At 42.7% G+C, this 144,179-nt stretch overlaps 1 protein-coding gene across 2 annotated transcripts; it reads right to left on the bottom strand.

The window, feature by feature from the left end:
- Positions 1 to 32,802: 32,802 nt before the first annotated feature.
- On the bottom strand, positions 32,803 to 101,288 carry LOC124620204 (zinc finger protein ZPR1-like). 2 transcript variants are annotated; one of them, XM_047146882.1, is made up of 8 exons: positions 101,107 to 101,235; positions 76,632 to 76,775; positions 62,829 to 63,081; positions 57,579 to 57,736; positions 54,851 to 55,136; positions 38,966 to 39,126; positions 34,771 to 35,034; positions 32,803 to 33,001 (listed from the first exon to the last, which is right to left on the bottom strand). In XM_047146882.1, the coding sequence occupies exons 2-8, from the start codon at positions 76,662 to 76,664 to the stop codon at positions 32,879 to 32,881; spliced, it is 1,278 nt and encodes a 425-aa protein (XP_047002838.1). In that variant the 5' UTR covers positions 76,665 to 76,775; positions 101,107 to 101,235; the 3' UTR covers positions 32,803 to 32,878. The 2 variants fall into 2 exon arrangements, with proteins under 2 accessions (XP_047002838.1, XP_047002830.1); XM_047146874.1 differs by lacking the exon at positions 76,632 to 76,775 and having other exon boundaries at positions 101,107 to 101,288.
- Between the last annotated feature and the right edge of the window lie 42,891 nt (positions 101,289 to 144,179).

The raw sequence follows: 144,179 nt of genomic DNA, 5'->3' as shown, positions 1-144,179 counted from the left end.
AGCGAACAATATAGCCATCAATCAGTGTCAAATCATGAAATGGTTTAAAACCATTAGGCGAGAAAGTAACATTCAAACTGGGAAAAAACTCAAATTACGAAATGGTTCAAGCCAAAAAGAATGAAGCACAAATTTTGCAAGCTCCAAAAATACTGGAAGACAAACAACCTGCTGTACGTGTGTCTTCCAGAACAAGGAAAGCTCCAGAGAGGAACAGTGATTTTTTATGGCTGGCACCAGGGAAATCACTTCAGCACTGTCCAGATCCAGTGCCATCAAGAATGTAACTACGGATGTAAGTACACAATATCAAAGTGACAAAGAAATGTACAAGCCATGTAAGCAAGCTGATGGGCTGCTACAGAAGAATCCAGACCTACCTTTTGTGAGGATGGCTCATTATTAAATATTAGGTGTTTAAAAAATAAAATTGATGATCTTAGTAGTAACTATATAATGCACTGTAATATAAATGGTTTAAGTGCTGAATACTCATGTGACAGAAGCTCTAAGTTAGATGAGCTACAAGTTTTTTATCTGAATTCCTAAATATTAAAGTAATTTGTTTAAATGTACACCGCCTTAGTAGTGATTCCATAAAAATCTTGAATAAAATTGAAAACTACAAGGTAGCTACCAGCTCTTGTAGGATAAACAAGTCACAAGGAGGTTCATGCATACTCATTCATTCTGATTTAGATTACCATGTAAGTTGTGACTTCAACTGTTTAAATTAAGAGTGTATTTTTGAGGGTTGCTGTGTTGAGTTAAAGGACTTAAATGTTGTTATAATATCACAATTTATAGAATCCCAGGGAAGGTGACAACTGAGCATTTCCTACGTAAATTTCAGAGTTTGTTAGAATACCTCAGTAAAGAAAAGAGGAAAAAAAATTGTAGTTGCTGCTGATTTCAACATCAATGTGTTGAATGAAACATGTGAGGTATCAAAATTTACAGACTTAATAAAAAATGTGGCTTCAAATTAAAACTTTCTGAATCTACAAGAAAAAATGCTCAGTTAGCTACATGCATTGACAACATTTTAACGAATTTCGTATTTGAAGATGGATATAAATTTTGTCTAGATCTAGGAATTTCTGATCATTCAGCATTATTCATTGAGCAACCCAGAGCAGGTAGAGAAGTCCCATGTGAAAAAGCTTATGTAAAAAGGATCTTCAACCAAGAAACTTTGACTCTATTCCATGATAAGCTGAAGGAGACAGAATGGCACTTTGATAAAAATATTTCATGGACAGCAAATTTTGAAGCATTTCTAAGGAATTTTCTAAGTGTTTTCAATGAAATGTTTCAACAAAAAACTTATTTTAATAAAATGACAAAATTAAAATGGATCACTAAATATATAAAAATCTCCAATGCTAAGAAAAGGCAGCTACATACGGAACTAAGACATATTAAAAAAATTGAATTTATTGCGTACGTTAAACGATACAAAAGCACATGTAAGAAAGTTGTCAAAGCAGCAAAGCAAATGACAAATAATAAATTAATCTTAAAACATGAGAATAAATCAAAGGTAGTGTGGCCAGTTGTAAAATACGAATTAAGTATCAAAGCCTCTAGACATGGAATTAGTACAATTAAGCTTGAAGATGAGATCATTGTAAATCCAGCTCAAATTACAGAACGCTTCAATGAGTTCTTCATTAATGTAGTGAAACCAGAGGTTAATGTTGCAGATTATGAGAACAATGTATGTCCCTTTGGACTAAATCAGGATTATGAATGCCTCACAAAATTCAAAACAATTTCAACAATAGATGTAGAAAAAATTAAATTTAAAACTAAAAAACAAAAATTCTGCAGGTTGGGATGGAATACCAGCAAAAGTCCTTAAATTTGTGTGTAAAATAATAGGATACACGCTATCTAAAATAATAAATCAATCCTTTGAACAAGGAACCTTCCCAGAGGCGCTGAAGTATGCAGAAGTAAAACAGTTTCTCAAAAAGGGGTCAAGAGAGGATATGGGGAATTATCGTCCCATCTCCCTCCTTCCAGTCCTATCAAAAATCTTTGAAAATGCTGCTGCTATGCAGATTCGAAATTTTATGGAGAAAGATGATATTATTACGGAAAACCAATTTGGTTTCCAGCGTGGCAAAAGTACTATTGATGCAATTGACAAGTTTATCGACAAGATCAGCACATCATTAGACAACCATCATAAAGTTGCAGGAACCTTTTGTGATCTCACAAAAGCCTTTGACTCTGTAAATCATGCACTGCTCATCTATAAGCTTGACAAGTATGGGATCAAGGGTAATGTTCTAAATTGGCTTACTTCATACTTATCAAATAGGAAACAAAGAGTGATTATCTCATCAAACGCAGCAAATTACTATTCAAAATGGAAAACAGTAGCCCAAGGTGTCCCTCAAGGGTCGATTCTGGGACCTACTTTGTTTTTTTCCTGTTAATGATTTATCGAACAATATAAATGCTCCATTGATTTTATTTCCAGATGACACATCTGTATTAATTGAAAACCAGGAGTCAGAAAACATCCCTCTCTACATAACAAACACAATGAACAAACTAGAAACGTGGTTCCAACTGAATGGGTTAAGATTGAACGTCTCCAAAGCCCACATGGTCCAATTCAGAACAAAACAGTCAAAGCCCCAAGAAATTAAAATAACTCATAAAAATCAGGGTACAGAAGAAGTGGATTCTGTGAAGTTTTTAGGGTTAAACCTAGAAAAAAATTTAAATTAGAATAAACATGTTGACTACCTGTTAAACAAATTATGTAGCTTTGCATTTGCTATGCAAATATTAGCTGGTGCAACAGACATGAATACCAGGAAAATTGCATACCACAGCTACTTTCAATCAGTTGTAAGGTATGGTATTATTTTTTGGGGAAATTCAAGCAATATGTTGCGCATACTAAAGTTACAGAAAAGAATAATAAGGAACATGTGTACTGCCCATCCAAGGACATCATGTCGCCCACTATTTGAAAAACAACAGTTATTAACAGTTCCCTCCTTATACATCTATGATATTATCATCTTTCTACACAGCAATTTAGAGTTATTCAAGAAAAACTGTTTCAATCATACGTATAGCACAAGAAACAAAGACAATTTTATGCTACCCACTCATCGCTTAAACCTATATACGCAGTCTCCTCAGTATATGGCAACGAAAATACATAACAAGCTAAAAGGAAAGAATGTTCAGAGTATGAGCCTAGAGACACTGAAAACACAGTTATATGATATACTTGTCAAACGCTGCTGCTACACTGTTGAAGAGTTCATGAAGGATGAACTGAACATTTGAGCAGAATAAATTTACATATAGTCTTGTGTGTAAATGCAGCTGTCCTTCACAAAAGGGAGGAAAGAAAAATAAAAGTTTATATTAATGTTAAAATTCTTTGTACCAATTAGGTATCCCTTTTCTTGATGTGTCTTCTGTACACTAATCATATGATGAGAAATTGTATGTTATGAGAAGAGTAAAACACTATTCACTACATACCAACTTTGCTGAATGGCAGACTCGGTAAGTAAATTTACCACTATTTCCTGTAAATTGTATTTTGCAGCACTTTTTTTAATTAAATGCCCTTTTATATAAATGAATTTTAACAACTAGGGCCAACATAATACAGCCACCTTGATAAAAAAAAATAAGCCAAAGGTTTGACGTGTGAGAAAACTGAGAGAGAGTGTGTGTGTGTGTGTGTGTGTGTGTGTGTGTGTGTGTGTGTGTGTGTGTGGTGTGCACGCGCGCACGTGTGCGCGCGGTTGTAAATAGAATATAAATAAGCGTTACATAGAGCTTGTATACTAGTTAAATCTTTTCCCAGAGCCAAAGTTAGAAAATTGAATGCTCATTTCGAACATTTACTTTGTAGAAAACTGCAAAACAGACTGTACTTTGGACTTATTTTTTTATATTTTGATTTTATTTAAGTCAGCACTCAGCAGTGTCTGTTTAAAAGCTGGACAATATACAGAATATAGCAGTAACTTTCTAGAAATAGCAGAATAACAATTTACATTTTACTATTTCTGTAGAAACTGAAACATTCCAGAAATACATCACTTAAATGCGTGGGCTGCGTCTTGTAGCGCTGTTCTCGAGGCAGCGGCGGTTCCTTTGTGATGTCACAGCCTTAGCCAATGGCAGGATAGAACGCTTACTGCTCAACCTTATTTTTTTTTACAGACCTTGGCTTTAAAGACATTCCACATACATCGAAATACCTGTACCCAGCCACTGACCTTCTCGTGCGATCGCACACGCTATGTCCCAACTCGTAAGGGACTGGGTAGATTAATCTGCCATGAGTAATAAGTGTGGTGGGCGAACATCTATTAGGCGCACTACGAATGTAATGGTGTCGACGTGTTGGGAATGTGGGTCTCACGGGGTGCGTGCAAGGGATAAGTCCCTGCAGTCGCGCTATTCATCTGTGACCTCGGTGGCTCAGATGGATAGGGCGTCTGCCATGTACGCAGGAGATCCCGGGTTCGAGTTCCGGTCGGGGCACACATTTTCAACTGTCCACATCGAGGTATATCAACAACACCTGTCGGCAGCTTAGGGTTTAAGTTAGTCATCATTTTAATTATCATTTCACTTTTTTCTTGCTCTTGTAACAGTCCAGATCAGACACATATCTCCCATCACTGCAGATAATTATTTATTACCTCACCATTATTCTACATACATAAAAAAAGTTTTGCATCACCTCAGTTCTGGAACCTGAACTGAAAAATCGAATAGAGATCAACATAAACCCCATTTCCGCCCTTTTTATTGCTCATGAAAACCACACATTGCATGTTCAGCCACCATTCAGCAAGACCTTCAGAGGTGGCGGTCCAGATTGCTGTACACATTGGTACCTCTAATACCCAGTAGCATGTCCTCTTGCATTGATGCATGCCTGCACTCGTCATGGCATACTATCCACAAGTTCATCAAGGCACTGTTGGTCCAGATTATCCCACTCTGCAATGGCGATTCGGCGTAGATCCCTCAGAATGGTCGGTGGGTCACGTCGTCCATAAACAACCCTTCTCAATCTATCCCAGGCAACTTCGATAGGATTCATGTCTGGAGAACATGCTGGCCACTCTAGTCGAGTGATCAGAATGAGATTTTCACTCTGCAGCGGAGTGTGCGCTTTGCCTTTCGCGGGAAAGTGCTCTACCATCTGAGCTACCGAAGCACGACTCACGCCCGGTACTCACAGCTTTACTTCTGCCAGTATCTCGTCTCCTACCTTCCAAACTTTACAGAAGCTCTCCTGCGAAGGGGAAGTGTCATTTTGTGGTGAACGACCAACAATATTCAGTAGACCTAGTCAATTCAAATGCCAGAAAAAGCAAACCTAAACACATTTCTGACACTTGAATTCAATTCTTCTGTCCTACTGTCATATTTGTAAACACACAGGGAACTGAGCAATCACAGGAAGAGGAAATAGGCCCTGAAATCATGCACGCCATGCTGAGTGAATCAGCATGTCTTACAGCAGAACAAAAGGAAGAACTGTAGGAGCTTTTAATACATTATGTTCATGTTTCTGAATAATGCCCTTACATAATCAAACAATAGAAATACAAAATGAAGGTGTACCCGCCTGAAACCTTCTGCTTTTCACCTTACCCCATTCCATGGGCCAAGAAGGAGAGAGATCAATGGAATGCTAAAATGGGAAATAAAACAGCCATCCGTACCTCCATACTTTAGCCCAGTTTGATGGTTAGCAAATCGAATGGTAGTGCACACCTCATGCTCGACACATGAGGAATGAATAAAATTATTGTGCCTGTCAGCCTGGAAATCCAGAAGAACAACTTCTAAAATTCCATAACATTAAGTACCTCACCATAATAGATCTCCGAGCCATGTACTGGCAAATCGTACTACATGAAGATAGCATTAAGTACACTGCTTTTATATGCGGGGGCAGAAACTGTGAGTTATGTGTTCTCCCTCTTGTTTTAAATATCAGTGCAGGTGTATTTATTTCTGCTTTAGATTGAGTCTTACAACCTGAATTCTGAAGTAGAGTCACTGTGTATGTTGTTGATTTACTGGATTGCTACACCCGCATTGTCAGAACACTTCAGCTCTTGGCTAAAGCCTTCTATATCTTTTTCAAATATGGATTCACAGCCAACCTAAAGAAGTCGCATTTTGGTAAGGAAAGATTTAAATTCCTCAGACACAGAATATCATCTCAAGGCATACTTCCAGAACAGAAGAAGCTCGATGCTATCAGACACTGCCCTGTACCTCAAAATAAGAAACAGTTGAAGGTTTATCTTGGTTTAGTATCTTCCTTCAGAAAATTTACACCACAGCAGCTTTTAAATAGTGATGCTCTACTGAATCTTCTATGGAAGAACCACCATTGGTTATGGACCAAGCAATGCCAAACTGATTTTAACAACATTAAAGAAGCTCTTTTGAATGCTGATATCTCACATCATTCTGACATGACCCAGGATTTTTGTCTGTGTACAGATGTGTCCCCTCAAGGACTGAGCACTTGATTATTCCAAATCATTGATACAAATGGGACATTACCTCCTAAATAATTAGTGTTGCTAGTAGAACTCTATCTGAAGCTGAACCATCATATTCCGTGAGCAAATTGGAAGCTTTTGCGGTAATATGGACTTTCAAAAAGTTCAAATATTACCTGTGGGGAAAACATACCAAGATGTATTGTGACCATCAGTCTTTGTCCTTCCTTCTCACATGTAAAATCTTAAACAGGAGTGCTTGGTCCTGTTTGTATTTAAGGTCATTTGATTTTGAAATTGTGTACATCAGAGGTAATCAAAATGTAATTAGTGATTCCGTATCACGGCTACAGGGTCTAGATGAATTCTTGAAATTTGTGGAGAACAATTCAGAAAGATAAAACACAACAAACATACTATGTTAGGATGTGTAAAAACATGGAGCAACTACAACAGAAGGGCCCCAGACATCAAAAGGAGAGGCTAAAATTGCTGCAGAACAATGACGACAGGTTGGAAATTTTTTTTTTATGATTTACCATGGTGTATTGTTTCACCGACACCACCCAGAGCTGATCCAGTGGAGTGTTTGTTTACCAAAGGATCATATTAACGGCTTTACATTACACACTCACAATGTTTGGGGACACTATGGCATCTCCATATGCCTTTGTAAGATAAGCACTTGTGTTACTATCCAAATTTAAGACAAAAAGTTCTGCAGATAACACAGAAATGTGTTGTGTGCCAGAAGGCTAAGCTTACAAATAAGTCAAAATGAATGCAACTACACCCAATATTGCCTAAAAGACCCTTTCAAGTAGCTTCCTTGGATAAGGCTGGACCGTATCCTCAAGGGAAAAGAGGTGTAAGATATGTTGTTGCTCTATATGACATTTTCTTCAAATTGTACACCATGCAGTCAGTGACTGCACACTCCATCACCAGAAAAATTACAACGGATTATGTACCCAGTAGGCAAGCCGTAGCAAATACTGTTGATGGACAACGCGTCGTACTTTACAGGCAACTGCTGGATATAGTTCATGAATACTCACAACATTAAACATACACTTGTATCCCGGTTTCACCCTGAACCAAGTCCCGTAGTGAAGATATTTAAGGAATTTAACAGATTTATCCGGATATACACCCCTCACAAACACACAAGGTGAATCAAATATGTTACTCCCATCCAGCAAGTTGTTAACAATGTCCCACATAACTCATCCCGCTTTACACCTACAGATTTGCTGTTTGGCATAAGAAAAGTATAGATGTATTGGTAAAAACCACTACCCAAGGTTCCTGGGAAGAGTACACTGCGTGAGGAGAAAAATATGTCAGGCACCGGTTAGCATTAAAGAAAAGGCAGAATGCAGAAAACAACTGTGTGATAACAAATTAGGATGCACTGTAGAGTACCATGAAGGACAGCAAGTACTCCTCAGGATCCATCAAAAATAGACAAAGTACTGTTAAGTTGAATCACAAGAGCCAACTTTTGTACACAGGGCCATTTGTTATATCAAAACTCCCTCACCCAAGAGCCTATAAGTTATTATACTTAAACAGTGGTAAGGAAAAAGAGCTCTACCCACACAAATATTTATGTGAATTTGTACAATGAACACAATTTGACACTGATAAATCACAGTTTGCAGGAATGTATATAAGTGTATATGAGAGATGACCTACTATCCACTTCAGTATACTTATTATGATTGAGGTTTAGTAGTAAGGAAACATTTCATTTCTGCCTGTTTCATGTGTGTTGCCTTATTAGGATGCAAGTTTTAGTTATGCAAGATTTTTAGTGTATGTTTATGGGCCAGAGAAGCTCAGAAAACATTATCTTGGCCCAGTGCAAGAAATTCTTTAATTTGACACTGTGCTGTTTTAACATGCAGTACATGCGCAATCGATACCTACACTTATCGACAAAAGTACAATCACATGGCCTGTCAAGTGAAATTTGTGACTGGGTTGAGGACTTTTTGGCAGGGTGGACACAGCATGTTATATTGATGAAGAGTCATTATCAGATGTAGAAATAACTCCGTGTGAGCCCCCGGAAAATGTGTTGGGATCCTTGCTGTTCATGTTCTATATTAATGACCTTGCAAACAATATTAATAGAAAAATCAGGCTTTTTTTGCAGATGATGCAGTTATCTATAATGAAGCACTACCTGAGAGAGTCTGCATAAATGTTCAGTCAGACCTTGATCAGATTTCAACATGGTGCAGAGATTGGCAACTTGCTCTAAATGTTCAGAAATGCACAATTGTGCTCTTCACAAAATGTAAAAAAGTAGTATCTCATGACTATAATATCAATGAGTCACTGTCGGAATCAGTCAACTCGTGGTGTAACACTTCGTAGGGACATGAAATGGAAAGATCACATAGGTTCAGTTGTGGGTAAATCAGGTGGTAAATTTTGGTTTATCGGTAGAATACTAGGGAAGTGCAATCAGCCTAGTAAAGACATTGCTTACAAATCACTCGTGTGACCCATCCTAGAATATTGGTCAAGTGTTTGGGACTAACAGGGGGTATTGAACGTATACAGAGAAGGGCAGCATGAATGGTCACAGGTTTGTTTAATCCATGGGAGGGTCTCAGAGATACTTAAGGAACTGAAATGGCAGACTCTTGAGGACAGACATAAAGTATACCGAGAAAGTCTATTAACACAGTTTCACGAACCAGCTTTAAATGATCAGTCTATACTACAGTCCCCTATGTATCGCTTACACAAGGGTCGTCAGGATAAGACTAGAATCATTACTGCACACACACAGGCTTTCAGTCAGTCATTCTTCCTATGCGCCATATACAAATGGAACAGGAAGAAACCCTAATAACTGGTAAAATGGGACGTACTCCCTGCCATGCACCACATGCCGGTTTGCAGAATACAGATGTACACTGAAGTGCCAAAGATACTGGTACACCTGCATAATATTGGTGTAGAGCCCCCATGAGCACGCAGAAGTCCCGCAGCACGATGTGGCATGGACTCGACTAATGTCTGGAGTAGTTAAAAAATGGTTCAAATGGCTCTGAGCACTATGTGACTTAACTTCTTAGGTCATCAGTCCCCTAGAACTTAGAACTAATTAAACCTAACTAACCTAAGGACATCACACACATCCATGCCCGAGGCAGGATTCGAACCTGCGACCGTAGCGGTCGCACGGTCCCACACTGTAGCGCCTAGTACCGCTACGCCACCCCGGCCGGCTCTGAAGTAGTGCTCAACAGAACTGATACCATGAATCCTGTAGGGCTGTCCATAAATCAGTAAGGGAATGAGGGGCGGGGGATATCTCTTCTGAACAGCACATTGCAAGGCATCCCAGATATGCTTGGCAGTGATCATGTCTGGAGGGTTTGGTGGACATGTGGGGCATCACATTCTCCTGCTGGAATTCCTCAAGTCTGTCAGAATGTACATGGACATGAATAGATGCAGGTGATCCGACAGGATGCTTATGTACATGTCACAGCCACATATACATGTATCAGGGGTCCCATATCACTCCAACAGCACATGCCCCACACCATTACAGAGCCTCCACCAGATTGAATAGTCCCCTGCTGACATGCAGGGTCCATGGATTCATGAGGGTTGTCTCCAAACCCATACACGTCCATCCGCTTGATACAATTTGAAACGAGACTTGTCCAACCAGGCAACATATTTCCAGACATGAACAGTCCAATATGTCAGTGTTGACAGGCCCAGGTGAGGGTAAAGCTTTGAGTCATGCAGTCATCAAGTGTACACAAGTGAGTCTTCAGTTCCGAAAGCCCATATCAATGATGTTTCAGTGAACGGTTTGCACACTGACAGTTGTTGATGGCCCAGCATTGAAATCTGCAACAATTTGCAGAAGTGTACACGGTACACTCGTGAAATGCTTGTACAGGAAAATCCCCTCTTCATCGCTACCTCAGAGATGCTGTGTCCCATCACTCTAACACCACATTCAAACTCACTCACATCTTGATAACCTGCCGTTGTAGCAGCAGAAACTGATCTAACAACTACGGCAGACACTTGCTGTTGCCGACCACAGCACCGTACTCTGTCTGTTTAAATATATCTGTATTTAAATACGTATGCCTATACGAGTTTCTTTGGAGCTTCAGTGTAGATATGCAGTGCATATAAGCAGCAAAGCGGAGTGAGGACAGAACTGCACACACACAGTAGCTAGCTTTAAGGCTGACAACCACCACACATGCGCACAGCAAAGTGTAAGCCAACGGATCGCTGCGAGACAGTGATCACGGCTTGGCAAACAAGCGCCAAGCAATCTACATTTAGAGAAAACTTTATAATAGGAGTAAGGAAATAAAACCGCTACACTACAGAACTAAAGTAAGATTAAGGAAGAACTAAGCTAAGGAATACACATTTACAGAAAATTAGCTGCAGTCTATGACAATTACTACTTTTATACAAGTGACTATTTACACACTACATGAAAGGGGATATCTACATGATTAATTAAGCAATATAAACTAACTATTGAGTGTACTATGGAAGATAGGATTGTGCCTCACTTACGACAACACTTTTCTTTCCAGGTGCAAAAAGGTAAGTCAAAACGACAACTGCAGTATGAGCATGTGCACTCCTACAATTCATAAAAAAAAGAAAACCTGATAAGAATAAACTGCATACTGATAGAAATTTAAAATATGAATATTGGAAGCGAGATGCATTAGCAGCCAGTTAGCAACTATACATTTAGTTTCAAGTTAATGTTTAAGTGTCCTTCCAGTGAATGATGCAGTTACGTCCTGGATACAATAGGTAACACAATAGTTTACTGTTTGGTACCAAAGTATAAAGCCCACACCGAAAATAAGTACGTATAAAAAATGTGTGAGTATGGTGGTGTGAATGCATGTATGAAAAAGCTACAGTATGCCAGAGGTATAAAAGGGTTGAACTTAGATCCTGTGCTACCAAACAAAAAGGGGTCAGACCACACATTACAAGTCCACGTGACAGAGAAGAAAGCAAGCAAAAAGTATTACAGTATATCTGCACGTGAACACAACTTGTCTCAACATTGTTTTACACTTGTTCATTCACACAATTCTCGTAAAGACATATTCATGCGCAAATGAATACAGAATAGTGATATCATATAGCAGAGGGAAGTATAAGTCACTGACACTGAGTGCACTGTTTACTGTTGATGATGACACTTGTATAACACAATATTCTGCTGTCAAAATGAATCAGTAAATAGTAAACACAACCTAAGTGGATTAACACAAGTGACGAAATGATGCTGTCAATAGTTCTCTTGTGACGCAGTAGTAGAATAAAAACTGAATGCTTTCTCCTGTCCATAGTTCATTTCCTGTAGACCAGAGGTCACATCTTAATAAACTTGTTAGAGGAGTAATTAAGTGTAGTTATGTAGGCTTTTCATGATTTCATGTTATAAAGCTTTCCTTCCTCTGCATCTGTAATGATGGATACTCACATCAAGTGCAGTGTATCAAAAAAAACTTACATACATTGTGATAATGCTGTATTCAAATATTTTGTCAAAACTGGAAAATGAGATTGAAAAATGTGTAATGTCAAAGTAAGAAGAGAATATGAATACAGATTGCTCACAAATGAATATTCCATAGGGTAATACCCAACAGCAAAATGTGATAAAGATAATGTAAAAACAAAATATGTTGTTGTTGTGGTCTTCAGTCCTGAGACTGGTCTGATGCGGCTCTCCATGCTACTCTATCCTGTGCAAGCTTCTTCATCTCCCAGTACCTACTGCAGCTTACATCCTTCTGAATCTGCTTAGTGTATTCATCTCTTGGTCTCCCTATACGATTTTTACCCTCCACTCTGCCCTCCAATACTAAATTCGTGATCCCTTGATGCCTCAGAACATGTCCTACCAACTAATCCCTTCTTCTAGTCAAGTTTGCCACAAACTCCTCTTCTCCCCAATTCTATTCAGTACCTCCTCATTAGTTATGTGATCTACCCATCTAATATTCAGCATTCTTCTGTAGCACCACATTTTTAAAACTTCTATTCTCTTCTTGTCCAAACAATTTATCGTCCATGTTTCACTTCCATACATGGCCACACTCCATACAAACACTTTCAGAAACGACTTCCTGACACTTAAATCTATACTCGATGTTAACAAATTTCTCTTCTTCAGAAACGCTTTCCTTGCCATTGCCAGTCTACATTTTATATCCTCTCTACTTCGACCATCATCAGTTATTTTGCTCCCCAAATAGCATTTCCCAATCTAATTCCCTCAGCATCACACGACTTAATTCGACTACATTCCATTATCCTTGTTTTGCTTTTGCTGATGTTCATCTTATATTCTACTTTCAAGACACTGTCCATTCCGTTCAACTGCTCTTCCAAGTCCTTTCCTGTCTCTGACAGAATTACAATGTCATCGGCGAACCTCAAAGTTTTTAATTCTTCTCTATGGATTTTAATACCTAGTCCGAATTTTTCTTGTTTTCTTTACTGCTTGCTCAATATACGGATTGAATAACATCGGGGATAGGCTACAACCCTGTCTCACTCCCTTCCCAACTACTGCTTCCCTTTCATACCCCTCGACTCTTATAACTGCCATCTGGTTTCTGTACAAATTGTAAATAGCCTTTCGCTCCCTGTATTTTACATCTGCCACCTGCAGAATTTGAAAGAGAGTATTCCAGCCAACATTGTCAAAAGCTTTCTCTAAGTCTACAAATGCTAGAAACATAGGTTTGCCATTTCTTAATCTAGCTTCTAAAATAAGTCGTAGAGTCAGTATTGCCTCACGTGTTCCCATATTTCTACGGAATCCAAACTGATCTTTCCCGAGGTCAGCTTCTACCAGTTTTTCCATTCGTCTGTAAAGAATTTGCATTAGTATTTTGCAGCTGTGACTTATTAAACTGATAGTTCGGTAATTTTCACATCTGTCAACACCTGCTTTCTTTGGGACTGGAATTATTATATTCTTCTCGAAGTCTGAGGGTATTTCGCCTGTCTCATACATTTTGCTCACCAGATGGTAGAGTTTTGTCAGGACTGATTCTCCTAAGGCTGTCAGTAGTTCTAATGGAATGTTGTCTACTCCCGGGGCCTTGTTTCGACTTAGGTCTTTCAGTGCTCTATCAAACTCTTCACGCAGTATCATATCTCCCATTTCATCTTCACCTACATCCTCTTCCACTTCTATAACATTGCCCTCAAGAACATCGCCCTTGTTTAGGCCCTCTATACACTCCTTCCACCTTTCTGCTTTCCCTTCTTTGCTTAGAACTGGGTTTCCATCTGAGCTCTTGATATTCATGCAAGTGGTTCTCTTTTCTCCAAAGGTCTCTTTAATTTTTCTGTAGGCAATATCTATCTTACCCCTAGTGACATGCACCTCTACATACTTACATTTGTCTTCTAGACATCCCTGCATAGCCATTTTGCACTTCCTGTCGATCTCACTTTTGAGACGTTTGTATTCCTTTTTGCCTGCTTCATTTACTGCATTTTTATATTTTCTCCTTTCATCAATTAAATTCAATATTTCTTCTGTTGCCCAAGGATTTCTACTAGCCTTCATCTTTATACCTACTTGATCCTCTGTTGCCTTCACTACTTCATCCCTCAGAGCTACCCATTCTTCTTCTACTGTATTTCTTTCCCCCATTCCTGTCAATTGTTCCCTTATGCTCTCACTGAAACTCTGTACAACCTCTGGTTCTTTCAGTTTATCCAGGTCCCATCTCCTTAAATTCCCACCTTTTTGCAGTTTCTTCAGTTTTAATCTGCAGTTCATAACCAATAGCATCTCCAGGCTTCTTCGAGGTATACAGCCTTCTTTTATGATTCTTGAACCACGTGTTAGCTATGATTAAGTTGTGCTCTGTGCAAAATTCCACCAGGCGGCTTCCTCTTTCATTTCTGAACCCCAATCCATATTCACCTACTATGTTTCCTTCTCTTCCTTTTCCTACTATCGAATTCCAGTCACCCAAGACTATTAAATTTTCATCTCCCTTCACTATCTGAATAATTTCTTTTATCTCATCATACATTTCTTCAATTTCTTCGTCATCTGCAGAGCTAGTAGGCATATAGACTTTTACAACTGTCGTAGGCATGGGCTTCGTGTCTATCTTGGCCACAATAATGCGTTCACTATGCTGTTTGTAGTAGCTTACCCGCATTCCTATTGCTTTATTCATTATTAAACCTACTCCTGCATTACCCCCATTTGATTTTGTATTTATAACCCTGTATTCATCTGACCAGAAGTCTTGTTCCTCCTGCCACTGAACTTCACTAATTCCCACTATATCTAACTTTAACCTATCCATTTCCCTTTTTAAATTTTCTAACCTACCTGCCCGATTAAGGGATCTGACATTCCACGCCAGTTTTCTTTCTCCTGATAACGATGTCCTCCTGAGTAGTCCCCGCCCGGAGATCCAAATGGGGGACTATTTTACCTCCGGAATATTTTACCCAAGAGGACGCCATCATCATTTATCCATACAGTAAAGCTGCATGCCTTCGGGAAAAAATTACGGCCGTAGTTTCCCCTTGCTTTCAGCCATTCACAGTACCAGCACAGCAAGGCCGCTTTGGTTAGTGTTACAAGGCCAGATCAGGCAATCATCCAGACTGTTGCCCCTGCAACTACTGAAAAGGCTGCTCACACCTCTTCAGCAACCATACGTTTGTCTGGCCTCTCAACAGATACCCCTCCGTTGTGGTTGCACCTACGGTACAGCTATCTGTATCGCTGAGGCACGCAAGCCTCCCCACCAACGGCAAGGTCTATGGTTCATGGGGGGAGGGGGGGGACGAAAACGCGAAAATGAAAGATGTTATGCGACATAAAATCACAACAGAGGTTCATAATATTAACTGTCTTGTATGCATGACTTCTGTGCAGTGTTTATGTGAATTTGTGTACAGCATTCATGTAAAGAAATGTAAATGACATGTAAAAATGTAATGCCATGTAAAAATGTATCTGTATGGAGTAAGAAATATTCAAGCCAGGTTTGTCAATATATTTTACCATGTAAATACTTAGGTTATCATAACAATGATGAAATGTAAAAATTGTGTATGTTATCCAGTACTCCGTATGAGAACTAAAACTGTAAATTTGCTATGAACATCTTGGGGAGGTTTGAAATCCATAATTCTGTATGTTTCTGTAAAAAACATGTACCAGTGCTGGGTAGGAACAAATATTTATATCCTTACTGGATTTGGCTTCCGACAAGACATTCTACCACAGAGAGGGTGTATGTTAATGAATAAAGGCACTGGAGATTTACCTTGAACCCACTCAAGTGTCTTCAGGTTGCTGATAGTGTAAGCCTGGTTCAACCACTGAGACGTGTGGGTTCTTACTGGACCAAATACCCGGGTCGCAAATGATTAACCTCCTCACCTTCCACTATGCACAAGCCTCAGCACACAACGTTGCAGCAATGGGATGAATACTTTTATTGACTATGGGTAAACAAGCAAAACTGCAGCGCACTCATGGACACCTTAGCTTAACTGTAGCAATAACAAACAAACACTAGTCCGTGCACAGCATGTGTCACGTGAGTTGCATGCACTGGACAATGCCGTAATAGCGGCGGTTGGATCCCAACCATCAAATTAAAGACTATGAATTTGAATGTGCCTGTTGACACAACCTTTAAGAAAAAAAAAATGTAAATAGTAGTAGAAATAGTCTGTAAAGTGTACAGGAAATAAAATTACATACATATATTATGTAATGACATGTTCAGGGAGTAAATGACAAACTTGGTCCTGAATAAAGGCCTCAGTAGCATGACTGGCCAAAAATGTAAAGTACAAAAAAGGAGCAAATAGCATATACTGACGTCCAGTGACCTGGATCCCGCGAGTATACGGCGACTGAGGGGTACAACTGTATAAGCTCTTTAAATGACCTACACATATAAATAAACATTCGTGCCAGCCCCATTCAGCAAAGATGTGTACGGAGGTACAATTATCTGAGTAAGATAGTTGAAGGGAAAACCATAATTTTTCTTATGTACCTTATTTGTCTTTTTTCACCATTCTCAGTGTCTGTTGGTCTTCTGAGCTGGTGCGAGAAAGGTGTTCGCGACTTCTTGTCTCAGTATTGGGTTAAGTAAAAGTCTCAAGTTTTCATTCTACTACTGAGTTATGTCCTAATTTCCTTCTCCCAAAGCAACTAGGACTTGCGTTTTAAAATTCAGTTCTTCGAAGAGGAAGTCAACATGAAAAGAGAGGTAAATACCAAGCCGCACACTAAAAATTAAGTAATGTTTCAGAATTTCCACAACATTCTTAACATGCACGCATGTATACCCGTGTGCGTTTCTGTATATACAATTCCTGGTGTGACTATATGTGCATTAGCTTAATTATTGCATATCTGGACATTCCAAATTACATGTCTCCCCAAACAATATACAGTAAAGTTAAGGTCTTAGCAGATTAAACTTATTAGATGGTATGAAGACTAGTAACTCACTAAGAGCATTGAAGCCCACCCGGTTGGCCGTGGGGTCTAACACATGGCTTTCCGGGCGGGAAGGAGTGCCGGTCCCCCGCACAAATCCGCCGAGTAGATTTGTGTCCAGGTCTGGTGAACCGGCCAGTCTGTCGATGGTTTTTAGGTGGTTTTCCATCTGCCTCAGCGAATGGAGGCTGGTTCCTCTTATTCCGCCTCAGCTACACTATGTTGGTGTTTGCTGCACGAACAAGTTCTCCACGTACGCGTACCCCACCATTATTCTACCACACAAACATAGGGGCTACACTCGTCTGGTGTGAGACGTTCCCTGGGAGGGGGGGGGGGGGGGGGAGGGGGGGGGGTGTCCACTGCGGGCCGAACCACACAATAACCCTGGGTTCGGTGTGGGGCGGCAGAGGGGTGAAGTGGACTGTGATAGTCATCATGGGGTTGCGGACCACTGCGGCTGCGGCCGGGATGGAGCCTCTGCACTCTGCATCGTTTCTAGATCGCTGGTTAACATAACGTAACATGAGCATTGAAAGACTGAACCGCCTTATCATCCCCATTTCATTTCCATACAAGGTTACACTCCAAACAATTATCTTCAGAAAGACTTTATAACACTTAAATCTGTATTCTGTCTTAACAAATTCTCTTCCACAGAAAAATGTTTCTTGCCATTGCCAGTCTACAGTTTATATCCTCTCTACTTCAGCCATCATCAGCTATGCTGTGGCCCAAATAGCAAAACTCATCTACTATTTTAAGTGCCTTGTTTCTTAATCTAATTCCCTCAGAATCACCAGATTTAAACTGTAGATGTTCGTCCTAAATTATTCTATCTCGACACTGTCTATTCCACTGAATTGCTCTTCTAAGTCCTTTGCTGTATGTGACAGAATTACAATGTCAATGGCATACCACAAAGTTTTTATTTCTTTCCCTGAACTTTAATTCCTATTCCAAATTTTTCTATGGTTTCATAGTCTGTGCACAGACTGAATAATATCAGGGATAGGTTACAAACCTGTCTCACTCATTTCTCAACTACTGCTTCCTCTTCATGCCACTCGACACTAATAACTGCTGTGTGATCTTTGGAGAATGGTAAATAGTCTTCCACTCCCTGTATGTCACCCCTACCACCTTCAGAATTTTGAAAGAGAATATTCCACTTAAAATAGTCAAAAGCTTTCTCCAAGCTATAAACATAAGATTGCCTTTCCTTAGCTATCTTCTATAATAAATCATTATTGCCTCATGAGTTCCAATCTGATATTCCCTGAGGTCAGCTTCTAGTAGTTTTTCCACTGAGGTCGGTTACACCAAACAACACTCCCATTTTGCAGTAGTTCATTTATTCACCTAAACACATCAAAGGCTCACAAAGAACTGACATGGTGGAACTGCTCAAAGATAATCTTAGGCTAATTCAAAGACGATACTCAGATCGATGCTGGTGTTGACCTCATCGGCACCACATAGCTACCCCCCGCAGTATGGAGTACTCTTGAGAAGCCAGGGGAATGGGGGGGGGGTGGAGGGGGCGGGTTGTGGGGGGGGGGGGGGGTGACTATGGCGTCGGCAGGGGTGGTCTGCGGGAGCCAGACCACGGTCAGCTCGACAGCATCGCCGGGGAACTGTGTATGTAGATGTCGTGAAGGAAGGGTCGGCTACCGAACCTGGAAGTCGTTGAAGTGAGCCGGGCGTCATATTGGGCATGCTGGTCGTGCGGCAACAGGTAGGCCGGCGGTTTGCAGGTGGAACGGAGCAACGACAACGATGTCTCCAGCGGGCGTGGCGAACACACAAAGCATGTCCAGGTTGACGTCAGGCAAGAGGGGAACACATTTCACCAGGTGGCAGGGAATGGTGGAGGTTGTGTCATGAGCACTGGATGAAGGGAAACACACGACAAACAGTGTATAATCGCATAGTATTATTTAGATGTCGTGGATTATGTCCGGGGGGACAGGCACGAACACCTCGAGCGAGGGCACGTGCAAGATTGGGGGGGGGGGGGGGGGGTGAGAAACCTCGACAGGGCGAGGCAGGGGACGAGTGAGAGGTCGAAGGGACCGGCGGCGAGGGCTTGATCATAGGTAAGCTCGACATGGGGAGCAAGTGGTCACTCAATGGAGTGCGTGAGACCGGGGTAGGGGCGAGGTCGGAGGAGAGCTCGACGATTGGAGCTGAGCTGGAAGTGAGTGGCATGGTCGTGGCCTGAAGGGCGGTAGAAGAAGGCTCGACATGAGCAGGCTTAAGTCTGTTGAGAAAGACTGTAACAGCTGAATCTTTCATCTGGATGTCATAGGTGTTGGCTGAGCGCCAGAGAACTCGGTATGGCCCGGTATATGAAGGTTGGAGGGGAGCATGGACAGTGTCATCTCGGAGCATGATGTACTCGCAATTGTCCTGAAATTTCATGACGTGAACCATAGGGCGGGAATGGCTCACAGGCGGAGGGATGTGGAGGTTGATGAAGTGGCGTCCGACGCAGTCCACGAAGGAAGGTAAGTCAGACTGAGGGAGAGAAGCTGAAGGGCTCATGAGTTTGCCAGGGAGAACAATGTTCTGGCCGTATACGAACTCAGCTATTGTGTCTTTGAGTTCTTCCTTATAGATCGCACAAATGCCGAGTAGCACAATGGGAAGGGCCTCCGTCCATAGAGAGTCGTGGCATCAGAGAGCTGCCTTAAAAGTGCGGTGCCAGCGTTTGACTAGCCCGTTACTTTGCGGGTGATATACTGTGGTAAAGATGCGCCGGATGCCACAAATGTGGCAATGTTGAACAGGGCTGACTCAAATTGTCTGCCCTGCTCAGTTGTGATGGTAGCTGGACATCCGAAATGCGATAACCATGACTCGACGAAAGCTCGAGCAACAGTTTCTGCCGTAATAATGGGGAGGGGGGACAGCCTCGACCCAGCGAGTTGTTTGGTCGATACACGAGAGAACATAACGAAAGCTGTTACGGGAGGGGGGGCTGCCAATGTCAATATGAATATGCTGGAAATGCCCAGGAGGAATCAAAAAGGCGCCAAAGGGGGGTGAAGTGTGATGTGTACTTTGCAGCTTTGGCATGCAACGCAGGAGTGTGCCCATTGCTGGCAGTCCTTGTTGACATTTCTCCACACAAAGCTCTCTGCTACGAGGCGGGTGGACGCACGAACACCGAGGTGGGCTAAATTAAGCAATGCGTTGAAGACAGCTCGACGGAGCGTGGTTGGGGTGAGGGGGCGTAAGGTGCCCGTACTGTCGTCGCACCAGATCTCATAAGAAATGCCAGGGAAGGTGGTGCGGACGAAGTGTAGTGAAGAGGTAGAGTCTGAAATTAGGTTTAGTGTCTCCTCATCGGTGGGTTGGAGGTTAGGCAGTTCAGATAGGTCTAATAGTGAATGGTTGGCGTCGACTCGTGAAAGGAATCAGCAACTATATTGTCAGCACCCTTTATGTGTCTGACATCGGTGGTGAACTGAATGATATATGAAGTCCATGTATCTGAAGCGGCGAGGAGGCGTGTCGGCTGGCGGGTTTGTAATGGCCGCAGCCAGGGGTTTGTGGTCCGTTAAAACATAGAAAGGGTGTCCCTCAATGTCAGTCTTAAAATGCTTGATTGCTTCGTAGACTGTGAGCAACTCCCTGTCAAACGCGGAATATTTCTGTTGTGCATTGGTGAGCTTGTGCAAGAAGAACTGCAGAAGCGAAGTGCGGGCGTCGATTGTCTGGCTAAGGACAGTGGTGATGGCAGTATCGCTCGTGTCTGTGGTGATGAAAAGCTGTGAATTGGGATGAGGATGCACGACGGTGCAGGCCTTGGCAAGAAGATTTTTGAGGGCAGTGAAAGAGTCAGTCATAGCAGGGGTCCATGGAACGGGCCGAGATCCAGAAGTTTTGGTGCCTGCCAAGGCGTCCGTCAGTAGGGCCCGAATCACCGCAGCCCGAGGTAGATGTCGGCAATAATAATTAACCGTGCCCAGAAAGCGCCGGAGCTCTTTGAATGACAAAGGTCTGGGTAGGTTTAGTATTGTTTGTACTTTCTCAGGGGGCAGTGAAATGCCGTCGGCAGAGACCCGAAAACCAAGGAAAGTGACAGCAGGTTGATGTAGCTGCAATTTGTCTCGGTTGGTCTCGATGCCTGCTGCCTCGAAAGTGTTCATAACAGTTTCCACATGACGAATGTTGTCCTCGACGGAGGAGCTGAACACAAGGATGTCATCAAGATATGCCATGCAGAATTTTAGTTCGAATAGCACTTCGCTGATGAAGCGTTGCCAGGTCCGGGTTGCGTTTTTCAGACTGTAGGGCATGAATCAAAACTGAAATAACCCAACTGGGGTGGTGATTGCCGTCTTCTCGATGTCTTCAGATGCCATGGGGATCTGGTGGTAGGCCCGTTTGCAATCAATGACAGAGAACGTGGTCGCACCTGCAAGGGAACTCATAAAGTCGGCAGTTTTGGGAATGAGGTATGTGTCCATAATTGTTCATGCGTTTAGACGATGGTAGTCTCCGCATATGCACAGGGAGCCATCTTTCTTGGGTGTCATATGTATGGGCATGGATCATCTACTGGCAGAGGGTTCAATGACTCCGGAGCTTAGTAGTTCAGAAATCTGAAATTTAAGGTCGGAGAGGCGCTCAGGACATAATCGACGTGGTTTACTGGAGATCGAAGGACCTGGCGTGAAGCGAAGCTTGTGAACCGTGCCGTTAGTGACAATGGAAATGTTGGCGACGGTGTGGGAGGCGGTTTGTTTACAATGTGTGGCAAGTGTGGCAGTCGAGGCACGGTCGTGGTGTTCAGAGCCACTCGGCGGATCCGACAGGAGCCGAGGCGGCAAAGTGTCTCAGTAGTCAACGCGACAAGATGCCTGCTGACCCGAAGCAGTGGCACCGTGGCCGGGTGACCTCAGTAGAGCTTGGGAGCCGTTAGTGAGTCCACTATCCGAGGGCGCGGCCTGTGGCAGCACGGTCGCGGGTGAAACACTTGGCGCGAGTGCACTGTTTGTGTTGTCAGTGGCGGTGCGCAGGAGCCGAAGTTGCATAGTTTGTGGTGCTGTCCGCGAGGGGTGGGATAGGAGCCGTCAGTTCGGGAACACGTGACGCTCGTCGCGCATGTGCACTTATGTCTGGCCAAGTGTCAAACGCTGCCATGTTAGGAGGCTGTGGCCCTGCGGAGCTGTCAAGTACATGTTACAGCAGTGTTGATAGCACAGTTGCAAGGGGTAGCGGGAGGTAAACACACAGAGGCTCGATTGCTGGGACTGCAAGCAGATTTGGCGCACTTACTGTCCTTGCTGTAGTGTCTGCAATTCCTTTGCTGCATTGGAGAGTTGGAGCTGAGTTTTGTGGAGCCGGAGGGAGAGCTCGAAGTTTTCCTTGCATAGGTGAGCAATGTTTTCAAGCTCGACAAGCCACTTGTGCGTTGTTTCTTGTAACGTTGTCGACAGAGACGAGCATGTACGGATGAGATGAGCCCGGACCGATGCGTCGCAGGGAGGTTTGCTCGACAGAGCACAGGGGTAGTGAGTCTTGGACAGGTGATGAAACACGGTGTTTCGCACTAGGTCCAGTGGAAGTTTGTGGTGTCGCAAGAAGTCAATGCCTAGTATAGGTTCGTCAACTTCGCACACTAAAAGAGTCCACTCGAGTTTGCAGTTTGCGGAGAGTGAGACAACGTGGGAAGTTGAACCCAAGCATTGTAGTTTAGTTGAATTCACGGCCTGCAGTGAAGTATGATGAAGGCAGATGTTCGACAACGCTAAGGATGTAGGCAGCAGCGATACATCGGCACCTGTGTCCACTAGGAAAAGGCATCCCGACAAAATGTCTTTAATGTAAAGTTGTCTGCAATTATCCAGTTGTTCCCGGACAGAATGGAAAACTGGGGGGTGCCTGTCATGTTGTGCGCAGGAGGTGTTTGGGAAGTAGCAGTGTGGTCTGCAATTCTGTACTGCCTCGCCAAACCATGTGTGAAAGTAACAGTACGGGTAGTGCGGTTGCATTACCTGCGGAAAGTTCGTTGCCAGTGGCGGTGGCCGAGTTTCGGTGGCTGCAGCAGGTTCTGTTGCAGGAGGGGGCGTGACTGTGGGCGGAGCCAGTGACGTCCAAGTTGCTTGTTTACTGCTTCCCGAAGAGAGCGGAACGGTCAGCACAGCACGGCCCCGGCCGCGTCCGGCTGCAGTGTGATGAGCCTGAACCCTGAGACTTGTCAGGTAGGCAGTGGCTGGCGACATAGAGCAGTAATGCATCGTGTAGCTTGTCAGCAATTGTCATTCTTTGCTCGACAGGTTCAGGAGACCTTTGAGCTAGAGCAAAGCAGATGTGAGGGGAGAGTTTAGCTGGGCACGTAGCTGTCTCCAAAGCTGGGAAGGTTTGTTGTTGCCTAGTTGCTCAACATGGAGCACTTGCCATATTGCTGCCTCAGTTGAGCCTGCAAGCTGACATAGAACTGTCTTTTTTGCTAGAGTGTACCAATAGCTGAGTCAGGGCGTCGACCAGGTCAGCAATCAAGTCCTCCTGGTCATGCAGGTGGGTGATGAGGTACAGAAACCTGGTTGACTCGTCGAGTTTGTAATGGTCGAACACTTCGTCCACAATTTTGAACCAGGTTGTTGCTCTCTAGGGATTAAACGGCGGCAGTGTCGGTAAGTGTTGTAGAATGTTCGGAAGAACAGGTTATTTGAATTCGTCGGGGCACTGCCTGAAACGAGCTGTTGTTGCTGTAGTATTCCAGGAGAGTGTGCCTCCGGGGGATGTGGCGACGATGGCTGGTCGCGTGGCAGCGTGAAGGTGGCGAGTTGTGGTTGAGTGCGATCCGTCGCACGCGGAAGGCCGACGCAGGTGAGACACCGTAATGTGTCGATTGCGGTTGCGGAAGCTCAACACGTTGCGGGTGTGTTCAGATTGACCCGTCGCAGAAGACCAACCCAGATGAGGCACTGAGATGTGCCGAGAACGGTAGCGGAAGCTTGACTGGAGCCGACGTGGGGGAGACAGGTGAGAAAAAGTTCAAAGTTTGAGAATGCTTGTTAGTCCGCGGGAAGCTCGACATATGATCAGAGCTGGGGCCACCTGTGTTGCAGGGAGGCTGCGGAGGTGCGGGCTGTCCAGAACCACAGCGTGGGAAATGGTGTCGAACGTGGGACGGAATGTGTGAATGTTCAGTGGCACAAAACGCTGAGGCGTAGCAGTGGGACGGAGATGGAGGTCAGGCACAGATAACAAGTAATTGTTCCTGTTGCAGGCCGAGGTATCGAAATAGGAAGGCATGTGATGATGCTGAACCGAGGCAGGCACGGGCGTGGTCGGATGATGAGAACGAAGAAGTTCCGGCCACGTGGCAGGAATCCGCGTGGTACTGTATGGATTGCAGCATGGCAAATCATTATCCTGGCAGTAGAAGGTTGTCCAGCGAAGCATTTGCAGAAATTGGGATTGGTCCCGCACTGCACGGAGATGCGTAAGAGGTAACTGCACCGTCGATGAGAGAGGGCACATGTGGTGGGAACAAAGACGTCATGCACACTCCTAAACCTCACTAATTGTAGCAGGCTCGAAAACGTCCAGCAAAACCTGTGTAATCGTCTAGGGAGAGGCATCGTGTTGCAGTCCTGGCGGGTGTACATCGCCCGCAACACGATGCATGTTGAACACAAAATCCGGCGTTAGGCGCTGGGCCGAAGTCATTTTTCGAATTCTGTGTTGATGTAGTACACGCGAAAATAAACGACGTGGAGGTGGCGGACACAGTAAAACGGCGAAAACGGAAGACTTTACAACTCGGGGTCACCAGTGAGGCAGACGTTCGGGTCGGGTACACCAAACAACACTCCCATTTTGCAGTAGTTCATTTATTCATCTAAACACATCAAAGGCTCACAAAGAACTGACATGGTGGAACTGCTCAAAGATAATCTTAGCTTAGTTCAAAGACGATACTCAGATCGATGCTGGTGTCGACCTCATCGGCGCTACACCACTATTCTATAAAGAATTTGTGTTAGTATTTTGTAACCATGTATTATTAAACTGATAGTATGGTAATACACCTGTCAGCACCTGCTTTCTTTGGATAATTGGAATTATCATATTCTTCTTAAAGTCTGAGGCCCATATATCTTACACGTGAGATGCACGCATTTTGTCATAGCTTGCAAATCAAAATACAAGACACATGCCACACAGTACATTATCAGGTCTAAAACAAGAACAAAACATGTGGCCCAAAACTGGAAAATGGAAAAGTATCAGATACAACCTCAGTAGCTGATATTTTTAATGAGTACTTTAGAAAAATAGGAAACAGTCTTGCCCAAAACAACTTTCGAACTCCCAATATTCACCACACTGAAAACTACAAATCCGCAGAGGTTCTGTGTGTGGTTTTGATGATAGTCCAAGCTGTATTATAAACCAAACAAACAGGACACTATATTGTAGAATCTATGGAGTTTATTATTAATCATTTCTTTTCCACACATACATTTCCAAGCTTCTAAAGCTTGTGAAGGTCACCAAAAGGGAATCACAGACAGTGTTTACAATTGCAAGCCTGTAGCACAGCTTAACGGGCTCTCAAAAATCTTTGAAAAGTCCTTTTATAATAGGCTGCTAGAATTTATGAACAAAAATTCATTGCTGTCAAATCACCAGCATAGCTTCAGGCAATCTAAATTCATAGCTATCTTAAAAGCTATAGATGAAATGGGAGAATGTGCTGAAGTATTTCTGGTCCTGTCCAAAGAGGTTGATGTTATAAATTGTGCTACTCTACTACAAGTTGGAAAGAAAGGAAATTAGAGGTATACCAAATGAATGTCTTAAGCAAAGCATAAACACTGGAAATATTAAAGAAAAAAAAGAAAAACAGCAACATACTCATCAGAAGAAACTGTAATCAAATATGGTGTGCCACAAGGATAAACATTAGATCAAAAATCCCGTTTTTCTTGTATAAAGGGTGTTTTACAATTTCCATCACAGGTTTCTAGGGGTTGCAGAGGAGACTTCGTACCTACAGTTTTTATTGATGAATCATCTGAATGTAAAATAAGTTCGAAGACTGGACCACTTTTGAATCTCTCGCTTCACAGCACACACACACAGCAGAGACAATGAGCTCTGAACTGTGTGGGCTACAGGAGCCCATGGCACAGGCAGTGTCTGGAGTACTCATCACTGAAATCTCTTCTGCATGCCAATGGACATCCTCTTGAAAGTTGAGAGTGTGGCTTGCTCATGGAACACCACAGCCAATCTTCCTAGTTGTGAACATGTAAGTTTTTTGCAGTTGTTGTTGTAGTTTGACAAAATGGTAGGTGATGTCATAATTACTACAGGGACTGATGGTGGAACCCTCTTCTCAGTTTGTGTGCATATAATAAAGTGGAGTATTTGAAAGCGATCCGATCTTCAAACTTATTTTATATCTAAATGGCACATTTCCAGGCAAGAGTCTATTATCTGTTCAGGCCAAACAGAAAATTTGAGAGCTTCAAATATCAGCAGACACACCATCGATGGGACTAACACACTGGTATGGAGAACATAAAAAAAAAAAAATAAAAAAAAAATAAAAAAAATAAAAAAAATAAAAAAAAATAAAAAAATAAAAAACTTTCGTATATCCTACCGGAAGAAACAAAATGACCACACATTGAACATAAATAACAAAAGTTGAATCTGGGTTTGATGTAAAATTCCTAGGATTACTAGGAATATATCTGCAGAGCAATCAAGATCTAAGATGGAACACACATATTCAAGTTCTTACGGCTAAACTATCATCAATCTTTCATATGCTACAGATTCTGGACACAAGCTGTAACAGAGCGACAGTAGTACAGGCACATGTTTCCAGTCCACAATCAGATACGGGATAATATTCAGAGGGAATTCATCCCATAGCTGAACTGTATTCAAAGCTCAAAAAAAGTAAACAGACCCATATGCATCGCGGTGTAGCTTGCTCGCCAGGTTTCGAGAGGGTGCGTTTCTGGATGAGGTATCGAATATATTGCTTCCCCCTACTTATACTTCCCGAGGAGATCACGAATGTAAAATTAGAGAGATTAGAGCGCGCACGGAGGCTTTCAGACAATCGTTCTTCCCGCGAACCATACGCGACTGGAACAGGAAAGGGAGGTAATGACAGTGGCACGTAAAGTGCCCTCCGCCACACACCGTTGGGTGGCTTGCGGAGTATCAATGTAGATGTAGATGTAGATGTAAAGAGTCAAGATTCACATCATTCTCTCTGCCCTACACCAAACATACTGAATGCTGCACACCCGTATATACACAAAAAAAGAATATTCTTTCTCTAAGAATACTTAGGAATCTCCAAAACATATCAGCAAAACAGCTTTGTGCTGAATAACAGAACAGGAAGCTGTATTAACATTCATTTCTCCTAGGCCAGAACATCTGCCTATCCGAAAAGTAACTCTCACAGTGGAAAACAACTACACATCACCTTGTGAACAACATCAAGTTGGTAAAGAAAGCGAGGCTGTTTAAAAAAAAGCTGAAGTTATTTCCGAATGACTGAATGAAGGGGCGTTTTATAATATAAATTTACCAGTCATGTTATAGCAATTACGTGTGTGATAAATCGCAAAACAATAATTTGTATTTAAGATTAAATTCGTCGATAGCTTGTAGTAAATTTTATAAAATAAAAACCAAGCTAAAACAACAAATAAACTAGTATTGGTGCGTCCTATCATGAAATCTTGAAGTCTGCTGATTACTCTTCTCATGGTACTGCCTACAAGGAGACACATCCCCTTTCCTTCCCCCCCCCCCCCCCACCCACCTCCTCCTCTTCTTCTTCTTCTTCTTCTTCACACACACACACACACACACACACACACACACACACACACACACAAACGCGTGCGCGCTGAAAGATAGGGGGCTGGGAGGGAAAGGCAAACAGAGGGACGGGGGGAGAGAGAGAAAACTACTGCAGTTTTCATATTAAACATTTTAGCTGATTGCTGGATCATCACTAAAGTGTTCACATCACTTGTAATGCACAAAAAAACATCTTGAAAAGGAAGAAAATATAAAATTTTGATGCAAAGTTCTCAAATGTTCATAAATGAACTGGAAGGGCGGGTTTCAACATGCGACCATGTGAGAGGAAAAAACAGAAATGGTCTGAACGGGGGCGGGGAATAATTTTTCATTAAAAAGCAACAAACTTTTAAAAATTAGCAGTGCTAAGTGCTTGCTATCTCCTGCTCGAATTTTCAGGTTTTCCTCCATGAATTCTTCTACTGAACAGTAACATTTCTGTTCTAGTTTCTCATACAAAACTTTTTCAGTGTTTCTAAATGTATACTGAGTAGCTCTCTTCCTTTCACTTTCTTATAAACTTTCATACCCATATACTGTGGAGTCTGAGCATAAAATTTTAAATGGTGGGTGTGCAGCATAAAATTATTTTGATTCCTGCTTGAAAATGATTTTCTACAAATAAATTAAGGTTACTGTGTATAAAGATAATCAGCTCACAGATGTACAGTGAGGAAACACTTAATATACTTAGATTTTTTAGAAGGGGATGCCATGATTTTCTTTGTTCTGCATTGTGCGTAATTCTAATGATGGTTTTCTGAAGTTTTAATATTCAGCACATTTCGTTGGAGCTGCTCCAAAATACAATTCTGTACCTTATTACTGATTCAAAGTAATTTTTCTTATGCCCATGCTGATAACATTGTACAATATCCTCATTGCAAATGCTAGGCTATTTAATTTGTTTGTGAGGTACTATAAGTGAGAGGCCCATGACAGATTTTTATTTAGTTGCATTCCCAGGAATTTCACACAGCAAATCCCAGTTTTTGTGATCGATCTGAATATCATGTAGTTTTGCTTATTTTGTTTTAAACTACATTAACTGAGTCTTTCCCAAGTTTAATTTTCAGCCATTTAAATCAAACAAGCTACCTAATTTTTCTAAAGTATTTAACACAGTAGGAATTTGGTCAATACTATTACTTTCAATGATTACATATATGTCATCTGCAAATGAAACTGAGTGACACTCAGTATTAAGTGGTACATCATTTATGTAAAACAGAAACAAACTGGGACCTAAGACAGAACCTTGGTGTACTCCTTGTTAAATGGTTTTCCATTTTGAAGTACAAGTTCCTCTTTCTGATAATATTATCACTGTCTTTGATTGGTTAGGTAGGACTTAAACCATTCTAATACAGTGCCCCTAATTCCATGCTTTTCCAGCAGTTTACAGAGTAGCAAGGAGTGGTTCACACAATCAAAGGCCTTTGATAAGTCACAAAAAATTCCTGTGGTATGCACTGAGTTGTCTAGAGAGGAGCTAATTTTATCTACAAAATGGTTTATAGTAGATCTGTGGTTTTGCCTGTTTGAAATTCATACTGATTTTTGGAGATCAATTTAAATTTTTCTATGAAATTTGGAACTTGTATTGTGACTACCTTTTCAAATATGTTTGTTGGTGCCTTTTTTAAATAGAGGCTTAAGTACTCTGTGCATAAGTCTACATCTATATCTACGCTCTGCAAACCACTGTGAGGTGCATGGCAGAGGATACAACCCACTGTACCAGTTATTGGGGTTCCTTCCTGTTCCATTCACATATGGAGCGCAGGAAGAATGATTATTTGAATGCCTCTGTGTGCAATAATTATTCTACTCTTATTCTCATGGTCCCTGTGTGAGCGATCCATAGGGAGTTGTTGTATATCCCTAGAGAAGTCATTTAAAGCTAGTTCTTGAAATTTTGTTAATAGACTTTCTCAGGACAGTTCACGTCTGTCTTCAAGAGTCTGCCATTTCAGTTTCTTCAGTATTTCTGAGACAAACCCACAGATTAACCAAACCTGTGACAAATTGTGCTGTCCTTCTCTGTATATATTCAATATCCCCCATTAATCCTATCTGGTATGGGTCCCACACACTTGACCAATATTCTAGGATGGGTCACGAGTGATTCGTAAGCAACTGCTTTAGTAGACTGATTGTACTTCCCCACTATTCTACCAATAAACTGAAGTCTACCACCTGTTTTACCCACCGCTGAACTTATGTGATCATTTCATATCCTTACGAAGTGTTACATCCAGGTACTTGTATGAGTTGGCCAATTCCAGCACTGACTCATTCATATTATAGTCATAGGATACATTTTTTTTTTTTTAAATTTATTTTGTGAAGTGCAAAATTTTACATTTCTGAATATTTAGAGCAAGTGGTTGATTTTTGCACCACTTTGAAATCTTATCAAGATATGACTGAATATTTTTTTATCTAGTTTACTGAACATATATATCTTTCTGCTTGCTATAGTTTTCCTTTGAACTTTGGTAATCATCATTGCCACGTGGTCACAGATACCAGTTTTGATGTTGATGTCCTCAAAGGATCAGGTCATTTGTTGCCATTAGATCCACTATATTTCCATCATGAGTTTTGTTCCTAACTATCTGTTCTAAGTAGTTTTCAGAGAAAGCATTTAGTAAGGTTTCATAGGATGTCTTACCACACCCACCACTAAAAAATTGTAATTTTCCCAATTAATTGTTGGATGATTAAAGTCTCCACTGATGGTTACAGCATGCTTGGAGAACTTACATACAAGTGCACTGAGATTTTCCGTGAAGTTTTCTTTTACAGGAGGTGAAGAGTCTGGTGGGTGATAGAAGGATCAAGTTATCATTTTCTGCCCCCCTCGATACTGAGTCTTGAACAAAAAATCACATATGCAGCTTCAATTTCTATCTACGTGAATATGAGTTTTTTGTCCACTGCAACAAATACACCACTTCCATTTCCCATTTGCCTATCCTTTCAATATACACTTAAATTTTCACAGGAATCTCACTGCTATCAATTTCAAGTTTCAACCTGCTTTATGTGCCTAGTATTACTTGAGATTCACTGCTTTTCAGGAGTACTTCAAACTCTTGCACATTTGTTTCAAATGCTTCGGCAGTTTATCTCCTGTGGGAGGCATGTCTTCTGATCTTGCACTGTTATTTCTGGGTTTCCTGCAGCCATTGTTATCTAGATTGGATGTAGAGTTGCCTAACCTAAGAAACCTTTAGTGGATCACACACACAGTCAACTACCTGAGTAGCTGCCTCTGAAGTGTAGTGCACACCTCACCTATTTAGGGGGACCCTACAGTTCTCAACCCTATAGTGGACATCCAGGAAGTCACAGCCTAGATTGTGAAGTCGCAGCCTAGATTGTCACAGAACTTTCGAAGTCTCTGGTTCAATCCTTTCACTCAACTCAGAATGAAAGGGCCACAAACAGTTCTGGAGACTATGCTGAAAATTCTGAGCTTTGTTGAAACTCCACATGCACGCATAGTCTTCTCAGCCTTCTCTGCCAGTCTCTGAAATGACCCAAGAATGACTTTGAAGCCCAGACAACAGGTATCATTTGTTCCAACATGCGCCACAATCTGCAGTTGGTTGTAACCTGTTCCATCAATGCCCACTGAAATAGCCTCTTCAATACGTTGATTGAGATCCCTACACATACACACTGAGTACACTTTGTGTTCTTTCCTGTCCCTTGTTGCCATTTCTCTCAGAGGTACCATCATTTGCAGAACATACGGATTGCCGACGATTAAGATTAATACACCACCACCCTTTTGCACTTGCCTCATCTTGACACACACACACACACACACACACACACACACACACACACACACACACACACACAAAAAAAAAGTTTCCCCAAAACAGGTGAAGTGAGTCCCACTGGCTCAGTTTCAGTGAAAGACAGCATCTCAAACTTGTTGGTTAAAGGGATCGGTACAACACCCTGAGTCCTGCCTGGCACCGTCCACTCTCTACATGATGCCTGGATCTACCATTGACATGCCTTGTGGATGGCTCCCTGTAGGCGAAGCTCATCATCACCAGTACTGGAGCAGCAGTACAAAATGCGGAAGTCGTCTGCATACAGAGGAGGTGAGACGGAAGGCCCGACAGCTGCTGCTAGACTGTTAATGGCCACAAAAAATAGAGAGACACTCAATACAGAGCCCTGCGGGACTCCATTTTCCTGGATATGGATGGAACTATGGGAGGCACCAACTTGGACCTGGAAAGTACAGAGCAACAGGAAGTTTTAGATAAAAATTTGGAGTGGGGCCTGGAGACCTCACTCATAAAATGTGGCAAGGATATGATGTCACCAGGTTGCGTTGTATGCTTTACGTAAGTCAAAAAAGACGGCAGCCAGGTGTTGGTGTCTGGAAAATGCTGTTTGGATGGCAGACTCGAGGGACACAAGATTATCAGTTGTAGAGCGACCCTGGCGGAAGCTGCACTGACATGGAGCCAGTAGGCCACGTGACTCGAGGACCCAACCCAACCACCGACACACCATGTGTTCCAGCAGCTTACAAAGAAAGTTGGTGAGGCTGATGGGCCGATAGGTATCCACATGAAGTGGGTTTTTACCGGGTTTGAGCACCGGAATGATGGCGCTCTCCCGCACCAGATCCGGTTGAAGATGACAAGGATACGTCGCTTGTAGTCAGATGAGAGATGTTTGATCATCTGGCTGTGGATCCGATCAGGCCCAGAGTTAGTTTTTTCTTCTAACTCGCTGCGAAAGAGACAACTACTGCTGTCCCTTGTTTGTGTACCTAACGCTCGTTACAGTCACAGCCATGTTAATTGCAGTGTGTTACAAGAGGAAAAAAAAATTTATGAACAAATTTATTCAGTAACTAATACATAAAAAACAATTATTACATAAAATGTAAAGTTTTGACTCTTCAATCTTGTTCATAGTTCTCTGTTTTCATATCATTCAGTCCCAGTTCTTCATTCTGCTCAAATGATCTTTCGTAGTAAGTTATTTTAAGCCCGTGGTCTTCGCCACAATCATCTGTTAGGTTCTGAAACATCAGTGATTGTCAAATTAGTTTTCATTTTTCTGCCACATATCAGTAAGCACTAAGACAAAATAATGTTATGTATGGTATATTTTACTTGTTTAATAACATTTCTTATGGAAATGTGATTGAAGCAGAACCGGCACATACAAAAATTTAGAAATAGCCAAATCTTGAACTTTGAGACCTTTCAAAAATTCATCATTAGAGTAAAGGACGAAGAAAACTCACTCCAAGCATTGAATAAGGAGAAAAAAGGGATGCAGAGAATCTAAAGAAAGGAAAAGTAAACTAATCTGTTCAAATTCGCTCACAATGTCTATGACTGATATGATTATTCCTATTATCTGGTTAGTTTTACTTTTTTATGTTTATCTATTTATAATTTAGTGTTACTTTTATCATAGTTACTTCTTTGTCAGCGTTCTGACATGATCTCCATTTCATAATTGTACTGGTAATTTTTTCCATGACTTCATTCTCTTTTTTATCTGAATCTTTGCTAATATCTCACATTTCTACCTTTTTGTCTGCCATGTCCCTAACTATTGGCCACTTCCAGCACTTATCAAACATTACATTCTCATTCTGAACCGCATTCCACAGTACATTTGTTCCAGTCTTAAGCATTTGAACACCACTGCTAATTTGCATTTTTATATTGTATTTCTCCAGTCACTCCTTTTCTTTGGCATTATCTCCTGAATGTGCAAACTTTCAAAACACAATTCTTCAAAAAAATGGTTCAAACGGTTCTGAGCACTATGGGACTTAACATCTGAGGTCATCAGTTCCCCAGAACGTAGAACTACTTAAACCTAACTAACCTAAGAAAATCACACACATCCATGCCTGAGGCAGGATTTAAACTTGCGACCGGAGTGGTCGCTCGGTTCCAGACTGAAGCGCCTAGAACTGCTCGGCCACACCAGCCGGCAAAGTACCATTCTTCACCCTCCGCAAAACTCATTTCCAATTCCAAATCACAGTAACAAATTCTCACCCTGTACTGTGGGTTCTTTATCAGCACTTATCATCCAGTTTCCATACCAATCACATTTCGCCCCTCAAACATCTCCCACTTTCCCCACTGCCTGTAACTACCAAACTAAACTACATTAAACTGAAATTCAATAGCAGACAGGCAAAAAAATAGCAACAAGAAAATTCAATTTCTCACACTAGTGTCCTAATAGTAAAGGTTTCTACACTTTTGAAGGAAGTTCCTCTCCAGGTTTACAATGTTCTAAAGTAAAAGTGCTTTAATATTTTAAATCAACTGTAATAAACCTTTTTATGTGATCCACTAATAACTGAAAGGTTCTGATTCAATACAGCACTGAAATCTTCTTAAGAGACATTCTAACTACAAGTTAAATATATAAGCTAACTGGGTGCAAAAGCAAATTTAATGTAAAGCTTCTCTTGGGTTTTGGAGCTTTTAGATACTGAAATTTCAAGTACGCTAAAATAGTTTAATATTTCAATTTTTGCTCCACAAATATGCAGAAATGGTAGCTCACTCTATGTAACTAGTAATGAAATGACCATGGTAAACCATGCCCATTTGGTAATATTCCAAGACTTTAGTATACATAACCTCCATCCTCCACAAAGTATTGCCAACTCCCAGAATACCTGTCAGTCAAGATACTGCACCACATCTGTCCACATCTTCACAGTCTCCTATCATGAATCTCTTTTCTATTATAACATGGGAACAACAGAACTTTGGAAACTGACATTGTTATCGTAGTGCATGAGCTTCATACCTGAATATAACTGTTTCCAGCAGGATCGTCTAGAACCAAAGTAGCAGATTCTTTGCAGTTTAGCACACAGTCGAGTCGGGCAAGAAAAGCAGAGAGCTTCTCTGAGGTTTCAGGAGTCACACTGTCGCCGAACATTGCTCCGCGTTCAGCCAGCTGCTCCTTCATTGCGACAAGTATCCCTTCCACAGTCGTGAAGCGACCTCCCAATGCCGCCGGGCCCACATCAACGTCAAGCTCTGGCAAGATTAAAGAACACGTTTCTGACTGTGGAACAAAAAAAGAAATTATCGGATAAATACAAAAACGCCATTATGACATTTTGTATGCTAGGGTGGTAGGATGCTGCTAAACTATTTCATTTCTTACAGTCAGTGCACATAACGTCTAATAATTGGGAGCTCCACAGTTCCATAGTACTGTACCAATAAAAACAGAAGAGCTGCCCTTGCTGTGATCATTTTCATGACATGCCCGTGATGTTATCTATATAGCCAAAGTAAATCGGGGAAGATCAGTTTGGATTCCGCAGAAATGTTGGAACATGTGAGGCAATACTGAACCTACGACTTATCTTATAAAATAGATTAAGGAAAGGCAAACCTAGAGCGAAAGGCTATTTACAATTTGTACAGAAACCAGATGGCAGTTATAAGTGTCGAGGGACATGAAAGGGAAGCAGTGGTTGGGAAGGGAGTGAGACAGGGTTGTAGCCTCTCCCCGAACGTTATTCGATCTGTATATTGAGCAAGCAGTAAAGAAAACAAAAGAAAAGTTCGGAGTACGTATCGAAATCCATGGAGAAGAAATAAAAACGTTGAGGTTCGCCGATGACATTGTAATTCTGTCAGAGACAGCAAAGGACTTGGAAGAGCAGTTGAACGGAATGGACAGTGTCTTGAAAGGAGGGTGTAAGATGAACATTAACAAAAGCAAAACAAGGATAATGGAATGTAGTTGAATTAAGTCGGGTGATGCTGAGGGAATTAGATTAGGAAATGAGACGCTTAAAGTAGTAAATGAGTATTGCTATTTGGGGAGCAAAATAACTGATGATGGTCGAAATAGAGAGGATATAAAATGTGGACTGGCAATGGCAAGGAAAGCGTTTCTGAAGAAGAGAAATTTGTTAACATCGAGTATAGATTTAAGTGTCAGGAAGTCGTTTCTGAAAGTATTTGTATGGAGTGTAGCCATGTATGGAAGTGGAAAATGGACGATAAATAGTTTGGACAAGAGGAGAATAGAAGCTTTTGAAATGTGGTGCTACAGAAGAATGCTGAAGATTAGATGGGTAGATCACATAACTAATGAGGAGGTTTTGTATAGAATTGGGGAGAAGAGGAGTTTGTGGCAGAACTTGACAAGAAGAAGGGACCGGTTGGTAGGACATGTTCTGAGGCATCAAGGGATCACAAATTTAGCATTGGAGGGCAGCGTGGAGGGTAAAAATTGTAGAGGGAGACCAAGAGATGAATACACTAAGCAGATTCAGAAGGATGTAGGTTGCAGTAAGTACTGGGAGATGAAGAAGCTTGCACAGGATAGAGTAGCATGAGAAGCTGCATCAAACCAGTCTAAGGACTGAAGACGACGACAACAAATAAAATAAATCATTTTATTAAGACAGAATTACTGACGGCACACATTAGAGACTGTGCAAGGCACAGAACAACCACAGAATGGCAGCAACTGGATAGAGATTGTAGAAGGGTGATGGACCACGGATGATCAGTATTTGTTTTCAGTTTCAAAATGGAAACTGGTACGGCATCACGAGGTCTGGCTCTTCGGTGAGGAAAATAAGGTGCAGCTGAAGTGTGGCAATTCACAGAAGGTTATCGAGTCTGTTCAGGTAGGAGTTAGTGGATTATCACAACTCAAAAGTGATACAATAAGTGAGATATCAGTTTAGACTTATGGTATTCAGCAACAAGTTGTCATATAAACTTGAGGCACACCATCATGACAGACTGTCAAGCACATTATGCGTAACTTTGTGGGTGACTTATGATCATTGCAGCATATGACAGATAAAGATGTCAATGCTGGGAATGACGACAAAATTTGGCACAGAAACAGCTAAGTAAAAAAGCTGTGCTATTTATGCATTTATTTATATACAAACGAAAACTTCGGAATTTCCTTTAAGAGAAACAATGTTTGAACAATTTGTGCGACAATTTGGTTTTCTACATACACATACTTCACTTATTTGTGTGCCAATTTGGTATTCTGCAGTCACATTCTGTTTGCAGTGTTCATGCAAAATCTTTTCGACTGTTATTAAATGTTTGTACAGTGATATATTGCGAAATTTCGAACATTAGTGAGTGCCACAATAAACACCACCTGTTATCGACAATTGTAGACCTAAATTTATTTGTGATCTTTCTTTCAGAAGAGAAGGCCTATACTTGTTCAGACAGTAGTTCTCTAATTTAATTGTATAAGTACATGAGAAATAAGTCATTTTTGAGACTTTTCGGACACTTACGAAAACATATTTTTGTTTAAAAAACTAAATTTTTGAAAGTTACCAGTACAAGAGTTTTTGAATAACTATTTCACAGCAAATCAACATTTGTGACTCACAGTTGCTTCCAAAGAATGGATCACACTCAAATTCATTACATATCAACTCAAACAAACATGCATTTTTGAGAATTTTTGGACATCATCATTGTCCTGTGCATAATCTAATTTCTAGTAAATCAGCATTTGTGATTTACTTACTGTAGCAGACATTCTAATTAAAATATGGTGTTACATATAGTTTTCCCTTAAAAAAGGAGTACATATTTTCTACATTTAACTGTAAATTAACTGCATTTTCTTGTTAGCTAATAACTATAACCAACCTCAAAAAGTTTTAGGAACTTAGTAATTTTTAGCACAGGTTTTTCTGTTGCCTTATCAGAAATCTTGTTTTGTGTATTTGTTACAATTCTGATAGGGAATTAGTAATTTTTTCGGCTTGACAAATGTAAAAAATAATCAGCAGGTTTAAAGTTACGTGTTCACTGTCCTGCACCAGCCAAAATGCAGCCCCACTGTGAATGCTGTTCTCTAACACGGGATGAGTTGACTGAAGTTTGAAAGCAGTTGGAAATTGCCTCGGCTACTGTCAAATGATTGGCACCTGCTGGCAAATCAGTGTGTCGGAAGAGCTCCCAAGAGTCGTGTACCAGTGGTACCAGTACCGAAGGTATCTAAAGTAATATCCTCTCCTGTGGAACCCATCTCCTCCGCAGGAAGTACAGGACCTGTCTTTACTCATCGACTTGACTGTGAGTGGCGTGTCAATGGTAGATCTAGGAGTACTGTACAGGGTGGGTGGGGATCAGGGATGATGCAGGGTGTTGTACTGATCCCCCAAACCGACAAGGTCTGTCACTGAAACTGAAACTGAGCCAGTGGGACTCACTTCACTTGTTTTGGGAAACATGTTTTCTCTGGTGTCAGGAGGCCAACGCAAAAGGATATAGGTCTATTAATTCTCAGCAGTTCAAATGCACAGTGAATGATGGTACCCATTAGGGAACCGAAGACGACTATCCGCCTTCCCCACAACTGCCATTACATGCTTGTCCCACTTCATATCGCTCTGCAGTGTTACGCCCAAATATTTAATCGACGTGACTGTGTCAAGCGCTACACTACTAATGGAGTATTCAAACATTACACAATTCTTTTTCCTATTCATCTGCATTAATTTACATTTATCTAAATTTAGAGCTAGCTGCCATTCTTTACTAAAGTACAAATTTTGAAAAAAGAATAAATAAGTTAACCAAACCCAAAAGTGGGGACTTCACTTTAATTTGCCAAAAGTGTGTGAGAAGAAAGGAAAGTAAGAAATCTGATTCAGAAGCTAAGAAATAGTCATGTCAACATAAAGCCTTCACATTGGGATCAATGGAGTCTCGAGATGAGATAGTCAGAGGAGTAGGAGTAGGAGTAGTAGTAGTAGTAGTAGTAGTAGTAGTCTGGGAGGAAAAAAGAGAAAAATTCTACAACAACTCAGAGCACACAAATCCGCAAAATAGTCATGGCTCCTCTGGCAGTTCAGTGTATGCTGTAACCTTCACTACAAAGACATTTCATTGATTGTAACTACAAAGAATAATGTGCAGTATGTCAAGCCAAAATGAACATTATCTTAATATAATGAATAAACATTATGCAAGACAATTACCTTTAGCAAATCTCTAGTGAGGTCTTTGGGTGAAGAAATAGTTACTTCTATACGAACACCTTTTGGTTCAATAGCACTTCCTGATTTCACTTCGTTGGTGCGATGCCCACAGCTTTCACAATTTGTGGCCATTATGATGACCTCCTTAAAATGAGGAATTTATGATTTTTGTTAAGGAGATATCAAAGCCTTTTAGCCAAAAGTATACCTGTGAAATTCAAAACTCTCTTCAAATTTCTCACCTATTGAAACCATGGTTCCACAATATAAGATAGAGCACATTCTGTGGCACCTTGAGCACTTAATATATGTTTACCAAAGGCAATTAACATACTGATGTTTCAGGACAATGTTAATAATGAGCTTACGTGAGTCCCACCAGCAAAATAAATTATTGTTGTTGTTGATGTTGTTGTTGTCTTCACTCCAGAGACTGGTTTGATGCAGCTCTCCATGCTACTCTATCCTGTGCAAGCCTCTTCATCTCCCAGTACCTACTGCAACCTACATCCTTCTGAATCTGTATAGTGTATTCATCTCTTGGTCTCCCTCTACGATTTTTACCCTCCACACTGCCCTCCAATGCTAAATTTGTGATCCCTTGATGCCTCAGAACATGTCCTACCAACCGGTCCCTTCTTCTTGTCAAGTATCTGAAGATCTGATTGACTGAATATCTGAAGTCATGTTAGCAAGTGATTTGATTGGTGATACCAATGAACAACATGGTACAGTAATGGACTACTTCTACTGCTGTGACACACTGCTGCAATGATTCTTGTTCTTAGCCTAAATCTTGGTAGAGGCTATACATTTAACTTTTAAAGATCCTGCACAGAATACCAGAAGGTTTTTGAATGAACATTCTTGAAGAATTAGAAACTATATGTATACGAGAAAATATCCACAATAAATATTAAACAAACACACAAAATGCAAACACAAGTACTATCTCAAAAATTTCATTGAACTTTTAGAAAATGAAAATGGATAAATTGGAAGTAACATAAGCAACAAATAAAGACAATCATAAAAAATTCCAGTTAATAAAATAATATCGCTGTTCATTTGCACAATCTTTGTAAATATATAGCGTTGTAAGAGTGGAACTATCAAACTGCTGTCATGTGGTAATTAACATTTTATTTTCAACATTGTTACATCATTTACCATCTTATTAAAGCAGTAACAAAGCAGTAACAATTATAAAAGAGTCCACATAATGTGGACATCACATCAATCTAGATCTGAGTATAATACAGGTGTTTTAATATAAATGACATTGGTATGCAGACCTGTTCTCACCAAAATTGTAATTGCAGGTACTTGAAAACAGCGATAAAGCCGAAACAGTCTGTCATAAATAAAGATTACTTATTATAAGCAGCTATTTGGTGAATCTACTCTAATAATCGTGTCATTAACAGAAATATATTATGCTGCTGGCCCTAAAGACGAAAAATTGTTGACAATATCAACTAGAAAGAGAGAGATAATTACTGAAGAAAATGGCAGGCCCTAAAAGAGATGGTCAGAGATGGCTATGAAGACCTAGGGTTGGTTCAAACGGCTCTGAGCACTATGGGACTCAACATCTGAGGTCATCAGTCCCCTAGAACTTAGAACTACTTAAACCTAACTAACATAAGGACATCACACACATCCATGCCCGAGGCAGGATTCGAACGCGCGACCGCTACGGTAGCGCCTAGAACCGCTCGGCCACACCGGCCGGCGAAGATCTAGGGAATAACTGTACTGGAACATGACATCAGGAGCAATCGGACTGGAAAGGACAAGGTTTGCATGACATGTAATACAGACAGAATGGTGAAAAGAGTATGGGAAGCAACAGCAAGCACAGGAAACAATTTGGTTGCTTTGGTAAGTACTGGAGATCAAGGTGATAGAAAAGTACACACCAACCAATAAGCTGGTGACTGACAACAGGGAAGGATACAGGAAAGGTATAGTGTGTCGCCAGTGGAACAGACACAATAAGCGGAAACTAAAGATGTCAGAATACTGGTGAAAGAGCAGTAGAGAAAAGATGAACATGCTCTGAGAAAATGTAATCTGTGGTGTCACCGCCAGACACCACACTTGCTAGGTGGTAGCATTTAAATCGGCGGCGGCCCGTTAGTATATGTCGGGCCCGCGTGTCGCCACTATCAGTGATTGAGACCGAGCGCCACCACACGGCAGGTCTAGAGACACTTCCTAGCACTCGCCCCAGTTGTACAGCCGACTTTGCTAGCGATGGTTCACTGTCTACATACGCTCTCATTTGCCGAGACGACAGTTTAGCATAGCCTTCAACTACGTCATTTGCTACGACCTAGCAAGGCGCCATATTCAGTTACTATGAATGTATTCTGAACAGATAATATTGTGAATCATGTACCATCAAGAGCGACGTTCATCATTAATGGATTAAAGTTAAGTATCAAACTAAGCACGCCCACCTTCTGAATGCTAATTCCTTGTCATGTTCCAGACCTCACGTCAGTATAGTCCCTCCCTCCTCACACCAGCCTGCGTGAGCTAAAACACGTGCATTTCGGCCTCCTCTAGTAACACTGTGTTGACTCTTCAGCCAACACAACATAATCCATGAGAGCTGACCTGTAGTTCCACAGAGGGCGTAATGCAAGAGGCAGAAGAAGAAGAAGAAGAAGAAGAAGTGTTTTCCCAGCAATGTTTGGTTTTTCTGTTCGATTAATTAACTAATCTGACTGTAAATGGTTACATATTCTCTCTAACAGTGCAACATAACAGAAGTTGGATGAAATTTTGTGTATATATTTGGTTTCGCAGCTCTATGTAAAGGTTTTTAACTACCGCTACCAGTCACAAACTTTGTTAACTAATGTATTATTTATTTATTGTGCGGCATGTTTCGAGGGTATAGCTCATCATCAGGCTATATGGCAATACAAAAACAATTTCACAATAGGATCATGCAGATGTTAAACAGTCTTTTCATAAATGCTGTGGCTATCCTGTGGCAGAAGAATAAACCTAGTAAGAGGTGAGGTGATGTCACTTTGTAGGCTGGACTGATGTTCGCATGGAAATCTTTTGTAACAGTCGCTCACTTTGTTCTAATGGCGTGGCAGTCTCGTTGTGACGAGATGGAGTGTTTCCACTTCTGTGGTTCTCTTGGCTTTCTTAATCACTGTTCACAAATTTTCAAAAATGTACCAGTAACTTGGAAATACAATCACAAAAACAAATCTGTAGTGCACTGGGCAAGATAGCTGGTTTCGATTTGACGATCGATCTGTCAATCTATGTCATGTCGGATGTTTACAATGTCTTCTGCACGTCTCGTTATCATACCACAGATGTAGGTTGGCAAAATACATTACAAATTGAGCACGTGTTACAATATTATTGTACAAATGATCATATAAGAACAATTTATTTTAAACATTTCTAAGCTATTGCTAAGCTAAGCTATTGTCAAATGAATGTGATGTTATGTATCTTTTATTCTAAGAGTACTTTAGTTACATTGGAAAAGAAATGTGGATTTTTGAAGTCTGTCATTTCATTCAGCATCTCGTTATTCCCCATGTAGCCATGGATTAATATTTCCATTTCTTCCAATATGCCTATTTTCCAGCTCTTTTCTAAATTATTATGTTGTTGTTGTTGTTGTGGTCTTCAGTCCTGAGACTGGTTTGATGCAGCTCTCCATGCTACTCTATCCAGTGCAAGCTGCTTCTGATCCCTTGATGCCTCAGAACTTGTCCTACCAATCGATCCCTTCTTCTAGTCAAGTTGTATCACAAACTCCTCCCCAATTCTATTCAATACCTCCTCATTGGTTATGTGATCTACCCGCCTAATCTTCAGCATTCTTCTGTAGCACCACATTTCAAAAGCTTCTATTCTCTTCTTGTCCCGACTATTTATCGTCCATGTTTCACTTCCATACATTGCTACACTCCATACAAATACTTTCAGAAAAGACTTCCTGACACTTAAATCTATACTCGATGTTAACAAATTTTTCTTCTTCAGAAACGCTTTCCTTGCCATTGCCAGTCTACATTTTATATCCTCTCTACTTCGACCATCATCAGTTATTTAGCTCCCCGAATAGCAATACTCATTTACTACTTTAAGCGTCTCATTTCCTAATCTAATTCCCTCAGCATCACCCGACTTAATTCAACTACATTCCATTATCCTTGTTTTGCTTTTGTTGATGTTCATCTTACACCCTCCTTTCAAGACACTGTCCATTCCGTTCAACTGCTCTTCCAAGTCCTTTGCTGTTTCTGACAGAATTACAATGTCATCGGCGAACCTCAACGTTTTTATTTCTTCTCCATGGATTTTAATACCTACTCCGAACTTTTCTTTTGTTTCCTTTACTGCTTGCTCAATATACAGACTGAATAGCATCGGGGAGAGGCTACAACCCAGTCTCACTCCCTTCCCAACCACTGCTTCCCTTTCATGTCCCTCGATTCTTATAACTGCCATCTGGTTTCTGTACAAATTGTAAACAGCCTTTCGCTCCCTGTATTTTACCCCTGCCACCTTCAGAATTTGAAAGAGAGTATTCCAGTCAACATTGTCAAAAGCTTTCTCTAAGTCTACAAATGCTAGAAATGTACGTTTGCCTTTCCTTAATCTTTCTTCTAAGATAAGTCGTAGGGTCAGTATTGCCTCACGTGTTCCAACATTTCTACGGAATCCAAACTGATCGTCCCCGAGGTCGGCTTCTACCAGTTTTTCCATTCCTCTGTAAAGAATTCACTTTAGTATTTTGCAGCTGTGACTTATTGAACTGATAGTTCAGTAATTTTCACGTCTGTCAACACCTGCTTTCTCTGGGATTGGAATTATTATATTCTTCTGAAGTCTGAGGGAATTTTGCCTGTCTCATACATCTTGCTCACCAGATGGTAGAGTTTTGTCAGGACTGGAGCTCCGAAGGCTGTCAGTAGTTCTAATGGAATGTTGTCTACTCCTGGGGCCTTGTTCCGACTTAGGTCTTTCAGTGCTTTGTCAAACTCTTCACGCAGTATCATATCTCCCATTACATCTACATCCTCTTCCATTTCCATAATATTGTCCTCAAGAACATCGCCCCTGTATAGACCCTCTATATACTCCTTCCACCTTTATGCTTTCCCTTCTTTGCTTAGAACTGGGTTTCCATCTGAGCTCTTGATATTCATACAAGTGGTTCTCTTTTCTCCAAAGGTCTCTCTAATTTTCCTGTAGGCAGTATCTATCTTACCCCTCGTGAAATAAACCTTTCCCCCATTCCTGTCAATTGTTCCCTTATGCTCTCCCTGAAACCTTGTACAACCTCTGGTTCTTTCAGTTTATCCAGGTCCTATCTCCTTAAATTCCCACCTTTTTGCAGTTTCTTCAGTTTTAATCTACAGTTCATAACTAATAGATTGTGGTCAGAGTCCATATCTGCCCCTGGAAATGTCTTACAATTTAGAACCTGGTTCCTAAATCTCTGTCTTACCATTATATAATCTATCTGAAACCTTTTAGTATCTACAGGGTTCTTCCATGTATACAACCTTATTTAATGATTCTTGAATCAAGTGATAGCTATGACTAAGTTATGCTCTGTGCAAAATTCTACCAGGTGGCATCCTCTTTCATTTCTTAGCCCCAATCCATATTCACCTACTATGTTTCCTTCTCTTCCTTTTCCTACTCTCGAATTCCAGTCACCCGTGACTATTAAATTTTCCTCTCTCTTCACTACCTGAATACTTTCTTTTCTCTCATCATACATTTCATCAATTTCTTCATCACCTGCAGAGCTAGTTGGCATATAGTCTTGTACTACTGTAGTAGGCGTTGGCTTCGTGTCTATCTTGGCCACAATAATGCGTTCACTATGCTGTTTGTAGTAGCTTACCCGCACTCCTATTTTTTATTCATTATTAGACCTACTCCTGCATTACCCCTATTTGATTTTGTATTTATAACCCTGTATTCACCTGACCAAAAGTCTTGTTCCTCCTCCATCGAACTTCACTAATTCCCAATGTATCTAACTTTAACCTATCCATTTCCCTTTTTAAATTTTCTAACCTACCTGCTCGATTAAGGGATATGACATTTCACGCTGCGATGTAGTATGTTGAGATCGTGGTCTATTGCAACAATGTGTACTGTTTCATTTATATGTTTTGCCCTAGCTGATTTATTTAGTTAGCCAAGTCTGAAACACTCGATGTGTTCTTTAAAGCGGGTTTTAAAATTTCTTCCTGTTTGGCAAATATAATATTTGTTGCAATGACTGCATGTAATTTTATAAATTCCTGCTCTGTTAAGTTTCTCTGTAGGATGTGAGATGTCATGTATCAGTTTCTTTTTTAAGTAATTGTTGGTAGCAAAGGTGATTCAGATGTCTGGTTTTTTTAAACAGTTTGGATATTTTGCCTGATACGACACCTAAATATGGTAACATTATATACTTGTTTTTTTGGATGTTGTGTAAGGAAGCTGTGACACATTATTTGTTGTCATTTTTGGTTGTTCGTTGTGAAAGTGTGTCTTTTTCATGTCTGTGATAGCCGTTATTATGTGCAATGTATTTGATAGTGTCTTGTAGTCGGCAGCTGTGTTTAAAAAGGATCTGAATGCAGCTTGTTTATGTGAGTTGGGATGTGTGGAAGATTTATTAATAACTCTGTCTTTGTATGTTGTTTTTTTTTCTGTACACATTGATATTTAGGGTTTGGTCTGTGTTAGTTATTGTCATGTCTAGAAAACTAATTTTGTTATCTTTCTCACGCTGTTTGGAGAACTGGATGTTATTGTGTAAATTATTAAACTTGTTTAATAGAGTTTCTATTTCATCAGTTCCACTGTATACAATGAATGTGTCTTCAACATATCTGCAGAGTGTACAATTTTCTGGGTTATTATGTCTTTGTTACTGAGAAGTTTATTTTCAAGGTGGTAAATGAAAATTTCTGCAATGATTCCACTTGGAACACTTCCCATTGCTAGGCCTATACCTCGTTTGTACAATAATATTGTAACTGGTGCTCAAATTTTAATGTATTTTGCCAACCTACATCTGTAATATTGTAACAAGACGTACAGAAGACATTGTAAACATCTGACACCACAAAGATCGACAGATCGATCGTCAAATCGAAACCACCTGTATTTTGACTGCCATCTTGCCCAGTGAACTTCATATTTGTTTTTGTGATTGTATTTCCAAGTTACTGGTACGTTTTTGAAAATTTGTGAACAGTGATCAAAAAAGCCAAGAGAGCCACAGAAATGGAAATACCCCAGCTTATCACAACGAGACTGCCACACCATAAGAACAAAGTGAGTAACTGTTACAAAGCATTTTCACGCAAACATCAGCCGCAAACATCAGCCGCAAACATCAGCCGCAAACATCAGCCGCAAACATCAGCCGCAAACATCAGCCGCAAACATCAGCCGCAAACATCAGCCGCAAACATCAGCCGCAAACATCAGCCGCAAACATCAGCCGCAAACATCAGCCGCAAACATCAGCCGCAAACATCAGCCGCAAACATCAGCCGCAAACATCAGCCGCAAACATCAGCCGCAAACATCAGCCGCAAACATCAGCCGCAAACATCAGCCGCAAACATCAGCCGCAAACATCAGCCGCAAACATCAGTCCAGCTTACGAAGTAACATTGTCTCTTACTAGGTTTCATCTTCTTCCACTGGATAACCTCAGCATTTATGAAAAGTCTGTTTAACATCTGCATGATCCTATTCTGAAATTGTTTTTGTAATGCCATATAGCCTGATGATGAGGTATACCCTCAAAACATATTGCACAATAATTAAATAATACATTAGTTAACAAAGTTTGTGACTGGTAGTGGTATTTAAAAACCTTTACATGTATTTTGAGACAGTCACAGTAGAAAAATAGTCAAAATGGCTTCAAATTCTCAGCTCTAGCTGGTCATCAAGATGTAGTCAGGTTCCAACACAATCAATAGCCCTTCATGTTATCCCAAGCAACACACAATAGAACATTATATGACAATTTTCAATAGATTGGAAATAATTCCCCTGCATGCTGAATAAGAAACTACAAGAACCAAACACAATTAAACTAATAACTCATAACAATGAGTATAGATTTGCCATCATCAATAAGCTTCACAGCAACAATAAAAACAAATACAGTAACCAAAATAGCTCTACATTTACAACAAACACCACTTTAGATCAGTTACATCACCCACCCCTTTCTGTGAAATATGTTTGCGTGTCATTCAATGGTAAGATGTCATACAAAACTGAAACTTGGCTACACTAAAATATGCAGATTAGTTTCTCCACAAATAACACAATGAAAGATAAACCAACTTGTAGCTTAAGTTAAAAAAATAAGTACACAACAAATCTGGTATTTATTAACTGAACTGTTCTGTGTGCACTAATTTTTATATTGACTAAACTGGTAAGAGTATCAATGTAATGTCAAGAGGATACATGCATGTACTCAGGATAAGCAACTTAAACTAATCAACTTTTCCTGATCACACAGTCCAACACACAGAATAGCATTAAAGGAAAACTTAGAAATACTACATTTTGCTTAGAAATCGGTATAGAGGAATTTGTTGGAAGAAATAGAAATTAAAAGCCACATTCAAAATAGAAAAAACTATGCAAACACTGCTGCTCTCAGTCGTTAAGGTGGAGACTGTCGGCCACTACTTTGTCAGTCGTAAGAAGTAATGCCTGAAATTTAGTACTCTCGGCACTGTGGATCGAGCAATATTGAATTCCCTAAGGGTTTCTGAAATGGAATGCTCCGTGCACTTAGCTCGAACTACCATTCCACATTCAAAGTCTGTTAATTCTCATCATTGGAAGCCTTTTCACACGAATCAACTGAATGCAAACGACAGCTCTTCCAATGCACTCCCCTTTTGTACCTCGTGTGTGTGATACTACCACCGTCTATATACAGGGTGATACACGAAGGCGTGCAAATATTTGAATGTGTTATTCTACAATGGAAAAAAAAGAAAGAAAGAAAGGGTCATATAATCTTAGGTCTGCAAATGTTTAGTTACAGAGTTGGCACTAATAAAAGATTCTGCCTGAAATTTAGCGACTTCGTTGATATGAAGCCCTCGTAAAACTGTATGACGTTAAAGTAAAGCACAATTTCCATTTATTTTGTTGTTATTGATCTGATGAATGTAATATAACATGTCCCAGGCATGTATCTGCAGTAGTTTTCCAGAACATCCAGCAAAATTTTTAATTTATTAACTACTTTGCCCAATTTTTTTTTTTTTTTAATTCCAGACAATTGCACAAAGTTTTCAACAGAAGTTGTAGAGAATTTAATTTTGGAAAAATGATGGTAATAACGAATACCATAGTACACGTGAATTCATGTTAAACTGGAGAAAACAAAGTTCAGTGTTAAGGAAGATGTACAGTGTACATACAATTTCACAATACATTCACAATAAATGTTCATATTAGCAAAGTTACTTAATTTTAGACAAAATCTTTTATTAGCTGTAACTCCGTAACTAAGCATTAGGGGACCTATATTTATGTGAAACTTTTTCTTTAGATTTACTTGTAGAATAACGTATTAAAATATTTGTATATCGTCGGGAATCACAATGCGTGTGCATATCGCTATCCCACAACTTTTGTCACATCAGTGAATATCAGTATCATTAATTCCCCCTCGCCCAAGTTTAAACTGTTCAACTATTCTTGGTTTCATAACTATGGATAGTGAAAATCTTACAACTGATATTTTCCTCTTCTAGCATATACAGTAGAAACTACCAGTCATGATCATTGTGTGATGAATACCTGAAAAAAAAACCTCATTTTCAAAGCAGCGGCATTAGCTTCAGCCACTATAGAATGCAAAGAAATAACTAAAACATCCGTTCCTGTGGTCAGTGTGAGGATGACCATACTTTCCTTACAAACTCACAGATTTCTGTGACAGTTTGGTATCCTACATACACATACTTTACTGTTTCTTGTGTTTCTGCAAAATCTTTTCGGTTGTTTAATAAATGTTTGTACAGTGATATAATGAGAAATTTGAACATTAGTGAGTGCCACAATAAATTACACCTGTTATCAACAATTGTAGAAGGAAATTTATTTGTTCTCTTTTTTTAAAAAGAGAGAGAGAGAGAGAGAGAGAGAGAGAGAGAGAGAGAGAGAGAGAGAGAGAGAGAGAGAAGTCCTATCGTTGTTCAAACATTAGTTCTCTAGAATGAGATTTTTCACTCTGCAGCGGAGTGTGCGCTGATATGAAACTTCTTGGCAGATTAAAACTGTGTGCCCGACCGAGACTCGAACTCGGGACCTTTGCCTTTCGCGGGCAAGTGCTCTATCAACAGAAAGCCAAAGGTCCCGAGTTCGAGTCTCGGTCTGGCACACAGTTTTAATCTGCCAGGAAGTTTCATATCAGCGCACACTCCACTGCAGAGTGAAAATCTCATTCTGGAAACATCCTCCAGGCTGTGGCTAAGCCATGTCTCCGCTATATCCTTTCTTTCAAGAGTGCTAGTTCTGCAAGGTTCGCAGGAGAGCTTCTGTAAAGTTTGGAAGGTAGGAGATGAGATACTGGCAGAAGTAAAGCTGTGAGTACCGGGCGTGAGTCGTGCTTCGGTAGCTCAGATGGTAGAGCACTTGCCCGCGAAAGGCAAAGGTCCCGAGTTCGAGTCTCGGTCGGACACACAGTTTTAATCTGACAGGAAGTTTCATTAGTTCTCTAATTTAATTGTATAAGTAAATGATAAATAAGTCATTTTTTAGACTTTTCGGGCACTTATGAAACCATATTTTTGTTTACAAAACAATATTTTTGTAAGTTACCAGTACAAGAGTTTTTGGATGACTTTATGTCTCAGCAAAACAACAGTTGTGACTGACAGTTGCTTCCAAAGAATAGATCACAATTTCATTACATATCAACACTAACAAACATGCATTTTTGAGAATTTTTGGACATTATCATTGTCCAGTGCATAATCTAATTTCTAGTAAATCAGAGTTTGTGATTTAGTTACTGTAGCAGACATTCTAATTAAAATATTGTATTACATAGTTTTCCTTTAAAAAAGGAGTACATATTATCTACATTTAATTGTAAATAAACTGCATTTTCTGGTTTCGTAATAACTATAACCAACCTCAAAAAGTTTTAGGAACTAAGTAATTTATACCACAGGTTTTTCTGTTGCATTATCAGAATTCTTATTTTGTGTATTTGTTACAATTCTTATAGTAAATTAGTAATTTTTTCAGCTTGACAAATGCAAAAAAAATAAAAAAATCAGCAGTAGTCCAATGCAAAAGGAAACGGGTCTATTAATTGTCAGCAGTTCAAATGTACACTGAATGATGGTACCCATTAGGGAAACGGTAGCAAGGGACAAGAAAGGACACTAGGTGCACTCAGGTGTATGCCTGGAGGCCTCACTCAACATCTTAAAGCGGCTATTCCGGCAGCCACTGATGGATCTGGGTGCAACCAACTGCAGATTGTGGCACATGCTGGAACAAATGATGCCCGCCATCTGGGCTCTGAGATCATTACTGGGTCATTCTTGTGAAGTTAAGAAGCTCACAATTTGCAGCATTGCCCCACAGCTGATTGTGGCCCTTTGGTTCAGAGTCAAATGGATAGATGGCACCACAGACTTTGAAAGTTCTATGACAAGCTAGGCTGTGACTTTCTGGACGTGCACCATAGGGTTGAGAACTATCAGGTGTGCGCTACGTATCAAAGCCTCTGCTCCCCACATAGCTGATTGTGTGTCGGGTGCACACAAGTGGTTTTTAGATAAGCAAACTCTCCGTACAATCCAGATAATGACAGCTGTAGGAAATCCACAAGTACAAGTGTAAGATCGAAAGACGTACCTCCCAAAGGTAAGAGTATTAAAATCCTAGTGGCGAACTGTTGAAGCGTTCACAACGAAGTGCCAGAGCTAAGTGTGCTCCTTAAAAGCAGTGAAGTTCGCGTAATACTAGGCACAAAAAGTGGGCTAAAACCTGAAATTGATAGCAGTGAGATTTTTGGGGAAAATGTAAGTGTATATCAAAAGAATAGGCTTATGTGAAATGGTCGTGGTAGGTTTGTCGCAGTAGACAAGAAACTCAAATAAACCGAGATACAAAATTGTTTACCCATTATCTACCAAACTGTGGTTGGTTTCACAACCATGGATAGTGAAAATCTTACAACTGATATTTTTCTCTTCTAGCATACACAGTAGAAACTGTCAGTCATGATCATTGTGTGATAAATACCTGAAAAAACTCATTTTCAAATCAGTGGCATTAGCTTCAGTCACTATAGAATGCAAAGAAATAACTAAAAAATTCATTCCTGTGGTCAATGTGAGGATGACAGTACTTTCCTTACAAAGACACAGTTTTCTTGAAGGAAGTAAGCCCCTGCATTCCAAACACTTGTAAAGCAGCTCATTCACATATTTGTAGTGAACTGTGGTTATGCATCAAACCTGCAAGTTTTCACATAAAACACTCACTTTTGTGGAACACTCCAGACAGCGGATTCATAATTCGAGGCCGTAAGGCTGGAAATGATGCTCCAGTTATGCAAACAAGCCCCCAGCTTTCAAGCCCTTTGACTACTCTGCTCGTTACCTTTTTCTTGAGAAGGGTTCTCTGTTATTTCTCTTGCATATATTTAGGTGAAGACTCAATATTCAAAATATTTTAAGTTTATATTTCAGTTTTAGCACTTGGTGGCTGGGCTTTGTCCTTCTGTAAAATATGCACTGAGTTGTTAGTCACCAGTACAAAAGAAAGTGCACAAATAATGGATGTTGAAACAAGTTTGTTTGTTGGCCATCATCAACAGCAAGCACAGATATGTTATTTTGTTTTGAAAATAAAACTGTCTTTTCTTGCAGCACTATAATTTATTTCTCCCCGACAGGTTTCACTTTTTTTCACTCTAAGGCATCTTCAGTGGGGTCTAGACCAATACAGTTTCATTTTGATATGGGTTATTTTTAGATTAACTAACAGTTCACATCATTTTTTTATATGCAAATAAGTAATTACTTATATCTAAAAACAAAGATGATGTGACTTACCAAACGAAAGCGCTGGCACGTCGATAGACACACAAACAAACACAAATATACACACAAAATTCTAGCTTTCGCAACCAACGGTTGCTTCGTCAGGAAAGAGGGAATGAGAGGGAAAGACGAAAGGATGTGGGTTTTAAAGGAGAGGGTAAGGAGTCATTCCAATCCTGGGAGCGGAAAGCCTTACCTTAGGGGGAAAAAAGGACGGGTATACACTCGCGCGCGCACACACACACACACACACACACACACACACACACACACACACACACACACACACACACATATCCATCCACACATCTACAGACACAAGCAGACATATTAAAAGGCAAAGAGTTTGGGCAGAGATGTCAGTCGAGGCGGAAGTGCAGAGGCAAAGATGTTGTTGCATGACAGGTGAGGTATGAGTGGCGGCAACTTGAAATTAGCGGAGATTGAGGCCTGGTGAAAAACGGGAAGAGAGGATATATTGAAGAGCAAGTTCCCATCTCCGGAGTTCAGAAGGGTTGGTGTTAGTGGGAAGTATCCAGATAATCCGGACGGTGTAACACTGTGCCAAGATGTGCTGGCCGTGCACCAAGGCATGTTTAGCCACAGGGTGATCCTCATTACCAACAAACACTGTCTGCCTGTGTCCATTCATGCGAATGGACAGTTTGTTGCTGGTCATTCCCACATAGAATGCGTCACAGTGTAGGCAGGTCAGTTGGTAAATCACGTGGGTGCTTTCACACGTGGCTCTGCCTTTGATCGTGTACACCTTCTGGGTTACAGGACTGGAGTAGGTGGTGGTGGGAGGGTGCATGGGACAGGTTTTACACTGGGGGTGGTTACTAGGGTAGGAGCCAGAGGGTAGGGAAGAAGGTTTGGGGATTTCATAGGGATGAACTAAGAGGTTACGAAGGTTAGGTGGACGGCGGAAAGACACTCTTGGTGGAGTGGGGAGGATTTCATGAAGGATGGATCTCATTTCAGGGCAGGATTTGAGGAAATCGTATCCCTGCTGGAGAGCCACATTCAGAGTCTGATCCAGTCCCGGAAAGTATCCTGTCACAAGTGGGGCACTTTTGTGGTTGTTCTGTGGGAGTTTCTGGGTTTGAGAGGATGAGGAAGTGGCTCTGGTTATTTGCTTCTGTACCAGGTCAGGAGGATAGTTGCAGGATGCAAAAGCTGTTGTCAGGTTGTTGGTGTAATGGTTCAGGGATTCCGGACTGGAGCAGATTCGTTTGCCACGAAGACCTAGGCTGTACGGAAGGGACCGTTTGATGTGGAATGGGTGGCAGCTGTCATAATGGAGGTACTGTTGCTTGTTGGTGGGTTTGATGTGGACGGACGTGTGAAGCTGGCCATCGGACAGGTGGAGGTCAACGTCAAGGAAACTGGCATGGGATTTGGAGTAGGACCAGGTGAATCTGATGGAACCAAAGGAGCTGAGGTTGGAGAGGAAATTCTGGAGTTCTTCTTCACTGTGAGTCCAGATCATGAAGATGTCATCAATAAATCTATACCAAACTTTGGGTTGGCAGGCAAACTTACAGTTTGTTGGCACCTGAATTTCCTCTCACCTGGTCTGGAGGTCGCACTACTACTTTATCTACAAAACATAAGAACATTTTTATATTCTGAACTTTTCTTCACACTGTTCATCACGTTTACTTTTATTTTCATAGTGCACAATCACTATTTTGGACTTAATAATATTGTGAGTTCATTATGTGTTTCTACTGTGTTGTTTATTTACTCACAAGTTGCTAACCTAACAAAGTATATGTTGAAAACTAATGTCTATTCATGATGTGTGTGTGTGTGTGTGTGTGTGTGTGTGTGTGTGTGTGTGCAACGTGGCATGGGGAGTGTTGAGAGGGGGGAGGTGTGTTTGTGATTTGAGCTGTAGAGTTAATAATATCACCCAACACCTTTTCACTCACTTGACCGTGGACCCCTCCACATAACATTTAAATCAAAACTCAAACCAGATGATCACCAAAGCTTTCAATCACTCTCTAACAGCTATTACATTCATATTCAACACTCGACAACTCAAACCACCAACAACACTCCCCCCTCCCTCCCCCCCCCCTCCCCCCACCCCCGCCCTGCACCCATACAACCAAGCGCGTGCACGCTCACTCTCACACACACACACACACACACACACACACACACACACACACACACACACACACACACACACACACACAGATATAAACCTCATGAATAGACGTAAGTTTTCAACATGTACTTTGTTAGCTTGGCAATTTGTGGGTAAACAAACCACACAGGAGGAAGCACATAATGAACTCACAATATTTACATCTTTAAATACATAGTTTTGGAACAAATATTTACAACTAGTGGCAAAAGACTAATAGTGCACCACAAAAATTAAGGTAAACATACTGAAAAGTGTGAAGACAAAGTTTGGAATATATAAATGAGCTTATGTTTCAGAAATGTTACCTCCAGACCAGATGAGAGGTAACGCAGATGCCAACAAACTGTAAGTAATTACTTATTTACATAAAAATGCAATGTGAATTGTTTGATAATCTAAAAATAACACATATAAAAAACTACACTGTTCTAGACCTCACTGAAGATGCCTTACAGTGAAAAAAGACGAAATGCATCTGGGAGAAATAAATTACAGTGCAGACAGCGGTTTTACTTAAAATACATATAAAGATATCGCATTAATCACATCTCGATTTCTATGTAATGTCACAATTCCGTATCAAGCAGATTCTATAAAGGATACTAGTCAACTTCATATTTGTCTGGCAAGGACAGTTACAATCGGGACAGTTTGTTGGAAACTGTAGAACTTCTCCTTGCAGATCCTCCAAAGTGTGTTCTCCTTCTCTTAGAGGTTTCAAAATTCCTGGTTCATCACCACCACTCTCTTCGATCTCAGTATGCTCATAGATGCCCAAGGAATGGTCTTGTTCTTTTGTTCGATTGAAATATGTAACGGTAACACCAGTATCCCTGTGTGGTGCATTAGGATTTTCTATGAACATATTCCCACTTACGTCAACAAAAATCTGAAATGCAAGAATTCAAATCTTGACTATCAAAGGGTTTTATTTATTTATTTTAAGTGACATCAAATTAAGCCTTGTCAAACATTTCACTTTTATTGGTTAAATATAGTAGTAAAGTTCTGGTAGAATTTAAATACTTTAGAAGTAAAGGTGACTGCTCATCGAATAACAAAAGCATTGAGTCTTCAAGAAACACATGTAAAAGAGAAAGAAAACTTGCTAGCTTTCAGAATAAATAAAATAAAGCATTTAGTTTTCAAGAGAGCAATGTGTGATGACTATAATGACTACCACAGCAGAATACAGTCGAGCGATCTTTCACAGAACCCAAAGAAATTCTGGTCATATGTAAAAGCTGTTAGTGGCACCAAAGTTGGTATCCAGTCCCTAGCAAATGAGACAGGAACTGAAATTGAGCGTAGCAAAGCAAAAGCTTAAATGCATAACTCCATTTTCAAATGTTCCTTTACAAAAGGAAACTCAGAAGAATTGGCCCAGTTCAATCCTTGTACCACTGAAAAGATGAATGACATAAGCATTAGTGTCAGTGGTGTTGACAAACAGCAGAAATCATTAAAACTGAACAAAGCTCCATGCCCCAAAGGGATTCCTGTCATATTCTGTACTGAATTTGCAGCTGAGAGGCCCCTCCCCTCTTCTAACTATAATCTATTGTAAATCCCTCAAAGAAAAAATGGTGCCCTGTTCTCTAATACCATTGACATCAATGTGTTGTACAATCTTAGAACATATTCTGAGCTCAACCATAATGAGGTATCTTGAACAGAATGACCTCCTAAATGCCAACCAGAACGGATTTCGAAAACATCGATCATGTGAAACAACCTAATTCATTTTTCTCACACAACATACTGAAAGCTTTGGATCAAGGCAATCAGGTAGATGCAGTATTTCTTGATTTCCAAAAAGCATTTGACTCAGTACCACACCTATGCTTTTGTCAAAAATACAATCATGTGGGGGTATCACATGAAATTTGTTACTGGACTGAGGACTTTTGGTAGGGAGGACAAAGCATGTTATCTTGGTCAGACGTAGAAGTGACTTCAGGTGAACACCAGGGAAGTACGTTGGGACCCTTGCTGTTCATGTTGTATGTTAATGACCTTGCAGGCAATATTAATAGTAACCTCAGACTTTTTCAGATGATGCAGTTATCTATAATGAAGTACTATCTGAAAGGAGAACCATAAATATTCAGTCAGATCTTGATAAGATTTCAAAATGGTGCAAAAATTTGCAACTTGCTCTAAATGTTCAGAAATGTAAAATTATGCACTTCACAAAACAAAAAAGATTGTAACCTACATCTATAATATCGATGAGCCAGTGTTGGAATTGGCCTACTCATACAAGAACCTGCGTGTAACACTTTGCAGGGATATGAAATAATCAGGTTCAGTCGCGGGTAAAGCAGGTGGTAGAATTCAGTTTATTGGTAGAATACTGGGGAAGTACAGACAGTCTACTAAAGAGATTGCTTACAAATCACTCTTGAGACCCATCCTAGAATATTGTTCAAGTGTGTGGGACCTATACCAGATACGCCTAATGGGGGAATACTGAACATACACAGAGAATTGCAGCATGAATGGTCACAGGTTTGTTTAATCCATGGCAGAGTGCCACAGAGATATTTAAGGAACTGAAACGGCAGACTCCTGAAGATGGACGTAAACTATCCCGAGAAAATATTAACAAAGTTTCAAGAACTGGCTTCAAATGATTGCTCTAGGTATGTACTACAACTGTCTATGTATCACACACACAGGGATCGTGAAGATAAGATTAGAATAACTACTACTACTACTACACACACACACACACACACACACACACACACACACACACACACACACACACACACACAGAGGCATTCAAACAATCATTCTTCCCGCAGTCCATATGTGAATGGAACAGGAAAAAATCCTAATAACTGGTACAATGGGACGTACTCTCTGCCGTGCACCTCACAGTGGTTTACAGAGTACAGATGTACATTCAGATGTAGAAATAAATCCTACCCCTAACCCCCCCCCCCCCCCCCCCCATCCCCCCACCACCACCACCACCACCACCACCACCACCACCACAGGCACACGCGCCACGCTCTCACACACACACACACACACACACACACACACACACACACATTGTGTGTGTCTGTCGACGACTTGACACTTCTGTTATTCGGTGAGTGGTCTCCTTTACTCTTAAATAATATACATTTTTATTGGTGATTAGCTTTTCTAAATTTTTCTTCATCTTTAGAAAAGCATGTCACATTACACATCAAAACAACTAATTTATAGTGACATGGCTAAAGTTTTGAATTCTGTTCAAATAATGACAAGTCACTAAAGCATAAAAATTTTATAGTAATCAATAACGATTATGTGAGAACTACAAAAACATACCAACCATAGAAAAAGGCATTTTCATCTCCTTTAAATCTTTCAACTTTGATATGAACTGCTCTATTTTTTCTGCAGCTTCTGGATTTTCTTCACGCCTCTGTGGTTGATCTTGTTTTAACCCATTTATACTTCTGTCAATTATACCTTCGACAGTTGTTATTTCTGAAATTTGTACATATCAATATTAGTCAGAGCCATTTAAAGACTTTAACAATAATAAAGTGTGTCCCAAATGCAAGGATTCATTTTCATGAAGTTATTTGTATAATCGATTCTTCTTTCACAGGTCTTTAACAGTCTCTCCATAGAAGAAAGGATAGCCATTGTTTCCTGGAAACTTGGTGGCAAAACATTTGATGTCAGCTTTCTTGTCAATGAATTCTGATAAAAAGGAGGTGTGCTTCATGAGGAATGTCCTGGACAACCATCAACACATAAAAATGTAGTCTGGAGCACTGACAAGGCCACTGAGAAGAGCCCACACACTTCCGTTCATTGGCTGGGGAGCGAGCTGGTCATTCTACAAGCCACTGTCTGGTGTACTCTTTCTTTTTTTGCTACAGGAGACAGCGTGTCACATCTAGCTAATGTGTCACCCAGAGGAGGAGATTATTCCACTCGTATGGAAATGTATGCTGACCTTTTGGAGGATGTGGAAAATGAAAACCTGTTAAATAAGCTCCTCTGCTCAGACGAGCCATATTCACATACATGGTTTTGTCAACCAACACAACTGCCAGATGTAGGCTGACAACAATCTTCATGAGGTGCAAGAAAGAGAGGGAAACACCTCAAAACTGAAAGTATGGCTAGGGATGAGTAAGGCTAAGATTTATGGTCTATTCTATCTATGCTGAGCAAATGATAAGAGGAACCAGGTAGCTCGACATGCTTGAACTTTTCCTGGAACCACAATTTAAGACTGATGGAATTCTAAATTTTGTTGTGTACCTGCAAGCCAAGTCTCCTCCCATTTTTTCTCATTGTTTGATGTTACCTTGCCCATATGATCGTTGGATGCTGGATCACTAGAGTTTCACTGTAAAAGTGGGCTCCAAAGTCACCTTACCTTACCCACTTATAAGACTTCTTCATCTGGGTTACACAGAGTTCAACATGTGCACAGTTAGAATCAGTATCCTCCATCAGTCGTGTGACTGGATTGTGGAAGCAGTTAACAGCATCACACGTGATCAATTACAGAATGTGTTTGGGCTGCGACAGAAAGACAGTCACTCTGTATTGACATGTCGGCTGGCCACATTGAACTTAAATTATTTCTTATACCTCATAAGTGTCCTTGCTGTATAGATCTATGTTTTTATATTAATCACGTTTCATGAAAATTAATCGTTACTTCAGTTACCCTGTATATGCGCCATGTTTAGATATGGCTAGAATCTAGGGAAATGAAGCACAGAGGCCACCACACACCTCAAGATCATGGCATGACAAGTGAGAATGAATTGTAAAACTATCACATACTGATATTTGTTGCTGAAGTATACATTTCTTTATTCATTGTTTAGTCTGGCAAATGTTTATACAAAGCTAAGGCAAGTACATATGATATAAAATTAGATATTAGTGGGAAAGAGAAGTTCACCAGCATTTATATGGTGTTTGCAGAGATAGTTAACAAGTAAATCTCTCTCTCTCTCTCTCTCTCTCTCTCTCTCTCTCTCTCTCTCTCTCTCTCAAATGTCAAAAAATCCAAATTATTGAAAATTAGTAACTTAAATAAATAAAATTAGTTTGTCTACACATGGAGACTTCACTTGCTTATTACATACTGTTGTCAGTTTTACCTGTATCTAAAAACAAAGATGATGTAACTTACCAAACAAAAGCACTGGCATGTTGATAGACGCACAAACACAAACATACACACAAAATTCAAGCTTTCGCAACCAACGGTTGCTTCATCAGGAAAGAGGGAAGGAGAGGGAAAGACGAAAGGATGTGGGTTTTAAGGAAGAGGATAAGGAGTCATTCCAATCCCGGGAGCCGAAAGACTTACCTTAGGGGGAAAAAAGGATAGGTATACACTCGCGCACACACACAGAATTATCCATCTGCACATACACAAACATAGACACAAGCAGACATTTGTAAAGGCAGACATTTGTAAAAGCTTGAATTTTGTGTGCGTGTTTGTGTTTGTTTGTGTGTCTATCAACATGCCAGCACTTTCGTTTGGTAAGTTACATCATCTATATATTATAAAACATTATAAAACATACTTGTGTCCATTACTCAGTATTAAGATATATCATTCAGTTAACACCTGAAAGAATCATCATGTAGTACTACTTTGTCACATTCTGTTCACATCTCATTTGTTATCATAGTTTAAGACTTTATGGGTTTATTAATTTTTTTTCAAACATGTTTGTAATTACCCATCTCTGTTCATCTCTAATTTTCACAGTAATTAGCCAACAGAGTGGGTACTTCTTTTCATCACGTTGTTTCTCTCTTTGTTTTGGAGTTCCTGATGTCTTCTTAACTTTATCCATCCAGATATTATCTGCACGACAGCTGTAAAGTACTTTAAGACTCAGCCAGTTCCGCAACATTTTTGAGCACGCTAAGTGTTGCCATCGAAATTTTAACCCTCCTATAAAAATCCCTTTGACAACCTTCTGTCCTACCAGCTACCTCGTCGGGTCACCCCTTCTCCCACCAATTCACCTCACATGTCGCCTGCTGTGATCGACAAACACAACTGGTGATCTCCTCGGACACTAAGCTCGCCCATTTGGAGACGTCACACAGTCTGCCAGAACTGCACCAATATTTGTGCTCGCAATGTCACAGTGCATATAGCTGAAGATGATAATGCTTAGAAAAGTCTAGAGCAGGGCTGATGATGCTTTCTGAGTCTAAGCATCAATACATTATAATTTGCATGTATAAATTAAAGTTCACTATATAAATTGCAAGTATTTTACATCATGAATTTTCACTTCATTTTAAAATGACCTTTTTAAAGGAAAATTTAGATGAGGAAACTGACAAACTAAGAGACAGGATACCTGCCCAATTAATGAAACGTGTAGTAATGGTGACACGCTACCCAGCCTTCGAAGGGGAGGAGAGACGAATAGGTTGGAAAAGGTTAAAAAGTAGAACAGACCATTTAGACAGCAAGGTGAGAGGGACCCAGCTGTCGGGAGATGAGGGCAATCAATGGTGAGAGGGGAGGTGTCGAAGAAAGCACGCCAGAGCTTCAGTCCAGTGATAGTAAGGACAGAGTGACAAGTAAAGAAAGGTTTGGGGCAACGGAGACAAAGAGCGCAATTACGAATTAGCATAGAAAGAAGAGTCACAATCAATGAAATAGTGGCCACCCACGGTTGCCACAGTGACAAATACTGTCTAAAAGGTATGTCTGTTAAGTATCCCACAGAGATCACTACAAAACCGTGCACTGCAAATGGGGAAGGTAGCATTGACCCACACAGTATGAAACTGTCTCCACACAGTGAATTTGGCCTCAGAGCACCTGTTACGAATGATGGCACAAAAGCTCCCTTCCTCCCCGCTGGCACTGCAGTGTGCCGCTTGGGTCATCGGCAAATAAAATTTTATGTTTCGCACAGCCATTGTCACAAATACTATCTATAGATCAAAGGCACTGTATAGACCAAACTTTCGTCTAGTTTAGAGTGCCAACTTCATTTGAAAAGTATTGCATATACCCGTTACGTTCAATTATTTGCTCTATATATTCTCATCCCCCATGCCCACAAGCAAAGGCAAAGAAACTTAACACAATGCGTGCCTGAACAATACAGATAGCTGCTTTGTAGGTACAGCTACAACAGAGGGGTTGTAGCAACCTTTTCAGCAGTTGCAGGCATAACAGTCTAGACGATGGACCAAATCTGGCTTCATAACTTTATCCACATTACTTTTCCCATGGACAAACAGCTCAACTGTACAGCTCAATGAGCAAGGCATGCTCTAGGGTAAAAAAATTCCAGGGTAAAACAGTTCACTATTCAAATCTCTGGCGAGGAACTACACAGAAGGATGTATTCATCATAAAAAAAAGTTAGAGTGTGGAATATTAGGTCCCTTAATCAAGTAGGCAGGGTGGAGAAATTTAAAAAGTGAAATAGATAGAGGATTAGCGAATTGAAGAGGCAGGAAGAAAAGGGCTTCCCCTCTCAAACTCTCTTGGAAAAGCTTTCTCTGTCCCCCTGTCCCCATACTCCTATTCTGAGGTGAGGAGGGAGAACATATGGGAGAGGGTGAGGAATGGAGAGGGGGGGAGGGGGGGTACATGTTCAACTTCCTTTTTGTAACCTATCCACTGCAAAACACTTCCATAACAGGTTGAAATTTTAATCCGAGAGCTATATGTCAATAGCTAGCAATAAACCACTGCATTGTCAACACACAGTGGAAAAAAAGGAATGCTCGACAAGTAACATGGCTAGGTACAAGTAAAAACCAAGCTAAAATCAAGGTAGAAAAATGCAGCAATAATAGTGCCACTAGGAGACAATGAAATATAATTATGAAAAAAAACCATATTTTCTATTTTACAAGTAACTGGATAGATAAAAAAAATCTACTCACCAAGTGGTGGCAGGAGAACACACAAATAAAAGGTATTACAGGTTGCTAGCTCTTGGAGCCAGTGGCTCCTTCTTCTGGCACAAGGGGTGAATGGAAAGCAAGACGGTTGAAAGAAAAGGACCAGTGAGGTTTAGGAAAAGGTGTGGAGGTCAGACAGTAAGTCTCCTCGGACTTGGGGTTCTGGGCGACTTTTCCAATCTCTACCCCTTTTTCTAAACCTCACCAGCCCTTTTCCTTCAATGCTCTTCCTTCTCCTAAAACCATTCTGCCAGAGGAAGGAGCCACTGGCTCCAGAAGCTAGCAAACTGTTATACATTTTATTGGTATGTTCTCTTGCCACTGCTCGGTGAGCAGATTTTTTATCTATCCAATTACTAATATCTTCAAAAATTGATTATTTTTATTGTTATTTTATATTTTATGTATGAAAAGGGAACAATACACGTAAAACAGAAAAAAGTCAAGAGAAATCTACAGGTTATCAAGTGGTAGTCAAAACTGGGTGAAACATTTATTTATTTAAACTCCTATGCATATTTTTATGAGTATTGAGATATGTAAACAAATTTATTAGCAGTAATGAAAACAATGACTTCAAATAGAGCTTAATACACAATAGCCAACAACTTTAGATGTAGACAAATGAGAAAAAAATAATACTAACCTCCTTTCTGTGACTGAGCTGGAATTTCAAATTCGACTTCCGGAATTTCTACCGAAGTATAATCCGACTTCACAACTTGCCGATTTAAATCTCTCTGAGTACTGATTTTCAACACAATTTTTACACCAGTTTCTGCAACTTTACCACCCGACTGAATTTCATTGTTCTGGAATCCACACTTTTCACAATCAAAGGACATTAACACGACATCCTTATAAAATGGAATTTTTGTAAGCAATAACCTTGTAATGCCCTGAAAAATTAAAAGAAAAATGTTTCAAATATTAATGGGAAAGATGCTTCTGCGGCAATGCTCAAACAAAAACCTCCAACTCTTAGCAATACGTCACACACGGAATCCATGTGATCTCATATTGCCTCAGCTTTAACTTCTTCTGGACCCACAAAAATCTCACACGCTGTTATACACAATCCAGATCACTCTGGCACATTGCTATCATTAACACGTACATCCGACACCTACAGTAAACAATATATGGTCGACGAATCTATGTGCCGTGTTACCCTGTTTCTCACTTTATTTTTGTCCTTTGATAAATGCTGTGCAATGAATAGGATTATAGATTATGTTCAGTAGGTAACGTCATGTAGAGCACTGTAATATTTTGTGTCTGCTACTTTTTTAGACTTGGTGGAACAAGCTCAATTTCTTCCAACAAAGTGTGTAGCCTTAGTGTGATCTGTTTATATCCCCTTCAATTGCCCACGTAGCTAGTAGCACACCCAGCATTTAGTTGTTTTTATTTGGGAGTATATGATTCAATGGAAAATACAGTTAGCATCATTTACAGTCTCAGCAAAGCTGTCAAGTTGTTGGCACGAGGAACTGTGGCCCAGTGATTGAAATCCAGAAACGAATGGAATGTCCCACAATGTAGGGGGGGGCGGGGGCGGGGGGGGGCAAACAGTCTCCACAGATGTATCAAGTGTATTCTGCAAACTTGTTTGGTAGAATAAACAGAGATTTTTAGATCAAACAAAAACATATGATTACAGGTAGTCGATCAGAACAAAACTGGAACCTACAAGTAAGACATGCTCAAATGTCAACATTGGCAGCAGAGTGCCTGTGTAAGGCAGTCACCCATCTGCATGTATCATATAAAAGAGTGAAGTACTACCGCAAAACACTTTATTAACCATCTGTCGGGCGCAGTGTTTTTCACAACGAGATGGGGCACGGTGTATCAAATTGATCGTATTGCTTATTCATGTAAGTATTTATTAAATTTCATTAACAAAACACACAGTAAATTAAAAATATCTTTAAAGAAAGACAAAGAAAACATAAGAGCACAACAGGAATAGAAATGTTATTCATTCAGATTTCTTTTCGTCAGTGTTGGATTGTGGTATAACAAATGATAACATTGCCTTTTTTTCACTTACTTCTTTATTACATTTCACTAATTAAACTTAGTATAAATATCAAATATCTTTACAGAACGGCAAAGATGGCATTATAGCACAACAACAATGGTAACATTACTTATTCAGTTGTATCATCATCACTTTTCGACTGTGGACTATGAAGAATTTTACCAGTCAAACAAAAAGGTTCAATGTCCATCAAGCAGATTGGCTTTTGGCACGTTTTGCAACAAATTTTCTCAATCTTTTCTTTACTGTTCAGGAATTACACCTTTTCCTCTTGCTTGCACTTGTTTTTTCTTGTTTTTCTACTTTCGTCTTCTGGTTCATCTTCACACGTTGGCCTAAAATGTTATAGCCTCAGTTAAAGATCCCTGTGAACTCCTGTGTCATCCAAACTTCTTCTAAGTGAGGTAGAACTAATGGACGAGTTGTTTCAGGAATCGTTTTCTTCTGACAATTCTCATTGATACCACAATAGATTACTTGTGATTGATTCCACTCATATTGATCACTGAAAAAAATATAACCACGGGCCAACGGCACACGTTTCTTGCAACACTGTACAAAGAGGTCAACTTATCCGTAGTGTGAACTCCACCTTTGGTGCTATTATAAGATGCTACAATTGACGGCTTTAGTTGATCTCCAGTGTCAGCATCTACTGAATTATCGTCACACGAACTTGATGCTAGGATCACACACTTCCCCTTTCTAGGAACATAGGAAATGAGCCAAAGTGAACTGTTGCACCCCTTCCTTTACTGGTAGCAAACTCCGGAGGATTCTCGCACTGCTTTTTCTTCATAGTTACAACAAAAGAAAGATTTTTCCTTCGTGACTCTTCTACCAAGCCAATACTAGTACACCAGTTGTCTGCAGTCACATTTCGACCTGACTGATAAATAGGTTCACACAGTCACAGAACAACATCGGAAGATTTACTGCTTAAGTGATATAATCCTTCTGGTTGCAACCCAGCATATATTTCCAAATTATACAGGTAAAATACTTGGGAATCCACAAGAGCATATATCTTAATCCCATATTTGTTTGGTTTGCTAGGTATATGTGGGTGAAAACTGCACCTTCCACAGAATCCTTCCAGTTTCTCATTTACTGTAACATTTTCTCTGAGGGTATAGGATTTTTGGCAGTTCTGCACAAATATAGAAAATGTTTCCCGAATCGCTGTTATCTTGTCTAATCGTCTCCTTTCATCGCGAGTTGCACAATTGTCAAATGTAAGACACCGCATAGTGAATTTGAAACGTTTTATGTTCATTACGAAGCAAAATTTCTCATTGCCACCGCCATCGGTTCCCCACAGCTCCTCTAAGCTTTGTCTCTCACTTTTGTTTACTCCAGCTGAAAATAAGAGACGGATGAAGGCTTTCAATTCAATAATGTCTATTTGTTTTACGTCTCTCTCATGCTGCAATGAAGCTTTGACACTCTCAGTATACTGATTTGTACACAAAACTATGTGCCGCACCTATAGGTCCAGGTAACTTCCGAATAATATTGAGAGCCCTGAATCGTACTCTCTGTGATGGTGGAACTTTAATCCATTTTTTCTCTTTGTGCCTTCGAAAATACTAATGGCCGTTTTCCTCAAGTACTTCCTCATCATCTTCACTGTCGTCTTCCTCTGTTTCTGTTTCTTCAGGTCGGACTTCAACTGTCTTCAACATCTGTGTCCACTTCGTCTTCAAAATTCTCTCGAAATTCATTATTATACTCTTCGAATAGCATCTTTTGGATTTCTGCAACATGATTTGGGTCAAGAAGGTTATATGTCTTGCTGTAGCCTGCCATCATGAAGTATATCCCACCTAAAGTCATAAAATTCCTATAAAAAACGCAATCAGGCGCAGTGTATCTATTTGATACTTGACATTCAGACGACTGTAAAAGACAACTAAATGCTCCAAAAAGAATTTAAGTGCATTTTACATTCTAAATTAGCTTTCCACTACTTACTAAGTTATGTCGATAATCAAAGAAATTACCTGTTGAAATGTAACGGGAAAGGGTGCGGTGCATCAAACTGAGCAATCGGCAAATACCTCGACAACACAGCAGTTGCTTTGATACTGAAGCATACGACAATGGAAAGTGTTCAGAGAAGGGAAGCTAGTAGTGAAAAGGCACCAGTGCTGCCAATTGCCGACAAATAATTTACAGCAAATATCGATATGTATCAATTTGAACAGCTGCGCCTGACAGAAGGTTAAAATAACTTTATAAATCTCGTGAAATTTTTGAGAACCTCACAACATAATCATCATAGTGTCTAAGACAGTAAGAAAGTAAAGAGGTCATAAACCCAAAGAACAGTTTGAAAATCACATTTCTTTGCTAGGCACTGTCCAACTGGATGTGGTCCACCGTGGCCTTACTCTGATGTTAAACACGACTTACCCAGCCAGGTACAGGGAGACCTACAACTTAATGTGGTATCTGAAGTACGACACAGCTCAGCTCTTTTCGCATTAACATTGCCACAGGTGAAAAAATTACAAAGTGATGAATAAAAATCCTAGAAAGAAAGAGATGGAGCTTGAGGCCTCTCAATCTGTAACCTGGCACTCTACCACTGAACCACAACATACAGTTATTTACGAACAGTACTTTCAAAATAGATAATAATATTTTAGTTAAAACAGAGCTAATCAATTTTTCTTACATTAAATACATTGTTTATTAAATGATTTTCATTCCATCTTGCATAATCCGTGTTCATCACCACGTTAGCTTCACCGTCTCCTCCTCATAGGGAGAGGTGTGCCATATATTGGGCCAAGGCCGACAACACGTGCTGCCAGCATGTCATCTTAATACTGCAGGTTTGCCTACCCTCAGCACACAGGCATCTCACAATCCTGTGTATAAACACTCTGTTAATACTCCACTTGTAACACGCACCACCAGGGGACATCAGCCACACTTCTGAGCAGCACGTGCATCATCAGAAAACTGGCAGTGTTGCTACTGAAGGCACAAGTGCTATCCACATGACATGAGGTCGTGTACGTAATTCTGCCTGCTGGATACTTAAGGCAAAGTGCGTTCACCAGCAGGAGGGTGAGGGTGGAGCATTTAACTACTGATGCAGTTCCAGGCCAGGTGACAGCTACACCTCATAGCCCATCAATCAGAACCCACCCACACCAACCATGATGTCCTGCCCTACACTGCAGCATCTCCACACTCCTTCAAGTTATTCCACACACGGATGGTGCTCTACAAGGCACTCTGCTTCCCTCAAAATTGGTACCAGGTTAGTCAACTTTGTTTCTATTATTCTCACGAGATCACAAATGATCTTTCACGTGTTATTAGAACCAACTTATTTGTAAACTTGTGCCGTGAATAAAGTGCTCTTTACTTCAACCTAGGAATCATCATTTACTACCGCATGTATTACCAAGAAAAGAACATAACACATCAAGGAACATGTCACTACACAACCAGAACTGTTTTAAATAAATTAAATCTGTATCTATGAAAAGAGATTACCAATTGCACAAAAGGATGAACGACATTTTACTACAAGGACATGCTGAAAAGTAATGCCCCCAAATTTTTTATTCTGTTTCCAATACTGATTGAGGTGTTACATGTCATGCATATCACTCAGTTGACTTTCCTGCTTAGCTAAGCAATCTGCAATCCTCTGCACTCACAGGGCTCCAAATTGTAGCGTGCAACATAACTATGTCAGTGCATTAGAAACTGAAACCACAAATTAGAAGAGTTTGTTCACGCACAGAGAATCCTCTCCTTCAACACGACGATGCCGGACCGCACATCATAGCTGTGACATCTGCAACGATCTGACATCTCAGGTTCACTGTCATCAATCGCGCTCTGTAGAGTCCGAACTTGACTCCATTAGATTTTCATCTGTTTCTAAAACTTAAAAAACACCTTCAAGGGCTTCACTTTCATAATGATGAAGCAGGGTGAGCAGAGATGAGTTTGTGACTCTGTCAACAAATTCAAACATTCTACAGTAATGGTGTCCCATTGAGAGAAATGCATTTGTCGCCAGGATGACTATGTTGAGAAATAAAGATGTGGACATTAAGAATAAAGGTGTAGGATGTTAATGCAGTTTGTTTTATTTAAAAAACTTCGAGAATCTTCACATAAAAAAAGCAGAGGCATTACTTTTCAGCACACCCTTGAATAAGAGGCCCACAATTACTGTCTGGTTTTCACAGATGAAGACTCCCATATGAAAACCGCCAGAACCTCAACACCAACACGTGTTCCCCCCATTTGCCTCACCTAGTCCTCCTCCTCCTCCTCCTCCTCCTCCTCAGCTCAACAAGCCACCTTCCTCACCCTCAGTTCGGTTCATGAAAATATCACGAATGGGAGACGGGTTTGGGATTCTTGGTGGCTAGGAAGGATACTGCTAGATGGCTCACAAGTAATTTGCCAGATGACAGTCAAGCGAGTGCTCTTGGCTGTACAAAGGACTTGTTGGTAAGTGACGACTGCAATAAAGACGTAATTATGGGTGAGGTTACGTTGAAAGAAATTTCGAGTCTGCAACTAGTCGTCATTTAATAGAGTCCACGAGAGTTTGACTGGACACCTTACAGTCACCTTCGGGTAAGCCCTCAACGGCTACAGAATTCGCTGTCCTACGATTTATTAGTGAGGTTGGTTGGTTGGTTTGGGAGATTAAAGGGACCAGACAGCTACAGTCATCAGTCCCTTGTTCCAAAAAAACTAAAACCACCCAAAGAGAATAAAAAACAAACAACAGGAAACACGGCAGACGACACAGGACAAGAAAGACTCAGACAGATCAGACGAAGCAAATTAAAATCACACAGAGTGTAGAGGTGGTTGGTCGACCATAGAGATAAAAAAGGAAAAGCCAACCACCGAGAACACATTAAAAACTCAGTTTAAAATCGGAGGCCAAAAGCCAGAATCAACACTAAAAAACAGAAACACTCAGATTAAATGATAAAAACCCCCTGCCCGAATAAAACGCAAAACTAAGCCAGCCATAACAGGGTCATCAGTTAAAAGGGCAGGGAGTGTATCAGGCAGCGCTAACGTCTGCCTGAGCACAGCTAAAAGGCGACACTCCAACAAAATGTGGACCACAGATAAAACGGAGCCGCATCGACATAGAGGTGGGTCCTCACGGTGCAATAAGTGGCCGGGAGTCAGCCGAGTGTGCCCAATGCGCAGCCAACAGAGGACAACAGACTCCTGGCGGGAGACCCGAAGGGACGACCGCCACACAGTCGTCGTCACCTTGATAGGGCAAAGTTTGTTTGGCATGGGCAGGCTGCGCCATTCAGTGTCCCATAGGTTGAAAATTTTGCGGCATAAGAGTGCCCGCAAATCAGTCACCGGGAGGCCAATCTCCAGAGATGTTGCACTGGTGGCCTCTTTTGCTTGGCGTTCAACATTTTCATTGCCGAGTATCCCAACATGGCTTGGGGTCCACACAAAGACCACAGAGGAGCCGCAACGGGCAAGAGTATGCAGGGACTCCTGGATAGCCATCACCAGACGAGAACGAGGGAAACACTGGTCGAGAGCTCGTAAACCGCTCAGGGAATCGCTACAGACCACGAAGGACTCACCTGAGCAGGAGCGGATATACTCTAGGGTACGAAAGATGGCGACCAGCTCAGCAGTGTAAACTGCGGCAGCCAGCCAGCAATGAACATTGTTCGGAATGGTCCCCTAGAATTAGCGCATAACCGACACGACCAGCAACCATCGAGCCGTCAGTGTAAACACTGCCAGAGCCCTGATACGTTGCGAGGATGGAAAGAAAGCGGCGGTGGAAGGCCTCCGGAGGGACTGAGTCCTTCGGGCGCTGTGCCAATTCCAGCTGAAGGCGAGGGCAAGGCACACACTACGGGGGTGTACGCTGACGTGCCCGGAAAGGAGGCGGAAGAGGTAAAGCCCCAAGCCCGGAGAGAAGCTCTCGGACGCGGACCGCGATCGTACATCCAGCCCTGGGCCGACGTTCTGGAAGATGGACGATGCGACTGTGGGAATAGTAGACGATAGTTAGGATGCCCGAGCAAGCTGAAAACATGGGCAGCATAAGCGGCCAGCAAACGTTGGCACTGTAACCACAGTGGAGGGACACCCGCCTCCACAAGTATCCTGTCCACCAGTTGCAAGGCGTATCCCGCTGTGGAGGATTGGGTCCAGCACCCGCAACGCAGATGGGGATGCTGAGCCATAAGCCAGGCTCCCATAATCCAGACGCGACTGGATAACGCCTGGTAGAGCCGTAACAGGGTAGATCGGTCGGCGCCCCAGTGGGCGTGGCTCAAGCATCGCAGAGCATTTAGATGCCGCCAACACATCTGTTTAAGCTGCCGAATATGAGGCAGCCAAGTCAACCTAGCATCAAAAACCACCCCCAAAAACCGATGTGACTCCACCACTGCAAGGAGTTCACCGTCAAGATAAAGCCACGGCTCCGGGTGTACAGTGCGTCGCCGGCAGAAATGCAGAACGCAGGTCTTGGCTGCCGAAAACTGGAACCCATGAGCTACAGCCCAAGACTACGCCTTACAGATAGTGCCCTGTAGCTGACGTTCAGCAGCTGCAATGCCAATAGAGCTGTAGTAAAGGCAGAAGTCGTCAGCATACAAGGACGCTGAGACAGACGTTCCCACTGCCGCAGCAGCCTGTTAATGGCTATTAAAAACAGGCAGACACTTAAAACAGATCCCTGTGGCACACCGTTCTCCAGAACTCTGGAGGAACTATGGGAGGTTGCGACTTGCATGCGGAAGGTACGATACAACAGAAAATTTCGAATAAAGATTAGCAGAGGGCCCCGATGACCCCATCCATGAAGCGTAGAAAGGATACGATGACGCCATGTCGTATCGTACGCCTTCCGCATGTCGAAAAAGACAGCGACCAGGTGCTGACGGCGGGCAAAGGCAGTACGGATGGCCGACTCCAGGCTCACCAGATTGTCGGCGGAGGAGCGGCCTTTACGGAACCCACCCTGAGACGGAGCCAGAAGGCCCCGAGACTCCAGTACCCAATTCAAGCGCCAGCTCACCATCCGTTCAAACAACTTGCAAAGAACGTTGGTGAGGCTAACGGGACGGTAGCTGTCCACCTCCAAAGGGTTCTTGCCAGGTTTCAGAATGGGGATAACAATACTTTCCCGCTATCGCGACGGAAACTCACCCTCGACCCATAGACGGTTGTAAAGGTCGAGGAGCCATCGCTGGCAGTCCAGTGGAAGGCATTTCAGCATCTGACAGTGGATGCGATCGGGCCCAGGAGCGGTATAAGGGCAAGTGTCTAGGGTACTGCGAAATTCCCATTCACTGAATGGAACATTATACGATTCTGGATGGTGGGTGCGAAACGATAGGCTCCGACGTTCCATCCGCTCTTTAATGGAGCGGAAGGCCTGGGGGTAATTCGTCAAAGTGGAACTAAGAGCAAAATGCTCTGCCAAGCGGTTTGCAATGACGTCGGAGTCTGGACAAACTGCTCCATTCAGTGAGAGCGCTGGGACGCTGACAGGAGTTCGATAGCAATAGAGGCGTCGAATCTTGGCCCAGATGGAGAGACATGGATGCCAATGGTGGAAACATACCGCTCCCAGCACTCCTGCTTGCGTTGGCGGGTAAGGCAGCGGGCCTGCGCACGCAGCCGTTTGAAGGCGATGAGGTGTTCTATGGAGGGATGTCGCTTGTGACGCTGGAGTGCCCGCCAGCGATCTTTAATCGCTTCAGCGATCTCAGGCGACTACCAAGGCACAGTCCTCCGCCAAGGGGACCCAGAAGAATGGGGAATAGCAGATTCTGTGGCAGTAACGATGCTGATGGTGACTGAGTGAACCATCGCATCAATGTCGTCATTAAAGAGAGGCTCAATAGCGGCAATGGAGGAGAACAAGTCCCAGTCAGCCTTATTCATAGCCCATCTGCAGGGGCGCCCAGAAGAGTGACGCCGTGGCAGTGACAGAAACATCGGAAAGTGATCACTACCACACAGGTCGTCATGCACACTCCATCAGACAGAAGGTAAGAGGCTAGGGCTGCAGATCGAAAGGTCAATGGCGGAGTATGTGCCATGTGCCACACTGAAGTGTGTGAAGGCACCATCATTTAAAAGCGAAAGATCAAGTTGCGCCAATAAATGCTCAACGGTGGCGCCTCGACCTGTTGCCACTGACCCACCCCACAGAGGGTTATGGGCGTTGAAGTCACCCAGTAACAAGAAAGGAGGCGGCAATTGGGCTATCAGCACAGCCAGGACATGCTGCGAGACATCACCATCCGGTGGAAGGTAAAGACTGCAGACTGTAACAGCCTGTGGCATCCACACCCGAACAGCGGCAGCCTCTAAAGGGGTCTGTAGAGGGACAGACTCGCTGCGAAGAGAGTTAAGGACATAGACACAGACGCCACCAGACACCCTTTCATAAGCAGCCCGGTTTTTATAACAACCCCGATAGCCATGGAGGGCGGGGGTTTGCATCGCTGGAAACCAAGTTTCCTTAAGAGCAATGCAGAAGAAAGGGGGAAGGCTAATAAGTTGTCGGAGCACAGCTAGATGGTGGAAGAAACTGCTGCAGTTCCACTGGAGGATGATATTGTCCATGGCTGAGAAAGGCGTGCCGGGACTGGGAAGCCAGATTACACCACAGAGTCACCTGCTGCCTCTGATTGAGCAACTGTGCTAGTGCTATCCACGGTGTCTGAGGGACCGGCGAGATCGAGGTCCCCAGCAGACGCCAGAATCTCCACCTCGTCCTCAGACGCAGAGCTGGAAGGTTGCGGTGGGGTGGTTCCCACCGCGAGTTCCTTGGGCTTAGAGCTCTTCTTCTTGGGTTTCTCACGCTGCTCCTTGGATTTCACTGGCTGGGAAGGCTTCACCAATGCAGTCTCTGGGACGGAGGAGGATTGCGAAGCCCTACGACCAGCTGATTGTGGGCACTTACGCCACTGTCGGTCGTCAGCCTTCCCGCTGGTGGAAACCTGGGAAGCGAGGGACCCAAGGGACCCTTTGCGAGCGTGAGAAGCCGAAGAAGTTGTACTACTCATCGATCCGGCCAGAATTCGAGAAACTGATGGGGCTAGCACAGGTGTTGTAGCAGTGGCATAGGAAGATGTCATTCTCACAGGATGGAGTAGGTCGTATTTCCTTTTGGCCTCAGTATAGGTCAGTCGGTCCAGGGTCTTATATTCGATGATTTTGCGTTCTTTCTGGTAGATTCTGCAGTCTGGCGAGCAAAGTGAATGGTGCTCCCCGCAGTTGACACAGATGGGAGGCGGGGCACATGGAGTATTGGGATGTGATGGTCGTCTGCAGTCTCGGCATGTGGCACTGGAAGTGCAGCGGGAAGACATATGGCCGAACTTCCAGCACTTAAAGCACCGCATTGGGGGAGGGATATAGGGCTTTACATCACATCGGTAGACCATCACCTTGACCTTTTCCGGTAATGTATCACCCTCGAAGGCCAATATGAAGGCACCGGTAGCAATCTGAATTTCCTTCGGACCCCGATGAACGCACCAGACGAAATGTACACCTCGGCGCTCTAAATTGGCGCGCAGCTCGTCACCAGACTGCAAAAGAAGGTCCTTATGGTAAATAACTCCCTGGGCCATATTTTAACTCTTATGGGGTGTGATGGTAACGGCAACATCCCCCAACTTGTCACAAGCAAGTAACCGTCGTGACTGGGCAGAGGATGCCGTTTGTATCAGGACTGACCCAGAGCGCATTTCGGACAAGCCCTCCACCTCCCCAACTTGTCCTCTCAATGCTCGACGAAGAACTGAGGCTTTGTGGAGAGAAAAGACTCCCCATCAGCTCTCGTACAAACTAAGAATCGGGGCGAATAACTGCTACTGCCATCCTGAGACTTAGGTTCCTCCTACAGTGTGGCCAGGGAGGGGAATGTTTTCGGATCGTACTTCTGAGCGTTAAATTGAGCCCGAGAACGCTTAGAGACTGCTGGCGGCTGGCCACCAGCGAGAGATGATGTACCACGCTTCATTGCGGGTCATCCACCAAGATGCCACCTACTCCGACCAAGGGCCCTACCCACGGGCGCCACCCAGCCACAGCAAGAGCCACCTGGCAGGATGGCCATTGCCGGGAGTCCCGATACCCCAGGAGGATAGGCATCTACTCCTTGGCATACGTGGGGAGTTAACGGCGCAGGCATCAGTAGAGCGATCCCTATGTTGTCAGGGGGCTACAACCAACAGGGTACATGGCGGCCCCACCACAACGGACTGGCTACCGTGCTGGATGTTAGGTAACATGTGGTCCACGGTCGCTGTCAGTGCAGAAAGAGGCACCGCACAGTGCAAGGTGTAATCCGCACGCAGGACCATAGTCATGCCCAAGAGATGGAGAGTGGGCAGGACTGCAATTCAGCGACGAATAAGCTGGCGAAAGGTCTGATCGCAAGATCGACACAATGCACCAAGTAAGGCGCCTTCCCCAATCGGCTCGCTCTTCGGAAAAATTTTGAGAGATGGAGGTCAAACCCAACAGGGGACCATCACATAAGGCCGAAAGTTTTGAGACTCCTTTTAGTCGCCTCTTACGACAGGCAGGAATACCGCGGGCCTATTCTTACCCCCGAACCTGCAGGAGGGGGGGGGGGGGGGGGGGGGGGGGGGGGGGGGGGTATTAGTGAGCTGTGTGTATTTTGCACAAGGGGTAAAATCTTAGTGACAGAGGCCTGCCCTCGCTCGTGGAATTAAGGAACTCAGCTGCATCAGGGTAGTCACTCACCGTGGTCATTGGAATACTCTGTCATCCTCATTTGGAACAAATTGTGGAAACAATAGTGTTCCACTCATTATCCATCTGGTACCCACTATCACAATTAGTCAGATTTGCTACCGTGCAAATTTCCGTGCATTCATTAGTACAGGGCTATTACCAATGATTGAAGCGATTTCACAGCTCTACAGTAACTTTATTATTTGAGATTTTCACAATGCTTTGCACACACATACAAAAACTCAAAACGTTTTTTTAGGCATTCACAAAGGTTCGATATGTGCCCCTTTAGTGATTCGGCAGACATCAAGCCGATAATCAAGTTCCTCCCACACTGGGCGCAGCATGTCCCCATCAATGAGTTCGAAAGCATCGTTGATGCGAGCTCGCAGTTCTGGCACGATTCTTGGTAGAGGATGTTTAAACACTGAATCTTTCACATAACCCCACAGAAAGAAATCGCATGGGGTTAAGTCGGGAGAGCGTGGAGGCCATGACATGAATTGCTGATCATGATCTGCACCACGACCGATCCATCGGTTTTCCAATCTCCTGTTTAAGAAAAGCCATGATGGAATTGCGGTGGAGAACCATCCTGTTGAAAGATGAAGTCGGCGCTGTCGGTCTCCAGTTGTGGCATGACCCAATTTTCCAGCATGTCCAGATACACGTGTCCTGTAACGTTTTTTTCGCAGAAGAAAAAGGGGCCGTAAAATTTAAACCGTGAGATTGCACAAAACACGTTAACTTCTGGTGAATTGCGAATTTGCTGCACGAATGCGTGAGGATTCTCTACCGCCCAGATTCGCACATTGTGTCTGTTCACTTCACCATTAAGAAAAAATGTTGCTTCATCACTGAAAGCAAGTTTCGTACTGAACGCATCCTCTTCCATGAGCTGTTGCAACCGCGCCGAAAATTCAAAGCGTTTGACTTTGTCATCGGGTGTCAGGGCTTGTAGCAATTGTAAACGGTAAGGCTTCTGCTTTAGCCTTTTCTGTAAGATTTTCCAAACCATCGGCTGTGGTTCGTTTAGCTCCCTGCTTGCTTTATTCGTCGACTTCCGCGGGCTACGCGTGAAACTTGCCCGCACGCGTTCAACCGTTTCTTCGCTCACTGCAGGCCGACCTGTTGATTTCCCCTTACAGAGGCATCCAGAAGCTTTAAACTGCGCATACCATCGCCGAATGGAGTTAGCAGTTGGTGGATCTTTGTTGAACTTTGTCCTGAAGTGTCGTTGAACTGTTATGACTGACTGGTGTGAGTCCAATTCAAGCACGACATACGCTTTCTCGGCTCCTGTCGCCATATTGTCTCACTGCGCTCTCGAGCGCTCTGGCGGCAGAAACCTGAAGTGCGGCTTCAGCCGAACAAAACTTTATGAGTTTTTCTATGTATCTGTAGTGTGTCGTAACAATATGTCAATGAACGGAGCTACAGTGAATTTATGAAATCGCTTCAATCATTTGTAATAGCCCTGTAATGGAGTTCTACAAAGATGTTGCTTTGGTCAAAATGATTATTTTGTCATGCTCCATTGAATTCCCATTGGAGATAAAATGTTTAGCAATAGCAGAATAAGTTCATTGCAAAACTAAAGTACCTTGTCAGTGTTCAGTGCAATGTACTTACACAATGTGGATTGTCCGGCCTACGTAAGCCCATCACATTTGCGAGGTATTTTGTAAATTCCAAGTTTCTGCAATAACAAATCGTCCTTCACTGGTCCTGGGCAGTCAGCAAACTTAGCTCCACATCTGCATCCACACGATCACTCTGCAATCCACAATAAGGCGTCAAGCAAAGGATTCGACAGACCACCATAGAGCTATTTCTCTACTGTTCCATTCTCGAATAGAACTTGAAAAAACAAACACTTAAATTTTTACACGCAAGCTCTGATTTCTCTTATTTTATTATTTTGATCCACGGGTAGATATTTGCGACGGATCGAGCCCTCGCCCTCAGAAAAGTCGATCAACATGGTCTTAATATTAGATTTTGTCAGCTGGCTGTTTTTCGGAGGCAGGCAAAATGCCGAACTCACTGGTAGCACCAGGTCTCGTATCCTGGTGCTTCAAGCAATTCCACAAGTAGTGTCTGCTCACAGTTTCCAACAGCTTTACAACCTATGCCAGTAGTGTGTTGTAGCTAATGGAGATTACTTTGTACGTTATGTTTCCTTTATTTTTCAAAACCATTAACCGAATTTTTCAGATGCATCTTCCACTCACAAACACACATGAATTTATTTCAGAGGGGATCTATGACAATCTGCCTCTTACAGTATCGATGTTCATCACTCTTGTCATTTGTGTTATTGTCTTCATTTCAAAGACTGGCATAATCCGTATCACTTCAGGCAGGGGGTTACTTTCATGGTCTGGAATGTTATTGAATTTAGCATACGATAAAATTCAGGAGAAAGTTGTAACTGTGGCGAGGTACAGAAAATGGACCATCTTCTGGTTTGTAACATTCATGGTTTCAGAGACGGCTCTCTGAAATGCCAGGAAATGGCTCCATGATCTTAATGTTACTATGTAATTAATTGTCTTCAATTATGTGATTTTTGGTTGGTTGGTTGGTTTGGGGAAGGAGACCAGACAGCGAGGTCATCGGTCTCATCGGATTAGGGAAGGACGGGGATGGAAGTAGGCCGTGCCCTTTGAAAGGAACCATCCCGGCATTTGCCTGGAGCGATTTAGGGAAATCACGGAAAACCTAAATCGGAATGGCCGGACGCGGGATTGAACCGTCGTCCTCCCGAATGCGAGTCCAGTGTCTAACCACTGCGCCACCTCGCTCGGTCTATGTGATTTTTGTTCCACTTAATGTAATAATGTAGTTTCCCTGACATAATTGTAATGTAATAACTGATACAATTTGTTTCCACATTGTAAGTTCCAAATGTTTATTGTGATTTATATTAATCTTATCTGTTCTTTATAAAATGTATCTGGCAGATCGAACGAGAAATAATAGGAGAAAGTAAGAAACATGTATGTTTTATTTTCTCCAAAAAAATTCCTGCCCGAGATACAGGCCTAAAACGATGGCGCAGAGAGCACTATTTTGAAGGTGAGAATTTTGGAAAAAATTTTAAAATGCTGTATCTCTGTACCAGTTCTAGATATTCTGTTAGGGTTTTTTTTACTTGAAAGATAATTCCTTCATTATTACAATGGTACTCTCTGTTTGGACATATCTGCTGAAGTTCTTTTACTGTTGCCTTCTGAATTTTGTTCAATAATTTACAGGAAAAAAATTTTTCCAAAAATGCCACTCCAGAAAAGTTAGATTTTTTTCCCGGTGATTTGTACAATGTAGTACTATATTCTCTGTAAAGGAGAGCTTCCACTTTTAAGTTGGACAGGTTTTATTTTAAAAAAAATTTTTTTTTACTTTCAAGGGTAATGTATGTCTTCACTGAAGTTGTTTCTTACTAATTTATGTGTTACAATGTTTATTTCTATTGTCTTTGTTGCAGTTATTTCTTATCACTTTCTTTGTTGCATGTATTTCTACTCTCTTTCATTGTTGCAGATATTTCTTACACTTTGTTGTAGTTTCTTGTCACTTTCTTTGTTGTGGTTGTTCATTGAAGGTTGCTGTATTGTAGTTGTTCAGTGCTAATTTGTTTACTGAAGAGGCTTCTAAGAAATCTGAGACCATCCAGTGAGTTCTATGTTTTCGTGAGGAATTTGCCAGTTGACACAGTTGCAGTGTGTTTAGTGAAAGGACTGTTTGAAATGTATTCTGACTGGGACCACAGAAGGGTGAAGTCTGCTGACTATTTAGAGATACATAACAGAGTGATGTATATGAAAAGAATGGGGGGGGGGGGGGGGGGAGGGGGAAGGACTTTCTTCATGTTGGGAATAAGTGTTCTCATTTTAAGGCCCTGTTTCAAAGTGAAGATATTTCCAGCGACGACTTTGTGTGTTCTAAATGTATGGCACAATAACAACGATGATAGTATCTGAACAAGGTGCAGCCTCCCATGGTGCAGATGATGCAGATTTTGCATAAACAGAGGAAGAATTTAAATATCCTCAATCAGTCAACTACAGAGATAGGTGTTAATCCTGTTAAGAAACCATGGTCAGTGAAGTCGATCAATAAGCTCTATGCATCAAGAAAGTGCAGAGAAATTACTAAACCTACGGATGAATACACTACAGCAAAACTAACCACACATTTCAAAGTAGAAATTCCATTTTCCGAAGAAAATGAAGCAAAGCACTCTTGAACCTCTTCCCAGGAATTTTTCACAAATCTCAATTCAGCTGTTGATTACTGTGCATCCCACAGTGAAAAGGTACAAGTTTTAACTATTATTCCAGAGGCATTTTCAAAGAAAACAATTTTGAACCACTTTCCATCAGTATCAAAGTACGTGGTAGACAAATCAAGAAATGTGAGGCCTGCAAAAAGGAGTCTTTGGAAGGCCACATCACTATTATGGTCATCCTGTAGAAGCAGCTCAAGTTCAAATAGCGCAGTCATTTTATCTGGAAGATAAATGGGACTGTTCTCACCAGAGCTCCAACAAAAAAGACACTATTACTGTAACAGCTGAAGGTCAAAAAGTTGTGAAAGTGACTCGCAGTATTAAAGAAACTTTTGCAATTTATAAGAGCAACTATACAACTTCACGTATTGGAAGATCAAAATTTTATGCACTACGACCTAAGTGAGTAATTCCGCACCCACCTACAGATGTCTGGTTGTGCATGAACTGTGACAATTTTGAACTTTGTGTCGTAACTTTGAAGAACTTACTGGAGCGTGTGGCATACGACCCTTGTTTGGGCGTGTGATGTCATTAGTAGTCTGTGACATAAAGCGAGAGACTTGTCTGTTTCAAGAATGTGGTGACTGCCCTGGAAAGGGAGGACTGTCTTTACAGACACTTGGCCTGGAAGATGTAGCAAATAGCTCTGCAGAAATTACACATGCGACATGGGACGAAAATAAACTAATAAGAAAACTGTTGCCTTTGACAGTTTCCTTGATGTACTTGGTAAATGGTTAGTGAAAGCAGTGACACACCAGCATTTCAAGAAATTGCAATAACAACAACACATTGCAGATGTGATAGGGTGTGTACAGGGTGAAGGACTATGTTTAATGCTTTGCTGTGATTTTGCTGAGAACAGGTCTGTAACTCTCTCACAAGAAATACAAGGGTATCATTGGAGTAATGACTAGGTTTAAATTTTTACAAGAGTGATATATTTTGAAAACAACATCACAAGTGTTCAGTTGTAAGTGATGACACATGACATGACTCAGCACAAGCTTTGCTAACAATGTGCAAAATTCTTCAACTGCAAACAGGGGCAGAAAAGATCATCATTATTTCTGATGGTTGCCCTATTCATTTTAAAAATTGTTACCAGCTGTTTGAATTGAGTAAGTCGTTTGTGCCAACTGACCGCGTATACAGAGCTACTGGTCACGGGAAGGGGCCTTTTCTGACCAAATACAACTGCAATGCAAAATGCTGAGGATTTTATGAGAGTCGTGAAATATTACACATTATTTTGTCCAACGAGGAAATCGAAGAATTCCGTGAGCAGAAAAAAGAAGAATGGTGCAAACAAACAACTCCTGTGAAAGGAATTTAGAAGACATATTTTTGGACTCAAAGTGATGGGAAAACTCATATTGCACGCACTTTAAAGAGCAAGAAAGAAGAAATTTCGTTCATTCAGCCTACACCTCAGGAACAGCAGGATAACATTCAGAGTCACAACCTGAGAAGGGGGATGTTTATGCATGTATGTATAACTGTGATTGGTGGATTGCAGAGATTATAGGCACCAATTATGAGTTAAACGAAATTGTAGTGAACCTCATGATACCACATGGGCCAGCTGCTGGATATAGGTTTCCAGCTGAAGGACAGAAACAACGCCATCAGTGCTCACTTCCTGTCCACAATGTTTTGAAAATTGCAAGTAGTCCAGTTCATATTGGCTCAACAGGAAGGCATCACACTATATCAAAGGAAGATACTGAAGCAGTGGAACAAATTTTTAGTTCATTGACTGGCTAATTTCAGTACAAAACAGAGTGCAAAGAAGTTGTATAAATTGAAACCTTTAAGTCTTTCGGCCTTTCACATATATTTTGGAACCATTTAAAATGGTTGAAAAATCAGTCTATTACTCATCTTTCAAATCCAAAATTATATTAAATAAGGCTAGGTTTTGATTTTTGTAAGCCTATAACGTGATAATGTAGCAACAAAACAGTTTTTATGTGTGGCAAAAATCTCATTTGTCTATAAAACCTGTTCAACCTAAAAGTGTAAGCTTTTCTTTTCAGAAAATGTAGAACTATAAGGTACTAATCAACAGAAAAAAAAATCTTAATTTTATGGATTGGCATTTTCGAGAAAAAAAAATCCATAAATTATTTTTAAAAAGTTCAGAACGCTACAGTAAAACAACTTTGACAGATAAGTCCAAATGGAGGATTTCTTTGTAATCATAAAGCAGTTACCTTTCAAATAAAAAAAAAAGAAAACATCTAGAACTGTTCCAGAGATACACCATTTTAAAATTTTTTTCCAGAATTCACATCTTCAAAACGGTATACACAGTGTCATCTTTGGAGGGCAGTATCTCGGAGCTGAAATTTTCTTGGAGAAACCAAAAAAATGTGTGTTCCTTACTTAGTCCTTCATTTTAACATGTGCTAAATTTAATAACATATGAGACTACGAAGGTAAGACTTTTTCCTAGCCTGCCTGAGTCGATACGGACTATGTCGACGAATTCTTTAAGCCCTCGACACTAGTCTATATTTTGCAAGTCTCTTCATCCCTGCATAGTTCCTGCCACCTACAGGCTGCTGCGCTAGTGTCAGTGCTAATCAAGGGAAAGGGAAATCTTATCAAACTTCAATAAAGGCACTTTTGGGTGATGAAATCTGGGGCCGCTGGCAGAGTGTGGTAACAGTCGACAGCCAGTAGGCCATGCAAGATAAACATGGCACTAGCGGGCGCGGAGCTGCGATGGCGGTATTGCACGCACGATTTGTTTTGAGTGGAGCACCAACGAGGCAGGAAACTTTAGCGTCGATTTAAGTTCTTGCGATGTATGAGGCGGGGCACTAGGCCAGAGCCAAGAGTGGCGATTTGTAAGTGGCTTACGTATGGGAATTTATCCCTGCCACAGTTTCTGTCTCTTTCTGACACTACGTCAGAAGCGAGGGAGAAACCAACATAAATAGAGAGGCAATTTTAGCTTGGGACAGAGTGTGCTAGGTCAGTCGAGTGTCGGAACAGGCCTGTGCTGGTCTATGCTTATAGGGGCAAGTCTGGCAGCACTGTTACAAGTATTCCGCATAAACTTGTTTTTGTTTCTATGTACTTGTTTGGGCTATATTCCGCCTCTGGGGACACAACACCGGAGCAGGATGGACCGGCAGCCTGGAACTAGGAGATAGCTCAGTCTGCCTGAAGGTGGGCAGTGACAGCGGTCTGCAGCGGGTCCACTCGAGTCAACGGGCCACATTCGCTTTCCACCTGGCGTACTGGGCTCTGGGAGAGGCGAACGTTGCAGGACGCACAGCAGCGCTACGACAGTGCCAGAGATGGCAGCGGGTGTTGCCATCTGGCAAGCACCACTAGTGGCAAGTTGCGGTACAGCATCCAGGAGGGCGCGGGTTCGAGTCTGGTCCCGTCCTGAGAACAGCGGTGGCCCTCGAGCCACAGGTGACCAGTACACCCACCTTCGCCCCACTGTCGGACAGAGCGAGCCAAATGGGGTGGAGGGCGGCGAGGTCCAGGGACTGTAGCAGTCTCCGGAATCGTGGGCAATGGAGCAGCGCAAGTCGCAAAGCATCAGCGGGCGGCGACTAGGAGAGCAGGGCCGACTTCCAGGAGGGCGGCCTCAGTGACAGCAGCAGCGGGTCGGCATATTAGGTGTCTGCTGAGCCGGCTAGACTCGCGATACAGCGCACGGACAGCACGCCGACACTACGCTTCACCCACTGGGTACTGTAAATTATCGGAATAAAAAAATGTTACCGAATACCACTGTATCACTCTGCACTGCCCCTTGACGCTCTTGAACTTGCTCGGCCTCCTGACAAAATACAGCGCAGTAGGTCCCAGCTTCAGCTCTGTCATCTGAAGTCTCGGGTTCGATCTCCCGACCCCACAATAGTGATGTCAGAAGTGGTGCCGGTTACAACACTGGTACCAGATTCCCACTCCCACATCTTATGTCCAGCAAGTACCGCTGAGGTGTGCCTGTGTAGAGGGGTAGCTGAGGTGTCTGGTTGCGTTTGTGAAGCGTGGTCACGAATATCTTGTTACGTCCTGTCATTCGGCAGATGTTCATCCACACCAGTATAGGGAGGAAAGCGGCACTGTTCACCTGGACACGAGCACGATGTGGATGGGTGAGTGATGTTTCACTTATGGTTTGTGTGTCACTCTTTTGTTAATTAGGATAGACTTTTTACAGGTGTCTTTTGTAAGGGGCCTGTAGATTTATCTGGATTCAGGGGAAATATGGGACATGATAACACAGCGCCTAAGCAATGTAAGTTTTGTAATCTGTCAGGCCACGGATTACCATGTACAAAGTGGGTGCCAAAGAATTGTTTTATTTGTAACAGATTTGGTCATTTGGTACGCAATTGGTCAGAATGTAGATGGGCGATGATTCGCCACGAGAACTAAGTTTAAGGAGTAGCAGAGTGAAATTAATGGCAACTGTGGAGCTATAAGCAAGAATGGTGGAAACACGGTCAGTGACTACAGCGGAAGCTGTAGGCACTCTAACAGGGCAAATTGGGGTATTGTCAGAGGCGAGGATAAGTGACAAACAAAAATATAAAGAATTAGCATAGAGATTTGAAGCATTGCGAGTAGGGGAAGGGACGTCGGGTGAAAGTAAATTACAGGTTGTGGAGTGTCACAGACTGTTTGCCCCGGTAGTCGGCAGCATTGATTAACCCCTTTTCGGGTAAAGCAATGAAGGATGTGTCAGTATTCCTTAATGACGTTATCACAATGGTTGAGGCCAATGGGTGGTGAGATGTTGCAATGTTGAGGGTGGCGAAGTTACGCTTGATAGGGGCTGCCAAGTTGCACATATTGTACGATGAAACATTGAACAAGGTGGGGACGTTTTCAGAGCTTGAGGTACCAAAAACAGAATAGTACCAGGTTTTTTCAGGAAAAATTAAGTGCATTAGTTATGAGGAGAAATGAGACTGTGGAGGTTTTCTCAGACAGGATTCGAAAACTGAATGTACAAATGTTCGAACTGTCACAGAATGGGGAAACTAATAAAGTGCTGTTACAAGAGGCCAGGACCAGGGTGTTAGATATGTTTTTGCGGGGAGTACCACCGGAGATGTCACATCGGGTGAAATTGGAGAATACCAGTGATCTTGCAGTTGCTTTAAGGATTGCCACATACTTAGAGGAGGTAGATTATGCGACGAAGCAAAGGGTGGAGCATAAAGTCCTGGCAGCGGAAATTAAGTGTTTTGGTTGTGGCCAGGTAGGGTGCATTAGGAGGCAATGTCAGCGGCAGTTGTGTTATTACTCATGTGGAAAAATGGGTCACAGGGCAGTGAACTGCAGGAGCAAAAGTAGGGGGGAACCTCGACAGCAGCAGCCATTAAACAAGAACGGGATTGCTTCAACCGTCAGAGAGTAGTCAGAGTGAAATTAGGTAATACACTTGCAGGTGTACAGATGGAATGCTGCTTATTAGGCTTGGTGAACGGAAGGGAACAAAGGTTTCTGGTTGACACAGGGGTACACGTGTCTGTTATTAGTCTAGACCTGGTTAGCAGGAGAAGGCTTGAGCCACCACGTTATAGGCTATGTGGGGTGGGAGATAATAAAGTGGAGTCATTGGATACGATGGTACTTCAATTCATGATCGCAGGAACTAAATTTAGTGAGCAGGTAGAGGTGTTGCCACATGTAGGTGAGGGATATTCGGTGATTCTCGGACTGGACTTCCTCGACAAACATTGTGGGAAGACAAATCTTTGGCAACAAACAGTGGAACTTGGAGGAACAATGTTTCGCATAGGGGAAATGGTTGCAAATGGACAAACGTCGCAAGGCACACTTCACATGAAGGAGACACCAGCTAAACTGTGAATGGATTCATAAAAGGTCAATCAGCAGGATAACATACCGGCAGGTAAAGGGAAGGTAGTTTGGGTTTCGATAAATACAGACTTACCAAAGGAGACGCTGTATATGGTGGAGCCACTCTCAAGTAATGAGGAGTTTAGCTCACGCAAGTTATGTGGAAGGAGATTATAGAGTTCCTGTAAGTCGAAAGGGTTGTTATTGGCCATGGTGGGGGTTTTTGATGATAACCTCGATAGGGAGGATTTAGAGACAAGCCATAAGCAATTAAGGGGAAAATTACAGCATTTGCAATGAGACAAGAGAGTCGTGTTGGAGGAATTATTATTGACATTTAGCGATTTATTCAGAACGGAGGGTAGGTTACCAGCAACACCGATTACAAAGCATTACATATCAACGGAAGATAATACACCCGTGTTTAGGAAACCATATAGGATAGAACGTCATGTGCAACCGCTTCTAGAGGAGTTTATAGAATTACAACTACGGAATGGAATCATAGAGCATAGCGCTATTCCATATTCAAGCAATGTAGTTCTCGTACCTAAGAAGTCAGTGGATGGTACAAGGAAATATAGGTTTTGTTGTGATTATAGGTTTCTGAATGCGAAAACCATTTCGGACGCATACCCAATTCCGAACATCACAGACACATTGGACAATCTGGGCCAATGTAAGTATTTTACGACGATGGATTTACGGAGTGGATACCATCAGTTGGAAGTAGTGCCAGAGGATAGGGCAAAGACAGCTTTTACTGTTCCTGGGGGACACTATCAGTATACACGTATGCCGTTCCGGTTGAAGAACGCACCGGCAACTTCTCAGCGATTATTAGATGGGAGTTTAAGCAGATTGAAACAAAAGACATGTATGGTTTACCTAGATGACATTATAGCATTTTCGAAGGATACACCAGAACATGTATCGCGTTTTAGAGAAGTCTTTAGAAGATTGAGGTCGGCACAGTTACTATTAAGTTTAGAAAAATGTAATTATGTGCAGACACAGGTCAAATATTTAGGTCATGTAATTAGTGAACAAGGGGTTCAAAGCGATCCTCGGTTAACAGAGATGGTTCAAAAATTTTGCAACACCACATACAATGAAGCAGTTACAATCGTATATTGGGTTATGTTCATATTATCGTAAATTTGTAAAAGATTCTGTTAAATTAGCTGAGCCATTAACAACAAAGCTTTTAAAGAAAGGGGTTAAATTTCAGTGGACGGAGGAATGTTGGGAAGCTTTCAATGAATTAAAGATGAGATTAGTTTCTGGTGCGGTGTTGGTGTTTCTGAATTTTGAAGAAGACTTCATCTTATCATGTGACGCTTCAAATGGCACAGTAGGATGTGTTTTGGGGCAAATGGTGAACGGACAGGAGCATCCGGTGGCATATGCTTTTAAGACAGTTAAATAGAGCAGAGCGGAATTATTCCACTACGAAAAAGGAGATGTTGGCTGTAATATATAGAGTAATGTATTTTCGTTGTTACCTTTATGCTAGGAAGTTTAAGGTCATGACAGATCATGCAGCGTTGAGATGGTTACTGGGACTCAAGGATCCCTCTAGTCGATTAACACGGTGGGCTCTAAAATTAAGTGAATTTTACTTTTAAGTAATTCATAAGCCAGGGAAGAAACACGGGAATGCAGATGCATTAAGTCGCAAATTAGATGCATTAGAAGTAATGGGTAAGAGCGTTGCGGAATGGCAAACAGCACAAGCAGAGGATGAGGAGTGCCAGGGTTTTAGAACTCAACCACATTTCATTGTGGAGGAAAATTTGTTGTGTAGAGTTACCAGGCATGGACCACGGGCAGTGGTACCAAAGAGTTTGAGAAAGGAAGTCTTAAAGCAGGCCCATCATCATGTGCTTTCAGGGCATGGTGGTCATCGAGCAACAGGAAGACGAGTAGCAGAACAATTTTGGTGGCGCACTAGAAAAAGGGATGTGGAACAATACACAGCAAATTGTGTGCCGTGTGCACAGCGAGGAGATGTGACGCGCAAAAGAATTCCATTGCAATGGTTACCAGAGGCTTCGAAACCATTTGAGATTATCAGGCTAGATATTCGCGGGTCATACAACAAAACACCAGCAGGAAATCATTATGTTTTAACTATAATTGATCACTTTTCGTGGTTTCTAGCCATGGTCGCAATACCAGACCAACAGGCAAGTACGGTAGCACAAGCTTTAGTCAATAACTGGTTATTGAAATTTGGTGTGCCTGATACCATAATTACGGATCACGGAACGAACTTCATGTCCGAATTAATGTCACAATGGTGTCGTTTATTGAGAATTTAAAAATTACTGACCAGTCCATTTCATCCACAGGTGAGAACGGGGCGAGTACATAGGACAATTTCGAAAATGCTAAGTTGTTATGTGAATGGAAACCACGATAACTGGGACATTTTTCTTCCAAACGTGGTATCGAGTTATAACACTAAAATAATACATTAGGGGGTCTGAATGTCACCATTCAAGGTGGTCTATGGAAGAAAGATACCATCGCCATTTGATGTTCTATGCCCGGAATCAGGAGCTAAAGGGGACGCAGTAAGGGAATTTGCACGAACAATACAGGAAGTCTGGAAGAGGGTACAGAAGGCCAATATGAAAGCGTTAGAGAGGCAGGAAGAACCGAATAAGGGGTTGGGACCTTTACCACAGTACAGGGTAGGTCAATGGATATTAATCATGAATCCACATACACCTAAGGGAAAGACGAAAAAATTCTTGATGTACTCTGGACCATACCAGCTCACGGAGATGACTTCGCAGCTGCCAACAAAAACATCCATTATCCACGTGAGTAGAGTAAAGCCTTTTAAAGGAATGGTGGACAGATTACCTCAATTACAAGGAAGTGACCCGATTGCAGAGGCTGGGCAAAGCAAGCAGGAGGTGGTCTCGGGAGAAGGACAACAGCGGATGCATAACGTTCCGTATGCGTTACGGTTACAGAGGGAGTAAATTATTTTAAGTGTAATATTGTATGGCATGTTTACATTTTGTGTATCAAGGGATAATTTGCGTTTTGTTTTTTCTGGTCTCCCCCCCCCCCCCTCTCACGTTTTGGTGGGTCCAAAAATAGTTGCGTTCCCCCCCCCCCCCCCCCCCTCCAGATAATTCGATAGGGACAGAATGAACTACTCAGAATTTTTGAGGATGTCGTACGATGTAATAACTTGTAGTGGAAAACGGGTGGTACAGGCATGTTTTGTTCCTTTTCTTCGCAGGGTCAGAACATATGTGGACGTGCTGGATGATAGCCATGGGGAAAGCCTGGAAACGAGGGCCTTGAATAACACCAAGCTCGTTCGAACCTTAGCAGAGGAGTAGACTCAATACGCGGGAGAGACATGGGAAATTATAAATAGCAATTTAGAGATGCTGCAGAAACGATTAAACGTATTGGATGGTAACTTAGCTATTGCCAGGTTGCTAAGGGCATTAGCAAATTAAGTGACACATGTACAGAAGTAACGATGTTACACGAAGCAGTATATCATGCAGTAAATGGGCATCTTAGTCCAGTGTTAATCTCGTCAGACGATCTTTTTAGAGGATTACAATTAGCAAAGAGGCAATTTCCACCAGATATAGAACATGTAGTGGAGGTAACTCGGGCCACTATAGCAATATTCTTCCATGTGTCGTTGGTGCAGGTGAGAACGAATGGGGCGCGAGTTTACACTGATGTCAGTTTTTCAGTAGTCAGAGTTGTTATCGACACATTCCCATTCATTCATACCCAGTGAAATGGAAGGAGATTGGAAAATGGGTGCAGATTAGGATGGGAAACATACTTTTTATTTCGGCGAACAAAGAAGCTCACAGAGTACTATCACTGTCAGATGTGGAGCATTGTACACACGGACGAGTGATGACTTGCCACAATCGACCAGTTTTTTCAGATAGTAGTACATGCGAAGTTGGATTGTTCCTGGGGATTACAAATGGCTCAGATTGTGAGAAAGAGGTGTTATCGACACATTCCTACTTCCAGAAGGTAGGGAGGCATTGGTTATACTCAGTAATTACACCAATATGGGTGATGGCCACTTATTATACCAATCAGAGAGCGGATAAAATAAGGAGGTTGCAACTGCAGGAGAGTGCAATAATTATAAATGGTGCTGTTTGTGAGATTGTGGGGAAGGATTTCCGTCTTCCAGCATCACATACGGGTGAAACAGCTTTAACTTTGTCACAGGAAACATTGTTTTATCCGGAAGCGGTTCTGGAGATATTACCAGTGCAGAATGTGACACATTTGAACTCTACGTTAAACCCAGAGTTTTTGGAGACGTTGCATTCCTTTATTAATGCACAGGAAGGATTTATCATGGTTAATAAAGTATTGGAACACGTTCGAACAGCATCAGAGCAACAGGATAATGACAGTGAGCATTTCAGCCACAGAGTGTGTCGTTTTTCTATTTTTCTTGAGTATAGCTTTGTGGGGAATGTGGAAACGTATACCAGTGAAGGAGGTGCCAACACATCAGTTGCCTATGGCATGGGTAACCAGTGTATAGGTGTAGAGTTAATGTTTTGATGATCTCGTTAGTTTTAGTCTGTAAAATGTAAGTTTTGTGAACAAGGTATGTTTACGCAGCCACAGGCCACGTTTGTTTTATCTCGAATCGGGACGAACCCTTTTTTTTTTTTTAGGGGCGGAAAACTTCTATGGTCATTAGCGCCCAGCCCGTGACGTACGAAACAGGAAAAAAACAAAATTTAAAACCAGCAGCAATGGGAACAAAGTCATAAAATTTGAGAAACTAAAGGCAGAAGCAATGCTTAAAAATCCACTATAGAAAGGGGTTGGTTGTCCCCAAAAAAAAAAACTTCAAATGACTGACGTCATTTCACTGTCACTAATAAACTGGAGAACGCGGTCAGCTGAGCGCGTGTCATCTGCTAAAATCGACGATAGATCAGGCGATAGCTGTAGACGGGAGCGTAACGGATTAAAATAGGGGCATTCAATTAAAAGGTGTCTGACTGTCCACAGCTGAGAGCAGTGGGGACAGAGTGGGGGAGGATCACCGCTTAAAAGATGTCGATGGCTAAAAAGACAGCGCCCTATCCGGAGTCTAGCTAAAATTACCTCCTCCCGACGACGCGTTCGGGAGGAAGAGGTCCAAGCGCAAGGAAGGGCTTTCACTTCCCGCAATTTATTATGGGGAAGTGTTGATCAATGCGCATGCCATAAATGAGCAACTTGGCGACATAAACCGCTCCGTAGATCGGTAATGGGAAGCGACTGAATAGCTGGCCGAGGAAGAGAGACTGCAGCCTTGGCCGCTATATCGGCCGCCTCATTCCCACAGATACCAGCGTGTCCCGGGAGCCAGAGGAACGCCACCGAGACGCTCCCCAGGTGGAGCAAGCGCAGACAGTCCTGAATCCGGTGGACCAGAGGGTGCACAGGGTAAAGAGCTTGGAGACTTAGGAGAGAGCTGAGAGAATCTGAGCAGATTACGTACTGTATCTGCTGATGGCGGCGGATGTAGTGGACAGCCTGGAGAACAGCGTAAAGCTCCGCAGTATAAACCGAACACTGGTCGGGAAGCCGAAAGTGATTTGGGGTGTCGCCAACAATATAGGCACTCCCTACACCTAACGATGTTTTCGAGCCGTCGGTGTAAATAAATGTGGCGTCCGTCATTTGTGCACATAGAGCAGCAAATGCCCGACGGTAAACAAGTGTAGGGGAACCATCCTTGGGAAATCGACATAGGTCTCGGAGCAAGTCGATCCGGGGACGGAGCCAAGGCGGTGCTGTACCCCAAGTTGTCAAGAAGGTTTTAGGAAAGCGGAAGGAAAGAGAATGGAGCAGTTGAGGGAAGCGGACTCCCGGGGGTAGTAGGGAGGAGGAGCGGCCTGCATACCCTACATCAAAGGAGGCGTCGAAAAAAAGGTCATGGGCTGGATTAGCAGGCATGGAAGACAGATGGCTAGCATAACGACTCAGAAGGATTGCCCGCCGATTGGACAGCGGAGGTTCAGCAGTCTCAGCATAAAGGCTTTCCACAGGGCTGGTGTAAAAAGCTCCAGACACTAAACGTAATCCATGGTGGTGGATAGAGTCGAGACGCCGAAGAATAGACGGCCGAGCAGAGGAGTAGACTATGCTTCCATAATCCAATTTCGAGCGCACTAAGGCGCGATAGAGGCGGAGAAGGACCACTCGGTCCGCTCCCCAGGAGGTACCATTCAGGACACGGAGGGTGTTAAGGGAACGCAGACAGCGAGCCGAAAGATAGGAAACGTGGGAGGACCAGCACAGTTTTCTGTCAAACATAAGACCCAAGAATTTAGCGACGTCGGAAAACGGAAGGTTGACAGGACCTAGATGTAAGGAGGGCGGAAGAAACTCCTCAAGTCGCCAAAAATTAACACAAACGGTCTTACTGGGTGAGAAACGGAAGCCGGTTTCGATGCTCCACGAGTGGAGGCGATCGAGACATCCTAGAAGACATCTTTCAAGAAGGCTGGTCCGTTGAGAGCTGTAGTAGATCGCAAAATCGTCCACAAAGAGGGAGCCCGAGACATCAGGAAGGAGACAATCCATAATTGGATTAATGCCGATGGCAAACAGTACAACACTCAGCACGGAGCCCTGGGGTACCCCGTTTTCTTGGGAGAAAGTACGGGAGAGAGTAGTGTTCACCCGTACCCTAAATGTGCGCTCTGCCATAAGTTCGCGAAGAAAAAGGGGCAGCCGGCCCCGAAAGCCCCAAGAGAACAGTGTGCGGAGGATGCCTGTCCTCCAACAGGTATCGTATGCTCTCTCCAGATCAAAAAATATTGCTACCGTTTGGCGTTTCCGGAGAAAATTGTTCATGATATAAGTGGAGAGAGCAACAAGATGGTCAACTGCAGAACGATGCTTTTGGAATCCGCATTGGGCTGGTGTTAAAAAACTGCGGGATTCCAGCCACCAAGCTAAACGGTAATTCACCATATGCTCCAAAACCTTACAGACACTACTCGTGAGAGAAATGGGGCGATAACTAGAGGGGAGATGTTTGTCCTTTCCAGGTTTCGGAACGGGAACAACAATAGCTTCCCGCCATCGCCTGGGAAAGGTACTGTCGGTCCAAATTCGATTATAAAGGCGAAGGAGGTAACGCAGACTATGGGTTGATAAATGCAGCAACATTTGGACATGGATACCATCCGGTCCTGGGGCGGAGGAGCGAGAAGAAGAGAGGGCATGTTGGAGTTCCCGCATGGAGAAAACAGTATTGTAGCTTTCGTGATTTTGAGAGGTGAAAGAAAGATGTCGCACTTCCGCTGCACGTTTCTTCGGGAGAAACGCTGGCAGGTAATTTGAAGAACTCGAAATCTCAGCAAAGTGCTGACCCAATGAGTTAGAAATTGCGACGGGGTCCACTAAGGTATCATGCGCGACAGTGAGCCCAGAGACCGGGGAGAAACTAGGCGCGCCTGAGAACCGTCGAAGCCGACTCCAAGCTTCCGACGAGGGAGTGAAGGTGTTAAATGAGCTAATAAAGAATTTCCAGCTTGCCTTCTTGCTATCGCGGATGACGCGACGGCATCGCACACGGAGCTGCTTATATCGGATACAGTTGGCCAAAGTTGGATGGTGACGGAAAATGCGAAGAGCACGTCGCCGCTCACGTATTGCGTCACGGCATGCCTCGTTCCACCAAGGAACTGGGGGGCGCCGGGGCAATTCGGAGGTGCGTGGTATTGAACGTTCCGCAGCTGTGAGAATAATGTCGGTAACATGTGTGACCTCATCGTCGACGCTGGGAAAGCGACGGTCATCGAATGTCGCTAGAGACGAAAAAAGTGTCCAATCGGCTTGGGCAAATTTCCAGCGTCGCGAGCGCATATATGGCAGTTGAGGCTGCAGTCTAAGAACACATGGAAAGTGGTCACTCGAGTGTGTATCATCAAGGGCGAACCATTCGAAGCGCCAAGCTAGCGGAACAGTACCGACCGCAAGGTCCAAATGAGATAAATTTGTCGTGGAGGCAGACAAAAATGTGGGGACCCCAGTGTTGAGGCAGACTAGATCCGTTTGGTGGAAGACGTCTAGCAATAGTGAGCCACATGGACAAGGATGCGGAGATCCCCAAAGCGGGTGGTGGGCATTGAAGTCCCCAACCAGCAAATAGGGGGGTGGAATCTGATCAAGAAGATGAAGGAGATCAGCTCGTGCCATTGGTGTTGACGATGGAATGTATACCGTACAAAGAGAGAATGTGTATCCAGAAAGGGAAAGACGGACGGCGACAGCTTGGAAGGAACTGTTTAAGGGGAGTGGGTGATAATGGAGAGTATCATGGAGCAGAATCATGAGTCCTCCATGGGCTGGAGTGCCTTCAACAGAGGGGAGGTCATATCGGACGGACTGAAAATGAGGGAGAACAAAGCGGTCATGGGGACGCAGCTTTGTTTCCTGAAGACAGAAGATGACCGGCGAGTAGGATCGTAAGAGGATCGACAATTCATCCCGATTGGTTCGAATGCCGCGGATATTCCAGTGGATAATGGACATAGGGTGAACAGGAAATGGAGGAATGTGACCAAGGGTGCTGTCAACTCAACGACTGCTCAGGAACTCATTAAACGAATTTCCCAAGAAGAGGTTAGTGTCGTGTACACAGAACCAAGCAATCAATGTAGGCCATTAGATCACCTACAAAGACAATGGCAGGCTGTTCCTGTCACAAAACGCGGTAGAGTCTGTGTAAACTTTCCACCCTTGGAAAACAGATTTAGTGTTCTTGATACAGAAAAAAACATTAAAGTAGACTCACAAGTCAATGTGCTTAACACAAGTAAGGTTAATGAAAGTGAAGAGAGTAATAGGTGTGGCAACAATATTACATCAATAGAAGTGAAGTGAATAATGGGTGCAGTAAAAATATTACGTCAACTGTCAGTAGAAGTAATGAAACTGAAAACCACAAGAAAGCAAGCCGCAATTGCAGACCTAGGCCTGTGAAAATACATTTATATGCAGACAGTCAAGGAAGGAAATTAAGGGATATAGTTGAGAACAATTCAAGCCACCATATCTCAACCACAATAAAACCTAGTGCAAAATGTAGCAGGTTCTTCACCAGCAGAAGCCATGGAACTGGCAGTTTTTCTGGCTGGATCAAATGACGTAGCGAGAAATGAAGGAAAAGACTTCTTGTTCTCATTAAAGAAGAAACTGCAGGAACTACAAAATACAAAAATCCTCATCTTTTCAATACCATTTCGGCATGATCTTCCATCCTGGTCGTGTGTGAATGTTGAAGTGACAAGAGTAAATGAAGAAACTTTGTAAATACTTTAAAAATGTCTGTTTTGTAAACATAACTAACTTAGGTACAAGATTTCACACTGTTCATGGTCTCCATCTGAATCAACTCGGAAAGAAGTATGTGAGTAATGAAATCACAAAACTAGCCAATGAGTTAGGCATAACAAAAATCGAGAGCTCTAAGTCAATACCACTTAGATTTAAGGAAAACTCTTTTTTAGATGTAGCAAAGAAGGGCTGAGATTAACAGCTTTGCCCAGATTCACACTGGATGACCAGATTAAAGATAAGAATAATATAATAAATGTCAGTAACACTAGAGAGAAATATAGCAGTAATGATGAATGCCCCATTAACAAAAACCACTCACCAACTTTTTGTCTTTCAAGATAGGTTATCTCAATATTGAAAGTATAAGTGGAAAACACATCATTTTAAACGAATTTGCAAATGAGAACTTATTTGATGCATTATGCTTAAGTGAGCACTGGTGTAAAGGAAATGAAATATCTTTTCATGTACTAGATGATTTCCACTTAGCAAACAGTTTTAGCAGAGAGCAACATATTCATGGTGGTGTATCAATTTACATTAAGAAGGGATTAATAAATTGTAGTAATGAACTAGATCTAGGATTTTTGTGCAGTGAGATACACTTTGAAGCCACAGGCGTATATCTGGAACATTTAAAAATTGCTATTGTATCTCTTTATAGATCACCAGATGGAAGTCCATTAATATTTTTAGAAAAACTTGAGACTTTACTAAATTTCTTTCTTAGTCCTCAGTGGAAGAAATTTAGTATTGTGATTGGTGGTGACATCAATGCCGCATTTGATGTAAACAAAATGTGCATACTGTAAATGAATTTAAAAACCTGTTACGACAATTCAACTTCATTTTTACGAACTGCAAACCCACAAGACAGTCCGCTTGTCTCGACAACATACTTACAAATGTCAATAGAGAGTTACTGTCTTCAGATGTAGCTGTCTTCGATTTCTCGGACCATGACTCAGTTTGGGTAAAAATAGGTACAGATAGGCTTAACATGGAGTATAAGGAGTTTAAAGAGCCTAAAATAGTCATCACAAGACCAATAACGCAAGAAAAATTGTCTAATTTCATGGTCTCACTCAGTAATTATGGCTGGTCACATCTGTTTAACAATAATGCTCAGGGCTCTGCCAATACATTGTTTGATAGATTTTTTCATTATTTCTTAAATATATTTGAAACCAACTGCCCTCAATACAAATGTAAAGTTAACCCTAAAAGTAACAGTAATAGACATAGGGATAAGAATCCATGGTATACCGCTCAACTAGCCAATATGAAAAGAAGGTGGTGGTTGTATAGAGATTCTTACAGACTTCAGAAAACTGATATGGCTAAACAAAGGTACTCAAGAGCACAAAAGGAATATAAGTATGCTTTAAATGAGGCCAAAAAACAACATAACCTAGTCAGCATTGAGTCATCAAAAAATAAATGCAGAAAAGCATGGACTATAATAAATTCAGTGGCGAAAAGCAAGCAGGAAGTTGAGGAAGTAATTTCAGCAAATGAATTTAATAACTACTGTATAAAATCTGTTAACCAAATTAGGGAAAGCATTGTGAGGCCACAAGAGACTGTTGCTGATCTCATTAAATACCATAATGTAGACTATACACCCTGAACGATAAATTCCTTTTAACAGAGGTCACACCAGATGTTGTTTCAACTCTTGTAAATAACTTTAGACCCTCTGATAGTGAAGATATATATGGTATTTCTCGTAATATGTTAAAAAGATAACTGGCTACATAGTATATCCTCTTACTAAATGTATAAATAGATGTCTAATTGAAGGAGTATTCCCAGAAGTATTAAAATTATCTAGGGTAGTGCCCATTTACAAGAAAGGAGACAAAAATTGCCCATCTAGCTATCGCCCAATATCCCTGACACCTATTTTATCTAAAGTTTTGGAATCCATCATCAACTCCCAGTTCTGTGATTATCTGACATGTAATAACATTATCACTGCGGTACAATTTGGCTTTAGGGAGGGCAAATCCACAGTCCATGCCACTGACTCCCTGATTAAAAAAGTGCTTCATGCTTATGAAGGAAAAAAATTTGGAAATACGGAAGCGTCCGATCCCACCCGTCGGCTTTGACCCATGACGTCACAAATATGGCGGAAACGACCATAAACGTCAATTCCAATATGGCGGATATAAAATCGTTGCATACGTATCATAAAGACGAAAATACATAGAAAAACAACACACACACACACAGGTTTCACAAAAAGCCTAATGACTCTAACGGGACAAGCGTGGGAAATTGGGGGTTTTTTGGGTGGGGAGAAACTAAATATAAACAAACTTAGCCACCCACCGCCATACAAAACCACGCAAGATGACGAAAAAAAATCGACATCACAAAACTTACCAAATACCACAAAACACATTATCTGGAATCGGACACTTCCCTTGACCTATATAGATCTACAGTAGCTCCCGATCCCATAAATTGGGATCGAACACTTCCCTTAACCTATATAGCTCAACAGCAGCTCCCGATCCCATCTCCCAACACAAAAATCAAAATACACCGCAAAACATTACGAACAAACACTTCCCTTGACCTACATATATCTACAGCAGCTCCCGATCCCATAAATTGGGATTGAACACTTCCCTTGACCTATATAGTTCAACAGCAGCTCCCGATCCCATCTCCCATTACAAAAATCAACATACTCCACCAAACATTGAGATTGAACACTTCCCTCCAACTATAGAGCTCAACAGCAGCTCCCAATCCCATAACTTAGGATCGACCACTACCCTTGACCTATGTAACTGAAAAACATCTCCCAATACGAATACCAATACCAACCTTCACAGCCACAAATTTCAATGAAACACTTCCCTATACCCCAATACACAACACATACGCCAAAAACAAAAAAATGAGAACTTACCACAAGAAAGTTCCAGCCCCACAAACTAGATTGGCCACCACAATCACACACACACACACACACACACACACACACACACACACACACACACACACACACACAAACCAACGAAAAAATACTGTACCAAAAGAAAAACCCAACCCACCCACACCTCAACCCCCGCCCCCTCAACCCCAAAATAAAAAACCCACAAAAAACAAATGCAACATAAAAAACATCTCAATCACACACTACAACTCAACAAAAACTTCAACAAAATAGATCCTCCACAACTAAAACAAAAAACAAACACACTCCCCCTCCCCTCCCCCCCCCCCCCACCTTAAACACTATACAACAAAATAAGCCACCCACCCACCTACCCAGCCCACCCTAACTAACCACTTTCGGCCTATACATTTTACCCACAGCCCTTAAGAAAACCCGAACAATACAATAGCCCTCTGGGACACTCTTCCGCCAACAGTACTCATCTAAATGAGACTGAAGGTTGGAAGAGCGCCTCTTCCCCCTCCCAAGAACTGACTTAACTGCCCCCCACATCCCCTCTATTGTATTAGTACAAGCCCCTGTCTCATAATTCTTAAACTCTAAACTATGGTTCACTACTAAATGATTAAATCCCCTCTCACCCAACCCCCTATAAGAAGAAAAAGCATCAGAAACTATTGTGGACCCCGGCTCTATATATTTCTCAATTAAACCCACTAATTCAGCTTTCGACTTCTCTTCCACAACCCTAAAAACACATTCGGAACCCCCACCCCCCGGAACAACAGCCCCCCACACCCAAAGACCAGCCACAGCCTTCCCCCTCCCATACTTTCTTTTCCCAAACTGTGACTCGTCCACCTCCACAACCACCCCATGCCCCCCCAAGTTACCCCTGTACTTAATAAATTCCTAACACACTTCACGACAAAAGGAATACCAATCTAAAACAGTCCTCTCATTCACACCAGTCTCATGCGCGCAAAAACTCTGTAGGGATCTATAACAAAAATAATATGTAACAAGCACAATCTCACGCATGCCCAATCTAGACTTCTCGAACCAGGTACCGCGCCGTATGGAACGCCATATGTCATCTTTGCGCCAGCGCCACATGTAACCGTCCCTGGTCCGAGAGGCCGGAACTTTAACCAATGTCATTGGTTCACGGCACACACCGCACTTCACGACCTCGGCAATTAAGCCAAATAGCTGAAGGAATTTAATCAGCTCTAAAGCTGTGTCCCCCATCATAGCCCTCAACCGAGAACTATTAATCTGGTCTTTCATATCCATTCCTGAACAAAAAACCACAACCGAATACACTTAATAACAAACCCACCCGACGTACAGCAATCATCATTACATTAAACATCACACAAAACCGTTAGCTCACTGATACAAATTCCCGCTTCAAAAAGACGCACGCAGCACTCACCACTGAGCAACAGCAAACTGAGCCCAACACACCAAACTAACGAAAGCCATGAACATACCACCAGAGGGCACAACAAACAACAACACGACATCTAAAAACACGCCACACTCACAAACCAAACTCCGCGCCGTAATGACGTCACACACCACAACACCCTTACGTCACGGGTCAAAGCCGACGCGTGAGATCGGATGTTTCTGTTGACCCTGACAAACGATCTACCATCCTACATAAATACTCACTCCATTCTCTATGCAGATGATACCACTTTTTTCAATATCAGCTCAGACATTGATATGCTCCAAACTGTGGCAAACGACACAATACCACAGGCATCAGTCTGGTTCCGAGCTAATGGGTTCCTGCTTAATGAGAGTAAAACTCAAAAGATTGTATTTAGTTTGAGAGATTCGCCAGTAGAAGACTTCAAGAATAGTGTTAAGTTCTTAGGTATTGTTATAGATAGTAAATTGACTTGGGAGCCACATATTAAATACATTAGTGCAAGGCTGTCTAGAGTGGTGTATTTGTTAAAGAATTTAATAAACCATGTACCTGCGGCCTATGTAAGGTCAGCCTACTTTTTTTTTTTCAACGTATTATATCCTATGGGCTTTTAATATGGGGCAATAGCTCACACCTTCAGGACATTTTGGTACTTCAGAAGAAAGTAATTCGAATTATCACAAACAGTGATAAACTGGCCCACTGCAAACCACTGTTTATCAACTTAAAAATATTAACTGTTATAAACATGTATATTTACACTGCCCTACTGCATAAAAAGAGCAACTTATCAGAACACCAGCGTAGAAGAGATGTACACTCTCATGGAATCAGAAATAGTAGCAATCTTGACATACCTTACTACAGATTATCCAAGTCATTGAACAGCTGCGAAGTAGTGGGTACGAAGATGTTTAATAATTTGCCACTAGAATGGGTAGAAGCTCCATTTGATTTATTTAAAGGCAAATTGTTCAGTTGGTTAGCTGCAAATCCATACCACTCACTTCAGGAATTTTACGACTGTAAAATATCATAGTGGTACCGATTTGGAGAGTGCAGCATAATTTCTTTAACTGAATCAGTTATGATGCAATGTTTTCATATTATTTCATTTTAAATATTGTATTTTATGTAAAACCTATGTCACATATTGATCTTTAACCCGTGTATATATGCTGTATAACTTGTATATATGTAACTTGACTTTGTCAATTGCTGTAATAGCTAAACAACAATAAAGTTTCATTCATTCATTCATTGCAGGAAGCTGCCAGTGTAAAATTTTTGAGAGTTATGTCAGACAATAAGCTCCAATGGAGAAAACACTGAGGCTAAGTCTGCTATAAATGAAGTACTGTACTATTTAGTGCGAAACAGTTTGCACATAAGCTAATAAGCAACTTCTGTGCCCAGTGTAAACGGTCTTTTTGAATCATACTTACACTGTGGAATTATAGTATAAGAAAACTCCAGTTTCAATAATATAAATGGGAGGAAGAAAAGAGGTGTCGACTCTCTAATGCCCCAACCTTGAAAAAATAACACAAGAATGGTACAAACGGTTCAAATGGCTCTGATACTATGGGACTTAATATCTGAGGTCATCAGTCCCCCAGAACTTAGAACTACTTAAGCCGAACTAACCTAAGGGCATCACACACATCCATGCCCGAGGCAGGATTCGAGCCTGCGACTGTAGCGGTCGCGCGGTTCTAGACTGAAGCGCCTAGAACCGCACGGCCACAACAGCCGGCGGTGCAAACAGAAATCAATTACAGCACTACACTATGTCAGGTACAAAATAAACCGTTACGTAGGACGTGGATAATATATTGTTAAATAATATTAAGGAAAATGTTCGACTTGCTGCTTCCTCAATATTATTTCTGCTTTCCAACAAAAGCATGTATGCAATGTTACTTTCGTCAACAAAAGTAAGTTGGAATGTCTGTGAAATCAAGCGCTTTATATTTCTAACAGGTTGACAAGTTTCTCAAAACCGCCCATTTGAACTATTAGAATTAAATAACAGTTGTGAATTTTATGCTACAGAACTTCTAATGCCATTTTGTGCTGACTTCACCGACTACTAAAAAATGTAAACCGAAAACAAAGGCGTCCATACAGTCTCAACAGAGTTGAAAACACCGATGGACTCAGACACATTTCAAATTAAAATTATCTGCAACTCCTTTCACATGAACGGCCTGTTAACTGCAAAACTAAAACTTACATTTTCGCCACAATTCATACAAAGGCTTTCAATTTCTGTTGTTTCGGGATCTGGGTCATCTGCAGCTAGATCTCTAAATATCGGCTTTTTATCTATGTCCCTCGACATACTCAGCTTACAAACGTTAACCAAATTACACGCGTAAACAACACGCAAGTATTACATACAAAACACATCAAAGAGTCAACTTATCATGGCATAAAGATATCTCACTCATCTATCGATGGCGACTTGCCAAACCACTAAAACGAGATAAGTTGAACGTGTCTACACAGAAAAAAAGGACAGAAAAAGGCTGAAAGAAAATAAAAAAATATTATTATATCAATTTAGTACTGTAAAAAAAATTATACTTTGGAATAGGGCAACATTAACTTATATTTATTTTCTTAACTTTGAGTGTGCTGGAGATAACAGTTATACAAGCAATTAACTGTGATTGAGTAACATTATTCGAATTTCATGTGCTTGACAGTACGAAAGCAGACATCCTGCATTTTTTAAAGATCCAGACTGTGTGCACCACTGTACATGTTAATTTAAACATTAATTTGTATCCATGTAACCTACCGGTACCAAATCATGTGTGCACTGCAGCGAAGTTGGTTCACACAACAGAAGATACCATATTTCCAGTTTTGTTTGCAGTGGAAGGTGCATCAAAGCCATGCCCGTTAAGAATAGCATACGGCATCTCAGTTTATTTTGAACTTGCGTTTTAGTTACATCCATTTGACTAAATACTCTAACTACCCGGTTAGCCCTTGTAAAAACGATCGGAGATACTGAGAAAAAAAGCCAATGCGTTAAACGAATCTCCTCCAGTTGCACCTCCGTACTTCCAAACTTCATCCCAAAATGCAATAATGTTGGACGTATTGTTCCATGTAATGAGAGATAATTTATCCCATTGTTGTTGAATGGGTTTTGTGTTAGTTTGGGGGCCACCCCCGTACATTCCTACAATATTATCAAAGGCTCTTTCACTCTGCTTCAGCAGTGTGCTGCAGACATCATGTAAACCATTCTCAACGGTTCTGTATCCTCCGGTAACCCTGCTGCAAACACTTTATTAATCCTGTTACGTAGTTAACACAGTGCTTGCCGACATTTCCTCATTTTCTTGGTAGCGTTACGATCTGGACGTAGTGGTTCAATAATTTTTACAAAGCTGTAGTCTACATATGGCTTTGGATCTAAATAACCCATCACGTTATCTTTAAAGCAATGAATCTTCGTAGGAGGAACTACAACTTAACACAATAATCTATGGTTATCCATTGAGAGTTAATCATTTATTGCCATGAATAAGTTATGTTCTCTAATACATGGAGCATAGAATGCTAAAACTAAATCAATAGTCACAGAATAACACGTAGACTCATGAATACACATGGGATCATGAGTATCACGGAATATTTATGTACACTGCCACTGTTTTTGTGGCACGGTGTGATACCTGAGATACCCACCCCCACCTTCCCCACAGTGCCAACGATATCTGAGGTTGAATCAGACATGTCCTGCACTCTTTGTCACTGTTTTTTTGCTTAACGTGGTAGTACCAGTGAGTTGTGGGGAAACTTTCTTGATGACAGTAACTGTAGGTTGTCGTATCTTGTTGGCATAATGTTGAACATGTGTATCTTCATGTACTGCATCTTTATCTTTGATGGTCATATGGCTGGCCGTCTTCGTTGAATCTTGTGTATTGTAGAAGCCACGTTTGGGTCTGTCAATGGATACAATGCTTGGTGCACCCCTAATGTCTATTTTAAAAGTGTTGTTGCTTCTACCAAGTACTGTAGATGACCCTTAGTATGGTGGCTGCAGTGGTTTGTGCACTGTACCATTCCATATGAATGTATAATAGCAGCTAGAGAGGTCCTCGAATATGAATGGGCATTGTCCATTTTGTCCTGTAGATGTCACTGGCCAGTGTCGTCAGATGTGCGATCGTAATTTGCTGACAAACTATGAGGCATCGACTGTATCGTATGCCACATTATGCACGAACTCCCATTGTTCTGTGCACTATTTCTCCATGCACTAATTTAGCTACTGCAGCCTTCATGTTGCTCTGGAATGACGTACATAGACAACAGACACAATGGGTAACGTCTCTATCCAGCGTGACACTGAAGGGCTGCCTGGAGTTGGTGATGTAGCCATTTTACTATTGGCAAAAGTTTCTTTAATACTGCAAGTCACTTTCACAACTTTTTGACCTTCAGCTGTTACAGTAATAGTGTCTTTTTTGTTGGAACTCTGGTGAGAACAGTCCCATTCATCTTCCAGATAAAATGACTGCACTATTTGAACTTGAGCTGCTTCTACAGGATGACCATAATAGTGATGTGGCCTTCCAAAGACTCCTTTTACAGGCCTCACATTTCTTGATTTGTCTACCATGTACTTTGATACTGTAGCGGCACCACCGTTTAGGATAGGGGAAGTTAGTTTTGTGTGATATTTGGAGCACGAGTTACAGCCAGGTGTGGGTCGGATTGCAGTTGTTGTTGTTGTGGTCTTCAGTCCTGAGACTGGTTTGATGCAGCTCTCCATGCTACTCTATCCTGTGCAAGCCTCTTCATCTCCCAGTACCTACTGCAGCCTACATCCTTCTGAATCTGCTTAGTGTATTCATCTCTTGGTCTCCCTCTACGATTTTTACCCTCCACGCTGCCCTCCAGTACTAAATTGGTGATCCCTTGATGCATCAGAAAATGTCCTACCAACTGATCCCTTCTTCTAGTCAAGTTGTGCCACAAACTCTTCTTCTCCCCGATTCTATTCAATACCTCCTCATCAGTTATGTGATCTACCCATCTAATCTTCAGTATTCTTCTGTAGCACCACATTTCAAAAGCTTCTATTCTCTTCTTATCTAAACTATTTATTGTCCATGTTTCACTTCCATACATGGCTACACTCCATACAAATGCATTCAGAAATGACTTCCTGACACTTAAATCAATACTCGATGCTAACAAATTTCCCTTCTTCAGAAACGCTTTCCTTGCCATTGCCAGTCTATGTTTTATATCCTCTCTACTTCGACCATCATCAGTTATTTTGCTCCCCAAATAGCAAAACTCCTTCACTACTTTAAGTGTCTCATTTCCTAATCTAATTCCCTCAGCATCACCCGACTTAATTCGACTACATTCCATTATCCTCGTTTTGCTTTTGTTGATGTTCATCTTATATCCTTCTTTCAAGACACTGTCCATTCCGTTCAACCTGCTCTTCCGAGTCCTTTGCTGTCTCTGACAGAATTACAATGTCATCAGCGAACCTCAAAGTTTTTATTTCTTCTCCATGGATTTTAATACCTACTCCGAACTTTGCTTTTGTTTCCTTTACTGCTTGCTCAATATACAGATTGAATAGCATCGGGGAGAGGCTACAACCCTGTCTCACTCCCTTCCCAACCACTGCTTCCCTTTCATGTCCCTCGACTCTTATAACTGCCGTCTGCTTTCTGTACAGATTGTAAATAGTCTTTCGCTCCCTGTATTTTACCCCTGCCACCTTCAGAATTTGAAAGAGAGTGTTCCAGTCAACATTGTTAAAAGCTTTCTCTAAGTCTACAAATGCTAGAAACGTAGGTTTGCCTTTCCTTAATCTTTCTTCTAAGATAAGTCGTAGGGTCAGTATTGCCTCACGTGTTCCAACATTTCTACAGAATCCAAACTGATCTTCTCTGAGGTCGGCTTCTACCAGATTTTCCATTCGTCTGTAAAGAATTCGCGTTAGTATTTTGCAGCTGTGACTTATTAAACTGATAGTTTGGTAATTTTCACATCTGTCAACACCTGCTGTCTTTGGGATTGGAATTATTATATTCTTCCTGAAGTCTGAGGGTATTTCGCCTGTCTCATACATCTTGCTCACCAGATGGTAGAGTTTTGTCATGACTGGCTCTCTCAAGACCGTCAGTAGTTCTATGGAATGTTGTCTACTCCTGGGGCCTGTTTCAACTCGGGTCTTTCAGCGCTTTGTCAATCTCTTCACGCAGTATCGTATCTCCCATTTCATCTTCATCTACCTCCACTTCCATTTCCATAATATTGTCCTCAAGAACATCGCCCCTGTATAGACCCTCTATATAATCCTTCCACCTTTCTGCTTTCCCTTCTTTGCTTAGAACTGGGTTTCCATCTGAGCTCTTGATAAGTCATGCAAGTGGTTCTCTTTTCTCCAAACGTCTCTTTAATTTTCCTGTAGGCAGTATCTATCTTACCCCTAGTGATATGCGCCTCAACATCCTTATATTTGTCCTCTAGCCATGCCTGCTTACCTATTTTGCACTTCCTGTTGGTCTCATTTTTGAGACGTTTGTATTCCTTTCTGCCTGCTTTATTTACTGCATTTTTGTATTTTCTCCTTTCATCAATTAAATTAAGTATCTCTTCTGTTACCCAAGGATTTCTACTAGCCCCCGTCTTTTTACCTACTTAATCCTCTGCTGCCTTCACTACTTCATTCTTCAAAGCTACCCATTCTTCTCCTACTGTATTTCTTTCCCCCATTCCTGTCAATTGTTCCCTTATGCTCTCTCTGAAGCTCTGTACAACCTCTGGTTCTTTCAGTTTATCCAGGTCCCATCTCCTCAAATTCCCACCATTTTGCAATATCTTCAGTTTTAGTCTACAGTTCATAACCAATAGATTGTGGTCAGAGTCCACATCTGCCCCTGGAAATGTCTTACAATTTAAAAACTGGTTCCTAAATCTCTGTCTTACCATTATATAATCTATCTGATATCTTTTAGTATCTCCAGGATTCTTCCATGTATACAACCTTCTTTCATGATTCTTGAACCAAGTGTTAGCTATGATTAAGTTATGCTCTGTGGAAAATTCTACCAGGCGACCTCCTCTTTCATTTCTTAACCCCAATCCATATTCACCTACTACGTTTCCTTCTCTTCCTTTTCCTACTGTCGAATTCCAGTCACCCATGACTATTAAATTTTCATCTCCCTTCACTACCTGAATAATTTTTTTTATCTCATCATGCATTTCATCAATTTCTTCATCACCTGCAGAGCTAGTTGGCATATAATCTTGTACTACTGTAGTAGGCATGGGCTTTGTGTCTATCTTGGCCACAATAATGCATTCACTATGCTGTTTGTAGTAGCTCACCCGCACTTCTATTTTTTTATTCATTATTAAACCTATTCCTGCAATACCCCTATTTGATTTTGTATTTATAACCCTGTATTCATCTGACCAAAAGTCTTGTTCCTCCTATCACCGAACTTCACTAATTTGCACTATATCTAACTTTAAACTATCCATTTCCCTTTTTAAATTTTCTAACCTACCTGTCCGTTTAAGGGACCTGACATTCCACACTCCGATTCGTAGAACGTCAGCTTTCTTTCTCCTGAGTAGTCCCCGCCCGGAGATCCGAATGGGGGACCATTTTACATCCGGAATATTTTACCCAAGAGGACGCCATCATCATTTAATCATACAGTAAAGCTGCATGCCCTTGGGAAAAATTATGGCTGTTCGCAGTACCAAAACAGGAAGGCCGTTTTGGTTAGTGTTACAGGGCCAGATCAATCAATCATCCAGACTGTTGCCCTTGCAACTACTGAAAAGGCTGCTGCCCCTCTTCAGGAACCACACATTTGTCTTCCCTCTCAACAGATACCCCTCCGTTTTGGTTGCACCTACGGTACAGCTATCTGTATCGTTGAGGCATGCAAGCCTCCCCACCAACGGCAAGGTCCATGGTTCATGGGGGGGGCGATTGCAGTAAGTTATGCATGCCAGCAGTTGCAAAGGCAAATAGAGGCCACAAGGGTGTAGAACAGCTGGAGAGGGTGCACACAGCAGTTTCCATGGTGCAAGTCACAGGCAGAAGACAGCCACTGGCCAACCAAAGTGTTATGCATACGGGATGTGAAGTGACGCGCTTGGCAAAACAGAGGCGCACAGCCGAGTATAAATAGGTGTTGTTTTCTAACGAGAGTCGTTCAAGTGTGGCAGCTCTCCTGGATGGCGAGGTATATCACACTGCCGGGCTAATGGCAGCAACAGATGGGGTGCCAGCGTTCCAGTTGACGGTGGGTCATTGGTTTGACCCTCTGAGGCCGACGCGGGGTCCACAGCCAGCTAGCGGCGGGACACTCTTCGGCTCACTACCGTGGGCAGTCGTCTCGGCTCCCGACACACACCGGAGACTTCTAAGGTGAGGGTTGCAGATTCAGATGGGGATCATGAGCGGTTGTTGCCGTCGCATTCTCAGCTACGCCAGAGAGGAAGAAGCAGCAGCGGGGCTGGCCTACGGCTCCCAGCAGAGCAGCGCGGAGTCTACGAGGATGGTGGCCACTGAGTCGGCTGCTGCCGCAGCCAGCCTGACATCATCAGAACTCAGCGGGCTGGCCGAGGCCGGCACGACACAGCATTGCATTGCACAGGCCACTGGGGTGCTTCATCGGCATTGCGGGGCCCTGCGACACAGATCGAGGTGAACGGAGCACTGTAGTGGCAACAAATAAATCGTTTGGAACGTTCTCACTGAGTTGAAATACGGCACCTCCTGGCACGTATCTACTACATTTGGTGTCTTCCTGCTACATTTGGTCATCCTGATACATTCGGTGGCGGACATATCCACAACAGTACTGATGGAATGTGGTTCAAAATTGTTTTCTCTCAAAATGTCTCTGGAATAATAGTTAAAACTAGTACCTTTTCACTGTAGGATGCACAATATTCAACATCTGAATTGATATTTGTGAAAAATTCCTTGCAAGAGGTGCAAGAGTGCTTTGGTTCATTTTCTTCTGAAGATGGAATTTCTACTTTGAAGAGTGTGGTTAGTTTTTCTGTAGTCTATTCATCCATAGCTTTAGTAATTTCTCTGCACTTTTGTGATGTATAGAGCCTATGAATCGGCTTCACTGACCATGGTTTCTTAACAGGACTAACACCTACCTCTGTAGTTGACTGATTCAGGGTATTTAATTCTTTCTCTATTTATGCAAAATCTACATCATCTGCACCATGGGAGGCTGCACCTTGTTCAGATACTGTCATCATTGTTATTGTGCCATACATTTAGAACACACAAAGTCATCACTGGAAATATCTTCACTTTGAAACAGGGTCTTAAAATGAGATCACTTATCCCCAACCTGAACAAAGTCTGTTCATCACTCTTTTATGGATATGTAAATAGTCAGCAGACATCACTTTCCTGTGTTCCCAGTCAGAATACATTTCAGACAGTCCTTCTCGCAAAACACACTGCAACTGTGTCAACTGGCCAATTTCTCTTGAAAACACGGAGCTCACTGGATGGTCTCAGATTTTTTAGAAGCCTCTTCAGTAAACAAATTAGCACTGAACAACAAAGAATCTGACAAGAAACTACAACAAAGTGTAAGAAGTATCTGCAACAATGAAAGTGAATAGAAATACATGCAACTAAGAAAGTGATAAGAAATAACTGCAAGAAAGACAATAGAAATATTCATTGTAACAAAGAAATTAGTAAGAAACAACTTAAGTGAAGACATACATTACCCTTGAAAGTTGAAAAAAAATGATTTTTTAAAAAATAAAACGTGTCCAACTTAAAAGTGGAAGCTCTCCTTTACAGAGAATATGGTACTACATGGTACTAATCAACAGAAAAAAATCTAACTTCTCTGGATTGGCTTTTAAAAAAAAATCTGTAAATAGTAAAAAAATTCAAAAGGCATTAGTAACAAACTTTGGCAGTATGTCCAACTGGAGGATACCATTGTAATCATAAAGCAATTATCTTTCAAATAAAAAACTCTAACAAAATATCTAGAACTGTTACAGAGATACAGCATTTTAAAATTATTTCTGAAATTCGCATCTTCAAAATCGTATTCCCAGTGTCATCTTTGGAGGCCTGTATCTTGTGGCAGCTATTTTTTTGGAGAAAACAAAATATATATATATATATATATGTTTCTTACTTACTGGTGAATTTTAACATATGCTAAATTCAATAACGTCTGAGACTATGAAGGTAACCCCCTGCCTGAAGGGATACAGATTATGCGTGTTCCATTCACTGCCAGATGATAAGCAGTAGTGCAAATGCACTTACTGCTCAACGAGCTGGCCAATGCTTTGAAAAGGTATGCCTCGAACTGGCGTTCTTGATGTGTTGTAATGAGTGTCGGTACAGCTAACTGAGAGAACAAATATGGAAAAACACTTGTGCCACCATCTTGGCTCTAATGTCTTTCATAGGGAAATCTACAGATTCAGCAAGTACTGTTAGATCTGACAACAGGGGACTGACATTATTAGATTGAAATGCTCTCATTAAATACTGTAGTTCCTTTAAAAGAGGATATGCAGAGGTTAGAAATGCACGATTCCCCTCATTGGTATATAGGTCATACAATACCGATACTTCTGCTGTGTAATTTTTTTTTTTTTTCCTTTCACTACCAAAATGAGTTTGCAGTTCCTGTCATTGATCTAGAATTCTGCTAACTGCAGATTCAGTTGATAGCCACCTTGTTGTACATGTTCTTATGAACCTCAGCGAGCTATTGCCTTCTATAATTAAGTCATACATCTGTCTATAAGCTTGTTGCCTAATAGATGAATTGAAAAACTAAATATAAGTTTCATGGACAATGAATTCAAGGTGGCATGGAAGTGCAATTTCAGATGTGTTATCTACACTAAATGCTTGTATGTTAGACAGTTTAAGACTGTATTTATTTAGTGTGCACTTCATGTAAAATACAATAGAATCTGCATTGCCTTTTTGAAGATCAGAAAGTTCCAGAGACGTTCACTTTAGTTTGAAGTAACTGTTGTGAAATATTTGGCTACAGTAACATCTGCTGACTTGTCAGTAATTAAATGGGAAGGCCTATCACCTACACCTTTGCAGAGATCAGCATTGAAGTGACTTGCTGTGGCATTCTTGATAATAGCAGTTCATTTAGTATGGTGCTCATGAATATATTAGGCTGTGTTACTATCAGGCAATACTGAATGAAAAATTTTACCAAGTGGAAGTATGTGAAGTAATTAAATCAGTAGCAAGATTTCAAATCAGAAGATATTTATAGCCTCTCAGATTTTGTGATTAAAAATATTGTGGACTTAATATCATTCCCTCTGTGCACAATTATAAACTGTATGTGTGCCAGTGGTATTTTTCCACAAGTCATTACATTACACAAAAAGTGTGATACAGTCCTGCACCAACAATTGTCATCCTATTTCTCTGGTACCTATTTTCTAAAAAATTATTGAATATTGTATACAAAACCAAACTTGTATGCATTTATTGAAATACATACTAACTAAGACTCAATATGGTTTAGTTATCAACAGCTGAAGCTGTTGAATATGCTGTTTTTGTCAGGGAATCCTCTTTCGAATCCAAATTATCTGCTGAACCCACACTGGTGGACTTGAACAAAGCATTTGATTCTGCAAGCCACAGAATATTACTGGAGAAACTATGATGTTACAGCATTAGGGACCAGGAACTCTCCCTCATCATACCTTATTTCAGTACCAGGAAACTAATTGTACACAATTTCTGAATGTTACAAGAGGTGTTGCACAAGGATCAGCCTTGGGACCATTACTGTTTATTATATTTACGAATGAAACTCCACCATAGCTGGTTCCAAGCACAGTTGAGAAAGGAAGAGGGGTAGGAGCAACTTCTCATTAAATGAACCCCGGTTCACTTGGCCCGGGTAACAGTAACTTGTATTCATCTCTTGTCAGTGTATGAAGAAGACTTCAATGGTAGCAACAGCAGAAGAGATGGACTCTGGTTTGGTGAAGCTGGCAGAAGAGGCAACCTTACCCAGTCTGAGAAGGAAGGTAAATCCAGAAGCATCTGTTTTGTTTTGAGCGGCTCCATGGTGGCACCTATTCACTGTGTGAGGTGCCGGAAACCCATTGCGTAGACAATGAACCTCTTGAATCAAATGGATACAGAATCTATAATAGTGAGTCCAGCAACAAGATACTGAAAGGTGCACCCGTTTTTGGCAGTGGTTTCATTACCTCTAATAAAATAATTGATTCAATAGTAAGTTTTGACTCACTTGATGAAAGAACATCCTCTCTAACATTTCATTTAAATCCATGAATATGTATAAAGTTCTAAATGTCCATACCCCAATAAATGATAAAAACCAGAAGAAAACTAGACATAATGTAATGTAATATTGGAAGAAAATTGATAACTACATGACTAAAATACAATTGAAACACGCTCTTATTCTACTGGGTGACTTCAAAGCACAAACTGGAAAAGAGAAAAAATATAGGAAAACTGTTGGTAAACATTCTGCTCACAAGAATACCAACAGAAACAGGAAAAGACTGATAGAGCTATGTGATAACCACAACACATTCATTAAGTCCAGTCCTTTGAGAGAAGACCTAAGAAGCTAACGACATGGGTCTCACAAAACCCACTATATGGAGAAAAACAGCTTGACCATATAGGAATAAGCAGAAAGTTATCTAAGGAAATAATATGTCAGTCTCATAAAATTAGCAAATATTGAATCAAATCACTAAATATCAGTAGCTAAGTTTAGGATTAATCCTGAAGAATGCAGGAAACACATGAGAGAAACAAAGATCCCAAAACACGACCCCAATAAACTGCAGCTAGAAAAATAAAAGGCAGCACTTCAAATTCATGACTTTCAAGCATGGGATGATTTTAGAAATGTCATCATAGAAGCAGCAATCAGAATGGCACCACCTACTAAACATAAAGAAACAGACATGATGGAATGATCAATGTGGTAAGGTTCTACAAGAAAGGCAGAAACCACGGGAAAAGTGAAACGCAAACAGAAGCCAGGAAAACAGAGAAAACCTCGTATGAAAGGGAAGGGAAACCAATAGAATGTTTAAGAGAGAGAGGAAGGTGTTCATCATGAATGAGCTACGTCAAATCAATGAAGATTTCGAAAGACACAACATGAGAAATTATTTCCAAATTTATACTGCCAATGTTACAACTAGTGAGCCCAAAAACTGACTAAATGGCCATTCTAAGTAGGATAACTGTGACATAATGACAAAATACCTTGAAGATTTGCACAGTGGTCATAAACTTGAAACCAAAAACACTTTTACTGAAACTTATATACAAAATAACAATTCGATGGCCATAGATTTAAAAGAACTTAAAGAAATCATATGCACCTTAAAAAACAATAAGGCAGCTGGTGAAGAAGGAATTAAAGTGGAGATATGACAGCTAGCTAGTACATCATTCTTAAACTTTTAAATATAATAGACAAAATCTGGGAAAAAGAAAAAATTCTGGAAGGCTGGAAAACTGCCATCCTGCACCCTCTGCACAAGAAAGGCCCTAAAACATATTGCAATAATTATAGTGGAATCTCACTTCTGCCAGTATCATATAAAATCCTGTCTAAAGCACTACTCAACCAGGTAGAACAATCAGTTAGACCCATAAATAGGGGAATACCAAGGTGGATTTCGGAAAAATAAATCATACATTGAACAGGTCTGAAATATTCTTAAAATGAGGAAACTGAGAAATAAAGAACAACTGTTACATTTGTAGATTTCATGAAAGCATATGATTCCATTGACAGAGAATCCCTAATCAGCATTATAAAAGAATTCACCTTAGATTCAGAAACTGCAAACATTATCAAAAGCTCGTTGACAAACACCTCATCTGAAGTGGGGTTCTGTGGAGAAGTCTCCAAAAGTTTTAACATAAAAACAGGAGTCAGGCAAAGAGACGGATTGTCACTTATACTTTTTAACTGGCTATGGAAAAAGTGATCAGAGAGTGGCAAAAATCATATACGAAAGTTATCAGATTAGGAAACCGAAAGAATAACATCTATGTAGATTGCTTGGCATTCATTGATGACACTGCCCTGGTCACAGACACACCAGAGAATCCAAAAATCCAAGTAGAAAACGTAACTTAGCATGCAAGAAAAGTCGGTTTACAAATTTCTTTCACAAAGACAGAGTTTATAACAAAGTCAAAAAGTTGACCCAATAAACTACCCATAAATCAAAGCAGAACCAAGAAAGTCAATTCATTCAAATATTTAGATGAGTGACTAACCATAAACAATAATGAGAAAGAAAGTCTAGAGCAAAAAAGATTAACATCACATTCCAGACCACCAGAAACATATACAAGAAGAAGGCATTATCATGGAACACTAATTAAACACTACAATACAGTGGTGAGAACAAAAGCTCTGTATTGTTCCAGAACACTAAACCTAGTACGAAAAGGTGGGATAAATAAAATAATAAAAATAGGAAAGAGACTGGTCAGAAGCTTACTTGGCCCAAGGGCAACAGGAACAGAATACAACAGACTACAACCCAACCAAGAAATTGACAAACATGTAGAGAACATAATACATAAAGAAGAACGTCAGTCTTTGGACATTTGGCGAAAATGGAAAACAACAGGTTCACAAAACAAATCTTTAATAAAATAGTTAAGCTCAAAGGACAACCAGCATGGTTTTCACAGACTTTAAATGACCTCAAAGAAGCAAACATTGAGATAATGAATGCACACAACAGAAACTTCTACAGAAAGAAAATTCAGAATGTGATCTTCAGGGAAGAACAAGATATAATAAGAAAGCAGCCTCAATAACATTTAGGGGTTCCAAAGACAGATATCAAAACACGTGAAATTAATATGGACAAATAGGAAATATAGGTAAAAAAGCAAGAATTGATATAGTGATTTAACGGGCTCTGTAAAAGTGGTGCACATGTGTGCTTTATGCAGATGATACAGCTTTTATCAGTTCTGGGAAGGACATAAATAATCTGAAGAAAAAAAGCAAAAGGATTTCTTAGATTATCCAATATATGGTTTGAAACCAATGAGTTAACAATAAAACTACAACTATTTACTGTATTATGAGATGCTGAGTCCCAGGTAGGCACAACACAAAGACTCTCACAATTAAAGGTTTTAGCTGTTGGCCTTCGTTGACAATAGACACACACACACACACAAAGATATGCATCTCACACTCAGGACGTGGCATATTGCATGTCACTATCTTAAGAAATCATAAAACGCTTTAAATGTAGATCTGATTTACTAAATAAGTCATAATACTGTTTGTTTGTAACTTCTTTCTATGGTTTTTTTGTCACCTCTGGTACCTTGTCATATGTATGTAATTAATATGCAAGTAAACAAATAATGTCCAGCTCATATTTTACTACTAACCCATCTGAAAATTTTTGTGTGTGGCTCTTATTCTTTTCAAACAATGGAAAACTTCAGTTGGAATAGCAACAATGCAGGAAAAGATAGATCCCTGCGTACCATGAAAGTGGCGCATTAATTTGCAGACAGGCTCAAGTAAACGACACTTACACATAAGATTTAGCCATAGCCTTCCTCTGAAAAAGAAAGAGAAACACACACTACCCAATAACAAAAGCAAGCACACCTCATGTGCACATAACTGACCAGACTGCAGCTATTGTGGCATCTGTAGTTCGTATCGACCACAAAACTTAATATCTGTGAACTCTAAATGCTCTGTCGAGCCTCCCACTTAACTTTACTTTAGTCAGTTCTTTGTTATACTTCATTCTGTACAGACGCAGTGTCAAGTGTAAATATATGCGAGCTATGACATATACGGGAATTAAGTTTTCTATATCCCGATTACCGATTGCGTTCCAATAGTGGTGACCCCGCAGTTCGTTCGTGTTTTGCATCTTCCACGCCGGTGTTTATGCAACAGGTTATACACACTACACAATGACCACGCCAAACAATGTCTTGTTCGAAAATGTGGAAGCACAACTCCGCTCACCGAGTTTCACCATTTCTTCGCCAGCAGCGTATTCATCATTTACACACAGTGATTTGCGTTCTACCAACACCGTGTGCTAACCTCATTAGTTTTCAACAGTCGACAACTGTGCCGTTAGAGCGAACAATGGACTTGGGGTATGCGTGACTGGATTATGCCCATCCGACAGTGAAATGTGAACTGAACAATATTTCGAATTGTGTCTATTCAAATCGAGTGTTTCAAGAACAAAGTTATCTCCATTTGAAAATGTGTTAGGCACCCACCGGCACGCTACATCAGTTACTTTCAGGCAGTGTGCAACGCCATTACTACAAACCGTGCCGGATCGGTTCCGGTTGTGTCCAATTTACATGCACAATTCAGTGTTTCGAGTAACATGGACCCCTTGCCTCACCTCAGTGGCCCACCACATGCACTACAGGCATGTTATGCATCAGATAGTTCCCCACCCCCCCCTTGCACGGGGATCCCCGTTTCCGGTCGCTGAACTGCCTGCCGCTCCAACAGCATCGCCTGTGTCTGCCGCACTGGTCTCTCGCCCTGTTCCGAAAACAGGTAGTTTCCGTCCAGCACTCGTCACTCACGGTCCAGTTTCTGCACCCCCCCCCCCCCATGTGCCTTCCATCCACCCATTTCCACAGTACCATCTGTGTCTGCTGCGCCAAGTTTTCGTGACACACAGTCAACTACACCAGCTGCCGCTACTACGGATTCGCTCACCTGGTTTAAATCTGGGCCTACTCTGCCAGCCCCTGACTTAACCTCAGTTCAGCTGCTACCCCACAAGTCACCGAAACCGCTGTTGTCACCCCCTCCTGGCCGCCTGCTGAAGCTACTGCCCTTATACGAGAACAATCTGGCATCGTGCTTTGCAGTCGTCAAGCATCTGTACGAGTTTACGCCGTGTGTCTGATGACAACTCAAAGTTTCTCTGCCTCATCACACATCTCCACGACCACTCGGATTTGATTTGTGACCTGCTCCTTTCGCCGCCTCCACCAAAATACGAGTTTGCAAAGAAGACTATAATGGAACGACTTGCCTGCTCACCACAAGAGTTAATAATCAAGATTCTCTACTAGGAGCACCTGGGGGAGCGCACCCTCTCACAACTCTGCCGCTGCCTTCGATTGCTCTTGAACGAGCATACTGTGCCTGACGCCACGCTATGGGCTGTGTGGTCTGCCAAACTACCTACCAATCTACAGATCCATCTGTTACCACACTCGTTCGAGTCCACTGTCTCCCACCTAAGCATCGCTGACCAGTTGTATTCGCTGCTGCGGCAACGTCAGCCAGTTCATTCCACACCGTTTGTCGGCACAGCCACCCCCGCATACCGACCTTCGGCCAGCAGAGGCAGGGCCCACTCTGCCGTCACTTCGTCTGCTTTTCCTGGCAGGGTCGGCTCACTCTCTCCGCTGTCCGAGCACTCCAGGATCGCCCGTGCACCTTACGTACCGGTCTGTTTACCGGAACAAATCGACAAGGACAAGCCGCCCCTGCTGCTGCAGCCTCCACCACCTCCTCACCCTGCTCACCCTACCTGCTGGTCCCACAGAGTGTTCGGCGACAACAGCAAGAAGTGCAGGTTGCCATGGCAACACCCAAACGCCCAACGTAGGAGCTAAGAGATGTCGAGTCCTGCAGGGAACCTAAGAGCACTCTGTTCACTCGTCTGCCCGGCCGAGTGGTCGTCTCTATGTGGCTGACACTGCGTCAGGTCCAGCTTTTCTGGTTGACACTGGTGCTTGACCACATCTCCTTCTCTACGTTTTCCACGGACATTCTACATTGCCGATATCGATGAACTGATCCTCGGTATGGATTTTTTGTCTCATTACAAACTATCTCCGAATGTCGTAGAGGGCTCAGTGTTCCACCATCCTACGGACACTCACATACCGTGCACCAGCACCTGTGTCCAAAGCTCTGTTTCCACGACAACATACGATATCGTATGTGAGTGCTCGACCCTCACAGACAACATTCTGACCTTGCGTTACCGACCTACTGTCAGAATATGACTTAGCGACGCAGCTCCACCAGGACAACGAGAAGCTGAAACAACGCATCGTATCTACTTACAGTGAGCTCATTGCGGTTCGTACCTCGCTTCGGCAACTGCAGTCCACGGCGCCGCCACCTAAACAAGATTGCTCACCCGAGCCTAGCTTAAACTCTCACCAGGTTAGTCCACAAACTTAACTTGCGTGTGACGTTCCAACCCCCCCCCCCCCCCTCCCCCCATCGCACTCACTTCATCCAGTGCCGTGTGTTTCAAACAGTGCTGCTAATGACAGTTACCTGCACATTGCGACCGTGCCCACCTCTCAGACAGCTACCTTGCATGTTGATAAACACTCCCCTCTCTCTCTCACTGGCCACGTGACCCAGTGGCCATTGTGGCCCCAAGTGCGACGCCAGCGCCGCTCTCGCCCACGTCGGTTGTCCAGTGCAAGGTTAACAGCGGACAGTCGCCGCCCGTTCCCCTTCGCTCGGCACTGTGTGAGCACCCACCCCCTCCACACAAGCGCATGCCGCGCTCCCGTAAGAGACACGTGACTTTTGTGCTACCTTTCCCCACTCACGCTAATGGCTATTCCTCGTCACGCCCTACTCGTCCGAAGACTCGGCGCCAGGACGTTAACCAATCTCATGTGCAGTTCTCAGTTCCTTCCATCACTGATGGAACGACACACAAGATAGTTACCACTGCCCGCCCTTCTATTAGGCATAAGGTCCGACACCTCAACCCTATCAAGTTCCGCGCGGCCCGGCAGCAGATTAATGAACTTTTGGCGGCAGGTGTTCCGCAATCTTCAGACAGCAACTGGTCTTCACCAATCCACCTCGTCCCCAAACACGACGGATCTTCTCGAATGTGCAGCGATTACAGACACTTAAACGCTAGTACCATCACGGACAATTACCCAGTGCCGAGCATCAATGACTTCAGTCATATGTTAGCGGGCTCCACAATTTTCAGTGTTATTGACTGTAACGCGCTACCATCAGATTCGCGTGGCGCCGGAAGACATTCTTAAGACGGCTATTATCACACTGCTCAGTTTATTCCAATACCACTTCATGCCTTTCGGCCTAAAAAACGCTGCACAAACGTAGGAATGTTTCATTGACTCTATCTTGTGACAGTTGGAGTTTTGCTTAGCTTATCTGGACGACAGTCTCGTTTTCAGCAGCTCAGCGGAGGAACATGAAAATCATCTGTCTACGGTCCTCCAGACCTTGAACTCCAATCATGTCGAGGTCAACAAAGACAAGTTTCTGTTGCGCCAGGCGTCAGTCTCCTTTCTAGGTTACACTGTCTCTGCTGACGAAATACAGCCTCCCAAATCTTGTGTGCGGGCTATCACGTCTCTGCTGCCCCCAGTTACTTACAAAGAGCTACGCCGTTTTCCAGCACCATCAGTTATTATCGTCGCCATCTGCCTTCGCCTGCTGCTGTTCAGGCATCCCTGATGGATGCGCTATCAGGAAAACAAACTTCCGGTATCAAACCCGTCTCTTCGACTGCTCCGATGCTAGAGGCCTTCAAGGCTCTGAAGAATTCCTTAGCTCACGCTGTGACACTCGCCCGCCCCGACCCCTCGGCCAAGTTATTCGTCACTACGGACGCCAGCGACATCGCGGTGGTGGGAGTGATGCAACAGCGCAAGGGTGATACAGTTTCTCCCCTTATCTTCTCTCTGAGAAACTATCTACGGCTCAGAGAAAATATTCTGCATTCGATAGAGAGCTCCTTGCTGTTTACGAGGCAATCAAACATTTCAGCCCCGATATTGAGGGACGTTCGTTTCTCGTCCTCACCGATCACAAACCACTGGCAGAAGTGTTCTGCAACCCACCTGAGGACCCACCCCCTCGACTTTACCGCCACTTTAACCTGGTTTCTCAATTCACAACAGACGTCTGTTACATCAAGGGTGCAGATAATGTAGCTGCGGATTTCTTCTCGCGGATCAGTGCTGTTTCCCGCATCGTTGATCTTTCCGATCTGGCCTCCCTCCGAGCCTCCTACGAGACCCACAAACATCACTCGTTTTCACAAAGGCTAAATTTCCTGGCGTTTCCAACAAGGTGTGGTGCTCCCACTCGGGCTGCGCCGACAGGTTTTCGACGCCCTGCATAACCTAGCCCACCCGGACGTTCGAGCCACCACACATCTCGTGTCAGAATGTTTTGTTTGGAAGAATATCAAACGGGACTGACAAACATGGGCACGCAGCTGCGTCAGTTGCCAGCGCAACAAGATCAGCCGCCCCACCTTCACACCTCTGGGCAAGTTCGACATTCCCGCAGGACGATTCCGTCACATACACATTGATCTGATTGGACCTCTTCCTCCTTCGGAGGGCCATAAATATATCTTATCAACAATCGACCATCTGTCTCGCTGGGTTGAGGCTGTCCCTCCCTCTGACATTACTGCCGAGACGGTAGCCAATGCTTTCATTGATTTGTGGATTGCTCATTTCGGGTGCCCAACCACTATTACCACCGATCAGGGTCGACAGTTTGAATCCTCCCTTTTCGCCATCCTCTGCAATATCTGCGGTATTAAAAAAATACACACTACCGCCTATCACCCACAAAGCAATGGGTTGGTGGAGAGATGGCACCGCACCCTCAAGACGGCCCTTCGATGCCGAGATTGTCTCTGGTCAGAAGCTCTCCCGTGGGTTCTACTAGGTCTACGCTCCACCTATAAACCTGACCTACAGGGGACTATATCCGAATTTGTTGTCAGCGAGAATCCGGTCCTACCGGGGGAACTTATTCTTCCCCATGTTAGCGAGGATCTTCCCCCCTCACCAGATTTCATTAGCCGGATGCGCACACATTTTCAACAAACGCATTTGCACCCGCCCATCAGTCACTCACTGCCCGAGACTTATGTTCCCACTCCCACGTCATGCTGCGTGATGATGCAGTTAGGCAGCCTCTTCAACCTCCTCATCTTGGCCCCTACAATGTCCTGCAGTGGGGGACGCGACTTTGATATCGTGATTACAGACTGCACACAGACAGTTGCTCTGCATCACTTTAAACCAGCTTTTGTTGACCTTGCTGGTCTCACACCACCGCAGTCGGACTCTGCAGACAATCCATCCTCGATTGAGAGTGAAGACGTGCTCACATCAACCTCACCGCACACCTCTTCTGTCGAAGACTGTTTGCCAACATTTGCTGGTTTCCCGACCTGGCCCCTTGTTTCACCCTGCGCAGGTTTTGCGCCCTCAGCTCCAATGTCGGAGACACACACGCCCACTATCAGTTTGTCCTGCAGTATGCCGCCGCACTGAGTGAACGACGTTTCTATAGTGACATTCGACGACCGAGTGCTCATTCTTTTGACAGATTCCGAGGTCCCGCCATCAGACGGTCCCTTACACGTCAACATTTCACACAACCTCACTCTCCTGCGTGAGTGTGACCGAGCATCTCTACATGCTTTCATTTCTACGAGTGGCTCGATCCACTTAAGGGCCACACACGCCTCCACCACACCATCGACCGCCCCGCCCGCTTACTCCCGGGCTGGCCGCCATCTCATCTGGTCACGGTGGTTGTCTGACTACAAAGTGGTCCTGCCTCTCGCCACTCTGCCTGCACAGAAATGGCTCTGAGCACTATGGGACTTAACATCTGGGGTCATCAGTCCCCTAGAACTTAGAAATGCTTAAACCTAACTAACCTAAGGACATCACACACATCCATGTCCGAGGCAGGATTCGAACCTGCGACCGTAGCGGTCGAGCAGTTCCAGACTGAAGCGCCTAGAACCACTCGGCCACCAGCGGCCGGCCAGCCCACCTCATCAGAGATGGAAGTACCAGTGGTGTGCCTGCCTACGCACGTTTTCCCCCGACGTCGACACCAGCACGCCCTCACCCTTGGACATCTGTAGTACTCCCACTGCAGGGGGGGGGGGGGGGGGGGGGAGGGGGCGGCTGTGTGGCATCGATAGTTTGTATCTACCACAAAACTTAATATCTGTGACCTCTAATTGCTCTGTCGAGCCTCCCACTTAACTCTACTTTAGTCAGTTCTTTGTTATACTTCATTCTCTACGGACGCAGTGTCAAGTGTAAATATATACGCGCTGTGATGTATATGGGAATTAAGTTTTCTATATTCCGATTACCGATTGCATTCCGATACTATCATATGGAATGGAAACAGCAATGTGGGAGGGGATGGGGAAGAGGAAGGGATAGCAGCGTTCCAGTGGGGAGAGAAAGACGTGCTGTCTCACGGAGTGTACACGGACTAGAATGCTAACAGGTACAGCGTCAGGAGGTTGTTAGGCATGTAAGTGGAGAAAACAAAGCAAATAATGAGGGGAGCGGGTGAAGATGGGCAGATGCATTGGCAAAGGGCTGCAGACAAAGAGAGCGGGAGATGAGAATGGAGAGGAGGTGATAGGATAGATGGAGTGGAAACTAGGGAGGAGGGCGTGAGGACAGGTTACTATAGGCTGAGACCAGGATAATTTTGGGAGCAGAGAATGTGTTGTAAGTGTAACCACCCTCTACACAGTTACAAAAAGCTGGTGGTGGAGGGGAAGATCCTGATGGCTCAGGTAGTGAAGCAGCTATTGAAATCAAGCATGTTATGTTCAGCTGCATGTTATGCCAGAGGGTGGTCTACTTTGCTCTTGACCACAGTGTTGTGGTGGCCATTCATTCTGATGGACACTGGCTGGTAGTCACACCAACATAAAAAGCTGTGCAATGACTGCAGTAGAGCTGGTAAATGAGATCTGTTTGCAGACTAGGTCTGGGGGATAGTGCCTGTCAGTGAAGACCTTGGTGAGACCCTCAGTTCCTATCACTGAAGATATTGCACATACGCCATCCTCATGAGCCCAGGGTGAATGGGAGGGAATTTTTTTGGCATGAAATGGAGTACAGCTAATACAGGTACTGTTTGTGATTGGTGTATTTAATGTGGATGAAGATGCAGATGCAGCCATTCGGGAGGAAGAGGTCAGCATCTAGGAAGGTGGCACACTGGCTTCAGGAAGACCAAATGAAGAGGATGGGAGAGAAGGTGTTGAGGATGTGAAGGAATGAAGATAGGGAGTCTTTGCCCTGAGTACAGTGGATGAAGATATCATCAATGTACCTGAACCAGACTAGGCTTTAGCGTTTAGGAAGTCTGGGAAGGTCTCCTCTAGAGGGACCATAAACAAGTTGGTACAGGATGGTGCATGCTGGTGGCCACGACTGTGCCACGGGTTCCCTACAACGAGGAAGTAGTTGTCGGTTAGGATACAGTTACTAAGGTTTATGAGGAATGATGTAGTGGGTTAAGAGTCTAAAGGACAACGGAAAGGTAGTGTTCGATAGCATACTGTGGGCACGAGAGATGTCAGTGTATAGCGAAGTGACATCAGCTGTGATGAGTAGGAATCCAGGAGGTAGAGGGGTAGGATCGTTGAGAGTCAGTGAAGGAAGTGTTTGGTATCTTTCACATGGGAGGCTTGATTCTGAGCAATTTGTTGGAGGTGTTGGTCAATGAGGGCTGAAATTTTTTCAGTGGAGCCACAATGGGCCACAATGTTAGTTAGCCACAATGGGGTGTTCAGGATTATTGGGTTTGTGGATTTTTGGGGAGCATGTATAAGGTGGGTGTGCGGGGTATCACAGGGGTGAAGAGGAAAATGGATTCATGGGAGAGGTTGTGGGAAGTCCCTTAGGCTTTGAGCAAGAACCGTGTTGCTGTATTGGACTTCTAGGATAGGATTGCTCTGGCAGAGATTATAGATGGAGGAGTCAGATCTCTGTCTGCAGGTAGGATGATTAGTTCTGGATGTGTCTATGGTTATTCATTCTTCTGCTGAAAGGTTGATGTTCTGAGGAAGGGACCTGGGGAAAGATGGTGAAGCTAAGTTGGACGTAAGGAATTCCTGGAAGATGACCAGATGGTGGTTATGTGAGGGGGGGGGGAGGATCCTGTTGGATGGTTGTATGAACTAGAAGAGGCATGATTCAATGTTGCAATCAGAGTGGTTTTGGTTGGAGGGATTGGCAGCAAAGAAGTTTTTCCACTGCAAGGATCAGGGGAAAGAGAGTAGGTCTTTGACAAGTGCAGCATGGTTAAATATGGGTATAGGGCTAAAGGCGAGGCCTTCGGATAGGACTGAAACTTCTGTGAAGCAGAGGGTTTTCATGGAAAGATTAACACAGTGTTACAGCAATGTTTTGGCTCTGGATTTAGATTTGGTGGAGGGTTGGTAGGGAGTTTGGGAGGAGGGGGGGTGGCAAGTTGGAAAGGTCAGCTAGGCAGGGTTTAGCTGCTATGAGGGGTGGACAAGGAGGAGTACTGTGGGTACGACAGGGTTGCACAGTGGTGCCCCGAGCCAGCAGTAGGAAGTCAGCAGGTTGGACAACTTATAGAGCTGCTTCTGGAATGTGCTTCCAGGTGCTGGAGAAAAGATTCAGTTTCAGAGATGTGATGTATGAAGAAGGAATTGCACAATTGATGTGCAATGCATAATTGCCCAAGAATGTGTAGAATGAGAGAAGTATTTAAACTGAAAAATCAAAAAAAAGAGCAAAATTGTATAAATGATGACAGGAAGGTTCTAAAAAAAAAAAATTACACGAGTGAGTACTATGGGAGTGAAGTAGTGTGGAATTTGGAGGCCGAAATGTTCTTGGAAACGCAACAACAACCCACCTCACAAGTACAGCATCCAAAACAGAAATTCTATCAGTCTTCTGCATGGCTGTGCAAAGAACGAGTGTGTTATGGCACTTCTTCCTAAATGGATCGCCACCATGAAGGATATGATTGTGTGCATGTGTCACTAAAAAAAAGAACATCGTAAAAAAAAAACATTGTATGTAAAGCAAGGAATGGACATGGATTATGAGAAAAGACTATCTTAACAATGACGTAATAAACAGTTAATTTCAGAAACACTAACTTTAGAATGATTTTAAATTTGTCTGGGCACTTAGCAAACATTGCTTATGAGTGACAATCTGCAAAGACATTAAAGATCATTAAATTGATGACATCAGTATATACATATTGTAAATATAAGCAAGATTTATTTTGTGTGTAAAAAACAAATTGTATTTATTCTACTATCTGTTATACGTTTACCTTTTTAGTTCTATGTTAAAATGTATTATATCCTCTTCTATTGATGATCTTGATGTAACAAACCAAATATTTAGCCACATGTGCCAAATTATTTAACTGTTGCACTCTGTACTGTGGTAGGACTGGCATACAGTAAGCTACTGTGCATATCAGCGACTGTTGAAATATGAACATTGTGTGACGTCAGCTGTGATGTATTGTGCTCGCACTGAGATAGAATAATGCACCAAGAAGCATGGCATGATAATTTTAATTTGATTATTGTATATACATGTAAAGGAGAATTGGTATATGCATGTTTTTGAAGGATATTGTAAACAAACCTTAGAAGTAGATAGTTTGACTGTATTTTGACACTTAGCCACACTATTTAGGGGGCAGTGTAATAGATATTTGAAGGGAAAAGAAAAATTCTGTACGTAACAAATTTGCCGAGTAGTGGCAAAGAATTAATTTATATACATGTAATAGACATGAGAGATAATATCTCAGGTAATTTTTATTTCTAAAACAAAAGACAAAAGGTTTCAACTATTATTCTTTTGTTTTGTCTGTTAAGAGTTTTGAGAGGAATGTGCAAGTGTACTCTACTAGACACTGTACAGTTATTTAGTTGATAAAGTAATTCATCAAAAGTATTGGTGTTGTTATTTGAAATGGCAATATACAGAACCTAATTGCTTCTGTCATAAACAATTTTTATTTATGTAGTAATAATTCGCAGCAGTCAGCGTGAAGATAACTTATGAAGGACAATGGATGTTAAGTAACATTTTATTAGTGGTCTCGTATTATAATGTGTGTTCTTTCATACATGCAACCCAACCTATATCTTTCAAATATCGAAGTCTGATGTTTCCTGGTCCAGAGACCGTAAAGCACAAAATAACATTTTAATTGTTTTTATTTTAAGAGCCATTATTTCTTCGAGACTTTACAAAAAGCAGATAAAAGAAAGTCAGCATAAAATTCCAGCAAAGTTACATTAATATGGAAACTGTAATTCTGTTTGAGAGACTGTAACTCAAACCTGTATGCAAATATTTATCTCTTTTATGGCTGCCCGGATGTGGCAACCATAATTTGGATATGGAGTAGGACGTGACCAGGTTGTGACTAAAATCTGGTGTCAGGAAAACGATTAGTGACAAATAAGCGCCAGCTAGTATAAAACAGTTACTTAGCTTTATTGACAGCAAAGAGTGTACTGTAGACACAGTTCCAATTAGTGTCCAAAGGATATTCCTGATTCGTGGGCTAAGTCGTTATACAATACTGAATCACACAGCGAGCTAGCTAACCAGACAACGAATGACGGCACTGACGACTGCAACGAGCTGTCTGCCAGACTCCCTCACTCGGGGCCAGCGCTCCTGTTATATCGTGTAGCCAGGGTCGCTGTAGGCCCCAGCTCAGCGATGGCGCGACGTCTTCGGTCGGTGGCAACGCCGTGCGCCGCCGGCGGTCACGACGGGAAACTGTGGCAAGCGATGCGACGGCAGAGCGCGCGCGCTATTCGGTTGGGTCCGCGGGTACAACAATCTCATTTCAGGAATAAGCCAACCTTTATGTTGTACTTCTGGGATGGTATCACTCTGGCAAAAATGATTGGTGGAGGAGTAAGAAAACTGGCAGAGACCTTCCACCAGTTAGTCACTGCATTTCATAAGAATAGTGGCTGAACCCACGTCTGGAGGTAGACAGATGAGGTCTGGATTTGTTTTGAGGTTGTTTGGAGCTGAGAGCTTGGGTGGAAAGGTTAACAACAGTACTAAAAGAAAGAGATTCAGTCTCTGAAAGAAGTAAATGCAAAGCTAAAAAGCGAATCGGCAAGCTGCGTATGTGGAAACCCATTACAGAACAAAACAAACAAATGTGAGGACTCCTGTGTGCAAACCCCGTTACCGAGCAAAAAACAAAACTGTGAAAACTTACGTGCGCATATTCCGGCAAAAACAGTGGCAGGAAGCGTAACATGTGGTAATTCCGTAAACTCCCGCGTGCAAACTCCGTTACTGAGAAGTAAACAAACCTGTGTAAACTCACATGTGCAAATCCCAGTGAAACCAGCGGCGGTAGATCTATAAGCAAATATAACTGGAAAACTGTGACGTATAAGAAAAAAGATAAATGTGAACACAATCCAAAAAAACAGATCGACAAAAGTGATTTCTTTGTTTTTGGCGAATCCATGTTAAAAAATGTAATGGTTCCGAACTGTAAAGTCGATGGTCCTCCTGGAATCCGACGACAGCAGATTGTGAAACATTTCAACAACATTAGGAACACGGAAAAATCCAACCAAAACAACAATGATTCCAACACAAATTTTAAAGGCGTGATAATTCACGTAGGGACCAACTCTATTAGAAGCAGCAGACAAGAAGAAATCATAAATGACACTCGTAATGCAATTCGGTCAGCCAAAGGTTTGTTTACAGACTCCAGGATTGTTATCAACGGATTTCTTCATGAAGATAGGTGAGTAACGCATATACAAACAAAATAAACACTGGCATCAGGGAACAGTGCGACAAACTTGGTGTTGTATTTGTTGACCCAAATAAATTTTTCGACGACAAATGTCTTGGTAGGGATGGCCTGCACCTAAACAGACTAGGTGCAATGACTTTCAGCAAAATGCTCCTGGACTTATGTAAAATTATAAAAAATAAGGGAAACTAATACAGTCTGCAGGTGTTAACTATCCAAGAATGCAGGGGGTGACTATCCAGGAATACCATATGCAAACAAAAAACGCAAGTGTAATCGTAATAAGGAAGCAGTTGAACCAACACACAACGTCATTAAAACGAAAAAAAGTGGGAATGAAAATAGTGTTGGCAAAATTACTTAACAGTTGTTCACCAAAATATGTGTTCCCTAGCAAACAGGACCCAACAGCTGGAAGTGGAGCTGGAGTGCTCAGTTGTTTGTCTCACTGAGCATTGGTGCAATGAGGCTGCAATCAGTCTTGCAGTCTTATAATTTAGCGTGTGCATACTGTAGGACTTCTATGAAGTGTGGAGGGTGCTGTATTTATGTAAAACAAAACTATCAGTATAAGACCAGAAGTGATTTAGGTGTAATCAGTGAAGAGCAACATTTTCAACTGGCAGCAGTTGAAATCAGGGACCAATACAGGTGTAGGAATTTGATCATCTTATGTATATACAGACCTTCTAGTGAAGACTTCAACATCTTTTTCTCCAAACTTCATCATGTTCTTGACAAGATATCAACTCTAAAGAACCACATTCTCATATGTGGAGACCTAAATGTAGATAAACTGAATCCTGATGCTACATGGGACTCATTACTAAGTCTTGCTCAAAGTTTCAATCTAGTTCCAATGGTTAACAGTGCAACAAGAATTACAAAATACTCAAAGACAGCTGTTGATCAGGTATTAACAGACTTAGGCAAAGAAAACTGTGAGGTGGTGGTAGCAGAGCTAGGATTATCTGATCACTCAGGTCAAATCATTAATATAAAAGTGGCTCCAGAAGAAACAAAGAAAATGAATATTTACAGACGAATTGTTTCTAAACAAAATAGATATGAGTTTGCCAAACAGATAGCAGGACAAACATGGGACTCAGTATACTCAGAGATGGATGCAAATGAAAAATTCAAAAATTTCGTGACACTGTTTAAATTAAATTTTGAGAAACATTTCCTAAAGTGTCATGTCCATTATCAACAGCAGGAAAAAACAAATGGGTCACAAAAGGCATCAAAAAATCTTCTGAAACACTAAAGTACCTGAGCTCCATTAAACACAGCCAAACTAGTCCTGCTTTCTCATTAGGAAAATATTTCTTGCGGCAAAGAGAGCTCAAAACTCCAAACTGGTGCTCTCTGCTGAAAACAAAAATAGGACAATATGGAAGACTGTAAAGCAGGAAACTGGTAGGCCTACCCGGAAAATGAATCTGTCAACTTGAAAATCAAAGAGGAAGGGACTATAATAAAAGACCCAATATATTTGGCAAACTATATAAATGATTATTTTAGTAGCATAGGAATAAAATTACAGGAAAATATTCTAACAGCCCCTCAGGTCAAAAAGCCAAATAATGGTGTATCACAGTCAATGGTGTTATTCCCTACAACACACCACATATTGTGAATATCCTACTCATAAAGATTTGGTAAAAGTTTTGTAGAGGAATCCCCTTTCCTTTTTGTCCTTTGTTGTATGATAAACATGCACAATACACATTAAAATACTTGGTGGATCCTTGCCCTTTACGAATATACGTTTCCTGAATATACTTTATAGTTTCAATTTCTATGATGAAAAGTGCATTAAGTGTCAATGAATATGACACAAACATAAACAATGGCCCCATGCTATATGTTCCCACAGCCTTTGTTTGGCATTTACATTCGTTGGCTTCACCAAATCTCAACCAAATTATCACTTTTCAATTAAACAATGGAAAATCCATGATGGAATGTAACAATATTATGAGAGGGAAAGTTGTCACTCGCCATATAGTGGAGATGCTGAGTCACAGATTGTTTTCTTTTGGTGTTCAACCTGATGTCGGATTGCAGCAGAGCGCCATTCCTCTCTTCTGTCTGCCTTCCTCTTCATTTCCATGTAGGCCTATGTATTACATCCAACGCCATTCATGATCTGTTGCATGTATGATATCCTTGGTCGCCCCCTTCAATTCCTTCCCTCAATAGCTCCTTTTGCTATTGTTCCAATGATGTTGTGTCATATGATGTGCCCTACAAGTTTGTTTCTTCTTGTTTGGATGTACCTCCACAGAGATCTGGTTTCCTGTACTCTTCTAAGCACCTCTTCACTTTTTACTTTGTCTCTCCAGCTGATCTTCATCATCCTTCTATAACACCACATCTCCAGGGCCGCAGGTTCGAATTCTGCCTCGGGCACGGATGTGTGTGATGTCCTTAGGTTAGTTAGATTTAAGTAGTTCTACGTTCTAGTGGACTGATGACCTCAGACGTTAAGTCCCATAGTGCTCATAGCCATTTGAACCGAGTGCTCAGAGCCATTTGAACCATTTGACTTGGTTTCACCTACACCTGTTACACGCGACCAGATAACTTCACTATCACACTCAACTTGGATCTCAGTAGAGACAGTCAACTGCAATGAAAACTCACCCACATATGGCCTCTAATCTGTCTTTCCGGTACACATTCCACGACTCGCTAAATATCTCAGAGCTTTCAGCCAGGTCTCGGCCCCACGAATAATTTGAGTCTGAGAACTTTCCTGGGGGGCAGTAAATTCAGGAACTTTATTAGGAATACTTTGATAGTTTACTGAAAAATTGTGACAGTCGAGGTGTCTTCATTGTGAACGTCGTTTGACTTCCCTTGCTGCTTATCGACTGGTGAGTGCTCTCATCAGAGCAGCTCAAGCTACTGCCTAGCCTAAAAAACCCGACGTGCACTTCACAAGTACTCTGCTACCCGAGTAGCTGCTTCCTTTGCGTAGTGCGCCCATGACCTAGTAAGCAGAGTTCTATAAATCACGACACGACAACGCAGGTTTAGAAATACGCAGTCAGGACCGTGACAAAGTCGGCGAAGCCTTCGGTTGAGACCCTCCACAGCTCGAAACAAAAGGACCGCAGTGGACTCTGGGAACGACGCTAGAAATTGCGAGCTCTGCTTGCACCCCACGCGCGAGTCTGGCAGTCTTCGCCAGCCCCCCCCCCCCCGCCCGCCAGCTCCCTGTACGAGTTGAGGATGGCCCCAGAACCCACGCGACAGTCGTCGTCGGTGCCGATGTGAGCCACGACCTGCAGACGCCTGCAGCCAGCACGCTCGGAGGCCACGGGCGAGGCCGCCCCCACATCTCGTATGAGGCCTCCCAGCAGACTTACCGAGTGCACGTCGGCTTTCTTTCCGTCCGTGAACGCTATCCGCCTAAGGGGCCGCGTAACATTGGAGCTCCCAATAACTAGTGAACCCCTCCCCTCGCGTGCCTGCTGAAGGAGCGGCCACCTGTCCACACTCACAGGGTGGATGGGCGAGGCCACGCGGCCAGCCCCAACATTGGCCCTCCGCCTCGAGCGTTACCACCCGCCACCCACCCTGCTGTGAGGGCGGATCCACTGCGTCGTGTGCACGGAAGCAGAGCCCGTGGGTAAAACGAGCGACGCCTGAGGTGTCTCCGACACCGCTACGGCCCTAGGCAGCAGCCTCGAGGTGACTGACCGCAGCTAAAAGCACATTCAGCTGCTCACCAACCGCTGCCCGCTACTCCTACATCAGTACACATCCTAGCCATCCTAGCAGCACCAACTGAAGAAGTGATCCACAAAAGCAGTCCCAGATATGCAACTTGCTACCCTCATGTGCCACAACCGGATGCTGATGCGTTAATGATCTACGTAACTGGCTGTTCAGTGAGCAACTATTGTGCTACAGACCGAATGAATTTACACTTACAAAAACGCGAGATTAAACCTCTTAAACAGGGAAATACGCACAAAATTTAATAAATGTACTTCGTAAATCCGACACCTAGAGACTACAAGCCGTACAGTGGACTGCGCACTCGCCGATTCAAAAACTTGGGTAGAATGGTTCGTGCTTACGTTGTGCAAGAGGAAGGGCATCGTCAGATGCATCAGGTCCTGCCTGCCGTTCGTTTGAGTCACTCGAGTCGGCAGTATCCACTCAGACAAAATCGTCGTTAAACTTCCTGGCAGATTGAAAGTGTGTGTCGGACCGACACTCGAACTCGCGAAAGGCAAAGGTCCCGAGTTCGAGTCTCGGTCCGACACACAGTTTTAATCTGCCAGGAACTTTCATATCAGTGCAAACTCCGCTGCAGAGTGAAATTTTCATTCTGAAAATCGTCGTCCTTCTCTGCTTTCGCCTCACTACCGGATTCATCATTCGCTCGCATCGGTGAAACGTTCTTCAGATAGCAGAAAATCCCCGCCTCGACAAGGCCACGTCGTCGTGGCGTCGTAGCTTCAATGACGCGAACTCGCGAAATTAAAGCGCAGGCTGACGTCGCTGGCGCGGCCCGCTCGGCTAGACCACAGGGAAAGGGACACTGACAGGAAACGTCTGCTTGAGGCCGGCGCGCGCCTCCCTGCCGCCGAGTAGTAGCAGAACTGAGAGACGGGGCGGCGGCTGCTTCCCAACTGTACTGCGGTACGTTACTCTGCGGCTTCCCACTGCCTCTCCGTACGTCTGCATGTCGCCAGTCTGTAGAAAACGGAAAGCCGCGCTGATATAAAGAACCGATGGCCTCCGGAGTCTTCGTATTTCACGTTCTGTTTGGCCCATAGTGTCGTAATATACTCCAACATCTCGTGAATAGCGTCGAGGCATGTCCGGCAACTATTTAGTGTCTGAAAACTGGTGTTACAGATATCAAAATGAGTTAAAATGTGCATGGGTCAAAATTGACCCCCATGGTGCTACTGATACAACAGGAAATTTTTCATACTTCTAGGTATGCTAGGGGGATGAAATTTTGGCGAGCTGTGCAACCCCATAAGTGACGAAAAGTCATAGGAGCATTTGATCCTGCAACGATCGGGGGGGGGGGGGGGGGAGGGGGGGGGTACGACCCTTGGAAAATTATCGTGGGTCAAAAGTGACCCACATGGAACTTCCAGTGTTAAAAAAAAACAGCAGAGACCTGTATTTCTTTTGCTTTAGAGTGACTAACTAATGGCAGACTATTTACTCCTTTTTTCATAGAATTATTTGTACCAACTGAAGACATAGGCAAATTACTGTTTTTTCGTGAGATATGAATCGTTTTAGAGCAACGGACCACTTATTAAACCCGTACTTATCGAATGCATTATAGGAATCCTTGTTCACGCCAAGTCTTTGGAGGCACTCTGTTGCTTTCACGCATAGACCTATGCAAAAAATGATAAACTCTGTCATCTTTTTCGTCATACTGCATCCCATTGTGTGTTTTTACCCAAAGTTTTTGATAAGTCCTGCCCCTGCGGCTGCCACTTCCAGTCCCGGTACCAGAAACAGTAACAGCGATTTCATTTTCAAAAGCTCCCAAAGATGGATCACTAATACTGCTACACGCTGTCAGTTCCATATCGCCATCACAGTCACCATTACCAGTTGGGTTGGGTTGTTTGGCGGAGGAGACCAGACAGCAAGGTCATCGGTCTCATCGGATTAGGGAAGGAGGAAGGAAGTCGGCTGTGCCCTTTCAAAGGAACCATCCCGGCATTTGCTTGGAGCGATTTAGGGAAATCACGGAAAACCTGCAAGGTGTATAACTTTGCTTCCGCCGTTTGCCAATAGGTGGCGACAACGGTAAGTAGCGGTCGAAATAAACAGATCGCAGACGTCAGGCAGTTACCTTGGACCTCGGTCAACATAACCTCATTCGAACATTAGTCGATTTGTGTCTCCATCATGAAGTTGTTCTTGATTGAAAATGTCAGTTTACGAGCCTAATTCTCGTCATTTGTTGGAGGTGTTACTGTTTTGTTTCAATATGAAGAAAACAGCGGCTGAGGCTCATCGAATGCTGTCAAGTGCGTATGGTAAGGACGCTATTAGTGAAAGAAAGTGTCGTGAGTGGTTTCAACGCTTCAAGAACGGTGACTTTAACGTCGTAGACCGGCGTAGTGGCGGAAGAGAGAACGTTTTCGAAGATGCAGAATTGGAGACATTGCTGAGTGAAGACTCGCGTCAAACTCAAGAAGAATTGGCACGATTAATGGGAGTGACACAGAAAGCCATTTCGTAACGCCTCAAGACTATGGGCACGATTCAGAAAGAAGGACCTCGGGTCCCGTGTGAGCTGAAACCGAGAGACGTTGAACGGCGTTTGTGTGTTTGTGAACAGTTCCTTCAGAGGCAAAAACGGAAGGGATTTCTGCATCGCATTGTGACTGGGGACGAAAAATTGGTTCATTACGATAACCCTAAACACAAAAAATCCCGGCCATGCTTCCACGTCGACGGCCAATCCGAATATTCACGGCTCCAAGATCATGCTCTGCATTAGGTGGGACCAGTTCTGCGTCGTGTTCTATGAGGTATTAAAACCAAGTTAAACAATCACAGGTGCTTGTTATCGAACGCAATTAATGCGTTTGAGCAGAGCATTAAAAGACAAACGCCCGCAATAGAGCGAGAGGCAGGATAAAGGGATTTTATAGCACGACAACGCTCGACCCCCCCATTGCAAAAGAGGTAAAAACGTACTTGGAAACGTTAAGATGGGAAGTCCTACCCGACGCGCCGTATTCTCCAGACATTGCTCCCTCTGACAATCACCTGTTTAGATCAATGGCGTATGGTCTGGCTGACCAACACTTCCGATTTCATGAAGAAGTCACAAATTTGGATCGATTCGTGGATCGCTTCAAAAGATGAATAATTTTTTCGACGCGGCATTCGTACACTGCCCGAAAGGTGGGAGCCAGTGATGGAAAATACCATGAATGATACACGTGTAGCCAATTTGTTTCATTAAAGCCTCAAATGTTGGGGAAAAACGGCGGAAGGAAAGTTGTGCACCTCGTAAATGAGGATGGCGGGACGTCCTCCCGAATGCGAGTCCAGGGTGCTAGACTGGCCACTGCGCCGCCTCGCTCGACCCCAGTATAAGTCCAAGTCCTTTTGTATTTCACTATATACTTACCCATTTTAACGATTTTGACACGCAAGACATGAAGACATAATTCTAAGCACAGGTCTGCCGTTCCGACTTCTGATCTCTTCGTTGTTCGTTCAGTTGTCGAAGGTAGAAATTCAAATTCAGAGTAGGTTACATTACATCCGACATGATGTCACGAGCAAGAATCTCTTTCTGGCTGCTGCACTTCGTGTTTGTTGCAGAGCTGCCAATTAAAGTGTAAAGAACTTGGTCAAGTTGTTATAAGTACTGTCCATTTCCTAAACGTTTTAGCTAGGAGGGGTGGGACAATCTTCGCAGCAAGTACGTCGCTGGTAACGTATGTGGTTGTGCCAGAAGGTTATGTGAGAAGATACCCCGCCATCGTATCGTACCCAACCGACTTCATTTCAAGTTATTTAATACAATAATAATAATTAAAGATTTACATTATTGACTTAACAAAGGGAATTCCCTTAATGTTCCGACTGTTTAGAAAACAGTAATTACACTCATACGACAACGTGGATTTTAATTCCTACGAATTCACTTAGCCGTTTGTTTTATAAAAGCCGGCCGCGCATCAATGCCACGAGTGAGTCGATTTTAATTAGGGTCAAGAAGCAAACGTTCATATTGCTGGTTGGATACGATGAAAACATTTATACACGATATTAATCCGAAGAAAAAAGAACACTACAGTTTTCAATGGGGGTTTGCTTGAGTGACCGAGTACACCTGTAGTCGGCGCCTTCTGTGTAAATTTATTGCATACTTCTAATGAACAAATGAGAGTCACGATTCCCACATCACTATAGCGACATATTTTGAAACAATTAGGTAGAGTACAATGGAGAATCACTGGACCGACGCCGCTATGGTGCGAACATTGCGGGTACGACAAGCAGACATAACATGCGACTGCCCACTGTCACACATGTGCAGATAACAAGGCACTGCGCCGGGAATTTTTAGCTGGCCTCGAGCTGTCATTTTGGTAGCACGATAAAAGCACTCTCTTGTGTCTGTTGCTCAGAGGGTTAGCCACAAACTCCACACTTTCCTTCATTGGAATGTCAACACTTGTGCCAGCAGAATACGATTCATCATATCCAGACGGCTGTGTTCTCTCCTCAGTCAAACCACGAAGCCGGACGTTTCGTTCGCACTTTCGAGGCTCAGCTATCCGAAATTTGCGTTTCGAACTCGAGCGAAAATACTCGGTCGCCTCTCAGCAATTGTCGCACTCTTCTTGCCACTGTGCTTCGTCGGCAGACATATCACACGGTCGTCGTACGGCGTTCTGCTGTATCTGTTTCTCTCTCGACGGCCAATTTCAGACATGAGCTTCACAACAAAGTCCCGTACCGACGACAAACTTTTCCAGCGCGTGTGTGAGGAGCCTCGCCGCCGGGAAGCTGGCAGCGCCACCCACACGACCAGCCCAACTCGTTACACCGTTCGCAGCAGATCGGCCACCCACCGGCGGCGCCATTTCCACGACTACTGAGATCCCGCTGTACCCCAGACTGACTGCCACCGCCATCGACCCTGCCCGCCCCGGCAGCAGCCGCGTGTCACTTTTGCCGCAGCCACAGCTCAGTCTGCGTTCACAGTGACGTCACGGCCTGCATCGACCTCACAGCCTCCGGGGCCAGTGCTGGCCGCTGCCCCTAGTCCTTTGCCAGATGTTCCTCCCGGCTGCCACTCGCGGCCACCGCAGCGTCGCCCGCCCCCGCACCGCGCCACGAGGAGTTCTGAACGGCCAGACGCAGTGTCGACAGTGTCTTGTCAATCGCACTCAGTGCATCGCGTGCACTCTCATCTTCACAGAAGAAACGTTTAAATCGAACGCCAAAAGCTGTTACTCGAGCCAGTATGCACGGAAAAATATTTACCGCATAGGTACCCAACTTACAGAAATGATTTTCACACTGTGTGCTGCAGGACTGCACTGTCAGTTGTGTTAGCGCCACGAGCTGCCTTCGACACAGGTCCCGGTGTGGCGACGTAGGGCTGAAACGCGACCTCCAGTGTCAGTTGGATGACAGTTGCGGTGCAGCCTCAGATGACGATTTAATTCACGACCCGAGCCTCGACCCCTGGTAAGAAGTAGCTACGACGCCTGTCCCTGTCCAGGACCCCTCCCGGCCGCCTCGTCCAGTGTTTCGGGGTGGGGATCCGACAGCTGCCTAACGTCCGATGGGACCTCGAATTAGACATCACCCTTTGTTACGGAAGTGTTTCTACCGCGGTTCCTATTGCGAAAGAGCACTGTGTTTTTCAAGTACTTGGGGTATCGGATGAAATCCGTGTGAGATGCTCACACAACTGTGCCATAAATTACGTTCGAAGTATGTAATAATTGACACCATTTAGACACTGGCGTCTTTCTGTAAGTTTTTCATATACGTCAGTAAACATCTTACACACTTTTTTCCATTTTAACTAAAGGTTTATATAAAGCACGTCGAGGCAGTCCTCCTGAGCAGTAAGTCCGTGGTCTTCGAGTCGAATTAGCTTGTACCATTTCAAAGTTAACACGTCAGTGACAAGACGATTCCACGAGTGTAACAGGGTCCCGAATTCACCCTCCGGCGACAGCAACGAAAGCCGCGGTTTCGGCCCACTGGGAGACACGTCCGCGCTTACGACGCCAACAATACGTTCGCAGTCTTCACACGAGTTAGAGAACGCCCCGGTCTCGGCGCCGAGAAGCACGACGACGTTACTCTTTGCGACTGTGAGGTTAAACTGAGTACTGTGCTCACTGCGCACTTCCGTTTGTGTGCTTCAAATGTTGCAACATCTACATTAGCAGCTACCACGAGTTCGATTGCTCAGTCAGTATTGGGACTAGGGCGGTACGAGCATACTCTGCATTGTTTGCAGATGTATCCGAGATGGCGGCGATGACGTCATTCGAGATGGCGTCGTGTAGACTAGGCAACAGCACGTGACATCATCAAAGCTGGCAGCGATGACGTCATTCAAGATGGCGGATTTTGGTGGGAAGTTTAAATTTTGGCAGGAAAGTGCCACACCCCCACACCCCCCCCAATAAAAATGGAGAGAAGTTCAAATTCCAACAGGATAATGCACCACACCACGGTTATCTCTACTAAGCAAAGTAAATCGAGGGAAGATATGCCACTTACGCTACCTCAGTCACCCGACCGCCACTTCCTCCTATGAACTGGCGCCAAGTTTGAATTTTGGCGGTAAACAAAGGTCACTTGGGGTTTCGCTGCTAATCTAAGAAAATGACGTGAAAGAAAGGACACTTGTAGTAACCTCAGTCGCCCGACCGCCACCTCCTCCTAAGTATTTGTGGGAAAAGGAGATAAGTCTTTATTATTTAACCAATTTCAAGCAGTATGACCATCCAGTGTGTTCAACACGAGGTCCAGAGCCCAACTGACTTAGTACACATCGACACTACCAGAGGGCGGTCTCATCTGTGACGTAATCCAAGATGGTGGCACCCAGTGTGTTCAATACGAGGTCTAGTACATATTGCCAGCACCAGAGGGCGCTACTGTGACGTCAGCTGATGACGCAAGTACCGATATTCAAGATGACTGCACACATTTTCTTCGCCATGTGTTGTAGGACACAGCCACTCACTGCACGATCCCATTACGAAATCCAGGTTCGTCGCTCGCAGTACGTCAAACACTGAGAGAGCTGAGAGAGATACTGTAATGCTTTCTCTCTCATGCGCCTATAACGGGATATGCGGCGCGTGTATAGCCCGCGAGTGTGCGAATGCTGACATCGTAGCCTCTAGCTCGCACGTTCGTACTGGTGCCACACATAGTCTTCTGGAAATATCCTAACCAATGTAACTGAACACATGTGGCACCCACATCGCACATCTAACGTATGAATTACCTAAGTACTTAATACCAATTCAATTTTAATGATATTCAATAACTGAATGTACCATTTGAATATTCAATGATCAAATTACAAGTTCCACATTTTCCCACTAGGAGCACAGTGGTCATTCATTCGTGACGTAGCACCCCCCCACCCAGCGCACCGCTAGAACGCTGCAGTCCTACTGGCTGCTGCATTAGTCACGTGATTCGACGTCATAGAACCTATATAAACCAAACCACAACCCAGCTCGCCCACACTCTGCTTCTGTACTTGCTTCAGTGCGTTCAACCTTATGATACTTTCTGTTTCACCATAAAGCGATCAGGCTCTACCAGCGGCAGCAGCAGCAAGCGCTGCCGAGTAGATGAAGATCAGTTACCTGGTAAGTACAATTTCAGTGTTCAAATATCTGTTCTAGCCACAGTCCACTGACTCCTGTGTCCTTCAACTGATTGTATGCGTCTTATATCTGTTTTGGGCCGCACTCTATACAGAAATCTGCGTCCTTTAACGGATTTTGTGTCTGTGTTGTGCGTTATATCTGTTTTTGGACTACACTCTATACACAATTCTGCGCCCTTTAAAGTTTTTTGTGCGTGTTATATCTGTTTTGGACCGCATTGAATACTCTGTATAGAGTGCTGCGTCCTTTAACAGAATGTTATATCTCTTTTTGGACTGCATTCTACCCAGATTGCCGCACCCTTTAACGAATTCTATGTCTGTGTGTGTGTTCTATGTCTCTATGTTATATCTGTTTTTGGACCACACTCTACACAGAAAACTGCATCCGTTAACGGATTTTATGTCTGTGTTATGTATGTCTTTTGGACCGCAGACTGCTGCACCCTTTAAGTGATTGCGTGCGCGCGCGCGCGCCTGTGTGTGTGTGTGTGTGTGTGTGTGTGTGTGTGTGTGTGCGCGCTACAGAGATTTTTTTCCATACTTAATGCTAGCCGTGTTAGACCAACAGCAAGAGATCGAGAGGGCTCAACCACTGTGCGAATGTAAGTACATTTGTAAAAAAACATAGTTCTTAGATGAAATACTTTCCTGTAATATATATAGTGGTTTTCCAAGTGTCTATTTTGAGCTTTCTCGGACATATTCTTTTCTTTTCTTTGCAGATGAATCCACACATAGGTAGGGGCGCGCCAAGGATGGCGTGCAAGGTGGCGGTGAAATCCTTGACTGGGTCCATGAGATGGCGGCCGCTGCAGAACAACAACAAGAATCCGAAAGGCGCAATATTATGGCCCTTTTAGAAGGGGAGGTGAATATTCCCGCGTGGGTGGGAGACCTCAGTGAATGTGCCGATGAGTTGCTCAAGCCGTGGAGCCAGAACTTTATCTCATTACAGTAAATAATTACAATTATTTAATATTATTATTTAGTGCTCTTTTAAATCTAGATCATTAACCTTATTTTTTTCTTATTTTGTTACAAGTACATCATACGGAGGTGGCAATTGGGAGCACAAATCCACAGAGGCACACTGCACACTGCCGCAGCTTTCCCCTTGTGCCACCGCCCTCTGGCAGCCGTGGGAAACGCAACTGGCGGAAGAAGAACAACAACAGGTGCATCGGTCCCCCACCCCACCAGTCATCACACCCCGGGGGCCGTCGCCGCAGCCCGGTTATTCCAGCCTCCACTGCCTCATCAGACAGCTCACCCCCGCCACCAACGAAAGGTGCGTGCACCTGTCGATGTACCCCTCCCTACAGATGACGCACCATCACCAGCCCCGTATTCGAATGGTTGTAGTAGTAATAGCAATAGTGATTATCCTGTGGCTAGTGGTAGTGTTCTCCCCTGTGCTATTTATAGTGAAGTGCATCAGAATAATGGCAAAATGACCCCCTAGAATACCCAGCAGTTGCTAGGGCTTTTGAGGGGCACATCTCTTTCACGAGGATTGAGAATCCTAGAGGGAGGTACCGCGACCCTGTCGGGTGTTTAGAGGCGTGCCTCCCTGTCTTCGACACCGAGCTCCTCAAAGTCGTAGATGATCCAAGATTTAACGCCATTAAGTGCAGTGCAGTACTATGCTGCGAGTTGAATCACCCCCGCTAAATATCCAGGTGATGCAGAGACTACCACTCTGCACTACATATGGAGTGATAATGGCGTTATTTCTCAGAGCACATCCATTGCTGAGTGGTATCACGAATCCGCCTTGAGCGCTGTTATGGCCCGAGTTTCCGAGATGGAAGTACATGGGTCCGCTAAAGCGCTCGCTGTATACCACACCTCGACATCCATATACATGTCTATGATCCAATAAATGGAGGGTCCAGTTATATTAAACTCCCTATAGATATAGCTTACAAGCAGGCATGCATTAATATCCAAAATACAAACGATCAAACTTGTTTTGCGTGGTCAGTCCTGGCTTGTGAAAGAATTACAAGACAAATCCACAGCGTCTGAGCACTAACTAAGTCAGTGATATTAAGACATATTATAGCTTTGATAGTTTGGAGTTCCTCAAAATGATCCAGCACATACCTAAGTTTGAGGCGCAGAATACCGGAATATCGGTTCACGTTTATGGCCTGGAGAAGAAGAATAATGACAAGTGAGATAAGCAAGACAAGCACACCACAGTCGGCCCCCCCCCCATTTCCCAAATTTGCAGGTGAGCGAGAGCTGCATGTAAACACGCTCCTCTCCTCTGAAGGTGATAATTATCACTACCTCTGGATCAAAGATACAAATGGTTCAAATGGCTCTGAGCACTATGGGACTTAACATCTATGGTCATCAGTCCCCTAGAAATTAGAACTACTTAAACCTAACTAACCTAAGGACATCACACAACACCCAGTCATCACGAGGCAGAGAAAATCCCTGACCCCGCCGGGAATCGAACCCGGGAACCCGGTGCGGGAAGCGAGAACGCTACCGCACGACCACGAGCAGCGAACAGTGGATCAAAGACATGTCCCGCCTGGGGTTAAGTAACAAGCAGTATAAAAAGCATATTTGTTTAAGGTGTCTGAATTATTTTTCATCTGAAGAGTTATTAGTGATACATCTATTAGATGGTGCTTCCAAGGACCCAGTGGGTGTCATTATGCCCACAGAGGAAAATAACTTCATTACATTTCAACATGCTCACCACCATCAGTTGTGTCCTTTTGTAGTGTATGCCGACATTGAATGCCTGCTGGCTCCTATCACTCGTTGTGAAGGGAACCTTAGCCTCACATACAAACTTCACACAAAAACACGTACCTTATGCGGCAGCGTTCCAAGTTGTATGTGTATATGATTCTAAACTTAACCGCTACCAGTCTTATGTAGGGAATGATCCCGCAGTTTGCTTCCTCACTGAGCTTGAAAAACTTTCACGGGAAGTTGATAAGCTCTACAGCACCAACATTCCCATGACCAAATCAAAAGAAGATGATGAATTGTATGAAAAGGCGGTTAATTGTCATATTTGTGTAGCCTTAGGTAGAAAAGCGGAAACTCCTCGTAGGGACCACTGTCATCTTACGGGTAAGTTCCGCGGTGCAGCACACAACGCATGCAATTTGAAGTATAAGTTACGACGACACATACCCTCTTTTTTCATAATCTGAGTGGGTATGACGATCATTTTCTCGTTGACCACTTGCCTAATTTGGGTATGAAGAAAGATCAGGTTAGTGTCCTCTCTGAAAGTGTTGAGAAGTACAGTTCTTTCTCAAATTAATGACGCCAAAAGTTACGCTCCACTTCCTTGACTCTTTACGCTTTATGCAGTCTTCACTCCAGAAACTAGTTCAAACTTTACCTCGGAATGATGTGCATATCACTCGATCTGCATTTCCCGATGAGGAAAAGTTTCAACTTGCGACTAGGAAAGGAGTTTCCCCATACGAGTATGATGATAATATGGCAAAACTCAATGAAACCAGGCTTCCCGACATATCTGCATTTACCAATACTCTCCCAGGCGATGCCATAACTACAGCAGATTATGAGCATGCCATGAATGTCTGGCGGGAATTCAACATCCCCAATTTGGGAGAATATGCAAGACTATACATGGACATGGACGTGCATTTGCTTGCAGATGTTTTCGAAAAGTTCTGGAATGTATGTATGACCACGTACTCTCTGGACCCCGCCTCTTATTACACGGCACCTGGGTTGTCCTGGGACGCTATGCTCAAAGAAACGGTGCGCAGCATCAAAGTTTGGACTGATGCTGCAATGCGTCTATTTTTCGAGCGTGGGATCCATGGGGGACTTTGTCAACGTGTTCACAGGCATGCCAAGGCAAATAACTCACAGATGTGTGTCAGGTTTAACAATCCCTTCATTCGAGTTACATTATTTACTTAGATGTGATCAACTTACACGGGCACGCCATAATGCAGCCACTGCCGGTTGGTGGGTTTCGATGGGTGCCCGAAAACGAATTGAAGGGATTAGGTGGACAAATAATGGGTCTTGCGGCCGCTTCTGATGTAGGGTATGTGCTTGAGGCAGACATCACATACCCTAGTAATTTGCATGGAGGGACAAGCGACTTGCTGTTATGTCCAGAGCAACAAATTCCGCGAGGAAGCACCATCACTAAGCTGTTGGCTTCTGTTGGAGATAAGCGGAGGTATATCATTCATTACCGTAACCTCCAGCAGTGCCTCAGATTAGGGATGAAGCTTGTTGGAGTCACCCAGGCAATCTCCTTCAAGCAATCCCCCTGGTTGAAAGAGTATATTGAACTAAATACCGAAAAGGGCGCAGTCGCGAGTAATGATTTTAAAAAAGATTTTTATAAATTAATGAATAATTCCATTTTATGGAAAACTATGCAGAATGTAAGAAATAAACGTGATATTTTGATTAGAACTGCATGGGAAGGGCATTATGGAGTGAGAAAGTGTATCGCCAGGCCAAATTTTAAGCGTGCCAAGATCTTCAATCAAAACTTTGTTGCTGTAGAGATGTCGAAGTCTGCAGTAGAGTTTATGAAGCCTATTTATTTGGGGATATGCATTTTGGATATCTCCAAATTCTACATGTACCGCTTCCACTAGGAGTTGGCGAAACCTCATTTTGTAGAACCAAAGTTGCTTTATATGGATACAGACTGGATCAAGAACTGCGATCCATATGAAGTGATTAGGTGCAATGGAAAAGAATTTGGCATGTCTTCTTATGAGGCCGATAATCCTTACAGTATTGTTCCTAAGAACAATAAGGTTATCGGTCTCATGAAAGATGAGACGAATGGTTCACTGATTGTAGAGTTTGTGGGATTGAGTTCCAACATGTATGCATATCGTACAATAGATGGGGGAACCCCGAGGTGGTTAGACGTGTGGCATCTCGAGCTCTTACGGCTCAAGACTACTTGCAGTGCCTGTATGGTCGCAGCGTTCAAGGCGCTCCTCCACACATCGTTCGCCAAACCAGCATTCGATCGCGACGTCACAAGGTGTACACTGCACTGCAGTCTAAAGTCGGACTGTCTCCTCATGGTGATAAAAGAGTCAATTGTGAGGATGGGGTGGAAACCCTCCCATACTCACACTATTTACTTGAAGCGTAAGTAGGGGTAGGGGACTCTGGTTGAGTGATAGATAGAGAGAGAATGAGCGTGTGAATGGGTTGATGGGGGTTTATGCATCGAATAGTATGGCTCTTTTATCATTGCATGAGTGTGTTTTGTGGTGTGTATCACTCTGTGTTCTTCTGTGTACGTCTGAGTCTCCAAATGAGTAGGAAATAACTGTACGTCTCTGTAAATATATATTCATTAGTACAAATTAATATGCCAAAGGAAAAAAGATCATAAAAACGAAAAAAATTAAAAACTGAAAAACTGCCAAGAAAAAAAGTCTATGTGTAAATATATTTGATCGTTATTATTAAGGGAAGAAAGAGGAAAAACCAAGTTTTCGCACTTCGTATGTGAGTGTGTGTGAGTGGTTATACACTCCTGGAAATGGAAAAAAGAAGACATTGACACCGGTGTGTCAGACCCACCATACTTGCTCCGGACACTGCGAGAGGGCTGTACAAGCAATGATCACACGCACGGCACAGCGGACACACCAGGAACCGCGGTGTTGGCCGTCGAATGGCGCTAGCTGCACAGCATTTGTGCACCGCCGCCGTCAGTGTCAGCCAGTTTGCCGTGGCATACGGAGCTCCATCGCAGTCTTTAACACTGGTAGCATGCCGCGACAGCGTGGACGTGAACCGTATGTGCAGTTGACGGACTTTGAGCGAGGGCGTATAGTGGGCATGCGGGAGGCCGGGTGGACGTACCGCCGAATTGCTCAACACGTGGGGCGTGAGGTCTCCACAGTACATCGATGTTGTCGCCAGTGGTCGGCGGAAGGTGCACGTGCCCGTCGACCTGGGACCGGACCGCAGCGACGCACGGATGCGCGCCAAGACCGTAGGATCCTACGCAGTGCCGTAGGGGACCGCACCGCCACTTCCCAGCAAATTAGGGACACTGTTGCTCCTGGGGTATCGGCGAGGACCATTCGCAACCGTCTCCATGAAGCTGGGCTACGGTCCCGCACACCGTTAGGCCGTCTTCCGCTCACGCCCCAACAT

This window comes from Schistocerca americana, chromosome 1 (genome assembly GCF_021461395.2).
Source record: "Schistocerca americana isolate TAMUIC-IGC-003095 chromosome 1, iqSchAmer2.1, whole genome shotgun sequence".
NCBI classification, from domain to species: Eukaryota; Metazoa; Arthropoda; class Insecta; order Orthoptera; family Acrididae; genus Schistocerca; species Schistocerca americana.
This window is presented reverse-complemented; position numbering and strand designations above follow the sequence as displayed.

Bases quoted from the DNA above. Each gene is read 5' to 3' on its own strand.
- LOC124620204 (XM_047146874.1), bottom strand. From the start codon at position 101,214: ATGTCGAGGGACATAGATAAAAAGCCGATATTTAGAGATCTAGCTGCA. The intron at 63,082-101,106 runs GTAAGTTTTAGT...TTAATTTTTCAG, and splicing joins GTATGAATTGTGGCGAAAAT to GGCATTACAAGGTTATTGCT. The intron at 57,737-62,828 runs GTTAGTATTATT...TACAAATTTCAG, and splicing joins AGCTCAGTCACAGAAAGGAG to AAATAACAACTGTCGAAGGT.